At 45.4% G+C, this 134,909-nt stretch overlaps 2 protein-coding genes across 4 annotated transcripts in view; one reads left to right on the top strand and one right to left on the bottom strand.

The window, feature by feature from the left end:
• Positions 1 to 26,446: 26,446 nt before the first annotated feature.
• On the bottom strand, positions 26,447 to 90,429 carry LOC137439878 (protein SEC13 homolog). Of its 2 annotated transcripts, none has more exons than XM_068136080.2 (9): positions 90,270 to 90,429; positions 59,749 to 59,793; positions 59,511 to 59,626; positions 58,014 to 58,165; positions 51,672 to 51,805; positions 46,177 to 46,298; positions 45,952 to 46,072; positions 45,498 to 45,635; positions 26,447 to 27,560 (listed from the first exon to the last, which is right to left on the bottom strand). In XM_068136080.2, the coding sequence occupies exons 1-9, from the start codon at positions 90,270 to 90,272 to the stop codon at positions 27,468 to 27,470; spliced, it is 924 nt and encodes a 307-aa protein (XP_067992181.1). In that variant the 5' UTR covers positions 90,273 to 90,429; the 3' UTR covers positions 26,447 to 27,467. The 2 variants fall into 2 exon arrangements, with proteins under 2 accessions (XP_067992181.1, XP_067992190.1); XM_068136089.2 differs by having other exon boundaries at positions 59,511 to 59,614; positions 90,270 to 90,376.
• Positions 90,430 to 119,128: 28,699 nt separating this feature from the next.
• LOC137439854 (cullin-associated NEDD8-dissociated protein 1) overlaps positions 119,129 to 134,909 on the top strand; it is a 125,859-nt gene continuing 110,078 nt past the window's right edge. The window contains exons 1-2 of one of the 2 annotated variants that reach the window (XM_068136026.2): positions 119,129 to 119,319; positions 120,162 to 120,305. In XM_068136026.2, coding sequence (XP_067992127.1) covers positions 119,252 to 119,319; positions 120,162 to 120,305 — 212 coding nt within the window. In that variant the 5' untranslated portion in view covers positions 119,129 to 119,251. The remainder of the gene's footprint in view (positions 119,320 to 120,161; positions 120,306 to 134,909) is intronic. The other variant, XM_068136017.1, reaches the window with a different exon arrangement.

The following is a 134,909-nucleotide window of genomic DNA, read 5'->3' as shown; positions in this document are numbered from 1 at the left end:
GGTAGAGCAATATCTAGAGCTAGGTAGATCTGAATAGGTAGGTATTCGGCTGTCGTGACAGGGACTCTACATGTAATAAGTTCTTGATGTTTAGGCGTTTGTCGGGGTAAGATGTATGATTGTGGATCTACCTGGAGGTCCGAGTGTTAAATAGCGAGGGATTAAAGGTAACGCCCCTGTGAGTCTCACCTGGTAGTCAAACCCAGAGGTGGGCGGTCCGCTTCGAAAGTCCGCTTATCCGCTTATCCGCTGCAGCGGACTAACGTTTTCGAAGCGGATAAGCGAATCGGAACAACCCCCGGAAACCGAAGCGGATAAGCGTAAGCGGACTACCGAAAAATTAAAGCGCATCGCGATTCGCCAAATCAGCTGTTAGCCTGAGCCATTACTCTAGAATTGTGAATATTTATTTAAGTGAATAATAAGTGAAACCCTAACAACTCGGCTCTCGCCCAATCTCTTCCCGCTCGAGTTCCGTGATGCTTGGGTAACTCTGTTTCTCAGGCATAACACGCCGCTCCCGAGCTCTGCCTCGGTCGAGCGCGTTGCGACATAACGCATTATATCATAATGTTATGTTCACGTCATGGTTTACGGCATGTTCACGACACCATGACGAATAAACGGCAGTCCGTTGGCCCGCCATCTTGTTGACTTGTTTGTGTCTGAATAACCAAACGTTACACGCGTGTTCAGCTACGGGTCGGACATCCTCAGGCCTAAGAGGTCGGCCCTGGCTGCACCGAATTTCGAGGCCCTCGTCTTCATGAAGGGCAACCTCCAAATCCTCAAGAAGGCCCACGAGGTGGAGGAGGAAGACGAGGACTAGTCAACAGACTGCTAGTCTGTTGACTAGTAGACTCTCTTGTCAAAGAAAGGACGGGCAAATTGATTTTTCTTTAATGTAACTTGCATATATTAAAATTATATTTAAATTAACTGTAGAGTAGAGTAGAGTCGAGTGGAAAACTTTATTTCAATAAATTTTGAATAAATTTTATTTAAATAAAAATGTATATTTTTGATCTTAAAAGCTTTGTTTGTCTTTGTAGTAGTTAGAAATGGCTATTTAGGCTTAAAAAGCATTAAATTCCCTTTAGAAACGTCAAAAATCGCTTTAAAAACGTCGAAGCGCTTTAAAAGAAATCGAATCGAAGCGGATAAGCGGATAAGCGGTAAGCGGACTAAGATTTTCGGCCGCTGAAGCGGATAAGCGAATCGGACTACACGGGCTGGCGGAGCGGATAAGCGGTAAGCGGACTTAAAATTTTCCGAATCGCGCCCACCTATGGTCAAACCTTTGTCCATTATGGCACTGCAAACCACATAAACATTAGTTAGGTCCTTAGCGCAACATTAAATAATTCCCTTTCCCTGACATTGACTTCGTAATAAATGGACACAACCAGGCCAAAACCACCGCCACGGTGGGCCGCCACCGTTTACACCTCCAGGGCCTACGGGCCTCGCCTGGGACGTGTTATAACGCAAGGACCGCGGGGGTCGGTGAGCGAGAGTGGAGCATGCCGCAGAGGGCGTGGCCGGGGCGAGCCGGCGAGTTGGGAGGCTATGATTGGCTGAGGAGTGCGCCAATGTGACGTCATCGGCGAGAGATATATGCGACGGTCGGACGCCATTTTCAGGACACACACGGACACACACGTCGATGAGCGATCAAGTCCAGAGTTGAGTTCGGCAGAGTTCAGAGCAGACACACGGCAAGACACGGCAGCACACGCAGTTCGGAGCAGTTCGTTGGCAGTTGGCACCAAACAGTTGGCACGTGGCTGCCAGCACTCCCAAAAGAGAGTCAAGTGGAGTTCGCTTGCTTTGTGCAGCTTACGTTGGACCTTTGGTGCACGGGCCTTGTGGAGATCGACCTCGTGTGGAGCTGCTGGCCACGCGTCGGACGCGTGGTGCTTGGAGCGAGGCCTTGTGGAACTTGGAGCGAAAGGACCTCGTGGTGTGCGATCGGGGACGACAAGGACGAGATAAGGCCGTACCCGCGAGTACACTGCATAAAGCAAAAAGACGTGTTATTTTCGTATTCACCTCCCTCGTATCGTGTTTGATATCTGTTGTGTCTGGGATCCCAATTTAGGCTTATTCGATTAGTTAGTGTTACCGGCGCGGGCTTTTTCACTGTCTTTACTTTTCAATAATAAATCCTTGTATTATTTTCTGTATATATCTGAACGCAGTTTTCCTGGGTGTTTGATTTTAGTAGATAAGGCGGCGGGCGGAGCTTTGCTGCGTGCGCCATTCCGCGCGTTTAACTTTGTGTTGAACTTGAATCCGCCATTGAGTTTTCGCCTCGGGAGTTAAAGTCTCGCAAATCGGCCATCCGTAACTGTGGTGTTAATCACAGTTGCGTGACAAGTAGTGTCAGGAGTGTAGGATTCGAATCCGTCGGACAAATTTTTTGTCCGCGGCGAGACATCGACACGGTCGGGCGTACATTGCGTCCGCCGTTCGAACGCAAAATTTGGATAGGCGAGGCGGAGAAATTTAATAATCAATTGGGCATACGGAGCGCGATATCGCGTCTTCGTCAAATTTAAATTGTGTTTTTGGAATTGAAATAAATACGCGCGCGGGGAACGACCTTCCGAAAAGCGGATGTCGGAAGTCGACGAAATGGAAGTACGCAGCGAGGCCTCCGTCAGCGTCGGGAGTGAGACGGAAATAAGGGAAATGGAGGATAGCGTTGGAACTTCCCCCGCCGGAGAGACGGCTCCTATAACTTACCAGACCATATTCAATCTATTGAAGGCCCACTATGAACGAATGAATGGGGAATGGCGGAAATTGAGTATTAAAATTGATGGGCTGGCAAACAAAATGGGGGATGATGGGGAGACCGCAGGTGCACAGGTGGATGGGGAATGTCCACAGGTGAGCGGAGAATGTGTACAGGTAGATGGGGAATGCCTGCAGGTAAACGTGGAGTGTCCACAGGTGAGCGGGGAAGGAAATTTGGAATGTGAGAGTTGTAATGGGGAATGTTTCCCACATTCTGGCCTGGTTGTTTATCGGGACCGTGTGGATGTCACAACACCCCAACCAGGGGATGAATTTGGAATTGTGCAGCACCAGGGCGGTGGTGCGGAGCAAGAGGGGGTAGAGTTTTTGGGGGTCCGTGCAATGGAGCCGGACCAGGTATTTATTGGGGATATTGATCAAAGCCTGGCGGGGCCAGGAATGATTTGTGATGAGGATGATTTGATCCAGCGGCTGGAGACCTGTGACAGTCCCATGGAGGTAGAGCTTGTTCAGGCCCAAAGGAGCCTGGGTGATGAGGTGGTTGGAATGACCGAGGGGACGCTCACTGTACACTGCTATTTGGAAACAGAGGCTCCAAAATTGGACAACCAGTTGGGGGAGTGTGTTGGCTCCGGGCTGGATTTGGATCTTGGAGGATCGGGAGATAGAGCTTCTGGAGATTTGGTCCCTGTAAGGAATTTGGATCAACTGCAGGGAGGGGCAGAACAACCGGTGGTAGAGGTTGTTCCCTGCAGCTGCGGTTTGGCAGTGGGAATGAAAATTTGTAAAAGAAAATTTAAAATAAAATTACAATGGGAAATTGATTTGGAGCAGCCATGGTGGGGATTGGTCCCCGGGCTGCGGGATCTGGACATGGAGAGGTCATGGGTGATGGCCTCGGGCAAAAGTTGCCCCTTTCAAACTTTGGGTATGCCAGCCAGCTGGGGGGCTGTGATGGCGAGATTTGGACGTGGGGTCCAGCCTTGGGTGTCGAGGTACGACCTGGGTCCCACGGGGGGTCTGGTGGAGTGTGGCGTCCCTTGTCCATCGGGGCGCCGTCCGAGCTGGTGGCTCGGGCCGGCAGGGTCACCGGACCCTGGTGGGGGTTAAGACCTCCAGAGGGGTCCGAGGTGGTTTCTCAAGCCTGGGTTGGCATTTATTGAGGACCACTAGGGGGAGGTGTTGTGGGTCGCGCTTTGGTGGTGGCACTGCGGACGGCCAACTTGGGACTGATGTGGTGACCACCCGGGCATGCGGCCTGGCACTCTCCTCCAGGGACTCTGGGACAACCAGCATGTGGTGACCTGGCATGGTGGTTGGTCTATGGACGCGGGTCAAACCGAATGGACGGGGATGGAGATAGCCTGCCGGACAACCATTGGGGCATCTGTGGAACGTGATGGTGTGAGTGACCTTCCACAGATGCTCCGTTATGATTTATGGACTCTCGGGTTGGGAAGAGAGCCATGGGGATGTGAATCGGGAGATGTGTAACGAGCCGAGCATATGGGCCATGCTCGGCTGGCATGTGTATGGCAAAGCATCCTTCTTTGGTGAGGTTAGTAAAAGGTGACATGTTTAGCATGGGTAATCTGTGGGTTAGATGGAAATTTAAGGGTGGATTTTGAAATGCCATGGTGGACACTGTACAGTGACGCCATTATTGATCCAGGTGGGTAGACCAAAGTGTTGGAGGCTGTGATAAAATTAATAGGGTAGCAAGACACAGCTTTCAACTGGTTGCGGGGGCAACTGTGCTGATATTTGGGACGCGGGATGATGGGGATGTAGTTGTGTAGCCTGAGGGTCAACGTGGTGCTGTGCGTGTCCGAGGTGTGTGGACCATGTCTTCTGGGTGGGTCTCCTGGTGGAGCATGGCTGTTGACTGGACCTTGGTGTGGTCAAGTGTGGGTGAGCACTGGGGGGCTGCAGTTCTGTAGTCGGACTGGGGGATGATGGGGAGGTGCAGGGGACGTGGCTGTAGGGATGCCACGCACTGCGACCGTGCCCCCCAGGGCCGAGGTTGTGTGTGCGGTAGTGTGTGTTTTGGCAGCAAGTGCTCACCACATTGGCCAGCTGGGGCTGCTGCAGCTGTGTTCCTCGCAGGGGGGCCGAAGGATGGATGGTGGGTCGCACCCTTATGGACACTCATGGGCCATGTTGGCGTTTTGACTGCTCACCTTGTCCCGGTGACCCTTGCACGGTAGAGGTGCAGAGCTGTCGTGGCCACAGGTAGTTGTGTAGTGATGATCACCGTTGGATGCGGATCCACATACCTGCCAGTGTAGTGGGGACAAAAGAGAAATTTGGAAGTATTTGGTAGGCCCAATGTGAAATTTTGGGAATTGTATGGGTGGATGACACTCTTGAACCTGACCAACCTGCAACTACCTGCACTTGAGGTGAGTGTTTTGAGGAGTACTGTCCCAGGCTTCAGGACTTGCTTTGGAAATTGGGGACATGTAAATTGGAGTTGGGAGGCGGGTGAGAGTGATGACATGGCCGGTGAGGGGATGGAATGGGAGCCACAGTGTCTTGTGGGTGGCGTATGTTTTTGTATTGTGGTTAGGTGTTTTGATGTGGTCGTGAGAGTGGAACCTGGAGAGTGAGTGATGATTATTGGAGATAATGAGGGGCGATACTTGTGCTTTTGGAAATGTGCTTTTGGAAATGTGTGATGGTTTAAATGTGAACTGGGGGATTTCACATGTGGCAGGCCATGGCAAGCCTTGTAACACCTTTTACACCATCTATGGAATTGTACTGAATTGTGCTGAGTTGTGTGGAGAATTGAATGGCAGCGGGGGGAGGAAGTGTGTTTTGGGGTCTTGTGGGTGGGGAAGGTGTGTGTGTCCGCAGGTACGGAGCAAGCTCTGAGGAGCGATGCCTGCGGGCCCCCCTCTGCGGCAATTACCCCTGGCAGCCGGTGGTAACTGGAAATTGGAGCTCGTCGGTGGAGGGTCTGGTTGGGCGCCGCGGGGTGAGGAAGTCCCCCGGTGACCCGTGTTGCTGCGCAAAAGCAGGAGGCAAAGGAGCCTGGTGTGTGTGGAGACCCTCACCGGCGAGGTAACGGCGGAAAGGGGCTGTTGGGCTGTCACGGGGCCAAGAGGTAAAGGGGGGGGGGGGGGCAATGAACTTGTAAGTCGGTTGACTTGTTTTTGGGACTGCGGGCACCACAGCCTGATGCGCCCCCACCATCTTTTTGTGCGGTACCTCCCCGCTGCCTAGTTGAGGAATGCACACACACGTGAATGACATCAAGGCCATGGTCCTGCAGGGGATGTATTGAGAAGAACCTTATTGATTTTTGAAATGCCTTGATGACCTATGGAATGAGAATGAGTGGTTAAGGGGTCTGTGTTGCATGAATGTGGGCGAAATGCACCGAGCCGTGTCACTCACCTGTAACATCTGGACAGGGCCGTGGAAATTTAGGGGGATGCATTGGGGATGGCCCCGCAGGTAAGGTTGTGTCTTGTGGCATCCACCGGGGGACGCGGTCTGTAGACCGGGGTATGTACAAAGGTTAGAGTTTTGAGTTTGGAAAGATGGTTAAGTTTTGTGGTTAAGTTAGTGTTGTGTGTTGGTTGTTTCCTCCCTCCACAGGAACAACGAAGAAAATGTACATACTTGCATGATGGTTAAGGGGTTCAGCATGTTAAGGAAGTGTAGGTAGGTAGTCCGACTCACTTCCCACAGCCCTTCCTGATTTATTTCATAGGTTAATGAAGTGTGTGACAGTAAGTGTTAAGGCTGGAATGGTAGCGCCTGCGGTGAACCTTGCAGGAGCTACGGTTCCAGGGGGGGGGCTGTGTTATGAATTTGGTAGAGCAATATCTAGAGCTAGGTAGATCTGAATAGGTAGGTATTCGGCTGTCGTGACAGGGACTCTACATGTAATAAGTTCTTGATGTTTAGGCGTTTGTCGGGGTAAGATGTATGATTGTGGATCTACCTGGAGGTCCGAGTGTTAAATAGCGAGGGATTAAAGGTAACGCCCCTGTGAGTCTCACCTGGTAGTCAAACCTTTGTCCATTATGGCACTGCAAACCACATAAACATTAGTTAGGTCCTTAGCGCAACATTAAATAATTCCCTTTCCCTGACATTGACTTCGTAATAAATGGACACAACCAGGCCAAAACCACCGCCACGGTGGGCCGCCACCGTTTACACCTCCAGGGCCTACGGGCCTCGCCTGGGACGTGTTATAACGCAAGGACCGCGGGGGTCGGTGAGCGAGAGTGGAGCATGCCGCAGAGGGCGTGGCCGGGGCGAGCCGGCGAGTTGGGAGGCTATGATTGGCTGAGGAGTGCGCCAATGTGACGTCATCGGCGAGAGATATATGCGACGGTCGGACGCCATTTTCAGGACACACACGGACACACACGTCGATGAGCGATCAAGTCCAGAGTTGAGTTCGGCAGAGTTCAGAGCAGACACACGGCAAGACACGGCAGCACACGCAGTTCGGAGCAGTTCGTTGGCAGTTGGCACCAAACAGTTGGCACGTGGCTGCCAGCACTCCCAAAAGAGAGTCAAGTGGAGTTCGCTTGCTTTGTGCAGCTTACGTTGGACCTTTGGTGCACGGGCCTTGTGGAGATCGACCTCGTGTGGAGCTGCTGGCCACGCGTCGGACGCGTGGTGCTTGGAGCGAGGCCTTGTGGAACTTGGAGCGAAAGGACCTCGTGGTGTGCGATCGGGGACGACAAGGACGAGATAAGGCCGTACCCGCGAGTACACTGCATAAAGCAAAAAGACGTGTTATTTTCGTATTCACCTCCCTCGTATCGTGTTTGATATCTGTTGTGTCTGGGATCCCAATTTAGGCTTATTCGATTAGTTAGTGTTACCGGCGCGGGCTTTTTCACTGTCTTTACTTTTCAATAATAAATCCTTGTATTATTTTCTGTATATATCTGAACGCAGTTTTCCTGGGTGTTTGATTTTAGTAGATAAGGCGGCGGGCGGAGCTTTGCTGCGTGCGCCATTCCGCGCGTTTAACTTTGTGTTGAACTTGAATCCGCCATTGAGTTTTCGCCTCGGGAGTTAAAGTCTCGCAAATCGGCCATCCGTAACTGTGGTGTTAATCACAGTTGCGTAACAGTATGTATGTATATATATATATATATATATATATATATATATATATATATATATGTATGTATGTATGTATGTATGTATGTATGTATGTATGTATGTATGTATGTATGTATGTATGTATGTATGTATGTATGTATGTATGTATATATATATATATATGTATGTATGTATGTATGTATGTATGTATGTATGTATGTATGTATGTATGTATATATATATATATATATATATATATATATATATATATATATATATATATATATATATATATATATAGAGATATATATATATATATAGAGATATATACATAAATATGTATATAAATATATATATATATATATATATATATATATAGAGATATATATATATATATAGATATATATATATATATATATATATATATATAGAGATCATGAAACATAACAAATATCATGAAACATTTACATTTTGTAGTCCATTGTATAATTTAAATAAACATAAATGCAAATTTCGCACGTGGAAAAAGTAAGTACACCCCACATTTATCACTACTTCAAAAACCTAAAATGAAAATCAGGTGCACCCGCTCAGGTGCCAATGATTAGAACATCGTCAGAGAGGATCTTGGAGGAACCCGTCTTATTTAAACCTCAGACATTTAGTTTGGTTTGCTCTTTGTTGTTGAAGTGTGCAGCATCACCATGCCTAGATCAAAAGAGCTCTCTGAGGCCTTCAGAAAGAAGGTTATAGATGCCTACGAGTCTGGGAAGGGATTTAAAAAGATCTCCAAACAATTTGAAATCAATCATTCGACTGTCCGGAAGATCATATATAAGTGGAGAAGATTCCAAACAACTGCCAACTTGTTCAGGCCAGGCCGCCCCAGCAAGTTCAGCCCGAGAGCAGACCGCAAGATGCTGAAAGAAGTCTCTAAGAACCCCAGAATGTCATCACGGGACCTACAGGTAGCTCCTGCCACTGTTGATGTCAAAGTGCACGAGTCTACCATGAGAAAGAGGCTGCACAAATTTGATCTACATGGGAGGTGTGCCAGGAGGAAACCTTTGCTGTCCAGAAAGAACATCAGGGCAAGACTAAAGTTTGCCAATGAACACCTAGGCAAAGACCAGCACTTCTGAAACAATGTGCTCTGGACAGATGAGTCAAAGGTAGAGCTATTTGGCCACAGTACCAGAAGACATGTTTGGCGAAAACCAAAGACAGCATTTGACCACAAGAACCTGATACCAACTGTAAAGCATGGTGGTGGAAATATTATGGTTTGGGGCAGCTTTGCTGCATCAGGGCCTGGGCAGCTCACCATCATAGAATCCACTATGAATTCTTCATTGTACCAGAGGGTGCTTGAGGATAATGTGAGGCCATCTGTCGGAAAGTTGAAGCTCAACCGAAGGTGGATCTTGCAACATGACAAATACCCGAAATATACCAGTAAATCCACCAAGGAATGGCTGTTTTCCTGAATGTTTGAAAGAAATGGAGGGTTCTGGAATGGCCAAGTCAAAGCCTGGATCTAAATCCCATCGAGATGTTGTAGGGGGATTTGAAACGAGCTGTGCATGCAAGTAACCCCTCAAACATCGCACAGCTGAAAGAATTCTGCATGGAGGAGTGGGCAAAAATTTCTCCCAGTCGATGTCAGAGACTGGTAGACAGTTATAAGAAACGCCTACTTGAGGTTGTTTCTGCCAAAGGGGGCAATACCACTTATTAGAGCCAAGGGTGTACTTACTTTTTCCACATGCGAAATTTACATTTATGTTTATTTAAATTATACAATGGACTACAAAATGTAAATGTTTCATGATATTTGTTATATTATATCACCTTTATCTATTAATATTGTTGAAATGAAGATCAAATAGCTGTATGTTGAAATATGTTGAAAAAGTCAAAACTTTACATGGGGTGTACTTACTTTTTCACGTGACTGTACATACATATGTACACACACAATACGTGGCCAAAAGTATGGACACCCGAACATCACACCCGGATATGCTCGAAAATCTCATTCCAAAATCATGGGCATTAATATGGAGTTGTCCCCCCTTTGCTGCTACAACAGCCTTCACTCTTTTGGGAAGGCTTTCCACTAGATGTTGGAACATTGCTGCGGGGATTTGCTTCCATGCATCCACAAGAGCATTCGTGAGGTCAGGCATTGATGTTGGGCGATTAGGCCTGGCTCACAGTCGGCGTTCCAATTCATCCCAAAGGTGTTCGATGTGGTTGAGGTCAGGGCTCGGTGCAGGCCAGTCAAGTTCCTCCACACCGATCTTGCCAAACCATTTCTGAATGGACTTCGTTTTGTGCATGGGGGCAATGTCATGCTGAAACAGAAAAGGGCCTTCCCCAAACTGTTGCCACAAAATTGGAAGCACACAATCGCCTAGAATGTCATTGTATGCTGTTGCGTTAAGATTTCCCTTCACTGGAACTAAGGGGCCTTGCCCGAACCATGAACAACAGCCCCAGACCATTATTCCTCGTCCATCAAACTTTACAGTTGGCACTATGCATTCGGGAAGGTAGCGTTCGCCTGGCATCTGCCAAACCCAGATTAATCCATCGGACTGCCAGATGGAGAAGCGCCTTCCCCAAACTAAGGGGAGCGCCTTCCCCATCACTCCAGAGACCACGTTTCCACTTCTCTTAAGTCCCATGGTGGCGAGCTTTACACCACTCCAGCTGACGCTTCTCATTGCACATGGTGATCTTAGGCATGTGTGCGGCTGCTCGGCCATGGAAACCCATTTCATGAAGCTTCCGACGAACAGTTGTTGTGCTGATGTTGCTTCCAGAAGCAGTTTGGAACTTGGTCGTGAGTGTTGCAACCGAGGACATACGATTTTTACACGCTATGTGCTTCAGCACTCGGCGGTCCCATTCTGTGAGCTTGTGTGGCCTCCCACTTCGCGGCTGAGCTGTTGTTGCTCCGAGACGTCTACACTTCACAATAACAGCACTTACAGTTGACCGGGGCAGCTCCAGCAGGGCAGAAATTTGACGAACTGACTTGTTAGAAAGGTGGCCTCCTATGACAGTGCCATGTTGGAAGTAAGGCCCATTCTCCTGGGCCTCCGACGAACAGTTGTTGGAGTGGTGTAAATTCTCTCCTGGACATCTTCAGTAAGGCCCATTCTCCTGCCGATGTTTGTCTATGGAGATTACATGGCTGTGTGCATGATTGTATATACCTGTCAGCAATGGGGGTGGCTGAAACAGCCGAGTCCACCAATTAGGAGTGTCCGCATACTTTTGGCCATGCAGTGGACACACAAACACACACACACACACACACACACACACACACACACACACACACACACACACACACACACACACACACACACACACACACACACACACACGGCATTTGCTTGCTTCATGGATGCTTCATGATTTTCCCGGAGTGTACCCTGGTTTAGAAAAGGTACACCGTATCCCTGCAACACCTGAATAAGGTAGGAGGCAACTAAGAGGGTTGGCGTCAGGAAGGGCATCCAGCCATAAAAACATTGCCTCAAAAAGAGAACCATGACAATTACAACTACATATGGGCAGGGTACAGCCCGAAGTGGAGATCGGTTTCTGAGGTTTGGGACATGGAATGTAGGGACAATGACAGGGAGATCAGGAGAAGTGGTGGAAGTATTGGTCAGAAGAAGAGTGGACATATGTTGTGTGCAGGAGACGAGATGGAAGGGAAGTGGTGTGAGAATGGTGAAGAGTAGGCAGGGACAGAAATACAAGTTTGTGTGGCAAGGGTGCCCGGAGGGCGTGAATGGTGTTGGTGTCCTGTTTTCTGAGGAGTTTGTAGACAGTGTGGAGAGTGTGATTAGAGTGAGTGATAGGTTGATGATGGTGAAAATGATGATTGTAAAGCTCTTGGTAAACGTCATCTCGGGATATGCTCCGCAGGTTGGTCGAAGCGATGAAGAGAAGGACAGGTTCTGGTGTGCGATAGAGAAGCTGATGGAAAACGTGAAAGATGAGGACGTTGTTGTGGTAGGAGGAGACCTAAATGGACACGTGGGAAGGAGTATGGATGGTTTTGAGGGAGTTCATGGGGGTTACGGATATGGTGTGAGAAATGGAGAAGGTGAAAGGATTTTGGAGTTTGCTGATGGAGCTGATTTGTTGATTTGTAATACTCAGTTCCAGAAAGAGGATAATAAGCTTGTTACATACACGTCAGGTGGGTCGACGACAACCGTTGACTACCTGATGGTGCGTAGGCGAGATAGGGGGCACCTCCGGGACACAAAGGTGATCCTGGGGGAGGAGGCTGTTTCACAGCACCACTTGATTGTCTGCGACATAAGGGTGAAAGGTGCGAGGAGAGCTCGGCGGGTGAAGTACCAACCGAGAATGAAGGTGTGGAGGTTGAAAGAGGTGACAGTAAGGGAGGCATTAAAAGAGAGGCTGAGTAGGGTAGAGGATGATGTGGTTGAGCTTGAAAGTGGTTGGATGTCAATGAAAGATAGTCTGTTGGGAGCCGTTGGTGAGGTATGTGGATGGACAAAAGGACCACCGAGGCACTCGGAATCATGGTGGTGGGATGATGAAGTTGGAAAGAGGATTGACGAGAAGAGGAAGAAGTTCAAGGAGTGGCAGAAGGCGAAGGGTAAGGGAGCAGAAAAAGCAGAGCATGAAAGTTATAAGGCAGCCAAGAAGGCTGCAAAGAAAGAGGTAGCAAAGGCGCAGGAGGCATGTAGGAAAATGTTGGGAGAACGCTTGGATTCGGAAGAGGGTCAGAGAGCGGTATTCAGGATTGCAAAGCAGATAGCGAAAGAGAGGTGTGATGTGATGGGGGTGAATTGCTTGAAGGATGAAGTGGGACAAATTGTTGTGGACCCAGATGGAATTAAAGGAAGATGGAAAAGATATATGGAAATGCTGTTGAATACAGAGAATGAATGGGATGGCAACATAGAGAGTAACCCAGTTTTAGGACCGGCAGAGAAGATAACTGAGAAGGAAGTTGAGGAAGCGATAAAAGCAATGAAGAGTAGAAAAGCAGGAGGGCCGATGGGAGTTGTGGGAAATATGTTGAAGGCAGCAGGAAGTTGGGGTGTGAAGAGAATGACAGAGATCTGTAATCTGGTGGTGAAAGAAGGCCGCATTCCAGTGGATTGGGAATTGAGTACCCTCGTCCCTCCATACAAGGGGAAAGGTGACCCTCTGGTGTAGCTCGTACCGAGCGATAAAGTTATTGGAGCATGGAATGAAGGTATTGGAAAGGGTGTTGGAGAGGAGGATAAGGAAGAAGGTGAAGATCGACGAAATGCAGTTTGGATTTATGCCAGGAAGAGAAACGACAGACGCGCTCTTTATTGCGAGGCAGTTGCAGGAGAAGTACATGGAGAAGAGGAAGAAGTTGTTTCTTGGGTTTGTTGATCTGCAGAAAGCATTCGATAGGGTTCCACGCGAAGTATTGACATGGGCATTGAGGAAGTTAGGAGTGGAGGAATGGTTGATCAGAGTAGTGATGGCAATGTACAAAAGAGCACGCACAGCTGTAAGGACGAAGGACGGGAACAGTGGTGAGTTTGAGGTGAAGGTGGGAGTGCATCAGGGGTCGGTACGAAGTCCACTACTATTTGTAGCTGTGATGGAGGTGCTGGCTCAGAATGTAAAGGAGGGTTTACCGTGGGAGTTGTTGTATGCAGATGATCTGGTGTTGATTGCGGAAAGTATGGATGGACTGAAGGAAAAGATGAACAAGTGGAAGGAATGTATGGAGACAAAAGGTCTGAAGGTGAATATCGGAAAGACGAAGGTGATGGCAAGTGGTAAAGCATGTGGTGAGGTGGAAAGAACTGGGAAGTGGCCATGTGCTGTGTGCAGGAAGGGTGTCGGAGTGAACTCCATTCAATGTACAATGTGTGCTGAGTGGGTTCATCAAAAATGTAGTGGTCTGAGAGGGTCATTAACCAGTGTGGCAGCTACATTCAAATGTAAGGTGTGCACAGAGGGAGCTGCAGATGGAGGAAATGTTGAGTTGGATCTTCGAGACGGCGTGAAGCTGGAAGGTGTGAAAACATTTTGCTACCTCTGAGACATGCTGAATGGAGAAGGTGGATCAGACTCTGCAACGGTTGCTGGAGTGAGATGTGCATGGAAGAAGTTTCGGGAACTGAGTGGCGTGCTGATGAGGAGGGGAGTGTCGTTGAAGCTGAGGGGAAAGGTGTATGCTGCATGTGTGAGAGTGTTATGATTTATGGGAGCGAGACATGGGTAATGAATGTAGAGCAGCAACGAAGGCTGGAAAGGGTGGAAATGCGAATGGTTCGGTGGATGTGTGGAGTATCGTTGAGAGAATGAAATGAATGATGAATTGCGAAAGATGATGGGAATAGAGCCTGTGATTGATGCTGTGAAGAGGAACAGGTTGAGATGGTTTGGTCACGTGTTGAGGAAGGATGAAAGTGACTGGTTGAGAAGAGTGATGGAAATGAATGTAGAAGGAAGTAGAGGACGGGGAAGACTGAGAAAGACTTGGCTAAAGATGGTGGAAGAAGAAATGCGGGCAACGGGGTTAACAAGGAGAGATGCAGAAAATAGGGCAAAATGGAGAAGATGGTCATGGGGACTGCACGGCTAACCCCTGCTCTAGCAGGGAAAATGGCCTTAAAATGCATGTTGTTGTTGTTGTTGTGTGGATACAACCCCAGTTCCTTTTTACTTTGAGAAGCAATCATGGCAGCAGTCTGTCTATACACCGTCCAAATAAATGGATGAACAATTTGTGTAATAAATGAAGTTTTTTTTGTGCATAATTTTGGTTTTAGCCCGAGTTTTCACCGCTAGTGTGAAAATACAAAAGGGTCACCCGTCATTTTGATGGGCTTTTCTGTTAGTATACACCTATTGAACGTGTTGGAGTTGAGAGGGCCGGTGAGGGGGAACAAACTCGCATACAAATGGATGAAAATAAATTATGTATTGTAAACACCAGTAACATTTTGTGCAGTTGGCTGTTCTAATTTGTACATTGCACAAGAACAAGCATTTATTTACACTGCATGAGGCTGCAGGATATTTTCAAAAGATGTATTTTTGGCACCCATCCATTATCCAAGTCTGTTTGTGCTTTTGTGGAAAGGATGGCCATTTAAAAAGCCAACCCTTATGCAAAAACCAAAAGGTTGAGACAAATGACGTGTGTATATATATATAATATATATATTGTTACGGTTCTCCCGCCGCCCTTCCTACCCCTACCACGGGGGGGATTAAGCCCCTTGGTCTTTCTGGGCTTGGCGGAACCGAGACTTGAGACGCCCCTTCCGGGCGAACGCAAGGTAGGGTTTCGGGACCGAGTCTCGCTCGTACCTAAATACCTGCGCTGCCACGGAAACGAGGAAAGAAGCCTCGCACGAGCCACGTGTAATTTGAGTACGCCGAGCGGATTGCGTACACGTGGTCGCTGCAGTTTTCTAGAAAATGGAACCCGATTCAAGCGGTTCGACTCGTACCACGCTTAGCCAATGAGGAAACCACAGGAACGATCGAATAAGGAAAAGGAAGAACACATGTTTAATTATTCCCACGCGTATGTACAGTTATCGGGACGCAGAGACACAGAGCAGCACTTAGTCAGTCTTATCTTATCCCCCGGAAGCGGGCCCATCACACTCGCACAGGGAATTGCAGATGGGTTGATGTCCCAGCCAAACGCGTCGACGTGGTCGTCCAGGTACGGCCCCGTCCGGCTCTCCACGGTCCAAGCACGTCCCGCAAAGATGGGAAGCAGGTGGTGGGAAGATCCTCGTAGCGTGTCACCCGTACAAAGCAGCCGATGATGTGGAACGGAAAATGCAGGACTCTCAGCGCGGCTGGCGATTACACAGCCGTTATCACCCGCGCGACTTCATGCACTGTGTATGGATCGGCCTCCAACTCAACCGAGCGTCACTTATAATAGCGCGTATTCAGGTTAATGCGCGGCTCTCTTCACCCGCGTATCTCTCACAGTTCTCTGACACTCACAACTCCTCTTCAACGATTCCTCCAGGTTGGTCAGTGCGCGCGAGTTCTCAAGTCCTCCTTCTCATCAGCGAGAGTCCTCAGCGCTAGTCCTTCGCTCCTCAATCAGTCCTCCCGCGCTTGTCCTCCTGGTGCAAGTCCTCCTGGTGAAAGTCCTCCTGGGGGCTTTGCGCGATCGTTTATATAGCTACGCCCCCAAACCTTCTGGAACCCTCTCGAACCTTCTTAACACGTCCTGTGACACAGCGCCGCCACCACCACCTCTGAACCCTGATTGGCGGCTCGTGCTTACCGTCAGCTCTCTGCCGCCCCTCATTCGGCTCCGCCCCGACCCTCCTAGGCCTGCCTCGTGTTAATTCGCCCAAAATGAACCAAAGTCAGCGCACAGGGGCATGAGGCTAGGGAGGCTGGAAAGTCGGTAGAAGTAGGGCCTATTCTCCTGATTCTACCCAATGCAGAACTAGCATAGGAAAAGGACTAAGCTCACAAATACTAAGAAATAACTATACTACAAATGAGGCTACATGTTGCTTGTGTGACTAACTATGAGGGGGAAATTTAACCTTTATTATACAAACTGTTACAAACTCAAAACCGCAACACGACCCCTCTCCCTCGTCAGACTCATCCCCGAGTCAAACCTACAAAAACTGGAACGACTGGTTTTGAGAAAGATCTGAGACTAACTTTTACTTACGTGTGACATATAGATGTGGTTCCCCCTAACATTTACTCTAACCCGTGTGTACGTCCCACCTACTGTGTTGAGTAGCTAACTCTTACAGAATCATGGCCACAATTAACCGAATCCGGAATTGTTTTCAAACTAAACATAGAGCCTCAAACATAGAGGGCAGCATCTTATATACAAGCACAAAACCTAAGCTTATTTACAATTCTATGACCCAGGACCTGTCCTTTTTGGAAAGAAGATTGGAGGGGAGAGAAAGCACAGCAAAATACACAAACACACTCAAAAGTCATATTTGCTGCATGCCTCTTGCTTCTTGCCGCTTGCATCTTCTATGTGCATAAAACGTACAATTCTTCTTGTCCCTCGCACACCAATAATAAAATGTACAAAACACGTGTTCGTTTTATTTCATGGCCAAGCAGGGCCAACCTTAGGTGGTCCGACTGCATGACATTGATGCCACTGAAAACAAGTGGTCCGAATATGCAACGTGAATTTGCAGCAAAATGCTACACAGGAGAGGTGCAAGGCCACAAAACGTGTGGTCCATAATGTAATAAAGTGCAGCAAAGTCTTTGTGGCAGCAAAGTGTTTGTGGCAGCAAAGTTATACAAAAGGATACAGCAGCAAAGTGCCACGCAGTTCGGCTGCACAGATGGAACAAGGTGCAGCAGGGGTGCTGCATAGATGTAGCAAAGTGCAGCAGGGATGCTGCACAGGTCGATGGTGCTGCACAGTTCCACCTCCAAAATGGTCCTGGGGTGGGGGAGAGACAAAGCACCACCAGCAAAGCGGAAAGGGCACAAAGGTACACAGAATACAAGGTAATGCAGCATGAGGGGCGCGGAAGAGCGAGCAGAGCAGGCTCGTCTCTAGCCATCCGTACCCCCAACGTCACTTACACTACCCTAGCCCTTCCTTGTATTTACAAATTCGTCACTACGTCCTGTCTCCCATATCCCCCTCTAATCCAAATTCGTCTCCCAATCCCTCCCAAGAAGAAGGGATGGAACAAACACAATGTCTCATTACGTCATGATGCGTCTTACACTCAAACATTGCACTTCATCTTGGTGCGGAGCTTCGTCTCCTCGGTGAATGGCTGTGGATGGCGCGAAAACTATCCTAATGACGTTAACTCTGTTAAACTACCCGGGGTCATGCCCTGCCAATCGGCCATCTTTAAACTATGTGGTTCTAAAAACCTGAATTCCCAATGACCACTCTGTGATGCCATCCGAATTTGGGTCTCACTCCCCAATTTTTCTTACTGTGCCCTCGCACAATTTCGGTGCTGGGTCGTGTGGCTCCACTAGCAGGTCCAACGACCTGCGCACCTCCGCCACTGAAGTCGCCACCCTAGCTTACCTGCTCCTGCGACTACCTAAACTGGGGAAGGCCCCTCCTGGCTCTTTACCCCTCTGATGCCCTCCTTGGCACTGGGCTGCCCGGGTCCTTCCCTTGGATCCTCGGGCCCCACTCACAACGAACCTAACTGGCTCCCAGAGCCTACCTGCGGCCTCACCTGGCCGACAAACTACCAGTGGCGGAGTGCCCCAATAACCATACGCACCAATTAAACCACATGCCCAGCCATTCCACAGTCTTACGCACCCTCCAAAGCACTACTTGGCCACTACCCGCACCACAGGTGTCAATATCCAAGCAATTTACCTAAGCCCTCTACCTGACTTTAAACTACCCACCCCGGGTATTCGTGAATGGGTCCATCTCCCCCCATTCACTCCTTTGCACCATGCATTCCACACCTTTTATTTCACACCAAGCATTCCACACCATTTATTCGCACACCATTTATGTCGCACCCTTTTCTCCTCGCACACCTTTTGTGCTCACACACCTTTTCCCATACACTTCAACACAACTCCATTTGTCTTACTTACAACTCCTCACACACACAACATCATCTAGCTAACTGCCTTTCCCCTAACACTTGTGCTGCCCCGATATCCCATTAAACTAAGCACTCCCTTCGTCATTAACAACCATCTAATCTACCTACGTCCCCACTAGAGTACAAATGTCCCTACTTAAATATTTTGTCTTCTACTGTCATCTAATTCCCTATCAATTATCCTAGCCCTCCCTCGGCTAGCTTTGGTGCCCCATGGAGGTAACCATCGCTGGCCCATGTGCCTAACGCTTCCGCTTCCGGTACGGTCTGGAGAGGACGCTGGCGTTACTTGTTTGCCGCTTCTCCGACTGGGCCATTGTACATAGTTTGCTTTTCTGGTGGTCGTGGCGGATTTTTGACCGTTGGGTCTGCCCTCTGCTCGGTCCCGGCTCTGCTCCTGGCTTCGCCTGCCCGGCTCCTCCACTGTTTCCTCAGGCCCGCTCCCGTTGTTTGTGGCCGTTGTTTGCGGTGGTGGCTGTTTGCCGCTGTGGTCTTGATTAGTGGCCGCGGTCGTTTGCCGCTGCGTTTGCCGCTTTGCCTCCTCGACCTTGGCCTCGTACTCGTCCCTTCGCTCCTGCCTGGCATGGCTCTGAGGTACTCCGCCACAAGGCTTCTTCTGCTCAATACTCACTCCACCCCATCATGCATCCCTGCAATCAAGTACCACGGACTCCTGCGACGACCCAGATACATTCATAGAGGCTCCAGGTCACTCCATTCCCGTACTCTGGTCGGCTCAGCACACTCCCACTCATCGTCGCAGCGCACCTGGTCACAGCAACGCACACGATCGCACCTCCTGTCTGCAAACCCTGGCTAAATCACCTGAGTTCATCCCCACCGTACAAAACAACATCAAGCTCACCCTGTTCAATACCCGGTCCCTCAACAACAAAAGCCTCATTCTGAACGACTACATTCTGGATAATAAACTGGACTTTCTCTGTCTCACTGAAACCTGGCAACAACCTCTGGACTACTTCTCACTCAACCTCACCACACCCAATGGATATTCTTACATCAATAAACCACGCTCGGAGGGCCGAGGTGGTGGAATTGCCGTAATTCACCGACAAGACATCAAGACCAGCCTCATCTCCATCTCATCTGCTCCATCATTTGAACACCTGGCTTTTAAACTCTCTGGTCACACACAGTCAGTCATGGCTGTCGTCTACTGCCCTCCCAAACCACACCCATGATTCCTCTCTGACTTCTCCTACTTTCTGACCCAGCTCTGTTCCCTCTCCCCATCAATCCTCCTCCTCGGTGATTTCAATATCCACATGGACTCCACAATAACCACTGACTTCACTGATTTACTCACCTGCTTTAACCTCACTCAACATGTCAACTTTCCTACCCATAACCGTGGTCACATTCTGGACCTTGTCTGCTCTACTGGATTAATTTTGCACCATCTCTCTGGCTCCGACCTCACCCTCTCTGACCACTTAGCCATCACTATGACCATCAACATCCCCACCCCAGCACCAAGGCATTATCGCACTATCAACTTCCGTAAGCTAAACGCTCTTTCACCTACCTCATTCTCATCCACCCTCTCTGAAAAAATGTCCACTTCTCCCTTCGTTGACCTCCACACCCCTTCTGACCTCACTGACTACTACAACCACACTCTCTCCTCCTGCCTTGACCAGCTTGCGCCTATAAAAACCAAAACAGTTTCTTTCACCCATTCTGCTCCCTGGTTTACCCCTGAACTCCGCCTGATGAAAACTCGTGCTCGCCAACTTGAAAGACTCCGCAATAAAACAGGTCTCACAATTCACTCCCAAGCCGACAAGGAACACCTACAACACTACAAAGATGCCCGCTCCCATGCCCGCTCCGCCTACTACTCTCAAATTATCCACTCTGGCTCCGGAAACCCAAAAGCACTCTTCTCTACAATAAACAAACTCCTCAGCCCCCTGAACACCACCACCCAGTCATTCACAGCAGACAACTGCATCTCCTTCCTTTCATTCTTCCAATGCAAAATTGACAACATCTACAACAGCTTAACCACCACCGAACCCGCTCCCCCTCAAACCACCTGCCCCCCCTTATCCTGCCAACCCCTATCTCAATTCTCCCCAGTCTCCCCTACTGACCTCTCTGAACTCCTCATAGGAATGAAAACTGCCACCTGCACTCTTGACCCCATCCCCTCCAGCTTTGTCAAGGCCTCCCTTCCTGCTCTCTCTCCACTTATCACTGCGACAATAAACTCCTCCCTGTCTACAGGCATCGTCCCACCATCCCTCAAAATTGCTGCTGTTACCCCCATTCTGAAAAAACCTGGACTCAACCCTGACACCCTAAATAACTTCAGACCCATCTCCAACCTACCCTTTCTGTCAAAAGTTTTGGAACGAGCTGGAGCCACTCAACTCAAACATCACCTCTCTGCCAATAACCTGTATGAAACATTCCAATCCGAATTCCACTCCAACCACAGTACTGAAACTGCTCTCCTCAAAATCACCAATGACCTTCTCCTCTCCTCTGACGCCGGCAACCTCAACATTCTCATCCTCCTCGACCTCAGCGCCGCCTTTGACACCATCAATCACACCATCCTCCTCACCCGACTTGAAACCACCTTTAACATTACCGGCAATGCCCTCTCTTGGATCAAATCATACCTCTCTGACAGACGCCAGTTCATCTCCATCAATAACTGCAAATACACTAAACAGATCACAAAGACAGCCGTCTTTCACCTGAAAAACATCGCCCGTCTCCGTCCATCCCTCTCCTCCACGGCTGCAGAAACCCTCATCCACGCCTTCATCACCTCCCGTCTGGACTACTGAAACAGCCTCCTCTGTGGTTCACCCTCAATAATCACCAATAAACTCCAATACATTCAGAACTCCGCTGCCCGTCTACTCACCCATTCCCGGACCCGTGACCACATCACCCCCATCCTTTACAAGCTTCACTGGCTCCCCATCCCCCAGAGAATCCAGTACAAAATCCTCCTCTTGACCTACAAAGCCCTCCATAACCTGGCCCCATCCTACCTGGCTGACCTCCTCTCCAGACACACTCCCACCCGCAACCTCCGCTCTGCTGGTACCAACCTCCTTACCCTCCCCCCCCCCACCCCCCATCCGGACCAAATTCAGATCCTGGGGGGACAGGGCCTTCTCCATCGCTGCTCCCACCCTCTGGAACTCACTACCTCACACCATCAGAGACTCCTCCTCACTCACCACATTCAAAACATCTCTCAAGACCCACCTGTTCAACACTGCATTCAACATTTAACCCACAGCATTTAACCCCTGACTATCTCTTCTCCTTCTCCTTCCTTTTGCTTTGATTATTTACCTATTGATTTTTGTCTTTTTGCACTTGTTTTTTGTACTCTGTCAAGGCGTCTTTGGGCTTCTTGAAAAGCGCTATATAAAATAAATGTATTATTATTATTATTATTATCCCCCTAATCTAATGCTCATGGGCCTGGGGCGTGAGGAATGGTGAAATTACCATTCCTCCACGTAGGGTACACTCCTCTCACAGTCTGCTGCGCTACGAGCCTCTTCATGTGGAGGCACTTGGTCGTCACAGCTCGGCCTCGGCGGGCCGAGCGATCCATTTGGTTGGTTGGTCTCCTGTAGGTTGTGTCCGTCCGGCATTTTCGATCCAGGGGAGGAGGCATGGATGGGCCAAGGTGCAGGGGCCCATCTCTGCGTAGGGCCTCACGGTCCCACGCACGATGGCCCAACCGCCCACGGTCGCAGCACCGCACCCGCAAGGGTGCGCGGCTCCGAACTCTCCACCTCCCCTTGAACCTTGCTGTTTGTCTTTGCCGCCACGGCGCGGCACCAACCATACAGGGCGGGGTCCGGCACGGATCGTGCATGCCGGTCCTTGTGACACGGCCGTGGCATCGATCCCCGCCGGTCCCTGCCGCACACAACTCACAGAGGGCTCACGTCGGCTATCCATCGCGCTAAACGCTACCCCGGTCTGTGTCGATGCTTGAGCTGCGTTCTCACCACACCTCGCGACCCACTCCGCACCCGCACACTGAGGCGCCCCCATACACTCCATGCATTCTGTTACAGCACTCTCCTGTGTACACTCTTCTCTTACACACTCAGGTGCACACCACCCAGGCGCACTCATGCCCCTCACACACTTCATTACACACTTTTCCTCCACACACTCCTTTACCGCACACTTTTCTGTTACACACTCCGTAACAAAATCGGCCATTGCACACCCTGGCGCACACTCTTCCGTTACATACTCCGTAACGCCCACGGGTGTGCACTCTCCTGGTACACACCAAATAACACGCTATGGTGTGCACTCCTGCACACGCTCTGTAACACACTCTTCTCCGACACTCTTCCCGCACACATCCCGGTGTGCATTCTTCCTCACACTCTAACACACTTTTCTCGCACACACTCGTGCTCTGGTGCACACATTTCTCACACACGCGTACCAGTCGCCCTCGCACACCGCACAACGGACCTTCCACGACCACCCGGGTTTGGTCTTGATCCCAAGCGCGCCAAAACCCTTTTCGCACCAAACACATTCCCGCCTTTTTTACAACTCACCTTGGGGACCTTCTTTCCTGCCAGCAGCCCCTGGAAACCTTTCATTTTGTGAGCAAGCACGACATCACGATGTAAATGCAAACTTTGAGTACATTCCATTACTACCTTCCGTGATATATTTACTTTTTCTCCCGTCTCTTCGGCCCCAATTTCAATCATTTCTTTTATTTCTGTTATTTCCTCGACGACCGCCGGTGCGCATAAAATTTCGTCTTCCAATTCGACCTTCCCCGGCGCTCCCGACATTTCTTAATCCAATTTGACAATCATCGGTTCTTCTACACCCCGCATCTCATCCCTTATAGCCCTGGTCAACTTGGCTACCCTTTGCTCAAGCTCGCTCTCCTCACACCGCGTCACCTCGTCATGCGCCACCGCGACCTTTTCACTCAGCATGCATCCAATGTCCTCCCCCAATTTTTCCATCTCACACCTGGATTCCTCCCTCATTTTTTTTAAATGTCTCCCCTCGGGTGTCCATTCTCCCCGTTATTTTATTCATGTCATTCTCTAGTCCCCGCATTTAGTCCTTTTGGGCTTCAATTATTTCCCTTGTTGATTTGTCCCCCATTTCTTTCATTTGTTTTTCCAATCACTCATTCTGAGCCTTCATATCGTCCTTTTGGGCATCCATTTTTGCTTTCAATTCTGCTCCTGATTTGTCCATTTTCGCAGTCAATCGGATTAGGAGCAATTCAAGGCCATATGCGGCTGGCACAGCGGGCTCGGCTGCCGCAGCCACGTGCGAGGCACCGCCATTTTCTACCCCTGCTGCCGGCCCCTCATCAATCTCCTCCTCTTCTACCAAATGTCGGTCCTGGGTCATCAATTCCTCCTCATCATTTACCCCCCCACCGGCATTCGATCGCCTTGGCTAGCCATGGTACGAATTAAATTTTGGATCTTAAATTAAATTTTGTCTGCTCGCAATTTGGAGCCAATTCGTCCAAAAAAAATTTGATTAGGGTTCCAAATCCCACTCCCGGACACCAAATGTTATGGCCAATATGTAAATTTGGTGTCCAAAATTTTGTGTCCAAAAATTTTGTCCAGGGTTCCAAATCCCACTCCTGACACCAATTGTTATGGCCAATATGTACAATTGGTGTCCAAAGATTTTTCCCAGGGTTCCAAATCCCACTCCTGACACCAATCGTTACGGTTCTCCTGCCGCCCTTCCTACCCCTACCACGGGGGGATTAAGCCCCTTGGTCTTTCTGGGCTTGGCGGAACCGAGACTTGAGACGCCCCTTCCGGGCAAACGCAAGGTAGGGTTTCGGGACCGAGTCTCGCTCGTACCTAAATACCTGCGCTGCCACGGAAACAAGGAAACAAGCCTCGCACGAGCCACGTGTAATTTGAGTACGCCGAGCGGATTGCGAACACGTGGTCCGTGCAGTTTTCTAGAAAATGGAACCCGATTCAAGCGGTTCTACTCGTACCACGCTTAGCCAATGAGGAAACCACAGGAACGATTGAATAAGGAAAAGGAAGAACACAGGTTTAATTATTCCCACACGTATGTACAGTGATCGGGACGCAGAGACACAGAGCAGCACCTAGTCAGTCTTATCTTATCCCCCGGACGCGGGCCTGTCACACTCACACAGGGAATTGCAGATGGGTTGATGTTCCAGCCAAACTCGTCGACATGGTCGTCCAGCTACGGCCCCGTCCGGCTCTCCACGGTCCAAGCACGTCCCGCGAAGATGGGAAGCAGGTGGTGGGAAGATCCTCGTAGGGCGTCACTCGTACAAAGCAGCCGATGATGTGGAACGGCAAATGCGGGACTCTCAGCGCGGCTGGCAATTACACAGCCGTTATCACTCGCGCGACTTAATGCACTGTATATGGATCGGCCTCCAACTCAACCGAGCGTCACTTATAATAGCGCGTATTCCGGTTCATTTGCATCTCTCTTCACCCGCGTATCTCTTACAGTTCTCTGACGCTCACAACTCCTCTTCAACAATTCCTCCGGGTTGGTCAGTGCGCGCGAGTTCTGAAGTCCTCCTTCTCATCAGCGAGAGTCCTCAGCGCTAGTCCTTGCGAGTCCTTCGCTCCTCAATCAGTCCTCTCGCACTAGTCCTCCTGGTGCAAGTCCTCCTGGGGGCTTTGCGCGATTGGTTATATAGCTACGGCCCCAAACCTTTTAGAACCCTCTCGAACCTTCCTACCATGCCCTGTGACGCAGCGCCGCCGCCGCCACCTCTGAGCCCTGATTGGCGGCTCGTGCTTACCATCAGCTCTCTGCCGCCCCTCATTCGGCTCCGCCCCGACCCTCCTAGGCCTGCCTCGTGTTAATTCGCCCAAAATGAACCAAAGTCAGTGCACAGGGGCATGGGGCTAGGGAGGCTGGAAAGTCGGTAGAAGTAGGGCCTATTCTCCTGACTCTACCCAACGCAGAACTAACATAGGAAAAGGACTAAGCTCACAAATATTAAGAAATAACTATACCACAAATGAGGCTACATGTTGCTTGTGTGACTAACGATGAGGGGGAAATTTAACCTTTATTATACAAACTGTTACAAACTCAAAACCGCAACACTATATATATATATATATATATATATATATACAGTGGAACCTCTAAATCCGAATTTAATTCGTTCCAGCGGCAGTTCGGATTGGGAAAAGTTCGGAATTAGAAACTATTTTCCTCATAAGAAATAATGGAAAGTGAATTAATCCGTTCCTGGACCCCAAAAACCCATTATCAAGACACTGTTAACTGCAAATACACATGATTCAAGGTAAAATAAGATGAGTAAATGCCCTAAATATCAACTAATAATAATAATAAAAACAAGAAGTAAATGTACTAACATGAAAATAACTGCATTTACCTTCGTGGAGAGTTCTGATGGTGCATGTGGAGGCTGGAGAGGAGGAAGGAGGGAGAGGGTTTTATTGCTTGGAAGGTGAGGCACCTTCCAAGCTAACATCAGATGACTTGACTTACGGTGTTTGCTCTCTTTGTCTCTTAACACCACTTGTAGAGGGTTGGGGCTCACTAGGCTTGCTTTCTTTAGAGAACCACCTCTCCAAAGTTGCCTGGTGTTGGCGACTTTTCTTAATTTTTCTGAAGTGGTCAATCACATCGTCACTGAACAAGTTAATGCTCCTGTTAACCACTGCTTTAATAGGGTGCCACTTTTCAACAATGGCCTGTGTTTTAGACCAATGGAAGCACAGTTCTCTAATTTCAGCACTGGAAATATGAACGACGCTCGCGGCGGGAAATATGAACGACGCTAACGCTATGTTGGCGGTTCGGTTATAGAAATACATTCGGAATTAGGGACAAAATTTTCTCGAATTTACGGTTCGGAATTAGAGTAGTTCGAGATGAGGGGCGTTCGGAATTAGGGGTCACTACTGTATATATATATCAATTAATTATTGCATTTTAATGAACTTGCACCTGTTAACAGGCACAGTAACTTACTGTAACAGGCACAGCAGGAGATGTGCACAAAAGGACCAATGATGTCACAATTATTGCAAGAGAGCACAAAATCAAGTCATAAGCAAGAGAGTAAACAACAAAACCGTTGGCATAACAGACACAACACTTCAAATAAGTGTCGAGAATAACGGTGAGGGGACCTGTCAGGGAAAAAAAAAAAAGTTTAATAAGTGGATTTTACATCAAACATTTATACAGGCTGCCTAATCTTAGAGGAGATTTCAGCAGTAGTGATTATGAGTTGTCCTGCATGAGGCAACACCCATTTGGCACAACTCCACATTAGCTCAACAATGGTCATTCAAGTGGTCGTAATTTTGATTGATTAGCCTACACCCGACGTTGGCCAAACATAATCAGTATCCACAAGGCCAACTGTCCATTTATGTCCAAAAGCCAATTTTGAACCAACATTTGCAATTTGTGCATTATCAACCAACCACGACGTTGCCACCCGACCTAGGTGTGCCAGCTGGGTAGGATCGAATGACAAACTATTCTGGTACTTTGCAGGTAAAGCATCAAACAATAGAGTGCACAGTCCTTCGAAGGAAAACGTTCAGCCGCTTGGACCATGGGGTTGCACTCAATTGTGCACAATACTACGTCATTGCACCTCAAAGATAAAGTGTACTGGCCTGAAGTTACTGTGATAGAATTCCACAACCTCACCTCACACTTTATAGCATTAACGGATGAACATGGTTCATGATGCAGACAGAGGGTCACATTGGTCCCTCTATCCAAAAGACGAGGGCCCTCAATCTTGAGGGGGGAATGTTTTTGAAAATAGCATTCAAAACCTATGGGACAGTTCCAATGCAAAGTAATTCCAGAAATTAACGCAAACGTTGGAGAAAAGAACACCAAACATTTCACAGTGAAGCCGCCAATCTGACAAACGATGGCGACTTCAATTGGAACAAGTAAGATGCAATTTTAGATACTTGGGTGAAGACTGGAGTCGTCCCCCTTGTTTACATCGCTCACACAGGCCCATTGCCCGTCGGTGGATTCCTTCCACAGAGTCACCTAGAAAAGGATACACATCATTCACAAGTTAACAATTCATCCAGATTGGCTACAGACATCATTGATGTGCTTCATGCAATATCTTTTTAATGTACAGGAGGGAAGAGGCGGAGGACCCGGGGGGGGGGGGGGATGAGGGGAGGGAAGAGGCGGAGGACTTGGAAGAGGCGGAGGACAGGAGAGGGAAGAAAAAGAACACGGGAGGGAGGAGGCAGAGAACAGGAACGAAGAGGCAGAGAACAGGAACGAAGAGGCGGAGAACAGGAACGAAGAGGCGGAGGACAGGAACGAAGAGGCGGAGAACAGGAACGAAGAGGCGGAGAACAGGAACGAAGAGGCGGAGAACATGAACGAAGAGGCGGAGAACAGGAACGAAGAGGCGGAGAACAGGAACGAAGAGGCGGAGAACAGGAACGAAGAGGCGGAGAACAGGAACGAAGAGGCGGAGAACAGGAACGAAGAGGCGGAGAACAGGAACGAAGAGGCGGAGAACAGGAACGAAGAGGCGGAGAACAGGAACGAAGAGGCGGAGAACAGGAACGAAGAGGCGGAGAACAGGAACGAAGAGGCGGAGAACAGGAACGAAGAGGCGGAGAACAGGAACGAAGAGGCGGAGAACAGGAACGAAGAGGCGGAGAACAGGAACGAAGAGGCGGAGAACAGGAACGAAGAGGCGGAGAACAGGAACGAAAAGGCGGAGAACAGGAACGAAAAGGCGGAGAACAGGAACGAAAAGGCGGAAAACAGGAACGAAAAGGCGGAGAACAGGAACGAAGAGGCGGAGAACAGGAACGAAGAGGCAGAGAACAGGAACGAAGAGGCGGAGAACAGGAACGAGGAGGCGGAGAACAGGAACGAAGAGGCGGAGAACAGGAACGAGGAGGCGGAGAACAGGAACGAAGAGGCGGAGGACAGGAACGAAGAGGCGGAGAACAGGAACGAAGAGGCGGAGAACAGGAACGAAGAGGCGGAGAACAGGAACGAAGAGGCGGAGAACAGGAACGAAGAGGCGGAGAACAGGAACGAAGAGGCGGAGAACAGGAACGAAGAGGCGGAGAACAGGAACGAAGAGGCGGAAAACAGGAACGAGGAGGCGGAGAACAGGAACGAAAAGGCGGAAAACAGGAACGAAAAGGCGGAGGACAGGAACGAAGAGGCGGAGAACAGGAACGAAGAGGCGGAGAACAGGAACGAAGAGGCGGAGAACATGAACGAAGAGGCGGAGAACAGGAACGAAGAGGCGGAGAACAGGAACGAAGAGGCGGAGAACAGGAACGAAGAGGCGGAGAACAGGAACGAAGAGGCGGAGAACAGGAACGAAGAGGCGGAGAACAGGAACGAAGAGGCGGAGAACAGGAACGAAGAGGCGGAAAACAGGAACGAAGAGGCGGAGAACAGGAACGAAGAGGCGGAGAACAGGAACGAAGAGGCGGAGAACAGGAACGAAGAGGCGGAGAACAGGAACGAAGAGGCGGAGAACAGGAACGAAGAGGCGGAGAACAGGAACGAAGAGGCGGAGAACAGGAACGAAAAGGCGGAGAACAGGAACGAAAAGGCGGAGAACAGGAACGAAAAGGCGGAGAACAGGAACGAAAAGGCGGAGAACAGGAACGAAAAGGCGGAGAACAGGAACGAAGAGGCGGAGAACAGGAACGAAGAGGCAGAGAACAGGAACGAAGAGGCGGAGAACAGGAACGAAGAGGCGGAGAACAGGAACGAAGAGGCGGAGAACAGGAACGAGGAGGCGGAGAACAGGAACGAAGAGGCGGAGAACAGGAACGAAGAGGCGGAGGACAGGAACGAAGAGGCGGAGAACAGGAACGAAGAGGCGGAGAACAGGAACGAAGAGGCGGGGAACAGGAACGAAGAGGCGGAGAACAGGAACGAAGAGGCGGTGAACAGGAACGAAGAGGCGGAGAACAGGAACGAAGAGGCGGAGAACAGGAACGAAGAGGCGGAGAACAGGAACGAAGAGGCGGAGAACAGGAACGAGGAGGCGGAGAACAGGAACGAAGAGGCAGAGAACAGGAACGAAGAGGCGTAGAACAGGAACGAAGAGGCGGAGAACAGGAACGAAGAGGCAGAGAACAGGAACGAAGAGGCGGAGAACAGGAACGAAGAGGCGGAGAACAGGAACGAGGAGGCGGAGAACAGGAACGAAAAGGCGGAGAACAGGAACGAAAAGGCGGAAAACAGGAACGAAAAGGCGGAGAACAGGAACGAAGAGGCGGAGAACAGGAACGAAGAGGCGGAGAACAGGAACGAAGAGGCGGAGAACAGGAACGAAGAGGCGGAGAACAGGAACGAAGAGGCGGAGAACAGGAACAAGGAGGCGGAGAACAGGAACGAAGAGGCAGGGGACAGGAACGAAGAGGCAGAGGACAGGAACGAAGAGGCGGAGAACAGGAACGAAGAGGCAGAGAACAGGAACGAAGAGGCGGAGAACAGGAACGAAGAGGCGGAGAACAGGAACGAAGAGGCGGAGAACAGGAACGAGGAGGCGGAGAACAGGAACGAAGAGGCAGAGGACAGGAACGAAGAGGCGGAGAACAGGAACGAGGAGGCGGAGAACAGGAACGAAGAGGCAGAGGACAGGAACGAAGAGGCGGAGAACAGGAACGAAGAGGCAGAGAACAGGAACGAAGAGGCGGAGAACAGGAACGAAGAGGCGGAGAACAGGAACGAAGAGGCGGAGAACAGGAACGAGGAGGCGGAGAACAGGAACGAAGAGGCGGAGAACAGGAACGAGGAGGCGGAGAACAGGAACGAAGAGGCAGAGGACAGGAACGAAGAGGCGGAGAACAGGAACGAAGAGGCGGAGAACAGGAACGAAGAGGCGGAGAACAGGAACGAAGAGGCGGAGAACAGGAACGAAGAGGCGGAGAACAGGAACGAAGAGGCGGAGAACAGGAACGAGGAGGCGGAGAACAGGAACGAAGAGGCAGAGGACAGGAACGAAGAGGCGGAGAACAGGAACGAAGAGGCGGAGAACAGGAACGAAGAGGCGGAGAACAGGAACGAAGAGGCGGAGAACAGGAACGAAGAGGCGGAGAACAGGAACGAAAAGGCGGAAAACAGGAACGAAAAGGCGGAGAACAGGAACGAAGAGGCGGAGAACAGGAACGAAGAGGCGGAGAACAGGAACGAAGAGGCGGAGAACAGGAACGAAGAGGCGGAGAACAGGAACGAAGAGGCGGAGAACAGGAACGAAGAGGCGGAGAACAGGAACGAAGAGGCGGAGAACAGGAACGAAGAGGCGGAGAACAGGAACGAAGAGGCGGAGAACAGGAACGAAGAGGCGGAGAACAGGAACGAAGAGGCGGAGAACAGGAACGAAGAGGCGGAGAACAGGAACGAGGAGGCGGAGAACAGGAACGAAGAGGCAGAGGACAGGAACGAAGAGGCGGAGAACAGGAACGAGGAGGCGGAGAACAGGAACGAAGAGGCAGAGGACAGGAACGAAGAGGCGGAGAACAGGAACGAAGAGGCGGAGAACAGGAACGAAGAGGCGGAGAACAGGAACGAAGAGGCGGAGAACAGGAACGAAGAGGCGGAGAACAGGAACGAAGAGGCGGAGAACAGGAACGAGGAGGCGGAGAACAGGAACGAAGAGGCAGAGGACAGGAACGAAGAGGCGGAGAACAGGAACGAAGAGGCGGAGAACAGGAACGAAGAGGCGGAGAACAGGAACGAAGAGGCGGAGAACAGGAACGAAGAGGCGGAGAACAGGAACGAAGAGGCGGAGAACAGGAACGAGGAGGCGGAGAACAGGAACGAAGAGGCAGAGGACAGGAACGAAGAGGCGGAGAACAGGAACGAAGAGGCGGAGAACAGGAACGAAGAGGCGGAGAACAGGAACGAAGAGGCGGAGAACAGGAACGAAGAGGCGGAGAACAGGAACGAAGAGGCGGAGAACAGGAACGAAGAGGCGGAGAACAGGAACGAAAAGGCGGAAAACAGGAACGAAAAGGCGGAGAACAGGAACGAAGAGGCGGAGAACAGGAACGAAGAGGCAGAGAACAGGAACGAAGAGGCGGAGAACAGGAACGAGGAGGCGGAGAACAGGAACGAAGAGGCAGAGGACAGGAACGAAGAGGCGAACAGGAACGAAGAGGTGGAGAACAGGAACGAAGAGGCGGAGCACAGGAACGAAGAGGCGGAGAACAGGAACGAAGAGGCGGAGAACAGAAACGAAGAGGCGGAGAACAGAAACGAAGAGGCGGAGAACAGGAACGAAGAGGCGGAGAGAACAGGAACGAAGAGGCGGAGCACAGGAACGAAGAGGCGGAGAACAGGAACGAAGAGGCGGAGAACAGGAACGAAGAGGCGGAGAACAGGAACAAAGAGGCGGAGAACAGGAACGAAGAGGCGGAGAACAGGAACGAAGAGGCGGAGAACAGGAACGAAGAGGCGGAGAACAGGAACGAAGAGGCAGAGAACAGGAACGAAGAGGCAGAGGACAGGAACGAAGAGGCGGAGAACAGGAACGAAGAGGTTGAGAACAGGAACGAAGAGGCGGAGAACAAAGGAGCACTATAATCTTGTTGGCATGTTAATCGAGTCGGACCGACATTTCCATTTGTTAAAATTACTCCAATGCTGCTGGGATGCCAGAATTCAGTCTATACTGCACTACATAAATTTGTCCATTTTCTCCTAATAGCATACTACTTCTTGAAAAAGAACAGTACAGCATACTAAAATCTCCAAACCTCCTTAATTTATATGGGGTAGCAATGCACAATGAAACAACTGTTTAATTAAAACTAGAGGTTCCAGGGAACCTGAACTCAACTGGTCTATATCAATATGGTTAGAATATGCATAATAGAACCACAAACTATATAGTTTATATGTGCTAAAAATATATGAAAAAAATTGATTTTTCAATATGGCTGCCCTGCCGCGCCCATTTTTGGGCGTGCAACGCCCAAATGCAATCCCAAACTAGTTTATGTCTTAAAGATGCTGCATAACAGGTTTCATCAAAATTTGTGACTTTTAGAGCGTAGACGTCGAATTGTTTATACAGACAGACAGACAGACGACAGACGGATGACGGACGACGGACACTGGGTGTCGACAAAAACTCAGCTGGACATAGTCCAGTTGAGTTAACAAATAGAAGTAGTACAGCTTCTCGAGATGCTTGATAATGAGACTATAGGACTTCCGGAGACTCAAATATATGTGACAATTTGATTTAGTGAGCTTCTTTCTTTTTTATGCCTCCACCGACAAAGTCGCTGGGAGGCATTATGTTTTTGGGTTGTTCGTCTGGCTGTCCTTCCGTCCTTCCGTCCGGGCGAAACCTCGTTTTTCTCAGCAACCATAAGTCCTATTGAGACAAAACTTTCAGGGTAGGAGTGGCACCCATGCAGAATGTTATGATAATTGTGATGTCATAGCTCACGTAGTATGGCAGCCATTTTGGATTAAAAGCAAATAATTAATAAAATATTTCTCGGAAACCGCTGAATGGAAAAATTTGAAACTTGGTACATTGTCAAGTACTCCCAATGGGGAGCAAAAGCATGATAATGATGACATCATAGGTGAAGTGGTGTACCAGCCAAAAATGTTTCAATCGAATTCCTTATCCTGAAAGTCTGAAATTGCATGCACATGATCTATGACCCATTTGTATTGAAATATTAAATTCATGACATCATAGGTCATCATCATAGGAATATGTCATCATGTCATCATAGGAATAAAATGATCATTCATTCATATAGGTCACATGGTTTGGCAGCAATATATATGTTTTGGATTGAAGGGAAAATATTAAATAATTATATCTCTGAAACCGCTAACCCTATCGATGCAAAATTTTACAAATAACATCAAACAGCACTATTGCATACAGTTTGAAAATGATGTCATAGGTCACGTGGTTTGGCAGCCATATTGGATAGAAAAACGAACCTTATCCAATAAGCACAAAACTTTACAAACATGATCCTCTACCCATACATCTGCAGAGTGATGGCATCTACCTGTTGTGGGACTATGCGGAGACATATTTGGCGACACAGTCGCATTGTTCTAGTTTTGAAGATGAGCTCTGGCCTTTACTTTCTACCACACAGAAATCAAAGCATTTCCATTTATTTCTAGGCCTGTCTTGTTTATATGTTCGGTATATTGAACACCTGCACCAAAGCTAGGGCTCTGGCAAGCAGTATAGGAGACAATTTGCATGACAATAAGGACAATTATGCTACTTTTCAGTCCATTGGTCTCCTTCAGTTTCCACAAACTCACGACAATGGAGAATATAACAAACATTCTGTTATGTTTGCTGAGGTGCTTTGAATCACGTGGTGGGGAGGTGTTTTGAATCACGTTGTGATGAGGTGTTTTGAATCACGTGGTGGTGAGGTGTTTTGAATTATGTGGCAGTGTCTTCCAGTCTGCACACCTACCCCTCCCGTATGTATGTGCTGAGTGGTTCTTTTTTGAATGTTATATATTTTTTCAACCTAAATCTTAAACTTCAATTGTTTATAAAATGAAATATCACGTATATTACAAATACATTTGTGCAAGAGAATTGTTCGTTTTAGGATTGGTGTAAATCATGACAACACAGCAGCTCAGGTACAGTCCTTATCCTCAGCTAAAACAAGCCCATTCCTCTGCAACAACGCATGGTGAGGCGAACACAGGGAGCCGAGCCAAGCTAGTATCATATGTATATATATATATATATATATATATATATATATATATATATATATATATATATATATATATATATATATATATATATATATATACATATATATATATATACAGACTTGGCATTTAATATGGAGTATTTTTTTTTTTCTTGACTTGGGTTTACTTTCTGAACTCAGTATATCAATCTGGTGAGTTTCTTTTACCCTTCGGTGATGTCTTTGTTGAAAGAACCATGTCACTGATTGTCTTTCGCAGCAAGAAGTCAATAACAGGATTATATCACAGGTGGCGTGACAAAATGTAAGGACAGGTACATTTGACGATTGGCTTCACAATCGGGTATATAAGGGTTGTTGCGTTCTGTATTAGTGGAAAACAACTGCTGCACGTCTACAAAAGTTATTGCCGCTTCCTCTGGAGATGGTCCGTCAACTTGACAATTCTGTTTGTCATGGAGTGGTGGCTTTACGAAATTCTGGCATGAAACAGCATGCTATTGCTCGGCAGTATGGCATCACTCAAGGTCAGGTGTCAAAGATCCTGAAACAAAATGCTCAGAGGGGTGTCCCTACTCCAAAACCGAGGTCAGGACGTCCACGCAGAACCACAAGGAGAGATGATCGCCAGCTGCACCGGTTAGTCTGCAATGGCCGTACCAAGTCAGCTAATCGGCGTAGGGCTGAGTGGCAGCAACTGACAAATGTGCGTGTATCCAGAAGGCTAGTCAACCAAGACTGGTTCAAGCAGGCTATCATGCCATGCGTCCCCTGAGAAAACCACGCCTGACCAGACAACACAGCCAGCGCCGATTGCAGTGGGCCAGAGAGCACCGTCAATGGCAGTCAGGACACTGGAATCACGTGACCTTCAGTGACGAGTCTAGATTTCTGGTCTATCGTCAAGATGGCCACGTCGGAGTGCGCAGACAAGTGCATGAAGCACACAACGAAGATTGTATAGTGCCAAGAGTCCAAGCTGGAGGTGGTGGGGTGACCGTTTGGGCTGCTTTTCATGCAGGGGTCAAAACTGACCTGGTTGTTCTGAATGGAAACTTGAACCAGTTCAAGTACAGGGTCATTCTGGAAGAAACATTGCTTCCATTTGCTCGTGCAGCCTTTCGAGGAAACTTTGTCTTCCAAGATGACAATGCACGGCCTCATCGTGCTCGCATGATCCAACACTTTCTTTCTGACAGTGGTGAAGAGCATATGGAGTGGCCTGCCATGTCCCCGGATATGAATCTGATCGAGAACTTGTGGGCAGAATTAACGCGTCAAATCGACAACTTGGTCCAGCAGCCCACCACTGTGCGTGAATTGCAGCAGGCTATTGTCACTGCATGGCAAGCGATTCCTGTCCAAACCTTGGCAAATCTCGTGAACAGCATGCCTCGACATGTACGTGCTCTCCTGAATGCTCGTGGTGGTGACACGAAGTACTGAACTGTAATTTTACTGTCCGTAATCCCAGTCATAATTTAGCTTTTGTTGAAATTTTTTTTGGCTAATGTGCAAAATAAAGAGACACTTCTGGAAAACGTGCAGAAGTTTAACACAGTACTGTCCGTGAATTGAGTTCGATATCAGTTTACATCACTTTCAAGGATCCATTTTTTTGCTTTGAAATGTCAAATGTGGTTTATGTTTCTTTTAAAGGTCACATTAACAAAATCTAGAATAATTTCAATATAATTCCAATGAACTTTTGGTTCTAAGTCATCTTGAAAAGTAAGTTCACCCCCACAAAAAAATATTCCATATGAAATGCCAAGTCTGTGTGTGTATATATATATATATATATATATATATATATATATATATATATACATACATATATATATATATATATATATATATATATATATATATATATATATATATATATATATATATATATATATATATATATATATACAGTATATATACAGTCACGTGAAAAAGTAAGTACACCCCATGTAAAGTTTTGACTTTTTCAGCATATTTCATCATACAGCTATTTGATCTTCATTTCAACAATATTGATAGATAAAGGTGATATAATATAACAAATATCATAAAACATTTACATTTTGTAGTCCATTGTATAATTTAAATAAACATAAATGCAAATTTCGCATTCTGGATTGGCTCTAATAGGTGGTATTAGTCAGGTTCACTATGTTTTTTCGTTCAAAATTTTGGTAGATTAGCAAAACTATACATTTCTGGAATACTCAGAGCATGAGGAATCCAAAAATTAATGTTTGCATTTGCATAGACACCCTCAGGACAGTGATGACGATCTGTAAAAGCATATTCCTGAATGGTGTAGACCTAGTAGATCCTGTGTATAGGACTTATAGTTCAATCTGATACTAACAAGGCTGCTTTCTTGCTTTATAAACCCATACCTATAACTTCAAAGGACTTGCAATATCATGTATTATGTAATACAGTTATATCACAAATATAAAGACAATGGTTTTCAATTACCTTTGTTTGTTGCTTTTCTATAGTCCTGAGCACTATTTTGAGGCCTTTATTGGATTCCTTAACCCAGAAAACATAGGATTAGCATATTTAATTAAGTTTCTAGGTTGACTAGAAGCCGAGATAGCGCAAAATATGTATTTTATGGCGGCCATTTTGAAAATCCAAAATGGCGGCCATGCAGGTGTCTGTGCAAATGCCAACATTGATTTTCGGATTCTCCATGCTCTGATGATTCCAAAAATGTTAGCAGGTTTGCTAATCTCCCAAATTTTTGAACGAAATTATATTTGTTAACATAGTGAACCTGACTATATTGCCCCCTTTGGCAGAAACAACCTCAAGTAAGCGTTTCTTATAACTGTCTACCAGTCTCTGACATCGACTGGGAGAAATTTTTGCCCACTCCTCCATGCAGAATTCTTTCAGCTGTGTGATGTTTGAGGGGTTTCTTGCATGCACAGCTCGTTTCAAATCTCCCCACAACATCTCGATGGGATTTAGATCCGGGCTTTGACTTGGCCATTCCAGAACCCTCCATTTCCTTCTTTTCAGCCATTCCTTGGTGGATTTACTGGTATGTTTAAGGTCATTGTCATGTTGCAAGGTCCACTTTCGGTTGAGCTTCAACTTTCGGACAGATGGACTCACATTATCCTCAAGCACCCTCTGGTACAATGAAGAATTCATAGTGGATTCTATGATGGTGAGCTGCCCAGGCCCTGATGCAGCAAAGCTGCCCCAAACCATAATATTTCCACGACCATGCTTTACAGTTGGTATCAGGTTCTTGTGGTCAAATGCTGTCTTTGGTTTTCGCCAAACATGTCTTCTGGGACTGTGGCCAAATAGCTCTACCTTTGACTCATCTGTCCAGAGCACATTGTTCCAGAAGTGCTGGTCTTTGCCTTGGTGTTCATTGGCAAACTTTAGTCTTGCCCTGATGTTCTTTCTGGAAAGCAAAGGTTTCCTCCTGGCACACCTCCCATGTAGATCAAATTTGTGCAGCCTCTTTCTAATGGTAGACTCATGCACTTTGACATCAACAGTGGCAAGAGCTACCTGTAGGTTCCGTGATGACATTCTGGGGTTCTTAGAGACTTCTTTCAGCATCTTGCGGTCTGCTCTCGGGCTGAACTTGCTGCGGCGGCCTGGCCTGAACAAGTTGGCAGTTGTTTGGAATCTTCTCCACTTGTAGATGATCTTCCGGACAGTCAAATGATTGATTTCAAATTGTTTGGAGATCTTTTTAAATCCCTTCCCAGACTCGTAGGCATCTATAACCTTCTTTCTGAAGGCCTCAGAGAACTCTTTGGATCTCGGCATGGTGACCCCGCACACTTCAACAACAAAGAGCAAACCAAACTAAATGTCTGAGGTTTAAATAAGACAGGTTCCTCCAAAATCCTCTCTAACGATGTTCTAATCATTTGCACCTGAGCTGGTGAACCTGATTCTAATTTTAGGTATTTGAAGTAGTGATAAATGTAGGGGTGTACTTACTTTTTCCACATGCGAAATTTGCATTTATGTTTATTTAAATTATACAATGGACGACAAAATGTAAATGTTTCATGATATTTATTATATTATATCACCTTTATCTATCAATATTGTTGAAATGAAGATCAAATAGCTGTGTGTTGATAAAGTCAAAACTTTACATGGGGTGTACTTACTTTTTCACGTGACTGTGTGTGTGTGTGTGTGTGTGTGTGTGTGTGTGTGTGTGTGTGTGTGTGTGTGTGTGTGTGTGTGTGTGTGTTTTTATATATTTTGCGCTATCTCGGCTCCTCCATGCAGAATATATATATATATACAGACTTGGCATTTAATATGGAATATTTTTTGTGGGGGTGAACTTACTGTTGAAGATGTCTTAGAACCAAGAGTTCATTGGAATTATGTTGAAATCATTCTAGATTTTGTTAATCTGACCTTTAAAAAACAAAAACCACATTTGACATTTCGAAACAAATAAATTGATCCTTGAAAGTGATGTAAACTGATATCGAACTCAATTCATGGACAGTACTGTGTTAAACTTCTGTGCGTTTTCCAGAAGTATCTCTTTATTTTGCACATTAGCCAAAAAATGTTTTAACAAAAACAAAAGTTAAATTACGACTGGGATTACGGACAGTAAAATTACAATTCAGTCCTTCGTGTAACCCCCACGAGCATTCAGGAGAGCACGTACACGTTGAGGCATGTTGTTCACGAGATTTGCCAAGGTTTGGACAGGAATCGCTTGCCATGCAGTGACAATACCCTGGTGCAATTCACGCACAGAGGTCGGCTGCTGGTCCAAGTGGTCGATTTGACGCGTTAATTCTGCCCACAAGTTCTCTATCGGATTCATATCCGGGGACATGGCAGGCCACTCCATATGCTCCACACCACGGTCAGCAAGAAAGTGTTGGATCATGCGAGCACGATGAGGCTGTGCATTGTCATCTTGGAAGACAAAGTTTCCTCGAAAGGCTGCACGAGCAAATGGAAGCAATGTTTCTTCCAGAATGGCCCTGTACTTGAACTGGTTCAGGTTTCCTATTCAGAACAACCAGGTCAGTTTTGCCCCCTGCATGAAAAGCAGCCCAAACGGTCACCCCACAACCTCCAGCTTGGACTCTTGGCACTATACAATCTTTGTTGTAGGCTTCATGCACTTGTCTGCGCACTCGGACGCGGCCATCTTGACGATAGACCAGAAATCTAGACTCGTCACTGAAGATCACGTGATTCCAGTGTCCTGCCTGCCATTGACGGTGCTCTCTGGCCCACTGCAATCGGCGCTGGCTGTATTGTCTGGTCAGGCGTGGCTTTCTCAGGGGACGCCTGGCACGATAGCCTGCTTGAACCAGTTGTTGGTTGACTTGCCTTCTGGATACAGGCACATTTGTCAGTTGCTGCTACCACTCAGCCCTAAGCCGATTAGCTGACTTGGTACAGCCATTGCGGACTAACCGGTGCAGCTGGCGATCATCCTTCCTTGTGGTTCTGCGGGGACGTCCTGGCCTTGGTATTGGAGTAGGGACACCCCTCTGAGCATTTCGTTTCAGGATCTTTGACACCTGACCTTGAGTGATGCCATACTGCCGAGCAATAGCACGCTGTTTCATGCCGTAATTTCGTAAAGCCACCACTCCATGACAAACAGCATTGTCGAGTTGACGGACCATCTCCAGAGGAAGCGGCAATAACTTTTGGAGACGTGCAGCAGTTGTTTTCCACGAATACAGAACGCAACAACCCTTGTATACCCGACTGTGAAGCCAATCATCAAATGCACCTGTCCGTACATTTTGCCACGCCACCTGTGATATAATCCTGTTGTTGACTTCTTGCTGCGACAGACAATCAGTGACATGGTTCTTTTAACAAATAAATCACCAAAGTGTAAAAGAAACTCACCAGATTGATATACTGAGTTAAGAAAGTAAACCCAAGTCAAGAAAAAAAATATATTCCATATTAAATGCCAAGTCTGTATATATACAGTCATACCCCGTTTTACGCCATTTCGACCTCCGTCAAATCCGACTTTACGCCACTCTTCAAGTAAATTTCAGTTCAGCGAACGTCATTATGTGCGACTTTACATCACTCCTACGGACGTGAAAAAAATTAAACAATTTAAACAATTTCTTGTTTTAACGATCGTTGATTGTTGTTTTAACGTTGATATTTTAACGATCGAAACAATTTAAAATACAATAAAAAGCACATTAAAAATATTTTAAAATGTACGTTCCGTTTCCGTACGCATAGCTGCTGGTTCTCATTCAAAACAAAGGCGATGCTGCCATATGCATTTTGTCCTGTGCTGCGGTCGCGTGCTTGCTTTGCCTTTCACTGGTATTTTTGTAATTATTCCTTGACTGTGTAAAGGTTCCTTTACTGTGTAAAACAACCAACGCAACGTGGCAACGGCGAAACATGACGATGCCGGCTCAGACGTACTGTATACGTTTGCATATACAGACTTGGCATTTAATATGGAATTTTTTTTTTTTCTTGACTTGGGTTTACTTTCTGAACTCAGTATATCAATCTGGTGAGTTTCTTTTACCCTGCGGTGATGTCTTTGTTGAAAGAACCATGTCACTGATTGTCTTTCGCAGCAACAAGTCAATAACAGGATTATATCACAGGTGGTGTGACAAAATTTAAGGACAGGTACATTTGACGATTGGCTTCACAATCGGGTATATAAGGGTTGTTGCGTTCCGTATTAGTGGAAAACAACTGCTGCACATCTACAAAAGTTATTGCCGCTTCCTCTGGAGATTGTCCATCAACTTGACAATGCTGTTTGTCATGGAGTGGTGGCTTTACGAAATTCTGGCATGAAACATCGTGCTATTGCTCGGCAGTATGGCATCACTCAAGGTCAGGTGTCAAAGATCCTGAAACGAAATGCTCAGAGGGGTGTCCCTACTCCAATACCGAGGCCAGGATGTCCAGGCAGAACCACAAGGAGAGATGATCGCCAGCTGCAGCGGTTAGTCTGCAATGGCCGTACCAAGTCAGCTAATTGGCTTAGGGCTGAATGGCAGCAACTGACAAAAGTGCCTGTATCCAGAAGGCTAGTCAACCAACGACTGGTTCAAGCAGGCTATCGTGCCAGGCTTCCCCTGAGAAAGCCACGCCTGACCAGACAACACAGCCAGTGCCGATTGCAGTGGGCCAGAGAGCACTGTCAATGACAGCCAGGACACTGGAATCACGTGACCTTCAGTGACGAGTCTAGATTTCTGGTCTATCGTCAAGATGGCCGCGTCCGAGTGTGCAGACAAGTGCATGAAGCCCACAACGAAGATTGTATAGTGCCAAGAGTCCAAGCTGGAGGTGGTGGGGTGACCGTTTGGGCTGCTTTTCATACAGGGAGCAAAACTGACCTGGTTGTTTTGAATGGAAACCTGAACCAGTTCAAGGACTGGAAGAAAGTACCATTCTGGAAGAAACATTGCTTCCATTTGCTCATGCAGCCTTTCGAGGAAACTTTGTCTTCCAAGATGACAATGCACGGCCCCATCGTGCTCGCATGATCCAACACTTTCTTGCTGGCCGTGGTTTAGAGTATATGGAGTGAACTGCCATGTCCCCGGATATGAATCCGATAGAGAACTTGTGGGCAGAATTAACGCGTCAAATCGACAACTTGGACCAGCAGCCTACCTCTGTGCGTGAATTGTAGCAGGCTATTGTCACTGCATGGCAAGCGATTCCTGTCCAAACCTTGGCAAATCTCGTGAACAGCATGCCTCGACGTGTACGTGCTCTCCTGAATGCTCGTGGGGGTTACACGAAGTACTGAACTGTAATTTTACTGTCCGTAATCCCAGTCGTAATTTAGCTTTTGTTGAAAAAAAATTTGGCTAATGTGCAAAACAAAGAGACATTTCTGGAAAACGCACAGAAGTTTAACACAGTACTGTCCATGAATTGAGTTCGATATCAGTTTACATCACTTTCAAGGATCAATTTATTTGTTTCGAAATGTCAAATGTGGTTTTTGTTTCTTTTAAAGGTCACATTAACAAAATCTAGAATAATTTCAACATAATTCCAATGAACCTTTGGTTCTAAGACATCTTGAAAAGTAAGTTCACCCCCACAAAAAAAATATTCCATATTAAATGCCAAGTCTGTATATATAGGCAGGACCCAGTACCTCCAATGACGGGGGCTCATAGTGCGAGAGGACTGGGGGGTGATCGTGGGAGATAGTGTCCGATGTAGAGGGATGGTAGCTCTACCATCCCTCACGTTGGGGCAAAGGAGCAGTAGATTTATGGGGTTTGGCAGTGTGAACTAGCCGAGGGCGGGCTAGGATATTGCTAGGGATTTAGAAGGATGACAATAGGAGACCGAGATTTAAGTAGAGACATTGATACAGGTAGAGGGGACGTAGTCAGATTAGAAGGATGTTGATGATGAGGGAAGTGCTTAGTATAAGGGAAGACAGGGAAAGCACAAGTATTAGAGGGAAGTAGTTAGTTAGATGATGCTGTGTGTGTGTAATTGTGGGGGCCTATTGGGCTTGGTGAAATGAGGCATTGGTCGAGAATGGTTGTGTGTGTGAGAATCTGGTTATCGTTGAACTTGGTGAAATGAGGCAATGGTCTGTGATGACCGGAGAAAGTGTATGAGTGGTGTATTGAGGACATGTGTAATGGTGTTGAGTGATTGACTTGCATGGGGTGCAAGTGGATAAATGGAGAGAATACTTGGTGTGTGGGAATAATGGTGTGTGGAGTGAGTAGTGCAGATTGGGTGGTGTGGAGTGCATGGTGCGAAGGAGTGGATGGGGGAGGATGGACCCCTTCACGAATACCCAGGGAGGGTAGTTTAAAGTTAGGTAGAGGGAGTAGGTAAATTGTTTGGAAATTGACATCTGTGGTGCAGGGAGTAGCAAGTTGTTGCTTTGAGGGGTGCATGAGTGAGTGGAATGGCTGGGCGTGTGGGCTTAATTAGTGAGTATGGTTAAATAGGCACTCCACCACTGGTAGTCTGTCGGCCAGGTGAGGCCGCAGGTAGGCTCTGTGAGCCAGGTAGCGTTCAGTATAGAGTTCAGTGGGGCGTGAGGATCCTAAGAGAGGACCCGGGTATCCCAATGCCAGAGAGGGCATCAGAGGGGTGAGAGAGCTAGGACGGCCTTCCCCAAGTTAGGGTAGTTGAACGAGCTAGGCAAGCTCGGGTGGCGACTTCAGTGGCGGAGGTGCGCAGGTAAGTAGGACCTGCTGGTAGAGCCACACGACCCAGCCCCGAAATTGTGCGATGGCACAGATAGAAAAAATGGGGGAGTGAGACCCCAAATTTGGTAGGGCACCACAGGGTGGGTCAATGGGAATTGGTTTTTAGAACCACATAGTGTAAAGAGGCCAATTGATTGGCAGGGCAAGACCCCGGGTAGTTTAAAGAGTTAATGTCAATTAGAAGGATAGGTAGGATGAAATCTCTTCGCACCATCCACATCCACTCACCAAGGTGACAGGACTCCACACCAGGTTTTGCAGATGATTTGGAATGAAAGACGCATCATGATGTGGGTGAGACATTGTGTTTATTCCATCTCTTCCTTCTTGGGAGGGATTGGAAACGAATTTGGCATAAAGGGGGATAAAAGAGACAAGACGGTAGAGACGGAATTTGTAAAGTGTAAATATGGGGAGGGGCAAGGGTAGTGTAGGTTGACATGGGGGGTGACGAACGGCTCGGGACGAGCTTTCTCCGCTCGCTCTCCCACGCCCCTCATGTTGCATTACCTTGTTTTGACGTGTACCCTTGCGCCCTTTCCCCCACTAACCTCTGCTTTGTCTTTCCTCCCCACCCATGGACCCATATCCTTTGTTGAGGGGAGTGTGCAGGAACCCTGAGCTGTGCGGCTGCACTTTTGTAGTAGATATACCAAGTAGATACCCTTGATGCATATCCTTGGAAAGAACCGATCGACGTGTGCATGTGCACATGTGCATGGATTTGCAAATGCCTGCCTGTACGTCGTTGTTTCTGCGTATATCGCATCGTCCAAAAATAAACAAGCAAGTAACTTCGACCGCTCGAGGAAAGACGGGGCACGCCTACGACTGAGGCGAGCGTCGATCCCCAGGGCGGCCGGGTTCACGAAACCCTGAGCTCGTTCGTTAGTCACAGACGACACGACACGACCACCGGTGAAACTGCTCGGACACGTTGGGTAAAGCACGCCGTGGTGAAGCGGGCCGCGGAGCCACTCGGCACCCAAGCCAGCTCACGGTCGACACGTCCGTGCCGGTCACCCCGTTCGAGGAGAAGACCCGACCGATAGAAAACAACAGAGGGACTCCCGACGGGGAGCGCAAAGATTCAGGGCGAAGCCGCAGCCTCCTCCAGTTATTTACTCTAGTTTTACGAATTACGGTTTGTCTTCATTTTAAGGCATTTTTAAGACATTACGCCCGGTTTACGTCAAAAACCGAGTTACGTCACGGCTTATGGAACCAATTAATGACGTAGGCTGGGGTATGACTGTATATATACAATCCATACTGGGCGTATGGTCTCCCACAACACACTTTAATGTGTATCAGCCACAATTAATCAATTTGAAATAAATACAAAAAAATTTTTTTTTACAATTACCACAATTGTCTGGAATTTGCCATTCAAAAATATGCACAATGTATAACCTCATTACATTTTTTTTTACATCAATTGTACTTTAAGCATACCATCAACCCACTCCCTAGAGTGGCAAATACCCATGTGTTGATCATTTATTTGCTGTCTTACAGAAACACTACAATCTTGATTCCACAACGGAATACTAGTCTCTGTGTACGCTAGCGCCAGTCTGCATAGTTTCCTTTTTTTTTTTAGTTGATAAAACAACAACAACAGGCATTTTAAGGCCATTTTCCCTGCAAGAGCGGGGTTAGCCTTGCGGTCCCCATGACAATCTTCTCCATTCTCCATTCTCCATATCAATTTTAGTTGATAAGAGTTATGATTAGTAATGAGAAATGTTGCACGGCCAATATCGAGTGTCATCCCTTCACCACGGCTATACAGTTAAACATCCGACGAATGGCTAATACGCAAAATCATACTTTCTCATGGTGGTAATCATACTCATTAATTTTGAGTTGATAAATAAAATGAACTGCTTGCTGCTATGGCCAGTCACACTTTTTATGTTCCCAGTTCCTGTATACAAAAGTCAGTCAAAGTTCAGAAAAGCTATAAATGTAAAACAGCAGAGCGATTGATCACAGTCATATGAACATGAGCTTCATACCCTGTTATCGCCACCGGACACAGCCAGAATGCTTCCTGTTATTGACCAGCTGACGTGCCAGACAACATCATTAAACTTGTGCAGCAGCCTGGGTGTCCAGCTGCTACCTGTACTCCTCCAGATGAACACCCTCCCATCCTGGTCAATAACGGGGGGGAAAAAAAATGGATCAAATGTGCCACAAATTTCAGAATTGCAAATGCAAGATACGAGACACAACATGCATGTTCAAGAGGATCCCAAGATGCCATTTGAAACAAAGTAGCTCTTTGTATGCTCGTGCCCTTGCAAAATTGCAAAATCCTTCTGTGGACATTCCACAAAAGACATGTGCAATGGCAGGTGTCAATGCCTACTCGAGAAAAGTCAAGATCGTCAAAGGCAGATGTAATGCCCCAGTGACAAACAAGACAGACAGATCATGAGATGTCACAACTGAAGAGTACATTTGTACCTGTGAACAACTTGCAATAGTACAAATGGGAAGACCAATGAAAGGTGCCCACGCCACATCTCGGACCCAGTCACTATGACTTTCAAGCTTGACTTCTTCCTTCCATTGCCCATCTTCCTCTCTAGCATGAGAATAAAACTCCCATCACAAGGGCAAATTAATCCAACCTTCTCTCCAATAATGATGAGAATAATAATAAAAATAAAAAAAGAGATAGAAACCCACCTCCACACCTTGACAAGGTTGTCACATCCACCAGACACAAATTGCTTGATGGATTGTGGACTCTGGCCAAACAGGCTACCAATTGACACAGCAGGTCCCCAACTCACAGCATTGCAGCCAATCTGACGTGGGTTGCAGTTTTGCAAAACAACAAATGTCAAAACCTATTAAATGTAAAATATATATATATATATATTTTAAAGTACACATAAATCATCCTGCTAGTTTAGCTAATTGTTTAGTGTTTAGCCAAGGATCTATGAAAGTTTCCACAGATAAAAATACCACACAAAGTTATTGTATGGAATGGGAAATGGAGAGGAGATTTAAGGCACAAGTAACAGATGAAGGGTAAATGGAGAAAGACAAAAATATAAGAACCTCATGAGTGCTACTGCTCCAAGACGAATGCTATTCATTACATATGCACAAGGAGAAGAGGGCAGGGGTTCAGGTTGGTTTATACAAGGGTGCTTCAAATATGCCTTCAAGAGCATAGACCATTGATACAACCTCAATGAGCAAGACTAGCTCTTCATTGTACTTAAAATTTTGCTTATAATTGCAACTGAACATGTGTTTATAATACACACCCATCCTCTGGAGTTTTAATTAATTTATGATTATTATTTATTTATTTTCGTTATTAACCACTTAATTATTTTCTTTCTCATCTGGGCAATATCTCAGGCACCTTTTGAGCTAGAAAGCTGATATTTGGACATGACAGTGACAAAGTGATGTGGCTATAAAGGATATTTTTGATTCATTGATTAATCAATTAATCGATTAATTATTTATTGATTAGTCAATTAATGAATCAATTATTCAAAAATTTTCGATTAATGACAATTGATTTTCAAAAAGTTAGATTCAGATGAAACTGGTGGTTGAGGTATGCTATTAGCCAATTGATTAAGAAATTATTTTACGATTAGTATTTATTGATTTTAATTATGCAATTAATCAATCAATTAATTGTACACCTCTCCCTCCCAATACCATCTCTATGTGATGAATGGCGGTATTGCCAGGCGCCGAAGGCGCCCCAGCAATGCCACGCTGGAGGATCTTATTCATTTATTTGGCATGGGGGCGGTGTACTTTGAATCTATCTGTACTTGTTATTATGATTATTTATTTATTTTCTTGTTTTTTTTTCTGCTTAACCTATCGATTACCGTATGAGTATTTAATCTCAGCAAAATGAATCAAAATAAACTGTTGCTCAATTGTAAATTGATTACGTGAAATAGAATGCTTTCTTTCCAGGCAGTAAATTGGCATTGAAGAATTAACCTGTTGCTGCTTACAAATATATGTCCACAAACAACCTGCAAAAGATCATTAAAAGAAGAACTGACACTATACAATTTCAAGATTCAGGTCAAACTTTTATTGGTGGCACGTGTTACCAATGAATTTACAACAAACCAGAAGTAACTCGGACATGGCTAGGGATTTGCCCATACTTGAACATCTGTAACATGTTTAAACAATTCCCAATTCAAACTATTCAATGTACAACTTGCATAAAACTACAAAGAGGAAACAACCATAATTATAAGATAACTGGTTGGAACAGACTCATTGATAGGTGTACTAACGCATGTGCATTTGAATTATGAAAATGACTAAAATGCTCTATGTCAGTTCAAGTGTCAGTTCAAGTGTCAGATAGGTTAAGCAAAGTTGAAAATGAAAATTAAATTCTGCAAGAGGATATCCCTTAAGTAAATCAAGAGCAATATATGCAAACTTGTGGTTTTGAGACAGCTTCTTATTCTTGTTGTAACAAACTTTTTCTGACAGAACCCATGTTCACAGCACAAAACTGCCCACACGGATTTCAAGCACAATGGAAGTAAGAGCTGCAAGGCCAGGATAAGATTATTTGTGTCAAACAAGCAACAGTTTGCAAAGGTCAGGAACAGACTTGGTTGTGCGTTTGAAGTGGTCATCAGCAAGGCTCTTGAATGTCTCAAATTCAGAACGACAGTCTACCTTGTTGGGGGGGAGTATACCATTGATGTGATTCCCAGCATTTCAATAGTGGAAGCCCAGGTGTGTTTGTGTTTGTGTGTGTGTGTGTGTGTGTGTGTGTGTGTGTGTGTGTGTGTGTGTGTGTGTGTGTGTGTGTGTGTGTGTGTGTGTGTGTGTGTGTGTGTGTGTGTGTGTGTGTGTGTGTGTGTGTGTGTGTGTGTGTGTGTGTGTGTCGTTGGCTGTTATTTCCATTTGCTGGTTTCAGGAGGTGGAACGGAGTCCTCCCAGGACCCAAAGTATCCACCTCCGCTTCGGTAAGGAATCACAGTTCATGGACCACGCTGTTTAACTTTTTCAGAGTTTTGTTCCAAGGGCTCTTTTCAAGATCGTCACCAAACCCCCGGATTGCCTCCAGTTGTAGTTCATTTATGGTGATGTTCCCGGGCATGGTTTTCAAAATCTCAGTGAGGTTCTTCTTTATCTTTCCTGTTGCTCCAATTATTACTGATACAATTTCAATGCTCTTCAGCTTCCAAGATCTCTTCACATCATTTTTGAGGTCCTGGTATTTGGTCATTTTCTTGATTTCTGCGTTGTTTTGGCCAAAATCACTGGGTATTGATATCTCAATCATCAATGCTGTCTTTTCCTTTTTGTTTCCGAGTACAATGTCCAGATGCAATGCTTTGTTTTTTATGTTCATGCTTGATGGAATCATCAGGTCATACGTGAGCATGACGTCCTCATTTTCAATAATTGCCCTTGGTTCGTGTTTCCATGAGTTTTCTGATACTGGGATGTTTAAATTTTTGCAGATATGCCAATGAATCACTTTGCATACTTTGTTGTGCCGTTGTGTGTAAAGTTGTTCTGATAATAGTTTTTTGCATCCTGAGAGCAGGTGACTCATACTTTCTGTTTCTGTCTTGCAGAATCTACACTTGTCCATCTGGCTCAGTCCCGCCATTTTTTAAACCCAATTGTGTAGTGTCCTTGGGCATTTATTATGATTTGTTTGCTGTACCAGTTGAGCTGACCTCTTCTTAGCTATTCCAATGAGCCTTCTTTGTCTATCCCCACTCTGTCCAATTATTTTTTGCATTTTCATGCTCTTTTGTCATTCTCCCAGTTGTTGGTGTATATTTCTTTTCATACATTTCTTTTGTCTTTTTTGCAATTGTTGGGGCTGTATTTGTTGTTGCTTCATTTTCCTGTGTGGCATCTTCTAGTCACACCTGTTTTTGGAGATTCTTTGCAAGGTGAGTTTGGGATACGTGTGTGTGTGTGTGTGTGTGTGTGTGTGTGTGTGTGTGTGTGTGTGTGTGTGTGTGTGTGTGTGTGTGTGTGTGTGTAATAAGGCTCTTGCGGTTGGGATGATCCATTTTAATTATTTAAAGGCACAGCCAACCAAAATGACATTACAACCAAACTCGTGCCTATTTTGATACAAACAAGAAGGACCACACTGTGGTCACAACCCGTGCCAAAATCTGATAGCAGGCCGATTGGAAGACACACTTTTAATGTGCTATTAAAAGTTTAACTTGACATGTCTTGTCGATGACAGCCTCCACTACAGCTATATCAGAACGAGCTGATTAGTCACACGGTCACGGGTTGTTTAACCCCAATATGGAGCCGTTCAAAAAATTACGTAACACTTTTTTAGGGAGGCGCCTACCGTGTGTGCTGTTGGGCTTGACTACACTTTACTAACCATTTTTATTCCACATTGATCAGATTTTCCAGGGTCCTTCATCGTAAGACTCGACCGAAACAAAGCAAATGGAACTCTGATGCAACAAACCCGAGCAGTATATTAGCAGTTGCATATAAACCTCATGTCTTAGGCCCACCAGAAAACCAAGATGGCTGCCATATTCTTTTGTCTGGGTGCCATGGAGGGTGGAGTCGAGCGATAAATGTGGGTGGTGTCCAACAGCTGTCCAACCAATGGGCACACATTTCAAAAGTCGACCCCCAATAAGAACCACAACAACAACCATGTGGAGCTCTTGTAGACCTGTGACATGTCACTGGTAAAAATGTGTGTATACATACATATACATGTATGGCAAATCATCAGCGGCAGTGTACACAGAAACATGCACAAACAAGGCTCCCAAACATGTACAATATCCAATAACAATTATAACAGTTAACATACAAATACCAAGACCAAATCACGTCTCACCTGTAATTGCAGGGAATAACCAATCAGCTTTCACCTAATCAATAAAGCTAGTCTCAGACAGGGTCAGAGTCCAACCACCGACCTCCCAGACTCAATTTTGCCATAGAGTTTTTTTTTTTAATGGCAATGCCATCTGGAACAGCATTTGTCTGTCCGTATGTATGCATGTATGTATGTATGTATGTATGTATGTATGTATGTATGAATGTATGTATGAATGTATGTATGTCCCTTATGCCGGCATTTTGCAGGTTAATTCCCTTTAAAATTAGTTTTCTCTACAACCATTAATCCGATTGACAAAATTTTCACCATATGTAGATTTTTTTACTGATAGTTATGACATCATAGGACAGTGGTATGGGTGTCATCTCGGAAAAACCGAAATTTTTTTTACCTGTACATCTCCAAAACTGCTCCATGGAAAAAAAATTGAAAAGTGGCTCATTGTAAAGTACTCCCCATGGGGAATAACATGTGTTAATGATGTCATAGGTGCCTTTATTATGATGTCAAAAATCGAAAAGTAGAATGCTTGATCTGATCAGTAAGAAATTTCTTGAGCGTGACTAAGGATAAATCGGTCGAGAAAAAAAAAAAAAACATTGATGACATCATCAGTCACGTGCTTCAGCAGCCATATTTTTACGGCGTAGCCCATAGGCCAATGCCGTCTAAAACAGCATTTTTTCTGTCCGTCTGGTGCAAGTATGTATGTCCCTCAAAGACATCCACCAATCAGAGCTGAGGATATAGTCACATGACATGGGGACAGCAGATCCTCCACTCAGCAAATCCAAGCCTGGCTACACTGTTAGACTATCTGTCTTGTTTTTTTTTTGGTTTTTTTTCCTTAATTGTTCTCAACAAGAGCGAGGATTATGGAAGAGCAAGGTTAAATTGACAGTTGTGTAGCAGAACAATTGGGCCCAACCATCAAGGGAATCAGCAAAAAGGAAGAGAGAGAGAAAAGGGTGGAGGAAACACTGAAAACAGCAAGTCAGATGGTTGTGTAAGGAAGGATTCATGGGATAATAAAGATCATGGGTCAGAATGGGGGATGGCATGAGGTTGTGGTGCACTGCCAGGTTTAAGCCCTGGAAAGGCGGTTCTATCGACGGGAAAGTCGAGGAACAGTTGAGGTGCGAAGGCAGCCAAGATTTTGCTAGGTTTTAACCAGAAGAGGATTACTGGAATAACATGTGAATCCTGGGATTGCTGGTGAGGGTTAGAAGATTGAGAGAGCACAGAGAGCAACATTGGAAAGGAATCTGTAAAGGAACAGAGATGACCTATTTGACAGATCAACAATTCATACCGTGTGTGCGTTGTTGATCTTTTGTGCCTCCCATCGGCCATCAGCAGATCGCTGTAGCACTGAGATGCCTCCATCAGAGCTCCCACACACGAGCAGCAGGCCAAACTCACTTGGTCCCCAGGACACCGAATTAACTGGGCAGAAAAACCACACAAGACTTAACACAGGTAAAACAAAATACTAGAACAGCACTCGGTAGAGCGCATATCTCTGCCAGTCTGTACGGTTTACATTTTATTGTATCCCAATGATGCGGATCTGCATCTGGACCTCAACCAAAATCTAACCACCTTGTTCTCGTCACCTGCACAACTCATCGACCAAGCTTTGTCATAACTCGTCCACAACTTTTTGAGATATCCTGCGATGTATCGTTTTTGGCCCTCAATGGTATTTTGGCGTTTTTGGCCTTTTGGTCTCAATGGTGAAGAATCACTTTAAAAGTTTTTTCGTATCCAGATTTGGATTTTCACCAAAATCGAATCAATTCGGCCAACCTATCCACCATGTTTCGTCAAAATCCGTCCATAACTTTTTCAGATATAACTTTTTAACTTTTGTATTGGAGCTTTTTTGAGACATTTGAGCCGTAACTTTTTTGAGGCAAACAGACAGATAGGGTGAAAACAACCTTTGTTTTACCCTCAGTGGTGTAAGTAAAAATGTTTAGTTATCCACCGTAAAGGATCACAAGGTTTTATCCTTCACTGGAGCAAAAGAGCCTAACAAGTTTGACTCTTTTAGATCAATTATACCAAATACATACTTGGCATTTAATATGGAATATTTTTTTTGTGGGGGTGAACTTACTTTTCAAGATGACTTAGAACCAAAAGTTCATTGGAATTATGTTGAAATTATTCTACATTTTGTTAATGTGACCTTTAAAAGAAACAAAAACCACATTTGACATTTCGAAGCAAATAAAGTGATCCTTGAAAGTGATGTAAACTGATATCGAACTCAATTCACGGACAGTACTGTGTTAAACTTCTGTGCGTTTTCCAGAAGTATCTCTTTATTTTGCACATTAACCAAAAAATGTTTTTAACAAAAACAAAACTTAAATTACGACTGGGATTACGGACAGTAAAATTACAGTTCAGTACTTCGTGTAACCCCCACGAGCATTCAGGAGAGCGCGTACACGTTGACGCATGCTGTTCACGAGATTTGCCAAGGTTTGGACAGGAATCGCTTGCCATGCAGTTACAATAGCCTGATGCAATTCACGCACAGAGGCAGGCTGCTGGTCCAAGTTGTCGATTTGACACGTTAATTCTGCCCACAACTTCTCTATCGGATTCATATCCGGGGACATGGCAGGCCACTCCATATGCTCTACACCACGGTCAGCAAGAAAGTGTTGGATCATGCGAGCACGATGAGGCCATGCATTGTCATCTTGGAAGACAAAGTTTCCTCGAAAGGCTGCACGAACAAATGGAAGCAATGTTTCTTCCAGAATGGCCCTGTGCTTGAACTGGTTCAGGTTTCCATTCAGAACAACCAAGTCAGTTTTTCCCCCTGCATGAAAAGCAGCCCAAACGGTCACCCCACCACCTCCAGCTTGGACTCTTGGCACTACACAATCTTCGTTGTAGGCTTCAGGCACTTGTCTACGCACTCGGACGCGGCCATATTGACGATAGACCAGAAATCTAGACTTGTCACTGAAGATCACATGATTCCAGTGGCCTGGCTGCCATTGATGGTGCTCTCTGGCCCACTGCAATCGGCGCTGGCGGTGTTGTCTGGTCAGACGTGGCTTTCTCAGGGGACGCCTGGCACGATAGCCTGCTTGAACCAGTCGTTGGTTGACCAGCCTTCTGGATACAGGCACATTTGTCAGTTGCTGCCACTCAGCCCTAAGCCGATTAGCTGACTTGGTACAGCCATTGCGGACTAACCGGTGCAGCTGGCGATCATCCCTCCTTCAGGTTCTGCGGAGACGTCCTGACCTCGGTATTGGAGTAAGGACACCCCTCTGAGCATGTCGTTTCAGGTTCTTTGACACCTGACCTTGAGTGATGCCATACTGCCGAGCAATAGCACGCTGTTTCATGCCGGAATTTCGTAAAGCCACCACTAAATGACAAACAGCATTGTCGAGTTGACGGACCATCTCCAGGGGAAGCGGCAATAACTTTTGTGGACGTGCAGCAGTTGTTTTCCACCAATACAGAATGCAACAACCCTTATACACCCGATTGTGAAGCCAATCGTCAAATGTACCTGTCCGTACATTTTGTCACGCCACCTGTGATATAATCCTGTTATTGACTTCTTGCTGCGACAGACAATCAGTGACATGGTTCTTTTAACAAAGAAATCACCGAAGCGTAAAAGAAACTCACCAGATTGATATACCGAGTTCAGAAAGTAAACCCAAGTCAAGAAAAAGAATATATTCCATATTAAATGCCAAGTCTGTATATCGTATTTTACTCAGAATTAATGGGATATTTCTATTTGGGATCAAATATTATAAACAGCTTACAGGTAGAGCACTCGCCGTTGAGCTGTCTAGTCCGAGTTTGATTCCTGGACCAACTATAAAATGGCACGCTCGCGTTTTACAGGCAGGAGGTTGAATCAAAGACTGCATCTCCTGTTGGAGGTGAAGTCAAGCTGAGGACACATCTTCCACGTTAAAATCCCACAGTGCCTTTTGCAAAGAGTAGGTGATTGTTGCTGGCATGCTGACAAAATTCTAATTGCTGCCTTGACCAGGCATGAAGTTCATGCCAGTCACATTCTTGTGGTTGCCTGTAAGAAAGCCAAAGCATTGTGTGCCAAAGGACAGGCAACCTATCGGGTAACGATATTAGCCTAACAAAGTCTTTCTTTCTTCAATTAGCCTAACTAGCTCAGAAAACAAACAAACAAACAAACACATACACACACACACACCTGCATCACTTCCACAACTGTGCCAAGCAAGTTAAGCATAAAAAAATAGATCTCGTCGAATTTAAGGAACAAATAACGAAAAAAATAATGCCCCTGCTGAAATCTTGCCAGAGCGTGTTTCAGCCGAGAGCTCAAACGAGCTGCCACCAGCCTGTTCAACACAATACGTGCAGTAATGACAGCTGTCTGTCTGTCATTCACAAAAGCTTTTCACCAACTGATTTTGTCAAACAGTTCCATCAGCTGTGCACTTGTGCTGCTGCATTACCATGCGCTCAAACATTGATGGGCCACCATTTCACACAGTTGTTCAAGCTGTTGGTTCTTCTCCAAAACTTAATTCAACTGCCACGAGACTTCAACTCTAAAGTTGAAAAGCTGTGCAAACATTATTCATTATTGTGTGTAATCTGCCCTGTGCTTATATGAAATTCACCAAACCTGATGGTTACGTTCACCACATGGCAAGAAGTTGCGGGAGCAGTATCATTTTTGCCCCCACCCCCTGGACCAAGGTCAAAAGGTCAAAACGCAAAAATGCAATTACAGGCACATTTTAAACATTTTTAAATGAAACTTTGGAATTAATATGCAATCAGCATTGGGGGATGCATGCAACATGTAACAAATTTTGGGATTTGACCCCTTGTTCATGTCCTGGGAGTGGAGACTTAAAGTCACAGAGGTCAAAACAAAAAATTTAACTCAAGATTTGGATCATTCCTGGTGGAATATTTTGCAATCTTTCAACTTTTCTTTATGTGAATAGTGTGGGGATTTGCAATGGCACACCATCGACTTTGTTCTAATACAATTCTTACAATTTGGGGGAAAAACCCGTTCACAATGTCTGAGCAATTGTCTCAGGATTCTATAACTCCAGGTTCAAAAAAATAATAATAATAATAATAATAATAAAAAATTCACAAACCATATTGATCTGTCCAATGTCTAATAGAGTCATGCATACAATATCTATACAAGCTCTACCACAAGACATCTTTCAAAATAAAATTCCAAATCTTAATCAACAACAGAAACTTTCTGCAGTGACAAAATGAAAAAGAAACGTACATAAGAAGTTTGTTACCAATTTTTAGATCACCTAGAACGAAGTTCAGGTGAGCTTATGTGATGGTGCGTCGTCCGTCCGTCAGTCTGTCAGTCAGCACTTGAAACTTCTTCTCCGAAACCGCTGAACGGATTGTGACCAAATTTGGCACAAATTATAGTTGTTGTGTTGTGACTAAAGTTTGTTCACGGCATTAAAAAAAATATGGGTCTCAGGGGGTCTACCAGGGGTCAAAGTGGGTCCAGGTTTGACCCCCCAAAATAGATATTTGCTTTCTTCTCTGAAACTACACACACGATTTCGATAAAACTTCACCACAACCTTCACCACCCGTGATGTACCAAAGTCTGTTCACTGCATTTTAAAAATCTGCCCCTTTGGCGGTCTACGGGGGGTTGCCCCCCCAAAATCGGTGTTTGCTTTCTTCTCAGAAACTACACACGCAATTCCGATGAAACTTAACCACACCCTTCATCACACCTGTGATGTACCAATGTTTGTTCACGGCATTAAAAAAAAGTCTGCCCCTTTGGGGAATTACAGGGGGTTGCCCCCCAAAATAGGTATTTGTTTTTTTTCTCAGAACCTACACACACAATTTTGATGAAACTTCACCACAACCTTCATCATCTGTGATGTACCAATGTTTGTTCAGGGCATTGGAAAAATTGGGGTCTGAGGAGATAGGAGTTGCAATATAAAGTCTGTTCCAAAGCTAACGGTCAATGCTTGTTGAAAAAAAAGAAATGCTTTTTACTTGACTTCTGAAAGATGTCTTTTTACTTATTCTTGACCCTCGGGCAAAACACTAAAATCAGGTGCCCATTCAAATTATATTTCCAATGAAAACTATTACACAGTAGAGGAATAAAACAAATGGTTTGCTATCTACAGCTTAACCACCATTTTAGATATCACAAGGTGACAGCAGTTTTCAAAACTGTCATGCTAAATATTGATGTAGCAGTTTAAAGACACTTCTCTACAGTGCTGAATGAACATGTTTAATGGACTGAATTTGATTGGGATGAAAAAGGAAACAGGAACCAGGAACCAAACCAGGAACAACGTTTAAAATGGTACAAGAACTGCCGTTCCATGAATAAGATTTCTACCACCAAGAGTCAAACTGCTCTTACTTGCAAACTTAACATTTTCCTGCATTGCCTAAAATATTCCAGCAGTCAACTTAAAACTTGAAAGTTATCTTGGGGTAATTTATTTTTAAAAACCAGAGCAATGCGGCTGTCACCAATATGCCTCCGCGTAGTCCCTGCGTGTGACAATGGGTAGATGCCCTCGTTCACTGTCCTAAAAATAAACAAATTTGATTTAAATCCCTTTGGAATCCTGTTCTCAAGTATCACATTTTTACCAGACATGACAGATTTTACATCGATCGGTGAAGCAGTTTCGGAGAACGGCTTTTTTTAAATATCAGCTTTCAAGCTAACATGGCTGCCAAACCACGTGACATACGACATGAAAAATGTACTCTCTGCATATGTATGGGTAGAGGATCACGTTTGTGAAGTTTCATGTCGATCGGAAAAGGTTTGTTTTTCTATCAAAAATGGCTGCCAAATCACATGACCTACGACATCATTCTCAAACTATATGCAACAATGGTGTTAGATGACATTTTTAAAATTTTGCATAGATAGGTAAGATATATTTAATATTTTCTTTGAATCCAATATGGCTGCCGCACCATGTGACAAATGACGTTTTTGTGATAAGCTTTTAATCGCCATGCCTGGTCAATGACAAGTAAAGTTTTAAGTCAATCAATTTGGTGGTTTGAGAGATGTTTTTTCAAGGTTTTAGGTTACATCTAATATGGCTGCCAAACCATGTGACTTATGATGTCATACATTTAATATTTCAATACAAATGGGTCATAGATCCTATGCATGCAATTTCAGATTTTTGGACAAGGCATTTGATGAAAACATGAATGGCTGGTATACCACTTCACTGATGTCATCATTCTGATTTTGTTCCCCTTTGGGAGTACTTGACAATGTGGCAAGTTTCAAATTTTTCCATTCAGCAGTTTCTGAGAAATAGTTTTAATTATATGTGTTTAATCCAAGATGGCTGCCATACCACGTGACCTATGACATCACAAATATCACAAAAACATTCTATATGGGTGTTGCTCCCACTCTGAAAGTTTTGTCTCAATCGGACATGTGGTTGCTGAGAAAAACGAGGTTTAACCCGACAGACAGATGTACGGATGGACGGACGGACAACCCGAAAACATAATGCCTCCGGCCACCTTCGGGGGTGGAGGCATTTAAAAAAAAAATTCATGTTGTCATGAAACTACAAACATCCAGCAAAGGTCTCACCAGAAGAATCGTGTCCTTTGTATTCGTGCATCTTCTCCCATTCGTTTCTCCCTTCTTGCCAGATGATCACCTTACGATCGTAGGCGCAAGAAGCCAAAACACTACCATACATGGCATGAGCCCAAGCAACTTGCCAAACAGGTCCATCATGGCTGGCCAAGTGACAAGGGGAAGGTTATTTAGCAAAATGCACCATTTTATGAAGACAATTTTCATGCATTTTTCAAATTAATTCGGCCTTAAGGATTAAGAAAAACTTTTAAATTGTGACTTGGCAAGACAACGTTGAGAATTTAAATATGGTGGCCCATTGGCAACGACATTAGCCTGGCATCCCAGAGTCTGGAATCAAGTCAGGGTTAAGGAAGCAGTTTTCAGGATTTAGATTCTAAGCTCTAGCAATTGGAGCATCTTTGCAGAATTACAAAGTACCTTTTGGCAAAAACTCAGCTGGCTCACCACTAGCTTTCAGCGAGTGGGTAATCCATCTTTGTTCTTGTAGGAGCTTCAAGCTCAAATGCCTTCACGCAAATTTGGATGGGCACCAAAATGCCACCTTCCATGACAAGGTTTTAAAGAAAAAAAAAAACCCAAAAAAAACTGACATCATTTTATCATCCATGCTAAGCAAATTTTTTTGGCATTTAAAAAGATATTTTGGCTACAATTTATTCGGTTTTGAGCGCTGAAGCTATCTATAAAAATCACAGCAGGTAATAAAGCTTATCTCCTCTGTGGACTGAGACTTCTGTGTACAACACAGACACCAATACACGAATAAAGGGTGACTAGTGACTGTCAAAACTAATTTCCTGTGGCAGTTCAGAGATGGGTTATCAAGTTGTCTCCTCTAAAACCCGATGGATGCTCGTTTAAAACCCGATGGATGTTCAAGATAGCACATTACTATTGAACAAGAGCACAAGGCCTTTGGGCTTGTCTCATCGATTCATATCACAACAAAATCTTTAAATTTCTCCCAAAATTAATATTTATATCCTGATGTCATTTTAACAAGTCAGAAGTAAGACGTTAAAACCAACTAACCAAGCAACCAGCAGAGCAGCAGCAAGACAAGCAAGAGAGCACTCATCCGCACCACAGGCTTTTTCAACCAGGCCAGGCTAGATTTGGAGAAATCAACTCAGAACCACAAACGAGTCAATTCATAACCCACTAAAACTCTCCTCCAAACCTGCCAGATAATGCTGGTTCAAAGCATCTGCAATAGTGAAACATGGAACTTGGTTCTAAATTGAACTCATTCAGCCACCGCCACAAACCGATTAAAAACCTTGTTTGAGGAAATAAGTACTATACAACAAAAAAATAGAATATCAAAACACTTTTGTTTCAACTTGACTGAAAAGGCAAAGCCACTCACATTACTTAAACCAAATTCAAAATAAAATGATAAAATAGGTTCTTCACATCACTCAAGTTTAAAAAAAAAAAAGAAGAAAAAAAAAGGCGACAAAAACTTTTGACAAAACATACCCGTGCAGATGTGCCACGAGGGTCTGTGCTCCATCTCGGATGTTGAAGATCTTGACGGTCCGATCTGATGAACATGTTGCCAGTCGGTTGCCATAGTAATCCATCTGAGCATCATGCTGTCATCAAGGGAGAGGAAGAAACCTTCGAGGTGACATAGCTATCAATTGTGAAAAAGAAAACGAAAATAAATACATTTTTTGAATCTTGATTTTAAAAACAAAGAAAAGAAAACACTCACGATCATGTCTTCATGAGAAGTCTCAACAGAATTGATCACAGATACCTGCAATACATTTCCATTTTGTAAGAAAAAAAAATGAGTATAGTATATACAGGGTGATTTTTATTTTATTCGAGAACCCTAAATAATTCCCATACACTAAAAACTACTGTATATCAGTTAGGAACTTAATGTTTTGCGTAAATTTAGCGTAAAGGTACATAAAGACGTGAAATTATCTACACAATTTATTACCTTAAATGAAGTGCTGAAAGTGTCTACCACCAAGTTGCAGGCACAAATTCATTCTTCGCAGCACACTCTCCAACAGAGTGTAGAATTTATGGGGAATTGCTTATTGTGTCACTTGGAGAATATTGCTTATTGTGTCACTGATTATTGTTTTTAATTCACCAAGTGTGTGTGGATTTGCAGCGTACACTACATCCTTCAAATGTCCCCACAAAAACAAATCTGGTGACGTAAGATCTGGGGATCGAGGTGGCCAGAATGACTTGGACACTACACGGTCACCAAAGAGTAGCCTAAGTTCGTTCATTCTGTATCGCGAAGTGTGACTTGTGGCACCATCTTGATGAAACCATCCTTGGTTTATTTCATCTTCTGAAAGGTGCCCAAGAAACTCATGGATTATGTTATTGTGACGTTCTGAGTTTACTGTTTCTGAGAAGAAAATTGGGCCAATAATTCTTTGCCGACTTACAGAACACCAAACACCAACTTTTGTCACGTTAAATGGCAATGTCGGTTCATTTAACATTCAGAATTTAGTGCAAGCAATCGTTGTCACACAGACCCAGCAGGCATTTTGACATTTGTGGCAGTTCAAATCCTCATTGTAGTGTTATCAAATATGAAGGTGATACAGTAATTAGCAGATTCCCATTGAATGATACGTGTGAATATGTGAACAATCCAAGAAGTTTGTAGATCAGTGCAACTGTTATAATTTGGTTCTTAATGTGAATCAGACAAAGAAAATTCATTTTCGATTTTCGCCACTCAGCAGGAGGCCAGCCATATGAATGAATGAATGAATGAATGATCGTTTTAAGGCCATTTTTCCCCGCTAGAGTGGGGGTTGGCCTTGCAGGCCCCATGACCTCATGTGGCCCTGTTTGAGGCAATGTTTTTATGGCCGGATGCCCTTCCTGACGCCAACCCTTAGTCGCCTCTTACGATGCGCAGGGATATGGTGTACCTATTCTAAATCGGGGTACACACCGTGATCATTCATCCCAGCAAGCTGGTACTCAATTTGCTGACCTTGGAAGGATGACAGGCTGAGTCAACCACCCTGGTGTTAATTCAGCAATCGACCGGGATTCGAACTCAGGATCCTAGGATCCCAAGCTAGCGCCCTAACCGCTAAGCCAACACCAACAGCCATGAATCTGATTTTTTTTCCATGACCATAGTTCATTTGATATGTTTCTGAAGATACATATTTGGGCATGATGATTGATGACAAATTTAAACTAGAACGGCACTTGGTAGAGACCATGAATCCACAAGGATGAACAGTTTATTTTTTTTATCCACTGATAGGCCGGATCTCGATTCGGACCTGAACCAAAATCTAATCAACTTGTTCTCGTCACCAAACTAACTCATACATCTAGTTTTGTCATAATTAGTCCACAACTTTTTTGAAATACTGTGCTAAATATAGTTTTGGCTCTGTCACTCAATGGTGAAGGGTCACTTAAGAATTCTCATATCCAGATCTGTGTTCGGATCTTCACCAAAATCGAATCAACTCATTCTCATCACACACACAATTTGTCCACCAAGTTTCGTGCATATCCGTCCACAACTTTGAGATATCATGCTATATATCATTTTTGCCCTATTAATCAATGGTGAAGAATCACTTTAAAATTCCCTGATCTGGATCCGAATCTTCACCAAAATCGAATCATTTTGTTCTTGCCACATACCCAACCTGTACACCAAATTTGGTCGAATCCATCCATAACTTTTTGGGATATCTTGGTCACAAACAGAAAAAAAACAAAGACAGACAGACAGGGGTGAAAACACAACCTCCATTCACCTTTGGTGGTGAATGTAATGAAACATGAATCCGAAAGTGTTGGCCGGTATGAAATTGAAAGAAGTTCATGTTGATAATGGCATATTGATTATTTTTATTAGTCTCTGATTCAAAGTATGCTCTTTCAATTTGATTTGTACTTGTGGTAACTTGTCAAAATAAAAATATTATAAAGAAACTAGATAGACCCAGGGAGATTGCACAACCAATTAGGACAAACCTTCCCCCAATTTGTAAGTTACTTTGTATGAGAAACATGTTATACTGAACGTTCACAAGATGATGCAAGACCCTCACACCCACTATTCTTACCCATTCTTACCCCGTTCTTACCCCCACGAAAAGCGAGGTTAAGCAATTGGTTCATGTCCGTCCGTCCGTCTGTCTGTCTGTCTGTCTGTCCCTCCAACCAGTTTATAATTGTCAGTTTATGATCGAGGAACAACGTATTTAAATTGAATGTTATATATTGAAGACGAATGGAAACATCAAGAGGAAGATAAGTCTGCCGTTGTACCATACTTTGGCTCCGAATTCATCACGATTGCACATGTGCAAGAGAGGCGTGACATAATATTTTACTCTGTCTGCCTGCATAGTCAAACAAATTTGAAAATCATTCCAAACAGGAAACTTACCGTGAAATGGGGTGAATAGGGACAGCAAGGTGAATAAGGACACAAACTGAAAAAAAGTTCGGAAACTTTTTTCGCTGAAAATTGATAACCATACTGATTTGTTGATATTTGGGTTGAAAGTGTTCTCTTGTTTTTAAAAAAAAAAGCAACTTATAGTCCCTATTAACCCCATATATGGGTTAAATAGGAATAAATAGGATTTTTATGGCTGTTCCTATTCACCCCGTTTTATGGGTGAATAGGGACAGTCACTAATACAAAAAAAAAAAAAATCAAGAAACAATCCTGAGTTTCCAACTTATTGCTAAATTGATAGCTCAGATGGATGCACATAATATGCACCCATAATATAAACCACAGTGCCAATGAAAAAAAATATGGGATAAAAAGTTTCTCCAAACTCCCTATTTCTTGATTATTATTTTTTTGTATTAGTGACTGTCCCTATTCACCTGCAAAACGGGGTGAATAGGGACAGCCATAAAAATCCTATTTATTCCGATTTAACCCATATATGGGGTTAATAGGGACTATAAGTTGCTTTTTAAAAAAACAAGAGAACACTTTCAACCCAAATATCAACAAATCAGTATGGTTATCAATTTTCAGCGAAAAAAGTTTCCAAACTTTTTTTCAGTTTGTGTCCCTATTCACCTTGCTGTCCCTATTCACCCCATTTCATGGTACTGTTTTTAAGGAAGTCATGAAGGATACAAATAAGCACGAAGAATTGGTGTTAAACTGCAAGGTGTTAAATAGGATGATGTAATAGACACTGATGAAAATGGCTGTAAATTCCAGAATTAATTTATGTATGTATTATGTACACCTCTTACAACCTTTATTCATCTACTTGATTTTATTATAGTTTTCTTATATAAATACAATTATATACTTGCAGTGTAGAACACAAATCGCCTTCTAAATACTTCCAAGAACATGCAGTTTTGCAGTACTTCAATCCTTACTATACTTCATGACCACGTGTGTTTTCAGGTGTTCATGTGTGTTCGTGTGTGTTCGTGCGTATTTGTCAGGCTACTTCTCCTACAGTTATGGCCGATTACATCCAGACTTGCTACATAGGACCAGCATGACCCCAATTAGTGAATCCTGGTGTTGGCATTTAACGGTCAAGGTGGCTGCCTTAAGATCATAGTGCTTGATTTTGAGCCTCTGAGTAGAGTTACCAGGTGGGTTTATTCAGCCAGTAATCCTTCTGAGGTCAGCAAAATGAGTAACAGCTTACTGGTAATAGGGGACATTGCACCAGCGGCACAGCCACACTCCCACAAAATTATGCAGCCACACATCCCCATGCTGCACATGAACCACCACCACCCAAATTAGGACATAGGGGTAATTTTATCTTTGCTGGTGGTCTTTGGGGATGGGGAGAAGGGGGACACAATTATCTATGCAAATGTGTATCGTGTAGCGCCGCTCCAGGTGAGAGAGGGTATTACAAGTACCAGCCTTCACACTACAGTATTCCTATCCCCACGTTTTCCAATGCAGTGAAGTGTTTGGAATTACACATTTGAATAAGGATAAAATAACGTCCCTGGCCGCTCCTGTAGACAGTCCTGGACTAGTTCAATAGCACTAAACTTATGGATTTTTAAACGATGATTAAAATTAATATTTTATTAAAATTAAAGTACAGTACCGGTACTGTATATACTTGACCACTGCATAGGGTATTGTGCTGTCTGAACTCAAGTTGTTTTCGTTTTTATGTTCAGGCATCTGCTTGTGTGTTCCACATACCCTATGCTGTTGGTTTAGACAATCATTTATGCCAAATGCAATGCATATGCTCAATGATGATGCAAAAAGGGTTTGATAGTGTATAACTCCTGTAGATATGCAGCCCTGATCCCTTGCAGTGCTCATTACCTCATATGCGGAGAGCGAGGCAAGGTTAAGCAACTGGTTCACTGTCTGTTCATCAATGATCTCTCCGACTCTCTGGAAAACCCTCTCTATCTCTTTGCTGATGACTCCACTCTCTGCCACTCCATTCCTCATCCCCCAGATCAGCAGTCTGCAGCCTCCTCACTCACTTCAATCCCACTCCTCCTTCCAGGTCTTTAAAACAGCTGTTCACCACCATCTCTTATCTTCCCCCATCCAAAACCTTGATCTTTTCTACCCCCGTTAATTCACCTCAGATGGCAGTGTCCATGTGTTTTATACCTCAGCCCCCCCGCCATTCCCGTGCCTCCTCCCCCCCAAGCCCTCTCCCTCCCACTGATCTCCCGATGTCCCTGTTCTCTACTGTTGTGCTTGTGTGCTTCCCTCTCTCTCCCCATCTTGTCTCCCGCTCCCTTTATCTTATGTTTAATGTGTCAGTTTGTCTTTTTGTGATTAATGTTAGCTCTTACACGAGCCTCAATCTTGTATACAAAAAAAAAAAAGGACTTGATTTCAATTTAATTCTATATTTAGAATGATGATGTGATGCTCAGAGTAGTGATGGCAATGTACAAAAGAGCGCGCACAGCTGTAAGGATGAAGGACGGGAACAGTGGTGAGTTTGTGGTGAAGGTGGGAGTGCATCAGGGGTCGGTACTAAGTCCACTACTATTCGTAGCTGTGATGGAGGTGCTGGCTCAGAACGTAAAGGAGAGTGTACCGTGGGAGTTGTTGTATGCAGATGATCTGGTGTTGATTGCGGAAAGTATAGATGGACTGAAGGAAAATATGAACAAGTGGAAGGAATGTATGGAGACAAAAGGTCTGAAGGTGAATATAGGAAAGACGAAGGTGATGGCAAGTGGTAAAGCATGTGGTGAGGTGGAAAGAACTGGGAAGTGGCCATGTGCTGTGTGCAGGAAGGGTGTCGGAGTGAACTCCATTCAATGTACAATGTGCGCTGAGTGGGTTCATCAAAAATGTAGCGGTCTGAGAGGGTCATTAACCAGTGTGGCAGCTACATTCAAATGTATGGTGTGCACAGAGGGAGCTGCAGATGGAGGAAATGTTGAATTGGATCTTGGAGACGGCGTGAAGCTGGAAGGTGTGAAAACATTTTGCTACCTCGGAGACATGCTGAATGGAGAAGGTGGATCAGACTCGGCAACGGTTGCTAGAGTGAGATGTGCATGGAAGAAGTTTCAGGAACTGAGTGGCATGCTGATGAGGAGGGGAGTGTCGTTGAAGCTGAAGGGAAAGATGTATGCTGCATGTGTGAGAAGTGTTATGATTTATGGGAGCGAGACATGGGTCATGAATGTAGAGCAGCAACGAAGGCTGGAAAGGGTGGAAATGCGAATGGTTCGGTGGATGTGCGGAGTATCGTTGAGAGAGAGGAAGACAAATGATGAATTCTGAAAGATGATGGGGATAGAGCCTGTGATTGATGCTGTGACGCGGAACAGGTTGAGATGGTTTGGTCATGTGTTGAGGAAGGATCAAAGTGACTGGTTGAGAAGAGTGATGGAAATGAATGTAGAAAGAAGTAGAGGATGGGGAAGACCGAGAAAGACTTGGCTAAAGATGGTGGAAGAAGAAATGCGGGCAAGGGGGTTAACGAGGAGAGATGCAGAAAATAGGGCAAAATGGAGAAGATTGTCATGGGGACCGCAAGGCTAATCCCCCGCTCTAGCAGGGAAAATGGCCTTAAAATGCATGTTGTGTGTGTTGTTTTGTATTTAGAATACTGCAGTCTGTAGAACATGAATTGGAACACAAACCTACAGTTTAGCAGTACTTTTGCTCTGAATTTGGTAAATTGTATGGAGTGTAATCCTGAGCACGCATGTGCACACACAATGTCGCAATAATTGTTTGACTGGCTGTGTCAGTTAAACAAAATTGAAAATCATTGCAAACAAGAAACTTACTGCTTTTAGTGATGACACAAAGGACAAAAAAAACCAACCTATAGTACCCTCCGTGTAGGAGACTAACGCATGAAGAACGAATAGAACATGTTCAATAAGGTGATGTCTCAACGGTGGTAAACATCCGAATAAATGTTTTGTTTTTTGGTCTTTTACGACAGATTTTAAAGCAATTATTTAATTTCATTTGAATTATACATTTGAACACTGTAGAACACAAATCACCTTGTTTACACTTCCAAACCCCTCCCCCCCCCCCCCCCCCCCCCAAAAAAATTCCGTTTAGCAGTACAAGTACTTGGGCAAAATCTAACGCCATCTCAACCAATCAAATTTCCTGCACACCCTGAGGGGGGAGTAGCAGCGAGATTCAAACAAAAAATGCAGCGCCTAACAATGCAACCAGAGAGCTAACTTCATGCAAAAGATCTATTGGTCAAGTGGATCTTTTTCTCAAAATTCGGTGCAAATTCAATTTCCCTGAGAAGAGTCGGCAGAATGTTCAGCTCTTGGCTGTTGCATTTGAATCATTAGTTCCATATGCTGCAGTTGCCATCACACCTGTTATTCAATTCATCAATTTATGAACAAATCTATTCATCGAGATTGTGCTCTGAAATGCGAAGCAAGAGTCAAAAAGACACTACATGTCCTTTTTCTCAAGACAAGGATTTATTTCTCAGGTGTTCTATGAACTGTCTAGTTCTTAAAAGTTTTTCTTATTGAATTGCCAGTGGAAGTCAACCTTCTAATGTTTTATAACATGGACAATAAATTATCTTGAATGTTGAATCTAATGCTTTACTACATCGTTTCTAGCAAGTGTCATGCATTTTCTCAAGAGTGGATGAGTTTACCATCGACATTAAAAAGTGTTTTCAGCCACAAAACATGTTGCAAAGTGAAAAAAGTGAAAAAACTGACCCTCCCCTCATCAATTAGTAACACTCAACAATCAACAGCTTAAATTTTTTTAAATCAAAAACAAATAGTGCTCCAGCAGAAGATATTGTTGCATAATCGATGTTGAGGACAAGTTGATAATTTACACTCTGGAGAAACTCCATCAAGATATTCAAATTTTCATTTTAAATAGGGTCTAAGGCTCATGGAGGAGCTATGCGCACACGCACACAGTTTGTCCATTCTCCATCATCCAAATTTTGCATGTGAAGCAAGAAAGCAGCACATACCATTTGTAAAGTCTTTGGTACCACTCAGCCAGGGTCGGAATAGAACCGCAGACCTCTCAGACACAGAGTGGAGGCTCAAACCATAATTCCACTGTGTGTGGTTTGTTAATGGGCTAGCAGATTCACTGCCAGGATTTAAAATCCTCCATTTCTCTTTGTGGACTCCTAGGTATATTTGCATCGGTTGTGTTTCACCCCATTAACGATTCAGCTTTCATTTTACCTTGACAGTAATGTGTGCGAAACCATTAGCTAATGGTCGCAGGCAAAGCAATGCACACACTTTTGTGCAATATATCTATTTCACAGTCATTGTACACCGCTGCTTTCCAATGCCATCTCCAGGCGCTGCAATAACGTTATTGCCGGGCACCGAAGGGAGTACTCAGTTTTTACTCTGGTTGTTTGTTTGTTTGTTTGTTTGTACACTGCTCCTTTCCTATGCCATCTCCAGGCGCTGCATAACGTTATTGCCGGGCACAGCAGGGGGCTCGGCAATGACGAACGCTGAAAGGGAGTACTCAGTTTTCACTCTGGTTGTTTGTTTTCTTGTTTGTTTTCTTGGTTGTCTGGGCAATATCTCAGCCATCCTTTGAGCTAGGAAGCTGAAATTTCGGCACAAGAGTGAGCAAGTACTTTGTCCAAAACTGTATTTTTTGTTTTTTTGATTAATCAATTGATTGACGAGTTATTTAATTATTAGCGATTAATTAAGTACTTATACATTTCCTTTCTCTTCTGGCCATTATCTCAGGCACCTTTTGAGTTAGGAAGCTGATATTTGGACATGCCAATGACTAATTGATTTGGCTGCAAAGGCTATTTTTGATTTATTGATTAATCAATTAATAAATTAATCGATTAATTATTTAATTATTCGATGATTGACTAAAAAAAAATTATTTTTTAAGTTACAGATTCTGATGAAATGGTGGTGGTTTATGTGTTATATTAGCGAATTGATTAATTATTTCATTTTTTTATTATTATTATTTATTTATTTTCATTATTAATTATTTATTTATTTTCTCTCATCTGGGCAATATCACAGGCACCTTTTGAGCTAGGAAGCTAATATTGACATGACAGTGACCAAGTGATGTGGCTACAAAGGATATTTTGATTTATTGATTAATCACTTCATCGATTCATTTATTTATTGATTAATCAATTAATTCTTTTATTTTTTTTATTAATGCCTTATTTAATTAAATTTCTAAAAGAGATCTTCGGATGATGCACTAATGGTTTAGTTATGCTATTAGCCAATTGATTAAGAAAATATTTTATGATAATCTTTTCTTGATTTTAATTATGCAATTAATTAATCAATTATTGTGCACCTCTCCCTCCAAATACAGTCTCTATGAGCTGCACGGCGGTATTGCCGGGCGCCAGAGGCGCCCCGGCAAAGCCGCGCTGGAGGATATTTAATTATTTGGCATGGGGGTGGTGTACTTTGAATGGATCTGTACTTGTTCCAATTTATTTTCAGTTGCTGATCATTCTATTTTAAGCTCAAGGGATAATCCTCAGATTTGTACACAAAAAATTTCACTGAATGAAAAGATATCACATCAGTTAGCAATTGTATTAGAGCACCTTGAGCCAACTCTTTTCAACCAATCTAATATATTGGGGAAGAAAATGGTTCAAATAATTACCAGGAAAAATATGACCTCATTAAAGTCCCTGTCACTAAACTGTTTGTGGGTGGTAATATTCAAAAACTAAAACTGAAAATAGTTCAATAGTGAACCATTGGCATAGGTGGCGATGCAACCAAAGTAATGTAAATAAAAAGTTGTTTACATTTGAGTACTTTTAGAGAGTTACATTTCCATTTCTCCACTTATTAAAAATGTAAGCACTGTCATTTAAAATGTAAGTACAGTGATTTCTCATCTCATTGTGCATGTGGTACATGTACATGTTCCTCCACAAGACGAAAGGCTGGTGCACATCACACAGTCCAAGATGGTTGAGTTGCATCACTTGTTGGCCGACTTTGGGGAACAACAAAAAACATAGTCGAGTTGCATTCCAATCTGACCAATTGGTACACAGCACACATGGATATAGAGGCCTTGGAGTGCAAATCCAGCATGAAATGGCATGGCTTTTGGAGGTACAACAAAAATGTGTTGCAGGCAGAAGAAATTCTCATTAGAATTCAAAGGTTAGAATAGGCCTGCCAAGCTACAATTATTATGAAAGCTGTGGACCGATCAGGCCGGATATTTAACTCGGGAGGAAATGCTGAGTTAAACAAAGCTTGTACGATACGATGCAAGTCTTAGCAGATCACCAAAGCATGAAACAGTTTGTGTTAGACTGCCCAAAATGCAAACAATAGTGACCAATATATCTCTGCCTGCCTGTATCCACATTTCCTGTCTTGGCTTGGGTAGTAGAAAGCAAACATTCTGCCTGCCAGGATTCGATCAGAAACAAGATACGACTTTCTAGTAAGACATGACACGAGCTGGTTTCATGTTTCCAGCTGTCTTATAACTAAGGAGAGGGTAATGTGTACTGGCCTTTTAGCACAGAAGGAACAAAAATAAAATGAAATGAAATACTGATAACCACTAAAGGCATCAAATGAGGATGATGCCACGGAATTTGAAAATTAAATAAAACACGGCACCTGCCCCAAGTAAAAGTGCCATTCAACTCGTTTAAAGAAACACTGACAAGGATTCTAAGAATCATTTCCAAAGTAGATGCAAAATAAGATTTGAACATCATGCGTAATTTGCAAATCTATTCAATAAATAAATGAAAAAATCACTCATAGAGCAACACTTGGCAAAAGAGAACAAAGTACAATGGCACTCAGTAGAGCATCCTTTTGACCTCAAAAATAATTGGTGGTTGAATTGAGTGACTTGATATGCAAATAGTCTTCAAAGTTTAAGTTAATCTGATGAAAATTGACAATTTTAGAAATTTGGCCAATGTTGACCTCAAAAATAGTTGGTGGTTGAATTCAGTTCGCTGATATGAAAATCTCATTCAGATTTCAAGTCAATCGAATGAAAATTGAGGATTTTAGAAATTTGAAATGGTTGTTGACCTTTGGCCTATGTTGAGGTTTTGGCCTATGCTGATTTCAAAAATAGTTGGTGGTTGAATTCAGTTAGCCGATATGTAAATCCTTTTCAAATTTCAAGTCAATCAGATGGAAATTGAGGATTTCAGAGATTCGAAAAAAAAAGTGCTTGACCTTTGGTATATGTTGACCTTTTGACCTCAAAAATATATAGGATTTTGTCGGACCGCAACCTACCATTTGGTGAAGATCGGTTTAAAATTGTGACCTGAGGGCAAGTATAAGTGAGCGGACAGACAAACACACACACAAACAAACAAACTGGAGTGATCAACATACTTGTGCAAAAAAATTTTTGGCCAAAACACACACACACACACACACACACACACACACACACACACACACACACACACACACACACACACACACACACACACAGCTTTGATCATCCTTGATTTTTTTTTTTTTTTTTTTTTTTTGGATACAAGATCGAGGCTCGTGAAAGAGCTAACATTAATCACACAAAAAGACAAACCGACACACAAAACACAAAAAACAAGGGGAGCGGCAGCCAAGATGGGGAGAGAGGGGGAAGGACACAAAAGAGAGGGGGAAGAGGGGGAAGGACACAAACACAACATTTGAGAGCAGGGACATCGGGAGGACTTGGGGGGAGGTGGGAGAGGATTAAAACATATGAACACTGCAAGGACTCTGGGGTGAATTACCGGGGGTAGAAAAGATCAAGGTTTTCGATGGGGGACGATAAGAGATGGTGGTGAACAGCTGTTTTAAAGACCTGGAGGGAGGAGTGGGATTGAAGGGAGTGGGGGAGTTTGTTCCAGAGGCGGGAGAAAAGGGGAATGAAAGAGTGAAGGTGAGCAGAGAGCCTAGACTTTGGCAGTTTAACCAGAAGAGGGTTGCAGGCAGATCTTGTGCGACCTGAAGGAATATTGGGGGGACAGAGCACAGAGAGAGCTGGGGGAGCAAGGCCGGAGAGGAGTCGGTAGAAGACAGAAAGACCACCAACCTGCCTGCGGTGAGTGAGTGAGTGAAAGGCCCTCGGCGTTGACTACATCGCAGGAGATTCCAATGATTCTGAAAGCTTTGGCCTCAACAGCGTGAAGCCGAGCAAGGTGTGAGGCAGGAGCACCAGCCCAGAGGGGGGAACAGTATTCCATTGAGCTGCGGATGAAAGCCTTGTATGTGGTGAGGAGCTCAGGTGTGCCAAGGAAGGACTTTGCACGACGGAGGATGCCCAGTCGGCGACTGGCTTTGGAGGCCAGCTTGGAAATGTGGTTTTCCCAAGAAAGATCATGGCAGATAGTGAGACCCAAAAGCTTGAGCGACAGAACTTCTTGGAGAGGATTGTTGAGAAAGTAAATGGGAGGGTTGTCCAGTCGGTCCTTTCGGAGAGACATTGTAAGAGTGTGAGATTTGTCAGGATTGAAAGACATGTTCCACTTGTTTGACCAGTCTGTGATTTTGTCCAGGTCTGCAGAGAGTGAGGAGGCTGCAGACTGCCGATCTGAGGGATGAGGAATGGAGCGACAGAGAGTAGAGTCGTCAGCAAAGAGATAGAGAGGATTTTCAAGAGAGTCAGAGAGATCATTGATGAAGACCAGAAAAAGCACAGGGCCCAGAACACTACCTTGGGGAACTCCAGCCTGAACAGGAAGAGGAGATGAGAGAAACCCATTCAGGGCCACACGTTGACTCCGACCAGAGAGGAAGTCCGCCAGCCATGCGTGGAGATTTCCATGGATACCAAAGGAGGAGAGTTTGGAGAGCAGAGCAGGGTGCCAGACCGTATCGAAGGCACGTGAAATGTCAAGGGAGACAGCTCTAATTTCCTGTTTGGCGTTGAGGACCTCCATCCATTGTTGAGAAAGCAGAAGCAGCATGTCCAGAGTAGAGTGACCAGGTCTGAAACCAAATTGATGATCAGAGATCAAGCCATTGGAGAAGAGGAAAGATTTAATATCTGAAGCAATGATGGATTCCATGACTTTGCTGATAATTGGGAGAAGGCTGATTGGTCTGTAGTTGCTGGGATCTGTTTTTGCACCTTTTTTGTGCAAAGCGGTGATGTTGGCTGATTTCCAAGCAGATGGCAGATGACCTTGAGCAAAAGAGAGGGTGAAGAGAACAGAAAGAGGGAGTGAAAGAGCAGAAGAACATGATTTTAGGACCCGTGGGCTGATGCCGTCAGGACCAGTTGCAGAATCAGAGTCGAGGGTTGACAGAAACTTTTCCACCTTGTCAGGAGGAAAGGACACAGAGTCCAGGAGCAGCTGGGTACGACTGGGTACGGTGGGTACAGAGAGGGATGGGTTTGGGACACAAGATTTAGAGGCAAACACAGAGTTGAGGCATTCAGCTTTTTCACGTGCGGAGTCAGCCGTTAAGCCGTTTGAGGTGAGGGAGGGGATGGAGGGGGAACAAACACCAGAAACAGATTTGACCAGACGCCACCAGGATTTGGAAGAGGGAGACAGATAAGAGAGTTCGGTCTTGAGAATGCTGAGATATTGTTTCCTGGCTCTCCTGAGGGTGGACACACACTTGTTTCGGGCTTTGTGAAAGGAAATGAGATTTCCTTCCGTTGGATTTGCTTTCCAGGAGACGAAAGCAAGTTGTTTCAGGGCAACAGCCTCACCACAAGATTCCGTGTACCATGGACGGGAGGAAGGGTATGACAACTGAAGACGAGATGGTATAAATCTGTGCATGAGAGAGAGCAATTTACTTTGAAAGAATTCCCAGGATGAGTTGATGTCAGAGGCGGTAGAGATGGGAGACCAGTCCAGATGATTGATGGCTGCTTGAAGACCGTGCCAGTTGGCCTGAGTGAAATGCCAGACTCGTCGACGCTGAGGAGGCTCTCTGAGAATGGTCAGAGAGATGTCCACTTTGACAAGCACATGATCAGATGAGCCGATTGGAGCAAAAGAAGAGCAGCAGACATTTTCAGGGAAGTTGTCTCTACAACTCGATTTGAGTCCAAGTGTGGCCAATTCAATTGATTGGACATGATTTAGAAAGAAACACACCTTTCTCTAAAATGTCCCACAGTTGACAGTGCAGATCAGAGCAGAAACTCCACCATGAAGTCCAAGGAACTGTACGTATAACTCATAATTGTGAGGAGGCATAGATCTGGGGAAGGGCGTAAAACAATTTCTGGTGTTGAAAATTCCCAAGAGCACAGTGATCTCCATCATTAGGAAATGGAAAGAATATGGAACTACCCAGACTCTTCCAAGAATTGGCCGTCCGACCAAGAAGGACCTTGGTCAGGGAGGTGACCAAGAACCCAATGACCACTAACAGAACTAGAGTTCCTTAGCTGAGATGAGACAACCAGCCAGAAAGACAACAGTCTCTGCAGCACTTCACAAATCTAGGCTTTTAGGAGAATTGACAGACAGAAGCCAATCCTCTGAAAAAGACATGACAGCATGCATGGAGTTTGCAAAAAGGCATGTGAAGGACAGAGCATGAGGCAAAAGATTCTGTGGTCTGATGATGAAAATTTAACTCTTTGGCCGGATCGCAAAGCCCAACGTCCGACGGAAACCAAACACAGCTAATCACCCATCTAAAAACATCCCTACCGTGAAGCATGGTAGCATCATGCTTTGGGGTTGCTAGTCAGCAACATGGACTGCGAGACATGCAAGGATAGAGGGAACAATAATTATTGGAGTCAAATACAGGCAAATCCTTGATGAAAACCTGCTTCAAAGTGCAAAAGACCGTAGACTGCAGCAAAGATTTACGTTCCAACAGGACAATGACCCCAAGCACAGAGCCAAAGCAACACTGGAATGGCTTCAGAACAAGAATGTGAAAGTCCTCGAGTGGCCCAGCCAAAGCCCGGAATTGAACCCCATTGCAAATCTCAGGAAAGACGTGAAAATTGCTGTTCATCAATGTTCCCCATCAAATTTGACAGAACTTGAGCACATCTACAAGGAAGACTGGGAGAAGCTCACCAACTCCAGATGTGCAAAGTTGATAGACATAACCAGGAAGGCTCGACGCTGTAATCACTGCCAAAGGTGGTTCTACTAAGTATTGACTCAGGGAGCAGAGGACTTATATAAATTAGATATTTCAGCTTTTCATTTTTAATTATTTGGTAAAAAATTTCTGAAAAAGTCAGGACGTGTGAACACTTTCTGAAGGCCCTGTACAATAGTGTGTTCATCATCTCCTGATGACCTTGTGATTTACACAGAGACATGTCTTTGTAATCCATGTAATAAAGTGTACAGGTTCTTTCATTAGTCTTACATCACTGATGAAACCAAACCCTAAAAGCTGATATTGTAAAATAACCATACAATAGCCTATAAATAAACAACTAGTTGATGATTTATTGTTGCTATTCGCAAACACCATTTGTGGAACATCTGTTAAGCTGAGTGTTTATCAAGTGCTCAAGCAGAACTGTACAAGGTGAAAAGAGGGTCAAATAAATAGCAGAAGCACAACTACAGAACGTCATAAAAATCCAACTGTTGCAAAAAACACCCCCAAAAAAACAACAACAAAAAAACTTAATAAAAACTTTCACCTCCCAGCTTATGTGCTAGGCATCCCACTATCTCCCCATCAATTCAAAGAGTGACAAATACCAACATTGAAACCAGACCAACACAAAACCATCATGCAAGGATGATAAAAGGCTTAAACACTGAATAAAGGTCAACACAATTGATGTACAGGGGTAATAAGTTACCATCGTGAGCACTTTGTGCAGTTTTTTTTTTTTGTTTTAGAACTTTCATTTACTGGAACAGTGAAAAAGCAATGACGTAAAGATTTGGGCCAAATCCAATGCGGTTGAGTTTAAGGAGAAAGGAGGGGGAGGGGGGGGACAGGGCAAACCACCCCCTCAATGAAAAATAAACCAGTATACATCTTTGGTTGGTCTGTTACACATTTTTTTGTGGGCACATAGCTCATGAAGCTTGAATCCCAGGTCAAAATACTGTGTTGATCTGTCCGTTGTCTTCCAATATCCTTATAATTCATGTAAATGTGCACTGCTGTCTAAATGTCCTTTATGATATATGTGCAAGCACGACCATGAGCATCAAATAGCTGTATGCATTAAAAACAAATTAATAAACTGACCTCCATTTCTGATAAATGTCTTGCTGTTTTTAGAAAATTCAGTTCACTTTATTAACGCACAGGTTGTAAACCTGGTGCGTTATAGCGTTTGCCTGGGAATTTCTGTCTCTCCAAAAGTGAAGCTCCGTTTCTGTCGCTCAGATGTGTAGCCAGTTTCTGTCGCTCAGATGTGTAAACATGACGTCATCAAATCTATATTTAGGCTAACCATGGGCTACCCCTTTGGCTGGTACGCGGCCGCTCGCTAGTACATAATATAGGATATATTTGTTATATGTTATGTTATAGGATATATAGGATATATGTTATATGATATAGGATATATATAGGATAGGTTATAGGATATATATGTTATAGGATAGGAATATAGGACCCAAATGACCCAGAGGACCCAAATGACCCAGAGGACCCAAATGACCCAGAGGACCCAAATGACCCAAATGACCCAAATGACCCAGAGGACCCAAATGACCCAGAGGACCCAGAGGACCCAAATGACCCAAATGACCCAGAGGACCCAAATGACCCAGAGGACCCAAATGACCCAGAGGACCCAAATGACCCAGAGGACCCAAATGACCCAGAGGACCCAAATGACCCAGAGGACCCAAATGACCCAGAGGACCCAGAGGACCCAAATGACCCAGAGGACCCAAATGACCCAGAGGACCCAAATGACCCAGAGGACCCAAATGACCCAAATGACCCAGAGGACCCAGAGGACCCAGAGGACCCAAATGACCCAGAGGACCCAGAGGACCCAGAGGACCCAAATGACCCAGAGGACCCAGAGGACCCAAATGACCCAGAGGCCCCAAATGACCCAGAGGACCCAAATGACCCAGAGGACCCAAATGACCCAGAGGACCCAAATGACCCAGAGGACCCAAATGACCCAGAGGACCCAAATGACCCAGAGGACCCAAATGACCCAGAGGACCCAAATGACCCAGAGGACCCAAATGACCCAGAGGACCCAAATGACCCAGAGGACCCAAATGACCCAGAGGACCCAAATGACCCAGAGGACCCAAATGACCCAGAGGACCCAAAGGACCCAAATGACCCAGAGGACCCAAATGACCCAGAGGACCCAAATGACCCAGAGGACCCAAATGACCCAGAGGACCCAAATGACCCAGAGGACCCAAATGACCCAGAGGACCCAAATGACCCAGAGGACCCAAATGACCCAGAGGACCCAAATGACCCAGAGGACCCAAATGACCCAGAGGACCCAAATGACCCAGAGGACCCAAATGACCCAGAGGACCCAAATGACCCAGAGGACCCAAATGACCCAGAGGACCCAAATTCTATGTATGTTTCTATGATGATGTATGTTTTGGTGAAAGTACATAATGTGAATACTAGTAGCAATTTTACAAAAACCATGGCATAATTTCAAATCTTGACCCGAGATGATAATTATGCTACATCATAATTTCCATGTGCCAACCTGGGCGGAATCCAAGTGGATTCACTTGTTAACTCTGCCACTGCAGGTGGACGAAGGTAATGTTTTCACCCCTGTTTGCGAGCAGGATACCTCAACACATTATGGACAGATTTGGATGAAACTTGGTGGACAGGTTGAGAGTGTGACAAGGACAAAATTATTAGATTATGGTGAAGATCCAGATCCGGACACTATCATTTTTTAAAAATTGATTATTCACCATTGAGAGTTCGGCCCAAAACGACAAAAAACACGATATCTCTGGATAACTTTCTGGATGGGTTATGACAAAACTTGGTAGGTGACAAGAACAAGCCAATTCGATTTTGGAGGTCTAGATGCAGATCCGGCCTATCAGTGGGCTATGAAATGTAAACTGTTCAGCCTGGCGGAAGTATACGCTCTACCTAGTGCCGTTCTAGTTCAAATTGTTTTCCAGCAGGGCATTTTCATTACGGGAAAGGTTGCACTAAAATTCTCAAAAGGGTCAAAAATTGAAAGGAATGCTCCATAATTAAAATGAGTTTTCCATCAAACTACAGACTTTCACACATCAGAAAACAACTGAATGGAGGCTGTTACATATTTTCATTCACAAAAATGGCCACTTTAATGTTGGAATGCCATAACAAGAGGAAAGGCTCTTAAATGCATTTTTTTCAACATTTGCAAAGTAAAATATGCCAAAGATTTTTTTTAATGGTTCTAATAGAAAGAGTGCGATATATTCTGATTGAAAATCACCAAATGAATTTCAGGAAATTCTTTTACAGTGAAAATTTTCTTCTAAAATGCAGATTTTAACTCTAGTACACACAAGGTGACCGACTTAAGTTCCTGATCAATTGAAAAATAGAACAGTTTCTTCAAGCCTTTGTACTTTGATGGATGCTACAGATACTGCATAATTTCATGGAACCATTTCCAAAAGGCAAACGTTTCTTCTCTAAAAATTACAAACACATGAAGATGTCTTTCCTAAACTGAAAATTCGTTCAGGAAAGGACAATTTTTTAACAACATGAAATATTTTTCATTTAACTTTCTAAAATAGAAATACTGCCTAAGAAGTAAAGAGAAAATACATGGAAAATGATGTCACTAACTAACTGATCTAAAAACACTTTGGAAACCTACATTATACTAATTGGCACGGTGTCAGTGCCTGCATACATGTGTCGTTCTCATTTTAACATCAATAAACTTTGACTGTTACTTTAACACTTCGTTTCACTACCTAATGTTAAGAAAGCCGTTTCACATTAATGTGGATGCACAAAAAAGTCTGGAAAAAACAAACAGTCAATGATAAGTTTTCATTGCAGTCAAACAAGTATGGATTTCTCATTCAGTCTTAGTAGAAGTTACATTTTGTTCAGGAAAGGACATTATATTAATCTTGTTAATTCAGTTTTTCTAAAATGGAAATACTGTCCAAGAACTTAGAGTACATACACATATAATGATGTCACCAACCAACTGATCTAAAAAACACTTTTGAAACCTCTATCATACCAATAGGCACGGCGTCAGTGCCTGCATAGGTAGTTCTCATTTTATACATCAATAAACTTTGACTGTTCCATTTACACTTTCTGTCACTGCATGTTTAGAAAGCCATGTCACATTCATGTGCATGCATAGTAAGTGCCGAGAAAAACAGTAAATGGTAATTTGTAATTACAGTCAAACAATTCAGGATTTCTGACTCAGTCTTGGGAGGGTTAAAACTTGTTCAGGAGAGGACATTTTTTAACACATAATTTTGAAAAGTTAATGCAAAGAAAAAGTGGGAGATAGAAAAGGTATTGAAACTATCACCACAGATTTCATACATGTACATGAGCATGGCTCAGATAGTGGGTACACCCATTGTTACATTAAGGGCAAAATATGTTGTTCAAGGGAATATAAAATGCAACCTATTATGTTAATGTAAGTGTATTTAAGTATCTAAATCTAGAATTTCAGACCTGCAGCATGTTCGGTTAAAAAATTATTAGCGAAGACATACAACACACTCGATACAGGCTTATCTTGATATGCACATAACTCGGTGTCCACTTTAATCGGTTATTTGCAGTGTGTGTGTGTTGTTTTTTTTAAATGTCATATGAAGCTCAATCTTGATCACTATGGGCATCATGCTCAACAAATATTTTAGCAAATTTGCTTCAGTCACAAAATTTTGGGCAAATGAAATTTGGACACTGTTATGTGCATATCACCAGCATGGGCCAACACCACACAATATGCATACTTAGAAAAAGAAAAAAAAAGTGTTCAGCAAAATGAGTGTAAAATTGTTAGAAAGACATAGGAGAATACACACACATTTGGAAGTATTTTAATGGACCCTAAAAAGTCAATATATTTCCAGAAGCATGAAAAGATGTGTCGAGGACGTGCACATAACTCGGACACCAAACTTGATGTTGTAATGTTACACTTTAACCCAATTGAAATTCTTTGGCTAATATGACCAATTTCAACATCACCATGAGCTAGATATTAATAACAGTACCTTATCCTCACATATGGTGTTGAAACAACTCTACCAAACAACTTTACCAAGTTGCAGTCTGTTGCATTTAACCATCTTAACATGTCTATTTTATATCCTTTGTACTCTTTATCTGTTTGTCTCCCGCGATGAAGCTAACTCCAGGGGCCTTTCACTCACTCACCGCAGGCAGGTTGGTGGTCTTTCCATCTTCTACTCCCCTCCCCCCCCAGCTCTCTCTGGGCTCTGTCCCGCAAATATTCCTACAGGTCGCACAAGATCTGCCTGCAACCCTCTTATGGTTAAACTGCCAAACTCAAGACTCTCTGCTCACGTTCACTCCTTCATTCCTCTTTTCTCGTGCCTCTGGAACAAACTCCCTCACTCTCTTCAATCCCACTCCACCCTCCAGGTCTTTAAAACAGCTGTTCACCACCATCTCTTATCTTCCCCCATCCAAAACCTTGATCTTTTCTACCCCCGCTAATTTCACCCCAAATCCACTTTTTTGAAATACCAACTTCTGCCCTGGAAGTCCTTGGTGTCCTTGTGTTTTATACTTCTCCCACCCGCCCCCCCCCCCCCCTTCCCACGCCTCCTCCCCCCAAGCCCTCTCCCTCCCACACATCTCCCTGCTCTCAAATGTTGTGTTTGTGTGCTTCCCCTTCTCTCCCCATCTTGTCTTCCGCTCCCTCTTTTTATATATTTTGTTTGTCTGGTTGATTTGTTTGTGAAATAAATGTTAGCTCTTTCACAAGCCTCGATTCAGTATCTGAAAAAAAAAAAAAAAAATTGTGATGAACAGTGATCGTAAATCAATAAATGTGGACAAATTCTGATCATTTACTCGAGATTCACCGATAGAAATGAAAGCCATTCGGCACATAACGTGGACATCGCAGGATGCGTGTCCAAGTTATGTGTGGTATTACAACTTCGGTGTCAGCGTGACGTGCCGAATATGATAGCTTAAATTTACCTAAACACACATTTTTATTCATGGAGACAAATTATTTTTGCCTCACCAAATGAAAAGCAGTACTTCATGAGAGAAACTCAGGAGAGAACAATATCGGGACGATGTTGATCTTCACAATGGTGCGTAACATGCGTCAGCACGAGCCAACCAAGATAGGCATGAGGAAAATTAAACAGAAAAGCCATGAACTTCTGCACAATATATCGTAAAATTTCATGCAATTTCTTTAGAGTTTTAACAAAACTTTCCTTTCGGTAATAAAGTAGATTCATACTTCTTACCTTGCAGGTATTTATTCAACTGAAAACATTCAAATACTGGTTAAAGTGAAGAATGATCGGACGACGGCGAGCTCCGCGAGTCAAAATTGTAAACTCGGATTCGCACATCACGCTAGTGAGGAGACACAGACACGCAGACGAATGCTGAGCTTGCCGGAGAATGATCGTTTGCAAGCGCGCGTGTGTGGTCTTATTGTTTTCACCGAGCAGGAAACTTGGTAAACAAGCATGATTTTCCGAAGACTGCGATCTATCGTTCGGATGAGGAGAGAGTGATACGCACGTGACGGGGCTGACACAAAAATTGCGAAGAATTTTATTTGTCCAGATTTTTTATTTTCCGATCACAACATTGACCTCCTCTTTTTCTCTTCTTGTTTTCCCACTTATTTTCAATAAATAAGGCCATATTTGGGATGGAAATTTAAGGAAACAATATCAGCCTTGGCTCCCCCATTTTCTCTGTTGCAACGGACACCAAGCGTTATGTGCGAATCTTGTTTTTCTGGCGGACCTACAACGCATTGGAAACTTGACTGTTGAACACAAAACATGATCAACACATAGTAGTGACATCCAGTTTTATTTTAAGAGTAACTACATTGAAAATAATCAACAGGAACGACACATGCAATGAGAAAAACATTTTAAAGAGCACAAATGTAACATTTCTTTTTATTATAAAGGCCATTTTTTGACGTAGAGGGGGGGGATATAATTTTAGATATATATATAGTACGGGCATGCCCTAGTATTATAAAAATCATAATTAAAATCATTTGTATTGCTGGTTTCTACAGGTCCACCAAGGTGTCTGCCTTCACATCTGACAATTAGTTTTGTATCTAGGCACCTCATTTTTATTTTCTGGGGGAATTCATGCAAGCATAGTAAAGTGTACCCACTATCTGAGCCATGCATACATGCACATTATAGAAAAAGATTTCATTTCAAGTCTGCCATCACTTCATTTTGGTACCGTATACATGTGGCAAACATGTTTCTTTAGAGCTACTAAGGTATTATAAGCCTGACACACACACAACAATCTAATTAGTTCTTATAGGCCTACATATCTATGCATTTTGTGTGTTCATGTATGAATTTCGTCTTGCTGAAGATATTAACATGATAATCATATTAAAAATTGTCCTTTCCTGAACATTTTGTTTCAAACAAATAGATTTCTAATATTTGTTGGTAATGCAAGAATTAAGATTTAAATTCATTCTGTGTCTATTGTTGGGAAAACAATATTATTTCAGGAGGAAGATCTACAATATGCCCATTTTATAATTGGACTTACCACTCTGTGAAATTGGCATTTATATTATTTGCCCACTTCTCCTTCCCTTGTTAATTTACATCTATGTTTCATTTCAAATGGTCAATTGGTTTTCAAAGAAAACTTTTGTGAATAAGCAGATGTGATTTTTATTGGTTAAACACATCTGAAATATAATTTTTCATATCGTTAAAATTTTGCGTTCAGTAAAGGACATCCCAGATTTAACAGCAATATGTGAAAAATGCAGGATAAATGACAGTTTGAATTTTTTTTGGGGTATTTATGTTAACAAGCTCATCATCATACCTGCAACCAGTGGGCTTATGGGAGCTTATCACTTTGCTTGTGGGAAATAATTGCTTGTTCAGGAAAGGACACTTTTTAACGGAAAATTTAGACCTTTTAGGAATTTTACGGAAATTAGAAATTAGATAAAATTTTACGGAACTGACGGAATTTAGAAATTTTGAAAAATTGTGATCCCCTGGCTGTAATATTTCTATTTCTACACATTCACTGCCTACAAGCATATGCTGAAACATTCATCATTAGAACTTAATCATAGAAGGTAATACATGGCATGACACCACTTTCATTTATTTTAGATAAGCAGTGTTCAGGAAAGGACATTAAAAAAATTATTTAACGGAAAAGCACTAATTTTCTACAAGTGTAGTGTCACATAAAAACTACTTGACTGATCTAGCTGAAATTTGGCATGCACATTCTCCAGACATAGTTCAACGTTGCTGCTATGTGGAAGTGTCTTATTTTTTTCCCATGCTAATGGAATTTACCAAAACTTGAATGAGAATCCAAATGTGAAAATTACACACATAACTGTTCATAAAATAAAAATGGCTGGATATTTTGGAATGAAATTTTGCATGCAGATTGCCACAATGTAAGGATGCATATGTGCAAAAAAAATTGAAATAGTGAAAGTCTTCATAAATATTTTGGGTCAGGTTTTACTGATTTCCAAAGTGCAACCTTTCCCGTGAAAATTCCCAGCACTAACCACAAATGGATCACCACATCAGAGGATATTTGTAAATTGTCAACAACAGTGCTTGTTCTTTTTGGTTTTATACAAGGTCAAGGCTCATGGAAAAGCTAGAACACAGAACTAATCAGGACGCACCAGAACAAAAGGAATAGCAGAAAGAAAGGGGAAGTGCCAACAGTGGGCCGATGGAGAAAATAGACTGATGGACAAACATGGGATGCGGGTAAGAATGAGGTTTAGGGGAGGACACAAGAGATGGACAAGAAGTATACAGAAGCAAACTCAGGAAAGAAAAACTGGGAGTTTGGAAGGAGGTGGGCGTAGGGGTAGAGGAAATTTAACACGGGGTAGAAAAGATCATTGTTTAGGATGTATCTGAAATTGTGGTGAACAACAGACTTGAGGACCTGGATGGAAGAATCAGAATGAAATGGAAGAGAATGTAGAAGATGGTTCCATAGGTGAGGGAGAAAGAATAAGGGAGGCGAGCAGTGATTCTGGATTTTGGGAGTTTCACTAGCAGGTGGTTGCTGGTGGACTGGTTACACTATGCAGGAACATTTGTGAGGGAGGGGGCTGGGGAAGGAAGAGCAAATAACGAAAAAAAGCATAGGGTGTAACGCCACAAAGAGCCGGTGAAAGACAGACACCAATGAACTGTCTTTGATGGCGAAGTGATAGGCCCATAGACTCAGCTTCACCGCAGGAGATTCTGATGATCTTGAAGGCCTTGGTTTTCAAGGTGTCAAGCTGAGCAAGGTGTGAGGCAGGGGCAAATATTGACAGAGGAGGGGCACCAGCCTAGAGAGGAGAACAGTACTCCATAAAATTGCAGATGAAGGCCCATGAAAGAGTTCTAAGATAAGAAAAGAAAAGTGTTCTAATCCTAATAGGAACCTAAGACTCACCAAATCTGTGAATAGGAGGTATAAGAATAAGAGTTCAGTTCAAAAGAATAAGTACGGTAAAGTGAACAAGAGTTCAGCTGTGCCAAGGCAGGACTTTGCATGATGGACGCTCATTCGGAGGCTGGCTTTGGAAGCCAACCTGAAATGTGGTTTGCTCAAGAAAGATCATGGGAGCTCACCCCAGGAGATTGAGTGTCTCAAATTCTTCAAGAGAATGGTTAATAAAGATAGATGTGAGGGTTTGCCAGAGAGAGAGAGAGAAAGAGAGAAAAAAGAAAAAGAAAAAGAAAAAGAAAGAGAGGGGGAGAGAGAGAGAGAGAGAGAGAGAGAGAGAGAGAGAGAGAGAGAAAGAGAGAGAGAGAGAGAGAGAGAGATAGAGAGAGAGAGAGAGAGAGAGAAGAGAGAGGCAGAGAGAAGAAGAGAGAAGCAGAGAGAGTTTTCTCAGGATTGAAAGACAATATTCCAAGCATTTGAGCAACTTGTTATTCTATCAAGGTCTGAAGAGAGGGAAGAGGCTGCTGCCTGCCTATCTGAAGGCTGTCTGCCTATATGAAGGATAAGATATGTCACTGCAGGGAGTAGAGTCATCAGCAGAGAGCTAGAGTATCTATCTTTCAGAGTCAGAAAGATCGATGAAGATTGGGAATATGACTGGGACCAGAATACTGCCTTGGGGCACTCCAGTCTTGAGGGAGAGGAGATGTAAGGATTCCATTCAGTCACATGTTGGCTACGAGAGTAGAGGAAATCCGTAATCTTGGACAGTTTGGAGACAAGGTGGGGCGCCAAACTGTATCGAAAGTTCAAGGCGTGTCGAGAGATACGGCCCCGATCTCATGTCTGATAATGAAGGCTTCTAGCCATTGTAGAAGCAGCATGTCCAAGGTAGAGTGACCTGGTCTAAATCCAAACTGATGATCTGAGATGAGGCCGTTTGAGAAAAGGAATGATTTTATGTGAACTGCGATGATATATTACATGACCTTGCTGATTGGAAGTAACCCAATTGGTCTGTCGTTTAGGGAATCCGTTTTTGCACCTTTTATGTAATGCAGTAATGTTGGCCGACTTCCAAGCAGATTGAAGATGACCTGGGGCAAATGATAGGGTGAAAAGAGCAGAAAAAGGAAGTACAAGAGCAGCAGATGATGTTTTTATGGCACGTGAACTGATGCCATGCAGTCCAGTTGCAGAATGAGAGCCAAGCGTCACCAACTGCAAAATACACAGAGTCCAAGGACAGTTGAGTGTGACTGGGAAAGGTAGGTACAGAGAGTGAGGAATTTGGGCATAATATTTGGAAGCAAACATAGAATTGAGGCATTTGGCCTTCTCACGAGAGGAGTCAGCTGTCGTGACATTTTAAGTGAAGGAAGGGATGAAGGGGGAGCATACTCCAGAAGACAGACCTAACATGGTGCCACCAGGTTTGGAGGAGGGAAACAAGGTTGAAAGTTCAAACTGGAGCTGGGCCAGATGTTTTCTGGTTCTCCTGAGTGTGGACACACTTGTTGCTGTGGGCTTTGTTGATTGAGGCGTTCCTTCGTTTGGGAAGAGAAGCTCTGAAACAACTGGCCTTCTCTTCAGGAAGAGAAGTCAAGTTGTTTCAAAGCAACTGGCTCACCACAAGATTCAGTGTCTGAACCAAAAGTTAGTAAAATACTATATCTAACGATTTAGACAGTGTCTAAGACAATTGCATGCAGAAGGACATGAAGACATCACTGTAAAGGATTGCCTCTCTGTCTCGTTACCCCAATACATTATACTCCACAGTGGAAATATATTTATTTGATGTACATTTTAATGCCATGCATGTTTTAGGTTTAAATTTACAACAAAACCAATATCATTAACATAACTGACAAGGGGAACAAATTTCCAAATGCCTGCCGGGTCTCTATGACTGCCATTGATTGCACTACAGTCAGGATTATCAATCTCCATGTCAGGTACAAAATCCTTCTCAGCATTACATGTGCAACATTGAAGGAGGCACGACGAATGGCTTCTCTTTCAACTCCAGGAAATTTGCTAACATGACGAAACGAGAATATGGACCAGTAGATAAACACACACAAGACATATAACTTAATTTATTTACTTTACATTGACCAAAGGCTCGTGGACGATCACATCCATCCATCACATGCAGGACAGACATTGGTACATATCAATGGACTTGAACACAAATGACAAGGACAGTGAGACTTTATTTATTTATTTTTTACATGGGCTTATGCTCATAATAGAGCACACACACACACACACACACACACACACACACACACACACACACACACACACACACACACACACACACACACACACACACACACACACACACACACACACACACACACACACACACACACACACACACACACACACACACACACACACACACACACACACACACACACACACACACACACACCTTCCCGGGATACTCTGGGTAACAGCGACTTGAACTGGGGATTCCAGCATCACGAGTACAAGTTACAGAAGATTCCAGCATCATGAGTACAAGTTACAGAGTACAAGTACAGATTCCAGCATCATGAGTACAAGTTCCAGAAGACAAGTACAGATTCCAGCATCATGAGTACAAGTTACAGAAGATTCCAGCATCATGAGTACAAGTTACAGAGTACAAGTACAGATTCCAGCATCATGAGTACAAGTTTCAGAGTACAAGTACAGATTCCAGCATCATGAGTACAAGTTCCAGAGTACAAATACAGATTCCAGCATCATGAGTACAAGTTGCAGAGTACAAATACAGATTCCAGCATCATGAGTACAAGTTACAGAGTACAAATACAGATTCCAGCATCATGAGTACAAGTTCCAGAAGACAATTACAGATTCCAGCATCATGAGTACAAGTTCCAGAGTACAAGTACAGATTCCAGCATCATGAGTACAAGTTTCAGAAGACAATTACAGATTCCAGCATCATGAGTACAAGTTGCAGAGTACAAGTACAGATTCCAGCATCATGAGTACAAGTTGCAGAGTACAAATACAGATTCCAGCATCATGAGTACAAGTTGCAGAAGACAATTACAGATTCCAGCATCATGAGTACAAGTTCCAGAAGACAATTACAGATTCCAGCATCATGAGTACAAGTTGCAGAGTACAAATACAGATTCCAGCATCATGAGTACAAGTTGCAGAGTACAAATACAGATTCCAGCATCATGAGTACAAGTTGCAGAAGACAATTACAGATTCCAGCATCATGAGTACAAGTTCCAGAAGACAATTACAGATTGCAGCATCATGAGTACAAGTTACAGAGTACAAGTACAGATTCCAGCATCATGAGTACAAGTTCCAGAAGACAATTACAGATTCCAGCATCATGAGTACAAGTTTCAGAGTACAAGTACATAGTCCAGCATTATGAGTACAAGTTGCAGAAGACAATTACAGATTCCAGCATCATGAGTACAAGTTGCAGAGTACAAGTACAGATTCCAGCATCATGAGTACAAGTTCCAGAAGACAATTACAGATTCCAGCATCATGAGTACAAATTCCAGAAGACAATTACAGATTCCAGCATCATGAGTACAAGTTTCAGATTCCAGCATCATGAGTACAAGTTCCAGAAGACAATTACAGATTCCAGCATAATGAGTACAAGTTGCAGAGTACAAGTACAGATTCCAGCATAATGAGTACAAGTTGCAGATTCCAGCATCATGAGTACAAGTTCCAGAAGACAAGTACAGATTCCAGCATCATGAGTACAAGTTCCAGAAGCCAATTACAGATTCCAGCATCATGAGTACAAGTTGCAGAGTACAAATACAGATTCCAGCATCATGAGTACAAGTTCCAGAGTACAAGTACAGATTCCAGCATCATGAGTACAAGTTTCAGAAGACAATTACAGATTCCAGCATCATGAGTACACGTTCCAGAAGACAATTACAGATTCCAGCATCATGAGTACAAGTTTCAGAAGACAATTACAGATTCCAGCATCATGAGTACAAGTTGCAGATTCCAGCATAATGAGTACAAGTTCCAGAAGACAAGTACAGATTCCAGCATCATGAGTACAAGTTCCAGAAGCCAATTACAGATTCCAGCATCATGAGTACAAGTTGCAGAGTACAAATACAGATTCCAGCATTATGAGTACAAGTTCCAGAGTACAAATACAGATTCCAGCATCATGAGTACAAGTTCCAGAGTACAAGTACAGATTCCAGCATCATGAGTACAAGTTTCAGATTCCAGCATCATGAGTACAAGTTTCAGATTCCAGCATCATGAGTACAAGTTCCAGAAGCCAATTACAGATTCCAGCATCATGAGTACAAGTTGCAGAGTACAAATACAGATTCCAGCATTATGAGTACAAGTTCCAGAAGACAATTACAGATTCCAGCATCATGAGTACAAGTTGCAGAGTACAAGTACAGATTCCAGCATCATGAGTACAAGTTGCAGATTCCAGCATCATGAGTACAAGTTCCAGAAGACAAGTACAGATTCCAGCATCATGAGTACAAGTTCCAGAAGCCAATTACAGATTCCAGCATCATGAGTACAAGTTGCAGAGTACAAATACAGATTCCAGCATCATGAGTACAAGTTCCAGAAGACAATTACAGATTCCAGCATCATGAGTACAAGTTTCAGATTCCAGCATCATGAGTACAAGTTCCAGAAGACAATTACAGATTCCAGCATCATGAGTACAAGTTGCAGAGTACAAGTACAGATTCCAGCATCATGAGTACAAGTTGCAGAGTACAAGTACAGATTCCAGCATCATGAGTACAAGTTGCAGAGTACAAGTACAGATTCCAGCATCATGAGTACAAGTTGCAGAGTGCAAGTACAGATTCCAGCATCATGAGTACAAGTTTCAGATTCCAGCATCATGAGTACAAGTTCCAGAAGACAATTACAGATTCCAGCATCATGAGTACAAGTTGCAGAGTGCAAGTACAGATTCCAGCATCATGAGTACAAGTTTCAGATTCCAGCATCATGAGTACAAGTTCCAGAAGACAAGTACAGATTCCAGCATCATGAGTACAAGTTCCAGAAGACAATTACAGATTCCAGCATCATGAGTACAAGTTGCAGAGTACAAATACAGATTCCAGCATCATGAGTACAAGTTCCAGAAGACAATTACAGATTCCAGCATCATGAGTACAAGTTCCAGAAGACAATTACAGATTCCAGCATCATGAGTACAAGTTCCAGAGTACAAGTACAGATTCCAGCATCATGAGTACAAGTTCCAGAGTACAATTACAGATTCCAGCATCATGAGTACAAGTTCCAGAGTACAAGTACAGATTCCAGCATCATGAGCATATAGAGACAAGTGGTCATAATGAAACGCAAAACATTTTTTTTTTTTTTTTCATTCCAGCAATTTTTTCAAAGTTACCAAAGTCAACATATAATTAATTTTTATATAAACACCAATGACCTTTACGCCATTAAAGGCTTAGTGTAAACGATGCACCTACAGATGCTTCAGGATCTTCAAAGATAGAGTTGAACAAAGCCCAGATAATGTGGGTGGACATCACAAAGGAAAGGGTTAGCACATGACGCCTCGGTTGGTGGACGTCCCAGAGGCAATATATTGTTTTCCATGAAGAAAACATCCTCCGCAGTTTCCCATGCAGGAAAAGCCAAAGTCTACAACACCTTTTCCGCTAGATTGGAGTTGTTTGCCTGGGGTGAAGCAGAGGCTCATCACGTCAGCATTTCAGGTACATCGTTTACACTACAAGCCTTTTAGGTCGGAGTGGTCTTCAATAGTTACACCTTTAACAGACATTATCATCAGCACGCAGGAGTACGTCACAAGAAAGAAATTTTACTTTTTAAATAGTTATAGTTTTCCTGAAATAGGCAACATGTACTTCACAAGTAATCGCCATGCGCATTTACCATCCTAAATCTACTCGAAACAGCAAAAAAAAAAAAAAAAAAAAAAAAAAAAAAAAACTTTAATCTTTCGCATAAAGATAAAGTGTAAACAGTTTGGTAAAACACGTGCACAGTTACTGCTCCACAGAACTTTCCCCAATTTTTTTATTTTATTCTTATTTTTAACTCGACGAGTCACCTCCGCTCGAGGCCCCTGGAAAACACGTTCCTTACCATGCTGAAGACGTTACAGTTCACGCACGGTGGTGTAAACGGCCGCACGGAGCATCACACGTTAGCACGTTTTGTTGACTCCGTTAAAAAAGTTCCTTCAGCTCATCCATTCGCGCGACGGCACGTGACGGCCGTAAAGGGGCACGCTATGCGCTCGAGTGTGGGTGCTTTCAAATCGCTATTTCATTTTCAAAACTACAACGTTTTGCTTGTAATATATTCAGCAATCGAACGTTTTATATAATGATATACCGGTAATAAAACGTCTGTTCAAAATATAGTTTTACATTATTTTGATGTAATACAAAAGTACAGATTCCAGCACCATGAGTACAAGTTCCAGAGCACGTCACGTCACGTCACGTCACGTCACGTCACGTCACGTCACGTCACGTCACGTCACGTCACGTCACCCCTTCTATTTATGTTAATCACAGTCAATCTTACTGTTTGCTTTTTTTTACAATTCTTCCTGTTCCCTCAGAACATTGATTTTTCCTGTTTTCCCTTTTTCCCCATCGCTCTCCTTTTATATTCCCATTTAAAAGTCCACACATTATGCATGCGCCCACGCCTTTCCTTTTTGTCTAACACTATTTGCAAGGCCTAATCCGTAATCGTCACTCTTATTGTCATGCTAATGTTTAAGAATCCTTTATCCTAATTATGACAAATTATATACATTATATATACAATGGTTCCTCAATAAAATGTAAACTCTCAACTTTTATATGTCGAAAACAACACAATACAGTATTGTCGTGCTGCAATGCCTTGTGGATAACAGCTGAATGATGTCATGCGATGAATCCATCACACACTAACACCATCTGTTAGGTATCTTATTACAATAGAGCAAACGTATATGGTTATGTAATTATGTTTGTTTGTTTGTTTATATGCAACCAAACCGTGTTCTTCTTCTTCAAATTAAATTAACACCCAAAACACAGTCCGTGAACTCTTAATTACGTTTAGCCTGCTGAGACCCGTCAAACCCTTTAAATTCCCCCAAGGCCCTTAAGACCACCAAGACCCCTGAAGACTCAAAAGACCCTGAAGACCCCGAAGACACCAAACACCCCGAACACACGAAACACCTCAAAAACCAAAAACACCCTTGAAGGCCCTGAGGATCCAAAAGACCCTGAAGACCCAAAAACACCCCGAAGACCCAAAACTCCCAGAAGACCCAAAAGACCAGGAAGACCCAAAAGCCCCCGAAGACCCAAAAGACCATCTGTACTGTCTTTGTCTTTCCCTCGTGGTCCCCATGTGCTGTCTTTGTCTTTCCCTCACGGTCCCCATGTGCTGTCTTTGTCTTTCCCTCACGGTCCCCATGTGCTGTCTTTGTCTTTCCCTCACGGTCCCCATGTGCTGTCTTTGTCTTTCCCTCACGGTCCCCATGTGCTGTCTTTGTCTTTCCCTCACGGTCCCCATGTGCTGTCTTTGTCTTTCCCTCGCGGTCCCCATGTGCTGTCTTTGTCTTTCCCTCGCGGTCCCCATGTGCTGTCTTTGTCTTTCCCTCGCGGTCCCCATGTGCTGTCTTGGTCTTTCCCTCGCGGTCCCCATGTGCTGTCTTTGTCTTCCCCTCGCGGTCCCCATGTGCGGTCCCCATGTGCTGTCTTTGTCTTTCCCTCGCAGTCCCCATGTGCTGTCTTTGTCTTTCCCTCGCGGTCCCCATGTGCTGTCTTTGTCTTTCCCTCGTGGTCCCCCTGTACTGTCTTTGTCTTTCCCACGTGGTCCCCATGTGCTGTCTTTGTCTTTCCCTCGCGGTCCCCATGTGCTGTCTTTGTCTTTCCCTCGCGGTCCCCATGTGCTGTGTTTGTCTTTCCCTCGCGGTCCCCATGTGCTGTCTTTGTCTTTCCCTCGCGGTCCCCATGTGCTGTCTTTGTCTTTCCCTCGCGGTCCCCCTGTACTGTCTTTGTCTTTCCCTCGCGGTCCCCCTGTGCTGTCTTTGTCTTTCCCTCGCAGTCCCCATGTGCTGTCTTTGTCTTTCCCTCGCGGTCCCCATGTGCTGTCTTTGTCTTTCCCTCGCGGTCCCCATGTGCTGTCTTTGTCTTTCCCTCGCGGTCCCCATGTGCTGTCTTTGTCTTTCCCTCGCGGTCCCCATGTGCTGTCTTTGTCTTTCCCTCGCGGTCCCCATGTGCTGTCTTTGTCTTTCCCTCGCGGTCCCCATGTGCTGTCTTTGTCTTTCCCTCGCGGTCCCCATGTGCTGTCTTTGTCTTTCCCTCGCAGTCCCCATGTGCTGTCTTTGTCTTTCCCTCGTGGTCCCCCTGTGCTGTCTTTGTCTTTCCCTCGTGGTCCCCATGTGCTGTCTTTGTCTTTCCCTCGCGGTCCCCATGTGCTGTTTTTGTCTTTCCCTCGTGGTCCCCATGTGCTGTCTTTGTCTTTCCCTCGTGGTCCCCCTGTGCTGTCTTTGTCTTTCCCTCGCGGTCCCCATGTGCTGTCTTTGTCTTTCCCTCGCGGTCCCCATGTGCTGTTTTTGTCTTTCCCTCGCGGTCCCCATGTGCTGTCTTTGTCTTTCCCTCGTGGTCCCCCTGTGCTGTTTTTGTCTTTCCCTCGCGGTCCCCATGTGCTGTTTTTGTCTTTCCCTCGCGGTCCCCATGTGCGGTCCCCATGTGCTGTCTTTGTCTTTCCCTCGCGGTCCCCATGTGCTGTCTTTGTCTTTCCCTCGTGGTCCCCCTGTGCTGTCTTTGTCTTTCCCTCGTGGTCCCCTTGTGCTGTCTTTGTCTTTCCCTCGCGGTCCCCATGTGCTGTCTTTGTCTTTCCCTCGCGGTCCCCATGTGCTGTTTTTTGTCTTTCCCTCGCGGTCCCCATGTGCTGTCTTTGTCTTTTCCTCGTGGTCCCCCTGTGCTGTCTTTGCCTGGCACGATAGTCTGCTTGAACCAGTCGTTGGTTGAATAGCCTTCTGGATACAGGCACATTTGCCAGTTGCTGCCACTCAGCCCCAAGCCGATTAGCTGACTTGGTACGGCCATTGCGGACTAACCGGTGCAACTGGCGATCATCCCTCCTTGTGGTTCTGTGGGGACGTCCTGGCCTCGGTATTGGAGTAGGGACTCCCCTCTGAGCATTTCGTTTCAGGATCTTTGACACCTGACCATGAGTGATGCCATACTGCCGAGCAATAGCATGCTGTTTCATGCCGTAATTTCGTAAAGCCACCACTCCATGACAAACAGCATTGTCGAGTTGACGGACCATCTCGAGAGGAAGCGGCAATAACTTTTGGAGACGTGCAGCAGTTGTTTTCCACTAATACAGAACGCAACAACCCTTGTATACCCGACTGTGAAGCCAATCATCAAATGCACCTGTCCGTACATTTTGCCACGCCACCTGTGATATAATCCTGTTGTTGACTTCTTGCTGCGACAATCAGTGACATGGTTCTTTTAACAAATAAATCACCAAAGTGTAAAAGAAACTCACCAGATTGATATACTGAGTTAAGAAAGTAAACCCAAGTGAAGAAAAAAAAATATTCCATATTAAATGCCAAGTCTGTATATATATATATATATATATATATATATATATATATATATATATATATATATATATATATATACAGTATATATATATGTATATATATATATATATATATATATATATATATATATATATATATATATATATATATATATATATATATATATTGTTACTGATCGCGGTTTAGATGTTACTTTGCCGAGCGAAGGCTCCGCGACCGAACAGTTATTCCCCGATTAGAACCCGATTCCACCCAAACGTTGGCCGGATCGCACCGCAGCTATTCAATAGGGAAAAGACAAAGGCGACAGGGATGTGGAGAAGAAGAAGAAGAAGACAAAAAGGTTGGAAATACTACTAAATTTATTCCTACTATTTACATGCTCAAAGTAACCAAGGAGAAGGAAAGATAATTAAATAATATACAGAAGAATCAGAGACACAGCGCAATTATTAACTTATACAAGCTTAATTAATACCCAGGGACAAGACACACAGAACAAACTCACGTACACAAGAAGGGTGGAGGAAAGGAATGAATGCTGGAAGGAGGAATGGGAAGGTTCAGCTGGGGCAGATGGTTCGGGCTTGATCCCGCACGGGACGTCGGCTGGACCTCGACGGCCACCGATGCCACCGCTATCTGGTCCCCGCGGGGTAACGGGTTGAAGCTGCCTGGTGGAGTCAACGCTGCTTGTGGAGCCAAAGCTGCTTCTCTGGCTCACCTCAGGGCACGTCTGCCGTCTCTGGCGCAACTGCTGGTAATTGACCTTGAACCTTCTCTCTCTTGGCCCTGGTGTCTCCTCACCACCGACAACTCAACGCAACCAACGTAACCACTGACCACTCGACGACACCACTTCTCACCACTGACTTCTTACCGCGACCAACGCAACCACTGACCCTCCAATGACGACCAACTGACGACCCACTCTCCCTCACTCCACTTGCGCGCGCGCCTTTTATAGCGCCTCCAGCGATCAAGCCGCCGGCCTTCAGGACACGCCCATCGGTGTGCTCACCTCGGCCCTGGTTGGTCACGCGACCCTCTCGCTCCGCCCTTGATGACGACGGGCGGGCACGCCCCTCTTCCCCTCTATGACGAGGTGGAGACACGCCTTTCTTCTCCGACCCTGCCTCGTGGTCAATGGCGGTTATTGGAGGGGAGGTAATTGGCAATCGAGGGTTGGCAATCACGAGAGGGGATGTAAAAGGAAATGGAGATTTTGGGGATGGGAATGAAAGGGGATCTATTCTCTTTCACTGGTGCAATGGAGTACTTCAATTAATGGGAGACACAGCCTTACCCTAAAACACAGAATAAGAGATAACTATCAAACAGGGGTATTCTATTATTTGGCTGACGTGTAAGCTTGTGGACTAATTATGGGATGCCCTTTCACCTTTACACAGCTCCGGAGGTAGGGGGGCGCAGAATAAACAATAATAATAATAATAATACAGCACACAATCAAAAAAAATAGTCCCCATATCCGCAACAATATATATATATATATATATATTTTGTTACGGACACGACTTATTGAGATGTTATGCTGGGCCGAGCGGAATGGCCGCCGTGTTCGCACAAGTTACCCGATTACACTCGAACGTTGACTAAGTCGCGCTATGCTAAATAAATGAAGGAAAGGACACAACGGCTGGGTTAAATGACACGACACCAGGGGTACAGTTCTCAAGACCTCCGGAGGAGGTTATAATATGGGTTTGCAGAACGTTTAGATTACACTGACAAGAGGTACAGCATAGAAAGGTGGGCACTTAAACACGGTCTTATCTTAGCCCCGACAGACCACAGATAAACGGGACAAGACTGACTCACACAGGGATTGATGGCAAGGAGGGGCAGGTAGTCGATGGCTCAAGGTGCACCTTGGCTCAGGGGCAGAATCGACCCGGTCCGGTCCAGAGATGCGGGGAGGTATCGTCGCGCTGGAGGTGGCGTCCTTTTCTCTGTAAGCTGAGGCGCATCTCTCGTCACATCCGGTAAGTGGCTGCGTATATCCAGCGGGGAGTCACATGCCCTCGGCTCGTTAGCTCCGCCCCAGATGGAATCGGCCCGCCGCTTCTTATTGGGTGCGGGGGGGTTACCGGGCTCCGCCCTTGACGAGGAGCTGACAGTCAGCCCCTTCGTGGTAACCCCGTCGGAGCACATGGGCAATGGCGGCTAACCAAGCCGGAGTGAGGACGCCCACTCCCCGCACCGCCGCCGCCCCGCCCCCGCTGTGGTTGTAGTTGTTGTTGTTGTTGTAGTTCCATGAGATGATGGGAGGATGCGGAGATGAGGTTGTGGGGAGGTATTGGGAGGTCCTAAACTTACTACTGGTGCCATACAATCACATTCTGGTGCAACGAAGAGTCAGAATTAATGGAAACGAGTCCTTAACTGACATAGACTAAGAATAACTAGCAAGATGTCCTATAGTTGTCTACGTGAGATGCGGTGAACCTGGGCACGACATTTAATGGGGGAAAAAGGGGAAGGTCGGGGCTACAGAGTGTTGTTTACAGACAATGGGACTAGGGAATGGGGGATTGGGGATAGTTGGGGAGTATTGGGGAAATAGGGGAATATTCACAAGCGGATATGGATGGAGGCCAAATCCCATATCCACAACATTGCACCCTTCTCTACCTCGGGGCGTCCCGACCCGATAAATCTTTACCTACGTTAGTGTGGCACTCAGATGTAGTTCCCTCTACTATTAACTCTACCCTGAGTGCGACAGTTTTACTGATGTTCACAAATGAGTAAATATGTCCCCCTGCGACGTTGCACCCTTCTCCTCGCAGAAACACACCCACAGGATAACCGAATCGCGGAAAGAATTCTCAAACTAAACATACAGCCGGTAGGGAGCATTATTTACACAAGACTACACTGATATTTACACTACGATCCAGGACCTGTTTTTGGAGGAACACATGCAGATGTTATGCATAGAGAGAGCACGCATGCCAGCATCGATACACCAACCCACGAGTGCTCTGTGGCCTTACGGCCTTTAATAATGTGCAGAGCACCCCATCCAAGCACCAAAAGCACCACCCCATAACACAGTCAGCACCATCCGGTGCACCAATAAAATGTTCAACGTCACCGGTGGTGTCGCAGCCGGCCGATGTTCTGCCGCTGGTCTTGCCTTCATGTGGTGCACTTGGCCTTCTTGCTTCTTTAAAAATAAAGAAAGGCGCCAACCGCGTCCATTTCTGTATTGTGGCCGTCAGGGGCCAACTAAAAGTGGTTCACCTGTATGGCATAGGTGCCACGTTGACCCATAGGTCCATCCACGGGTGGTGCTTGCCCGCAAGAGAACTGCGGTCCATGGTGGGCGGCCACAAAAATTGCGGTCCATATGGTGTATCGATCCCGGCAGCAAGCAGCGAAAGTGCAGGCCCACAACTGCGGAGCCAGCACCTCTCTCTCCTCTCTCTCTGCCCCAAAGCCAGATCCTCGGAGGTGGGAGACAAAAGAAGAAGACAAGTGAGTAAGGTGGTAAGGGCGCAAAAGTGCACGCAACATTAGGTAATGCACACTAGGGGCACATGGGAACCAGGTGAGACAGGTACGTTCCTACCGTACGCCCCCCCCCCCCCCCCCACCAGGTAACCTACATTGCCCCTCCCTTACCCCTTACTGTATCCACAAAACACAACACTACCCATAAACATCTACTTTACAAATCAACAAACGTCCCTACTGTCTTCCCCATTCCTCCCATAAACCAAATTCGTCTTCTCTCCCTCCTAACCAATCAAATTTGCCATTTTCAACTCTCATCAAAATTTGCCATCTCCAACTCAACATCATAATTTGCCATCACCAATTCATCATCAGTCCCTCCTAAGGAGGGAGAGATGGAATCACCCCAATGTCTCATCCACGTCGTGATGCGTCTCACAAATCCAACAGCAATTCTCACTTCCTGCAACACAGAACAAAGGAACACAGGTGTGGAGTCATCATCACCACAGGTAAGTGGCTGCGTATGGTGCGACAGGTTCATCAATCCTAACTATTTCCTAAATGACTTTAACAACTTTACACTACCCGGGGTCTTTCTCCTGCCAAACCATTGGCCCTCTTACACTATGGGTTCTAAAAACCAATTCCCATTGACCAAACTGTGGTGCTTTTCAATTTGGGGTCTCACTCCCCCGATTCATCTCCCGGTGCTTCGCACAATTTCTGGGCTGCGACGTGTAGCTCTCCCAGCAGGTCTACCCACCTGCACACCTCCACCACTGCAGTTGCCTCCGAGCTTACCTGCTCCTTACCCTAACCTAACTACCTGGGGAAGGCCCTCTGGCGCTCTCCCCACTCGGTGCCCTCTCTGGCACTGGGCTACCCGGGTCCGTCCTCCGGATCCTCGGGCCCCACTGACACTAACGGCTCCCAGAGCCCACCTGCGGCCTCACCTGGCCGACATCCTCACAGTGGTGGAGTGCCCAACCAACTACACACACTAACAGGCTACACGCCCAGCCATTTCCACCACACTAATGCACCCATCCACAATACCATTCTGCAACCGCACCACAAATGCCAATATCCAACCACAATTTACCTATACCCTCTACCTAACACTTACACTACCCGCCCCGGGTACTCGTGATGGGGGTCCACTCTTCCCCCATTCACACCTTCGCACCATGCACACCACTCCGTACCACTTACTCCAACTCTCTCCACACACCTGTACTTGCACACCTGTGCTCTCACTCTTGGTGCCGCCTGCACCCTTCTCTCCCCAAGCGCATTCGCGCTGATCCACAACACTCACTACTCACACACTGCTCCACACACCTGTCCAGTTGCACACCTGTGCAATCACACCTGTTCAATCACACCTGTTCAATCCTCACACACACGGCATCATCTCAGCTAACTACTCCCCTCTGAAACTTGCGCTTCCCAGTCGTCCCTTTAAACTATTGCGCTCCCACGTCATTATAATCCACACTAATCTACCTGCGTCCCCACTACAGGTATCAGTCACTAACTAACCTTAACGTCACCTATAGGCCATGGGGCATACCATTAAAATCCACTTTTTCGTGCAACAGGAATGGGGATTACTTGATTTATTCATGAAAATCAGCAAAATATTCGTTCCATTCGATATAATAATGTCCCCAATAAATATACCTGCACATTAAAATACAAATAAAGAAAGAATTTCGATAAAAAAATCAGGTTTAAAATTCGCGGACAAGGTTGTTCACGTGATAAATTCAGCGAATGAGCGCTCCAGATACGTCAGGTGCCGTAATTGGCCAATCACGCAGCTCATACTAAGCTCCGTTCGGTAGCTGACAAACCAAGATGGCGACGCCCATTGCTTCGGCAGTGACAGGAAAACCTGTTCAATTTTCGTCCAAATTTTGCGTGATGCATGTTGTCCATAAAACTAAAAGCAATTTCATTCAATTCAATGATAAAAACTGGGCCCGCTTTGTTGAATTTGCGAGTAAATGGTTGCTCTATGACTGTAAAGAACGCGATTTACTGGCCGACTGTGCGGTAAAGCTGGGGCTTGATTTTGCCGATACACAATCCTGCATTGAAGCCAAACCAGAAAATCCCAACATTGGCTACCATTATGATTGTTCACGTCGCTTTTGTGACATCAGTAAAGTGAACAGGCTGAAGGAGAAAAAGACCGAAACATCTACATCTCATGGTAAGTTAATATGATTATGTAGTAATTTTTTTAGTAAGCTTTAAGTTTAGCCAAAAGTTTCAATTGTTCTGCAAACATAGACATGATCATGATGATAGAATCTGATCGTGATGATAGAATTCACATTACATTGCCATATATCATGATCAAATAAATCATCATGCTTGATTCAAGCAAGTTAGTAACAAGTTCCGGAAGATTTGGAGTTGGCCTTAGAAGAGTAGTATCTTCAAATTCAATTGACAAATGTACAGCAGACTCAGCAAGTCATGCATGATGAAATGTACATTTTATGATTTTGTTTATCTATTTCAAGACTACAATTTATAATACAAATCGTACTATTGCAAGCATGCTCTTTTACTTTAGTAATAGTATCATGATATGTGGGGATATTGTGGTTTATGTCATCAGGCTCATGTCACACCTCATTACAGTTTTTAGGATCCACAAAGAATTAAGAAATAATTTTGTACATGTAGACTACACATTTTTACTAAATTGTACGGTAGGTACTTCTTACTGTCCTGTAAATGATGGTAATAAAAAGTATGTTTACCTTGTCGGAGAAGTTGTTTAAAAAACCATGATTTGATATTTGTTACTAAAAAAGACAGATGTTTGCAAAATTTTAAACTCTATAATTATAAACAATAAACACATGTTGAGTTTATTTTTATTTTGTATTTTTGTTTTGTTGTTGTTTTTTTGCGCGGTGGTCATGGTCATTAATATTTTTACTAGCAAAGCGTGTACAAATGTATAACAAGGGATGCACCAATAGATTCTTGGGGGGGGGGGGGGGGGGACATGGAAGTTTTTTGAAGAAAAAAAACGTCACCTACTATTGAGGCAAAAAAGAAAATTTACTCACTGATCTCTGAGTAGAAAAACAACAACTGAATATCAATGAAATACATTAGATATGAAAAAACACTTTGCCGTCTTGGTGGCGGAAAAAAAACCCCACTTTGTTTTTAACAGTTCCCGAGAAATCCTTGAAGACGTCGGAGCTATCGACAATTTAAAAAAATAACATGTGGACTTTGTTCTAAACAGTTTCTCAAAAAATCCTGGAAGACGGCGGAGCTATCGACAATTTTTTGTGCACAGTGTGCATGTATACTTTTAAGGTGCAAATGTTTACTTGCACAGTTACTTTGAGTGTGACCGCTATTTTGTCAATGCATGGATGATGCTGCCGGCTTTATTTGGGGCAAATACCAACGTGAGATGGCACAAGTTTTTATTGTTGCATCAAATTGCACGTTCCATCCCATGATATCCTAAAGGCCAAACAAAAATATAATTGTTGTATTATATATTTTTTAAAATATATTGTCAGAAAAAATTGGGTATACAAGTAACTGGAAGAAAAAAAATGAAAACAATTGTGTATATTTATGTTTAGACAATAATTCAATGGTTGGTAGGTAGGAAGAAAATAAATACATGTTTCATATTTGTTGAAAAAAAGTTAAATTCTAATCACTCAAAATTTGTTTCTTCCTTCTGTTTAATGCAGATGCCGGGACAGACATGAACGAACTTGACGATGGTCCAGTTGTAGTTAGTGAAAGCAGTGGAGAGCCCAGCAGAAAGAGAATGTTGCGTTCCTCAGATGCAAACAGCAGCCAAAGAGATTGGAGCAGGCGACATATGTTTCCTGAAGAGTGCATTTTCTGCCATAGCAACCAATACAAGCGCAGTCACATCTCAGGAAAGAGGTCAATGGTAAGGCTAGTAAAATGTGAACTCATCAGTGGAGGTCAACTTCTAAAGGCTGCAAAAGCAAAAGAGGATGTACAAATGCTGCATCAAATAGAAGGGGAGGACTTGGTTGCCAGGGAGCTTCAGTACCATCATGGCTGCTACAAGAACTACACAAGATTTTTGAGTAAACCTGGCAAGCTTTGCTAGTTTAGCTTGCCAAGAACTACACAAGAACTACAAATAAATCAACTATACATCATCAAAAATGATTTATTTGCGGCACAACATGTGTTTCAGCTGCGGCGGACCATATTTTCAGATTGGATTCATTTTCAACTTATCGCTATGACTATCTAGATACAAAAATATCATGTTTATTGGTGTATTTTAGTGAAAATGAGGTCTAGAAACAATATCACAATCAATTTTTTTCATTTTACTCCTCAAACTATCCAGAAATAAAATAAAATGCAGTAACGTATAGTTGATGAATATATATTTACTTGCATTTTCATCAAGTGCGCGTTAAAAATTAATGAGCACCCCTGGTGTCTGGGGACATGGTGTTTCTTGTTCAGGAGCACATCCCCAACCCATCTATAGCAATTTTAAGTAATCCCCTGCGTTGTTGCATGAAATTGTCAAATTGAGCACATTTTATCCCTATGCCCCATGGCCTACTAATGTCATCTTCGCTAGATCCCTACAATATAACCTAACCCACCCAGGCTAGTTTTCACTGCCATCAACCAACCCCATAAACTATTGCGCATTTGCCCCACGTTTGTGAGGGATGACAGAGTTGCCATCCCACCACATCGGGCATCTCCCACTACCAATTTTGCACATCAAATTTCAACAAATCAAAAATTTTGCCAATCGCTACTCATCATCTGCCAATCATTACTGCCAATCCTTTGCCAATCATCAAATTTTGTTTTTTTTCTAATTTTGGGGCCAAAACACTAACCTCATCACACAGTCTACTCACTAATGCCTCTCGGTGCGCCAATTCCTGTCCAAACCCGGCTTCGTAAAGCCGAGCAATGAATGCGGGTTGTGTGGTGCCAGCGGCTGGATACGTCCCGCATTCGGTGCAGGGAAGGAGGTTTACCCGGGCCGAGGTCCCACGCACCATCTCGGCACGGAGCCATCCCATGGCCCGATCTCGACCTGCTGGAATGCCTCAACAAAAAGTGGTCGCCATGACGATCCTTCCTATCGGGCTGCCCGCTCCGCTTAGTGGAGCACAGACGCGGCCGTTCAAAGCGAGGCCCAGCGTGGATCGCGCACGGCGGTCCTTTCGAACCCGCCGTGGCTCGGATCCCCGCTGGTTCTCGCGGCACGCGAAGCACGGCACGCACCGAGGGCCCGATTCGGCTATAAGTCGTTCTAACCTCTAACCCGGTTACCGTCGATGCTTCACCTGCATGCTTACAAGCATACGCTACCCCTTTCTTGCTCATACATGCAGCCGTTTCCATGCTCCTCGTCGTACCTTCTCTAACACACCCAGGTACACTCATTCCACTCCCAGCCTTGGTCACACACCTGACCACCGAACACTTTGGCACACATTCGTCGCTCGCACACCTCACCAACACACCTCTTCGCGCCCCTTCCTCGGTCACCTCCTCTGTGACAATCACAGGTGTGCCCTCACTCGCACACCCAACCACGTGCCTCACGACCAATTCCAGCGTGCATTCCCACTCACGCTCTACCATTCCAGGTGTGCATCCTTCCATTCCAGGTGTACATCCTCGCTCACCTGTCACAACCAACTCACGCTCCTTGTCACTCTTACTACTCTCACCTCCACTCTTGACAACGCACTCACCCTTACTCCCGACAGCGCACTCTTTCCTCATGCACCTGTCCGTTACACACCTTTCTCGCGCACACTCTTGCGCACACTCTCCCGTCACACCCTCTGTAACGCTTACCACACCGCGCTTCCATGTGCTCCCTCGCACACGCGCTACGACCGACTCACTCTCGCCAGCACCCTCACTCCTTGGCACGCACTTTTTCCTCACACACCCCAGAGTCGGACTTTCTCGCACACCTCCTTTTTCGCACACCAGACCTGTCGCACACTTCACCAACGGCCTCTCATGAACACCTGGGTCCATCTCGACCCCCAAGCTTCTTAAATCCCCTGGCGCATCATACGCACGACCATATTGGTCACCACTTACACCGGGTCCTCTTCCTCTTCGCTTCTCCTCCATCACCTGCGAATCCCTCATCCGGTTAATGAGCACATCATCACGATCCAAACACAGACTTTGGACCAATTCTTTTATTTCCTCTTTTATCTCTTTCTTATCCCCTCTCCGTCGCTTCTTAATTTCGCTCACCCCTTCTTCCACTTCTTCTAATTTCTGCTTCACCTCCTTCATCTTCTCGTGCGCCCCTTTAAGTTCTTCCTCTAACTCCACTTAATTTTTTTCTATGTGCTCCCGCACCTCCCGCTCTTTAACCTCCATCACCTCTACCACTTTGTTCATTTTCCTCGTCAGGTCCTCATGTACCGTCTGACACTCTTTTTTAATTACCCCTACGTCCTTTTTCATCTCCTTCTGTGTCGATTTTAAACCCTCTATTACCGCTGTGTTCTTCTTTACCTGGTCCCCCAACTCCTTTTGTCCCACTGTCAGTTGTTCTACTCCCAGCGTCAACTCCTCTATACCCCCTTGCAATTTTACAGTCCCCTTTCTCACCTCCTTCTCCATGCGCTCCTTACAGTGCCTCACCTCCTCGCGCACTCCTCCGACCTCCTCACTCACACCTCTTCTGATCTCTTCTCCCATCACTTGCATCTCCTGCCCAGATGCCACCATCATCTGCTCCATTTCCTCCCTGTGAGCATCCAGTTTAGTTTCTACCCCCATTCTGACCCCCTCTATCTGCTGCCCCATTTGTTTAACTTCCCTTTCCGCTTGGTCCCTCATGTCCCTCAATTTGCCTTCCATCCTGTTTTCTAACCCCTCTAACCCATTTTTCACTCCCTCTATCTGATTCTCCTGGGCAGCCATTCTATTTTCCACCCCCATTAACCCATGTTTCACCCCTTCTATCCCATTGTCTAACCCCTCTAATTTCTTGTCTAATCCCTCACCGGTACCCCTCGCTTCGTCCCTCATTACCCCCATTTGGCCCTCCAATCGCTCACCCTGAGCTACCATCCGGTTCCCCATTACCCCCATTTGGTTTCCCATTACCCCCATTTGGCCCTCCAATCGCTCACTCTGAGCATCCATCCGGTTCCCCATTACCCCCATTTGGTTTCCCATTACCCCCATCATTCTGCTTTCCATTTCTTCGCTATTCTTGTCCATAAGGGCCTTCATTTGTATAAAAAAAAGGTTCAAATCTACCAGCGGCGCTACTACGGTCGCGGGCGTGGACGCCGTGGCCATGTGCGAGGCGCCATTTTGCGCGCCCGTAACCTCGTGCGCGACGACGCTATTTTGCGACCCTGCCACCCTCACTGCTTCGCTCTCCTCATGTCCCTCATTTTGGTCCTGGATCGACCCTGCCTCACTCTCCTCTACCGGAACCCAGCCGTCTTGGTCTGCCATAGCGCGACTTTCAAAATTCGGGTTTTTATTTTTTTTTGTAAAACACAATTAAATTTCGCCGTTATAATTTCGAGCGCGTGAAACGCGCTCCGGGACCGATCCCACTTCCCGACACCAATTGTTACTCTAATAGTACAATTGGTGTTCCAAAATTTGGGCCTAACAAATTTAGTCCCAGGTCCGAATCCAACTCCTGACAACCAATTGTTATGGACACGACTTATTGAGATGTTATGCTGGGCCGAGCGGAATGGCCGCCGTGTTCGCACAAGTTACCCGATTACACTCGAACGTTGACTAAGTCGCGCTATGCTAAATCAATGAAGGAAAGGACACAACGGCTGGGTTAAATGACACGACACCAGGGGTACAGTTCTCAAGACCTCCGGAGGAGGTTATAATATGGGTTTGCAGAACGTTTAGATTACACTGACAAGAGGTACAGCATAGAAAGGTGGGCACTTAAACACGGTCTTATCTTAGCCCCGACAGACCACAGATAAACGGGACAAGACTGACTCACACAGGGATTGATGGCAAGGAGGGGCAGGTAGTCGATGGCTCAAGGTGCACCTTGGCTCAGGGGCAGAATCGACCCGGTCCGGTCCAGAGATGCGGGGAGGTATCGTCGCGCTGGAGGTGGCGTCCTTTTCTCTGTAAGCTGAGGCGAATCTCTCGTCACGTCCGGTAAGTGGCTGCGTATATCCAGCGGGGAGTCACACGCCCTCGGCTCGTTAGCTCCGCCCCAGATGGAATCGGCCCGCCGCTTCTTATTGGGTGCGGGGGGGTTACCGGGCTCCGCCCTTGACGAGGAGCTGACAGTCAGCCCCTTCGTGGTAACCCCGTCGGAGCACATGGGCAATGGCGGCTAACCAAGCCGGAGTGAGGACGCCCACTCCCCGCACCGCCGCCGCGCCGCCCCCGCTGTGGTTGTAGTTGTTGTTGTTGTTGTAGTTCCATGAGATGATGGGAGGATGCGGAGATGAGGTTGTGGGGAGGTATTGGGAGGTCCTAAACTTACTACTGGTGCCATACAATCACATTCTGGTGCAACGAAGAGTCAGAATTAATGGAAACGAGTCCTTAACTGACATAGACTAAGAATAACTAGCAAGATGTCCTATAGTTGTCTACGTGAGATGCGGTGAACCTGGGCACGACATTTAATGGGGGAAAAAGGGGAAGGTCGGGGCTACAGAGTGTTGTTTACAGACAATGGGACTAGGGAATGGGGGATTGGGGATAGTTGGGGAGTATTGGGGAAATAGGGGAATATTTACAAGCGGATATGGATGGAGGCCAAATCCCATATCCGCAACAATATATATATATATATATATATATATATATATATATACATATATATATATATATATATATATATATATATATATATATATATATATATACATACATATATATAAATATATATATATATATATATACATATATACTGTATATATATATATATATATTCCGATGCCTCGTCCATTGATGTTCCCGCCGTCTGCTGCACCAAATCCCCGTAAATGTCTCGTGCCTTCTCACAGATGATGCTCTCGGTCACGGTATCTCCTGCGAGCTGCTTCTCCGTCAACCACACAAACAACAACTTCTCCATCTCTTCATGGACAGAGGTCCGGCCCTTTGAAATAATATTTTATATGTATGTATGTATGTATGTTTGTATATATGTATATATATATATATATATATATATATATATATATGCATGGCTACAATACAATATATATATATATATATATATTTTATATATATATATATATATATATATATATATATTTTTTTTTTATATATATATATATATATATATATATATATATATATATATATATATATATATACATATATATATATATATATATATATATATATATATATATATATATATATATATATATATATGAGAGGAAAAATAAAGTTTCAGGAAACAGTAAGTATGCTGTATTATGTTGTTCTGTATATATTGGAGTATCCGAGTTTGAAGCACAGACCTCCTGCATGCTTCGTTTTCACCAAAATGAAAACGAGAGTGCACTTCGCTGGATTCGTGCATAATGCAACACCGGAGGACACGGACACAAAAACAAGTTCTGTTGTCATCCGTAAACGGGTGGTTATCTGCCAGCGAGTGACTGCTTTGCTTTTTTTTTTTCTTTGCTTTTTTTTGTATACTGAATCGAGGCTCGTGAAAGAGCTAACATTTATTTCACAAACAAATCAACCAGACAAACAACATATACAAAAAGAGGGAGCGGAAGACAAGATGTGGGGAGAGAAGGGGAAGCACACAACCACAACATTTGAGAGCAGGGAGAAGTGTGGGAGGGAGAGGGATTGGGGGCAGGAGGCGTGGGAAGGGTGGGGGGGGGGGGGGTGGGAGAAGTATAAAACACAAGGGGACCGAAATTAGCAGGGGTAGAAAAGATCAAGGTTTTGGATGGGGGAGGATAAGAGATGGTGGTGAACAGCTGTTTTAAAGACCTGGAGGGTGGAGTGGGATTGAAGAGAGTGAGGGAGTTTGTTCCAGAGGTGGGAGAAAAGAGGAATGAAGGAGTGAAGGTGAGCAGAAAGTCTTGATTTTGGCAGTTTAACCATAAGAGGGTTGCAGTCAGATCTTGTGCGACCTGTAGGAATATTTTGGGGACAGAGCCCAGAGAGGGCTGGGGGGGGCAAGGCCAGAGAGGAGTCGGTAGAAGACGGAAAGACCACCAACCTGCCTGCGGTGAGTGAGTGAAAGGCCCTTGGAGTTAGCTTCATCACGGGAGATTCCAATGATTCTGAACGCTTTGGTTTCAACAGCGTGAAGACGGGCTAGGTGTGAGGCAGGAGCACCAGACCAGAGGGGAGAGCAGTATTCCATAGAGCTGCGGATGAAAGCCTTGTATGTGGTGAGGAGCTCAGGTGTGCCAAGGAAGGACTTCGCACGACGGAGGATGCCCAGTCGGCGACTGGCTTTGGAGGCCAGATTTGAAATGTGGTTTTCCCAGGAAAGATCATGGCAAATAGTGAGACCCAAAAGCTTGAGTGACAGAACTTCTTGGAGAGGATTATTCAGAAAGTGGATGGGAGGGTTTTCCAGTCTGTCTTTTCGGAGAGACATCGTAAGAGTGTGAGATTTATCAGGATTGAAAGACATGTTCCATTTGTTTGCCCAGTCTGTGATTTTGTCCAGGTCTGCAGAGAGTGAGGAGGCTGCAGACTGCCGATCTGAGGGATGAGGAATGGAGCGACAGAGAGTAGAGTCGTCAGCAAAGAGATAGAGAGGATTTTCAAGAGAGTCAGAGAGATCATTGATGAAGACCAGAAAAAGCACAGGGCCCAGATCACTACCTTGGGGAACTCCAGCCTGAACAGGTAGAGGAGATGAGAGAAACCCATTCAGGGCCACACGTTGACTACGACCAGAGAGGAAGTCCGCCAGCCATGCATGGAGATTTCCATGGATACCAAAGGAGGAGAGTTTGGTGAGCAGAGCAGGGTGCCAGACCGTATCGAAGGCACGTGAAATGTCAAGGGAGACGGCTCTAATTTCCTGTTTGGCGTTGAGGACCTCCATCCATTGTTGAGAAAGCAGAAGCAGCATGTCCAGAGTAGAGTGACCAGGTCTGAAACCAAATTGATGATCAGAGATCAAGCCATTGGAGAAGAGGAAAGATTTCATATCTGAAGCAATGATGGATTCCATGACTTTGCTGATAATTGGGAGAAGGCTGATTGGTCTGTAGTTGCTGGGATCTGTTATTTGCACCTTTTTTGTGCAAAGCGGTGATGTTGGCTGATTTCCAAGCAGATGGCAGATGACCTTGAGCAAAAGAGAGGGTGAAGAGAACAGAAAGAGGGAGTGAAAGAGCGGAAGCACATGATTTTAGGACCCGTGGGCTGATGCCGTCAGGACCAGTTGCAGAATCAGAGTCGAGGGTTGACAGAAACTTTTCCACCTTGTCAGGAGGAAAGGACACAGAGTCCAGGAGCAGCTGGGTACGACTGGGTACGGTGGGTACAGAGAGGGATGGGTTTGGGACACAAGATTTAGAGGCAAACACAGAGTTGAGGCATTCAGCTTTTTCACGTGCGGAGTCAGCCGTTAAGCCGTTTGAGGTGAGGGAGGGGACGGAGGGGGAACAAACACCAGAAACAGATTTGACCAGATGCCACCAGGATTTGGAAGAGGGAGACAGATAAGAGAGTTCGGTCTTGAGAACGGTGAGATATTGTTTCCTGGCTCTCCTGAGGGTGGACACACACTTGTTTCGGGCTTTGTGAAAGGAAATGAGATTTCCTTCCGTTGGATTTGCTTTCCAGGAGACGAAAGCAAGTTGTTTCAGGGCAACAGCCTCACCACAAGATTCCGTGTACCATGGACGGGAGGAAGGGTATGACAACTGAAGACGAGATGGGATAAATCTGTGCATGAGAGAGAGCAATTTACTTTGAAAGAATTCGCAGGATGAGTTGATGTCAGAGGCGGTAGAGATGGGAGACCAGTCCAGATGATTGATGGCTGCTTGAAGACCGTGCCAGTTGGCCTGAGTGAAATGCCAGACTCGTCGACGCTGAGGAGTCTCTCTGAGAATGGTCAGAGAGATGTCCACTTTGACAAGCACATGATCAGATGAGCCGATTGGAGCAGAAGAAGAGCAGCAGACATTTTCAGGGAAGTTTGTCATAACCAAATCCAGAAGAGAAGATGCTCCGTTGACTGAGATCCGGGTCGGGAAATTGACAGATTGTGTCAGTCCCCAGCTATCACACCAAACGGAACCCACGTTACACATAATAATAATAATAATAATAATAATAATACATTTATTTTATTTAGCGCTTTTCAAGAAGCCCAAAGGCGCTTTGACAGAGCACAAAAAACAAGTGCAAAAAGACAAAAATAAATAGGTAAATAATCAAAGCAAAAGGAAGGAGAAGGAGAAGAGATAGTCAGGGGTTAAATGCTGTGGGTTAAATGTTAAATGCAGTGTTGAACAGGTAGGTCTTGAGTGATGTTTTGAATGTGGTGAGTGAGGAGGAGTCTCTGATGGTGTGAGGTAGTGAGTTCCAGAGAAGGGAGCAGCGATGGAGAAGGCCCTGTCCCCCCAGGATCTGAATTTGGTCTGGATGGGGGGGGGGGGCACAGGAGGTTGGCGCCAGCAGAGCGGAGGTTGCGGATGGGAGTGTGTCTGGAGAGGAAGTCAGTCAGGTAGGATGGGGCCAGGTTATGGAGGGCTCTGTAGGTCAAGAGGAGGATTTTGTACTGGATTCTCTGGGGGATGGGGAGCCAGTGACGCTTATAAAGGACGGGGGTGATGTGGTCACGGGTCCGGGAATGGGTGAGTAGACGGGCAGCGGAGTTCTGAATGTATTGGAGTTTATTGATGATTATTGAGGGTGAACCATAGAGGAGGCTGTTGCAGTAGTCCAGACGGGAGGTGATGAAGGCGTGGATGAGGGTTTCTGCAGCCGTGGAGGAGAGGGATGGACGGAGACGGGCGATGTTTTTCAGGTGAAAGAAGGCTGTCTTTGTGATTTGTTTAGTGTATTTGTCGAAGGAGAGGGTTTGATCAAAGATGATGCCAAGATTCCGGATGTGAGGGGAGGTGGATACTGGGAAACCGTCGATGTTGAGGGCGAAGTTATGGGTGGATTTGGTGAGCGTTTTTGGGCCAATGATGATTATTTCAGATTTATCATAGTTAAGTTTGAGGAAGTTGATTTGAAGCCAGGATTTTATTTCAGTGATGCAGTTTGTCAGGATAGAGTGGGTGGCGGTGGAGATTGACTTGGTGGAGATGAAAAGCTGGATGTCATCGGCGAAGCAGTGGAATTGGAGACCATGATGGCGGATTAAGTGACCAAGGGGGGACAGGTGCAGGATGAAGAGGAGGGGGCCGAGAACTGAACCTTGGGGGACACCTTGGGGGAGGGGAGCAGTGAGGGATTTGCAGTTATTGATGGAGATGAACTGGCATCTGTCAGAGAGGTAAGATTTGATCCAAGAGAGGGCAGTGCCGGTAATGTTAAAGGTGGTTTCAAGTCGGGTGAGGAGGATGGTGTGATTGATGGTGTCAAAGGCGGCGCTGAGGTCGAGGAGGATGAGAATGTTGAGGTTGCCGGCGTCAGAGGAGAGGAGAAGGTCGTTGGTGATTTTGAGGAGAGCAGTTTCAGTACTGTGGTTGGAGCGGAATCCGGATTGGAATATTTCATACAGGTTATTAGCAGAGAGGTGATGTTTGAGTTGAGTTGTTACAGCGCGTTCCAAAACTTTTGACAGAAAGGGTAGGTTGGAGATGGGTCTGAAGTTATTTAGGGTGTCAGGGTTGAGTCCAGGTTTTTTCAGAATGGGGGTAACAGCAGCAATTTTGAGGGATGGTGGGACGATGCCTGTAGACAGGGAGGAGTTTATTGTTGCAGTGATAAGTGGAGAGAGAGCAGGAAGGGAGGCCTTGACAAAGCTGGAGGGGATGGGGTCCAGAGTGCAGGTGGCAGTTTTCATTCCTATGAGGAGTTCAGAGAGGTCAGTAGGGGAGACTGGGGAGAATTGAGACAGGGGTTGGCAGGATAAGGGGGGGCAGGTGGTTTGAGGGGGAGCAGGTGCGGTGGTGGTTAAGCTGTTGTAGATGTTGTCAATTTTGCTTTGGAAGAATGAAAGGAAGGAGATGCAGTTGTCTACTGTGAATGACTGGGTGGTGGTGTCCAGGGGGCTGAGGAGTTTGTTTATTGTAGAGAAGAGTGCTTTTGGGTTTCCGGAGCCAGAGTGGATAATTTGAGAGTAGTAGGCGGAGCGGGCATGGGAGAGGGCATCTTTGTAGTGTTGTAGGTGGTCCTTGTAGGCTTGGCAGTGAATTGTGAGACCTGTTTTATTGCGGAGTCTTTCAAGTTGGCGAGCACGAGTTTTTATCAGGCGGAGTTCAGGGGTAAACTAGGGAGCAGAATGGGTGAAAGAAACTGTTTTGTTTTTTATAGGCGCAAGCTGGTCAAGGCAGGAGGAGAGAGTGTGGTTGTAATAGTCAGTGAGGTCAGAAGGGGTGTGGAGGTCAACGAAGGGAGAAGTGGACATTTTTTCAGAGAGGGTGGATGAGAATGAGGTAGGTGAAAGAGCGTTTAGCTTACGGAAGTTGATAGTGCGATAATGCCTTGGTGCTGGGGTGGGGATGTTGATGCTCATAGTGATGGCTAAGGGGTCAGAGAGGGTGAGGTCGGAGCCAGAGAGATGGTGCAAAATTAATCCAGTGGAGCAGACAAGGTCGAGAATGTGACCACGGTTATGGGTAGGAAAGTTGACATGTTGAGTGAGGTTAAAGCAGGTGAGTAAATCAGTGAAGTCAGTGGTTATTGTGGAGTCAGTGGAGTCCATGTGGATATTGAAATCACCGAGGAGGAGGATTGACGGGGAGAGGGAACAGAGCTGGGTCAGAAAGTAGGAGAAGTCAGACAGCAATGATGGGTGTGGTTTGGGAGGGCGGTAGACGACAGCCATGACTGACTGTGTGTGACCAGAGAGTTTAAAAGCCAGGTGATCAAATGATGGAGCAGATGAGATGGAGATGAGGCTGGTCTTGATGTCCTGTCGGTGTATTACGGCAATACCACCACCTCGGCCCTCCGAGCGTGGTTTATTGATGTAAGAATATCCATTGGGTGTAGTGAGGTTGAGTGAGAAATAGTCCAGTGGTTGTTGCCAGGTTTTAGTGAGACAGAAAAAGTCCAGTTTATTATCCAGAATGTAGTCGTTCAGGATGAGGCTTTTGTTGTTGAGGGACCGGGTATTGAATAAAGTGAGCTTCATGTTGGTTTGTATGGTGGGGATGAACTCAGGTGATTTAGCCAGGGTTTGCAGACAGGAGGTGCGATCGTGTGCGTTGCTGTGACCAGGTGTGCTGGGACGATGAGTAGGAGTGCGCTGAGCCGACCAGAGTACGGGAATGAAGTGACCTGTTTGTAAGTAAACAAACTTACGACCAGAGCCTCTATGAATATATCTGGGTCGTCGCAGGAGTCCGTGGTATTTGATTGCAGAGATGCATGATGGGGTGGAGTAAGTGCTGAGCAGAAGAAGCCTTGCGGCGGAGTACCTTAGAGCCATGCCAGGTAGGAGCCGAGGAGGACGAGCAGGCCTTGCCGCAGCGGCAAACGACCGCAGCCGCTAACCAAGACAGCAAAGGCCGCAGCCGCAAACGACCGCAGCCGCAAGCCAAGACAACAAAGGCCGCAGCGGCAAACAGCCGCAACCGCAAACCAAGACAACAAAGGCCGCAGCGGCAAACAGCCGCTTCCGCTTGAGGCAACAGTGGAAGAGCCGGGCAGGCGAAGCCAGGAGCAGAGCCGGGACCGAGCAGAGAGCAGACCCAACGGCCAAAAAGCCGCCACGATCACCAGAAAAGCAGTCTATGTACAATGATCCAGTCGGAGAAGCGGCGAACAAGTAACGCCAGCATCCTCTCCAGACCGGACCGGAAGCCGTTCACATAATCAAGTTTCAGACGATGCGGGTTTCTTTTCACTTTTGCTGGGACGTGATTCGTGCATAACGGGGCGGACACGGGAAAAAAAATATGACAAGATTACCGCGAAAAAAATTAACTTTCTGATTTATCGAGGGCATTTTTCTGAAGGTATTTCTTAACCTACACACTAAGTTCATTTCACGAGTCATTCGTGATTTGAAATGAACTGACATCACAATTATTGTGAATTTGGTGGACACCAAGCGTTATGCACGAATCACTTATTTTGCCACGCATTGCACATTTTAAGGAATTTTAGAAAATGTAAAAAAACAACACCAGGAGACATACTAGACATCAAACATTCCATTTAATTACAATTTTAATCATCAATGCATATTTTTATTTAAAGACAGTGAAATAAAAATTGACATAGTGAAAATGTAACATTGTGGCCTGCATGAACCATATCTCCGCCTGAGCTTCCCAAAACTCAGGGAGTTTCACCGCTACCGCATTGCTGCACGTCATGGCGTGTTCTGTAGGTCAGCGTCGGCTGAACTAGTCGGAGGTCACCAATGTAGTGCGGTGCTATGCGCACGACTTGTCTTGCCAATAAAGGAAGCAACAACGTATGGAATCAAAAGCGTCTTTATTCCAAGGATCAAACTATAGCACTGCCGTGCTCGGGGCTGTGAGCCCCGTGTATATCCCGAGGCCACGCCTACCCTTCGGGCGTGGCCGACACCCTACTGGTGCGCGGAATGATGTCATCGTGCCAGCGAGCCATCGTGTCTGCCACACGCGCCCCCCCAGAATTCCCGCGCACCTGAAGGGTCAGTTTGCGGGGCAAACGGATGACCCGGCCGAAGCGCCCTCTGGCGGCTGGCGGCGTCTGGGATGCCGGGATGCCACCGGCTGCCCCTGGGACGGGTGCAGGACCGGGGGCGGCGTGCCGGCGGGGTTGGGCGGTGCCGGGGGTCCGCCCACCGGGGGGCGGCCCTGACGCGGGGGCTGAGCCACTGGCGGTGGGTGGTCCACGTCGAGGTTGGCCGGTTTGAGGCGGTCCACGGACACGTGATCAGGAGTACCGCCGATGTCCAGGTTGAAGTGCTTCGCCCCAGTCTCCAGCACGTGGAAGGGCCCGTCGTACGGGGGCCGCAGCGGTGTCCGGTGGGCGTTGTGTCGGACGAACACGTACTCCGCCGTGCGAAGCTCAGGGGCGACGTGCGTTGGCGGGCACCCGTGGTGCGCCGTCGGCACCGGGGCGAACCTCTGGGCGGTCTCCTGCAGCGCAGAGCGCTGCTGCGCCGCGGACCATGGTGCCGTGGAGTCGGGGAGGAACTTGCCCGGCACCCGCAGCGGTTGTCCGAAGACCAACTCCGCCGCGGATGCGCGCAGGTCGTCCTTGGGCGCCGTCCGGAGGCCCAGCAGGACCCAGGGGAGCCTGTCGACCCAGCCGCCGTCGCGGAGGGTGGCCCGGAGCGTGGCCTTTAAGGAGCGGTGGAAACGCTTGCACAGGCCGTTGGCCTGGGGATGATAGGCCATGGTACGGTGCAGCTGGACACAGAGCCCCCGTGCGACTGCCCCCCAGAGCTCTGAGGTGAACTGGGGGCGGCGGGCGGACGAGATGTCCGAGGGGGCGCCAAACCGGGCAACCCAGGCGGCGATGAATGCCTGTGTGATGTCCGCCGCCGTCGTCGCCGCCAAAGGCACGGCCTCCGGCCACAGGGTGGTGCGGTCCACCATGGTGAGGATGTGGGTGAAACCCCGCGAGGGGGGCAGAGGTCCCACCAAGTCCACGTGAACGTGGTCGAACCGACGTTCGGGCACCGTAAACGGGGCCAACGGGGCCTGGGTGTGGCGGTCCACCTTCGCGCGCTGGCACGCGAGGCACGTCCTGGTCCAATCGCGGACGACCTTCCGGAGGCCATGCCAGACGAACTTGTCGGCGACCAGCCTCTGGGAGGCCTTCGTGCCCGGGTGGGACAGGCCGTGGATGGCGTCAAAAACCCGGCGCTGCCAGCCCGCGGGCACGATGGGGCGAGGCCGCCCGAGGGAGACGTCGCACAAGAGGGCCATGCCCACGCCGTCGAACGGCACCTCGGTGACGCGGACGCCCGTGACGGCGGTCCGCAAGGCCTGGACGTCGGGGTCGGTGGTCTGGTCCGCCACCATCCGGGCATAGTCGATGCCGAGGTGGACCGCGTGGGCGACGGACCGGGAAAGGCAATCCGCCACCGGGTTGTCCTTCCCTGCGACGTGCGGGATGTCCGTTGTGTACTCGGACACGGCCGAGAGGTGACGCTGCTGCCGGGCCGACTACGGCTCGGCGACCTTGGCCATCGCGAAGACCAGGGGCTTGTGGTCGACGAAGGCCATGAACGAACGGCCCTCGAGCAGATGGCGAAAGTGCCTGACCGCCAGGTGAAGCCCGAGCAACTCGCGGTCGAAGGTACTGTACCGGCGTTCGTGTGGGCGAAGCTGCCGGCTGAAAAACGCCAGCGGTTGCCAAGCTCCACGCACCCATTGCTCGTGCACCGCGCCCACCGCGTCGTTTGACGCGTCGGTGGTGAGGGCGATTGGTGCATCGGGCGCCGGGTGCGCGAGCATGGTGGCGTTAACCAGGGCGAGCTTCGCGCCCGCGAACGCCGCGTCCATCTGCTCGGTCCATACGACGTCACCTTTGCCCGGCTTCCCCCGGAGGGCCTCGTGCAGGGGGCACAGGAGCTGGGCGATGCGGGGCAGGAAACGGTGGTAAAAGTTCACCATGCCCAGGAACTCCTGGAACCCCTTGATCGTGCGGGGGCGCGGAAACCCCTTGACCGCCTCCACCTTTGCTGGTAAGGGGATGGCCCCGTGCCTGGTGATGCGGTGCCCCAAAAGGTCGATCTCGGCGACGCCGAACCGGCACTTGGCGTGGTTCACGATCAGGCCATGCTGGCCCAGGCGTTCGAAGAGCGTGCGGAGATGGCGGAGGTGCTCTTCACGGGACGCGCTTGCGACGAGGATGTCGTCCAGGTAGACATAGATGAAATCCAGGTCGCGCAAGACGCTGTCCATCAGACGTTGGAACGCCTGAGCTGCATTCTTCAAACCGAAGGGCATCCGAAGGAACTCAAAGAGGCCGAATGGCATAATGACGGCCGTCTTCGGGATGTCCTCCGGGCTGACGGGGACCTGGTGGTAGCCGCGTATGAGGTCCACCTTAGAGAAGCAGGACATGTTCGCCAACCGGGCGGAAAAGTCTTGTATGTGGGGGACCGGGTAACGGTCGGGTGTGGTGGCATCGTTGAGGCGGCGGTAGTCCCCGCACGGCCGCCATCCCCCGCCAGGCTTCGGCACGATGTGTAGCAGCGACGTCCAAGCACTCTTGGAGCGCCGCACGATGCCCAGCCGCTCCAGCGTAGCGAACTCCGCTCTCGCCACCGCGAGCTTCGTCGGTTCGAGGCGGCGGGCCCGGGCATAGGCCGGCGGCCCGACGGTGGGTATGTGATGTTCCACACCGTGCTTTACGGCCACCGCCGAGAAGGTGGGCCGCGTGAGGGCCGGGAAACTGGCGAGGAGGCGGGTGAACTCGTCCGCTGCCGGAAGCGTACAAACCAACCTCACCGGGACCGAACCGCTCAGCAAGCCGCTTGGCGAGCCGTTCGGTGAGCCGCTCAACGAGCTGCTCAGCGCGCAAGCAAGCGAGCTGAACGTTTCGGCCTGGACGAGGCGTCTGTTCTTCACGTCTACCAACAACCCGTTTGCACAGAGGAAGTCCGCACCGAGCAATGCCATGGGCACGCTGGCGGTTACGAATGGCCACTTGAAGCGTTGCCCTCCAAACCGCAGGGAGAGGCAGCGCTTCCCGAACGTGCATATGGGTGTTCCGTTGGCTGCAAGCAACGCGGGGCCCCGGCCCGTGGTTCGCTTGTCGGACGTAGGGGCAGGGATAACGCTCACCTGTGCACCCGTGTCGCATAGGAAGCGGCGCCCGGACAAGGTGTCCGTTATAAAAAGGAGGCTGCCGGAATGGCCGACGCTCAGGGCCGCTACCGAGCACCGGCTTGGCAGTTTCCCGACTTGCCGAACGAGCACGGCGGGCGACAACTCCTCGCCTTGTGGCCAAACCTGGCGTGGAAATGGCACCAGGTTTGCGGCGAAGGCGGAGGCCGCGGTTTTCGTGGTGGTGGTGGGTGGGGCGTGGCAGCGGCCACACGGTGTGCATCAGCCTCGGGAACCCCGAGGTGTTGTGCATCAGCGTCAGCGTCAGCCCCGGGATCCGCGACGGCCGCACCGAAGCTCGCCCGCTTGTCACACGCCGCGAAAAACTTGTCGGCCTCGACGGCCAGTGCGCGGGGTTCCTTTATCTTGGAACCGGCCAACGCGAGGCGTACCTGGGCCGGTAGCTGGCATAAAAAGAGGGCCCGGAATAAAAAAAAATCCGGTGCTTTGTCCCCCAGTAGCTACAGCATGTGGTCCATTCGGACCGATGGTCGTGTGTCGCCGAGGTCGGGAAGGTCCAGGAGACTGTCGGCCCGTTCGTCCTCTGTGAGGCCGAACGTGGCGATGAGTCGACGCTTGAGCGCCTCGTACCTGTGGTCGGCCGGTGGGTTCCGCGGGACGGACACGACTCTGGCGGCTGTGCCGGGCCCGAGGGCGGTGATGACGTGGAAATAGTGCGTCTCGTCCGCCGTTATGCCACGAAGCTGAAACTGGGCTTCGGCCTGCATGAACCATATCTCCGCCTGAGCTTCCCAAAACTCAGGGAGTTTCACCGCTACCGCATTGTTGCTTGTCATGGCGCGTTCTGTAGGTCAGCGTCGGCTGAACTAGTCGGAGGTCACCAATGAAGTGCGGTGCTATGCACACGACTTGTCTTGCCAATAAAGGAAGCAACAACGTATGTTATCAAAAGCGTCTTTATTCCATGGATCAAACTATAGCACTGCCGTGCTCGGGGCTGTGAGCCCCGTGTATATCCCGAGGCCACGCCTACCCCTCGGGCGTGGCCGACACCCTCCTGGTGCGCGGAATGATGTCATCTCGCCAGCGAGCCATTGTGTCCGCCACAACATTTTATTTCGAAAATATGCCATTTTTGTCTTGTTTACTCAACCATCGCAAATCTAAGTGCATGATATAATGTGAAAATCAGGTTTTTTACAGATTCAGCAACTATTCAGCTACAATATATCTAAAATTTGAGTAGTTCCCAAATCATGGTCACAAAACTGAACGACATAGATGAGCGGCAGAGTATGAACAATGATGGCATGAGCAAAGAAGGTCATATCCGGTGCCGTCGATATATTATGTATGCAAATTTGTGGGCGTAAATAAAATGACATTATGTTGCGTCAGACGTACAAACAGTTACGTAATCACGTAAACGATCGCATGTGCTGGGGATTTGGGCTGTGGATATAAAGACAGACAGCCTGACTGCTATGCACTTCTCAGCATAATTACCTCATCACGGTAAAAAAAAAAAAAAATTGGTATAAAGGTAATAAAGCCGAACATATTTGGCCCTGAGAGCAACAGCTGGTATCCTGTGAATTTTAGGCTTTTCTTATGATGAAGCTAATAGTTATTTATGGCTTTTAGAAATCTATATTTTTTAAACGTCAAGCCAACATGCTAATACGGAAAAATGATTACCTCATGTATGGAGCGGTGTATAATATTACCATGCGACGGAAAATTGGATTCGTTTTTTTCCTATTCCCTATATTTCGATAAATTAATATAGCAATTTCTGAGAAACAGCCAAGAGTATTAAAAGGGTGGATATCAATTCCCCTCAATCGACCATCCCAAACATAAAAACGAACTAACCAGCGAACCAAACTTTTAATTGGCATTTTCGACTTCTGGGTGAAAGTGCTTCCCAATTGGTCGATCGATGAGCCAATGGCATACAGCGACTCGGCAGCCATTTACTACCCGCCATTTCGGCGAGGCTGTGGTATTCCTCATTTACTTTATCTGCTTACACGATCTGTCAGAAGCAGTAAACACGGTCCACCTGCACCATGACGAGCGTCTCATACCACATCTCCAACCTGTTGGAGAAGATGACGTCCAGCGACAAGGATTTCAGGTTTGGCTTGCGGAGTTTGCACTGTTAGTGCAGTGTTACTGTTACCGTGTGGTGCACGACCACGATTGTTTTTGCATTGCAGTTTATGGTGGGATCCACCAGCAGTGGGATTTAAATATGTTTCATTCCTCGCTGATGATGAGTATGACCAATAATTTGATGCTGTGAATGGAAAAAGCGGAAGGATACCTTTAATGGAATGTTGTACTCTATGCAACATTTTTGGAGGCTTTGTAAACATACATATGTGATATGAATGATTATATCATTTATACTAGTAATTTGAGCTTTTTTGCGCTGAGCTGAGCTGCTCACTGACACACTGGTTGTCATTGTGCTGGGATCTCAGATTAAATCCCACACGCTGTGTTGATCTGCACAATGTCTCCTCTTGATCAGATGTCCTTCACTCCTTGTGAATTTATTTTTTAACACGAGGGGGCTTGTTGCTCTATTGGACCAAATTTTCGTTGGTCTTCAGTCTTCACTACCTTGCAGCATACCTGCCTGCAGGACGCAGTGGTCTTTTGGGTCCTCAGAGTATTTTGGGGGCTTGGGGACTTTTGTGTCTTAAGGATCTTAGCCTTGGGGGCCATAAAGGGTCTTCACTGGTCGAAGGGGTCTCAGCAGTCTGTATAGTTAAAGGGTACATTTCAATAGTATGTAACTAATTAATGGACGTGCGTAATAGACACAAAGTATGACACACAAACACACAACCACAACTCATCCATTTATAGTCGATACATTCGTACCCTCTCTCATTGCAAATAACGTGCCAGTTCTGGCACGAGTCTTCGATTTATAGGAGGGAAAGGAAAAATTCTCTCTCTGCCTCTCAGGTTCATGGCCACCAATGACCTGATGTCGGAATTGCAAAAGGATTCTATCAAGCTGGATGACGACAGCGAACGAAAGGTTGTGAAGATGCTTCTTAAACTGCTTGAGGACAAAAATGGAGAAGTGCAAAACCTTGCTGTCAAATGGTAAGCTCTTAACCTTACTTTTACTGTCGTGCATAATTTGGTTCACTAAACGGATGAGTAACATGGGTGTTTGTGTTCACATGTCACTAATGGCCAAAATGCACAAGGCAGCTTTGGCAAGGGAATATATATTTTCCCGCACATAGGGCGTTATGAGGAATCGATGCATTTTGCATGAACTCTCGAGTTTCTCGGGGTTCGTATAAACAGGACAAACTAAAAGGCACTCGGTGGAGAGCGTACATCTGCCAGACTGAACTGTTCACGTTTTGTATTCCACTGATTGGTCATATCTGGATCCATACCTGAACCAAAATCTAATCGGCTTGTTACTGTCGCCTAACCAACTCGTTCACCTCAGTTTGGCATAACTCTTCCACAACTATTTGAAATGCCGTGCTATATATAGTTTTTGGCCCTATTGTTCAATAGTCAGGGATCACTTAAGAAATGTAAAAATTATCGTATCCGGATCCTCACCAAAATCTAATCGGTTCGTCCTTGTCTCACACCCAACCTGTCCACCAAGTTCCATCCGCTTCCGTCCATACCTTTTTTGAGATATCATGCTATATATTGGTTTGAGCCTTATTACTCAATGGAGAAGAATCACTTTAAAAAATTCTGGATCTGGATTTGAATCTTCACCAAAATTGGAACAATTCTTCCATGTCACACACCTAACCTGTCCACCAATATTTGTCTGAATCGGTCCACAATTTTTGAGGTATTGTGCAAGAAATTGTTTTTGTCCAATTTCACTATGGTGAAGAATCACTTAAAATATTCTCGGATCTGGATTCAGATGTTCACCAAAATAGTATAATTTTGGCCTTGTCAGATACCCAACCTTTCCACCAAATTTCGTCTTAATGCTTCCACAGCATTTTGAGATATGTTCACAGACAAACAGACTGACATGGGTAAAAACATAACCTCCATCCACTTTCTGGGGTGGTGGTAAAACGAGAGCAATGTGACTGCATCGCCAATATGCAAATGCCCTTGTTGACTGTCCTAAAAATATACAAGTTTGATTTAAATCCCTTCAGCTGTTCTCAACTATCACATTTTTACCAGACATGACTGGTTTCACAACAATCGGTGATGCGGTTTTGGAGAAGGGTTAAAAAAAAAAAAAAACTGCTTTCAAGCTAATTTAGCTGCCAAACCGTGTGACATATGACATCAAAAATATGCACTCTGCATATGTATGGGTAGGGAATTATGTTTGTGAAGTTTAGTGTTGATCGGATAAGGTTCATTTTTCTGTCCAAGATGGCTGCCAAACCATGTGACATATGACAGCATCATTTTCAAACTAAATGCAGCAATGGTGTTGGATGACATTTGTAAAGTTTCGCATCGATAGGGTAAACGGTGTCTGAGATATAATTATTTAATATTTCCTTCAATCCAATATGGCTGCCAAACAATGTGACCTATGATGTCATACATTTAATATTTCAAAACAAATGGTTCATCAATCATGTGCATGCAATTTCAGATTTTTAGGACTAGCAACGGTACCCGCCCTATGGGTGGGGCTCCAATTGGGAAGCCCAAATGAAAAGGAAAAATATCAGAAATTGAAGGTTTTTTTTATTTTAAACGATTCATATAAACATTCGTTGAATCATATCAAACGCAAATCATCAAAATCTAAACAGTATCTTTAGAATTTCAATAAAAGCCACATCACTGTTCATATCGGTAAATATTATTCCATCGTGTTTCAAATCGTGATCGATACACTATGATCGTGAATCGTGATCGATAATCGTGTTCACAATCGCTATGTCGTATGTACTCCCGATACGTGTACCAAATTCCCGATACGTGTAACTGTACCAAATCAACAGTTAAAAGGATTTTGAGCCTATAGCTGTTATGGCCTTGCAAATTCACCGCCCAAATAGCTATGTGGAATTCTCTCATGTGGAGATTAAACGTTACGGCTGTTATGGCCTTGGCAAGATCGATGGAGACAGCGTTTATTATACTTTTAATGAGAAACACTGTCTCAATCAAGCCCCAGTCCCCATCACGGATGGGGCTCAGCGGTTTACCCGAGCCTGACGGTGAAGGGCAAGGTACACGCTGGCCCGTCCAGTGTAGCTAGCGCGTGCGGCCCCGGACATCGAAGGGCATTAAACGTTCATTAAACATTAAACGTTCATTAAACATTAAACGTTCATTAAAGGATTACGGAACGAAAAACATTACGAAATTACGTTCACACCGTCACGTCAAACACTACCGTGAACACAAACATCGTCACAATGAGAACATCGTCACAATGGACGTTATGCGAACGCGAATGTTATGCGGGAGTCCAAATCTGAGAATGCTGGAGACCAAAGCTGAAATTGCGAAAACTAAATAGCCTGTTTTACTCCCAGGGGTCCCAGGATTACCCACACAAAATATCGTTTCGATCGTTTGAGCCGTTTTTGCGGTACCTTCAAACAGACGGACAGACATTTGGTGAATTTTTTTTAGGATAAGGCATTTGATTAAAACATTTTTGGCTGGTATGCCATTTCACTGATGATGTCACCATTATCATGTTTTGTTTCCCATTGGGAGTACTTGACAGGTTTCAAGGTTCAAATTTTTCCATTCAGCAGTTTCCGAGAAATCATTTCAATTATTTGTGTTTAATTCAACATGGTCCACATGCCATGTGACCCATGACATCACAATTATCATAAAAAACATTCTACATGGGTGTCACTCCGACCCTGAAAGTTTTGTTTCAATCGGACATGTGGTTGCTGAGAAAAATGAGGTTTAGCCCATACGGACAGACAACCCGAAAACACAATGCCTCTGGCCACCTTTGTGGATGGGAGCACAACGACAACAAAAAAACAACAACAACAGCAACACCAACAACCAGATAATCAGAATTGTTGTGACTTATTTGAATATTCCATATAAAGATGTTTCTGCCTTGTTTGACATTACAAATGCAAGCAAACAGCATTTAATAATGTGCTTCATGTGAAAGATTTTTACTTTGATCAGCTGCACTTCTGCTTCTGTTGTTCCAGACTCTGTTACAGAGCGTCGGTGCTGCCAAAGCAGTTTATTAGCGAGGGGTGTGCTAGGTGGATTGCCATTTCCTTCTGATTAGTAGTTGGGACAAGATTATGGAATTTGGCCATGGTACCAGCGATAGCTTACCTACTCTTTGTGAAGGACGCTGTGAGGTCTTTGACGTCCACCAACAAATGCCGACAGACAGGTGTCAGTTTAACATCCAGAGGGACCGTACACACATTGATGAATCGCCTTGTCTGTGAAACAGTTTATAGCTGGGCCGAGTTTCAAACCCAGGTTAGACAACTTGGAGATGAGTGTACATATGTTAAATCGCTTTCATGGTTCGTCGCAAGAGGAATTGTTTTTGGGTAGTATGTCCGTCTGTCTGTCCATGATTGGTTTAAAGATGAACTGATTAGATTTTAAGGCCAGAGGTCATTTCAGGTAAAAATCGTTTTACTGCGATAACCTGTGAACCAATGATGGGATTCTGACCAAAGTTGGTACAAGTATGTATTATGCAAAGATGAACTGATTTGAATTTGGGGTCAAGTGGTCAAATGTCAAGGTCTGTATTAAGTTTATAACTTGAGAATAGCTGAAGGGATTTAATTCAAGCTTGGTACAGGTATGTACAATGATGTAAAGATCATCTGATTAGATTCTGGGGTCAAGATGTCAAAGGTCAAATGTCAGATGTCTTGTCAGATAAAAATTATGTCACCGAGCTAACTTGTGAACCAGTCATGGGATTTTCACCAACTTGGTATAATTATATATTTTGATGCAAAGATAAACTGATTCGATTTTGGGGTCAAGAGGTCAAAGATCAGAGGTCGTGCTGAGTTGCAATTATTTCGTTACAACGATAACTTAAGAACGGCTGAAGGGATGCAAGTCAAACTTGTAACAGGTATGTATAATGCAAAGATTAACTGATTGGATTATGGCATCAAAAGGTCAGAGGTCATGTCAGGTAAAAATGTGATAACTTGAGAACAGCAGAAGGGATTTAAATCAAATTTGGTACAAGTATGTATAATGATGTAAACATGAACAGATTAAAATATGGGGTCACTAGGTCAAAGGTCAGAGGTCATGTCAGGTAAAAATGTGATAACTTGAGAACAGCAGAAGGGATTTAAATCAAATTTGGTACAAGTGTGCATAATGATGTAAACACAAAATGAATGAATGAATGATCGTTTTAAGGCCATTTTCCCCGCTAGAGCGGGGGTTAGCCTTGCGAGCCCCATGACAATCATGGTTCCCTGTTTGAGGCAATGTTTTTATGGCCGGATGCCCTTCCTGACGCCAGGAAGGAATGATGTAAACACGAACTGTTTAAATTATGGGGTAACTAGGTCAAAGGTCAGAGGTCCTGTAAAGTAAAAATTGTGAGACTGTTCTAACTTGTGAACCGGTGATGAGATTTTGACCAAACTTGGTATAAGTATATATTATGATGCAAAGATGAACTGATTATATTTTGGCATCAAAGGTGAGGTCAGAGGTAATGTCAGATAAAAATGTCGTACTTGAGAAAAGCTGGATGGATTTAAATCAAACTTGGTAAAACTGATAGTAATCTTCGGTACCTTCCAGGTGTACCCATGTCTTGTATGTCTATATATATACCTATATATACACCCCATGTGTATATATATATATATATATATATATATATATATATATATATATATTGTTGCGGATCTCCGACGTCGGCCTTCCCCTTATCAAGGGGGAGAATATTCCCCTTGTCCTTTATCTGGCCGACGCGATCCTGGGGGTTATAATGTCCTTCCCGGGCAGCGTTAGGTAGGGTTTTTAGGACTAGGGATTCGCTATTACTTAAGTACTAATGCTGACCGGAAACGAGGAAATAACTCGAGCCCGAATCACGGATATTGATGGAATATGCCGAGCGGATAGCAATCCGCGATCTGAGCTGTTAACCAATGACTAGACCCGATTATAGAGGTTCCGAATCGTGCCACGCTTACCCAATTGAGAAAAGACTAGGACGATCGGATTAGGAAGAAACCAGGAAGAACAAGGTAATTTATTAACAATTTGTTCAAGAAGAGGAAAAGAAAGAATGTACAAGAAAGAGGAAGAAAAAGGACACAGGGCAGCCTTATTGTCCCCCGTTGCACAGCGGGGCGAAAGGGGGACTATGGTTTTCCCGTCCGTCTGTGCGGGCGTGCATCTGTGCGTGCATGCGTAATCGAAGGACCGCATTCAAATTTGGTGTGTGGGTGCAACCCACGTCAAAATCGAAGATGGCCACCGCCATGTATGTCTGATGCCATGGATGTCTGAACCTTGTGAGCTGAATATCTTGAAAAATAAGCGAAGTACCAATTTCTAATCTGGTGTGAGGGTGTATCTAGGCATAAGGAAGAATGCTATTGAAAATTGGGTCGCCACGTCAAAATCCAAGATGGCCGCCGCAATGTATGTCTGAACCTTGGAATGAATATCTTGAAAAATAAGCGAAGTACCAACTTCTAATTTGGTGGGTGGGTGTATCTCGGCATAAGGAAGAACGCTATTGAAAATTGGGTCGCCACCATATATATGCCTGAACCTTGTGAGCGAAATATCTCAAAAAATAAGCGAAGTACCAACTTCTAATCTGGTGTGTGGGTGTATCTAGGCACAAGGAAGAACGTTGTTTAAAATTGGGTCGCCATGTCAAAATCCAAGATGGCCGCCACCATATATATGTCAACCTTGTGAGCGAAATATCTTGAAAAATAGGCGAAGCACCAACTTCTAATCTGGTGTGTGGGTGTATCTAGGCATGAGGAAGAACACGACTGAAAATTGGGTCGCCATGTCAAAATCCAAGATGGCCACCTCCATGTATGTCTGAACCTTGTGAGCGAAATATCATATCATAGCATGTTTTCTGCGTCTTCCACTTTGTCAACTCACATCACTTCCCCGACGGGGGACCGAGGCGTAACGCTTGTTGTCCCCCGTTGCACAGCGGAGCGAAAGGGGGACTATGGCTTTCCCCTCCGTCCGTGCATGCGTGCGTGCGTGTGCGTGTTTGCGTGCGGGCGTGTTTGCGTGCGTGCGTAAGCGAAGGACCGCATTCGAATTTGGTGTGTGGGTGCAACCCACCTCAAAATCCAAGATGGCCGCCGCCATGTATGTCTGATGCCATGTATGTCTGAACCTTGTGAGATGAATATCTTGAAAAATAAGCGAAGTACCAACTTCTAATCTGGTGTGTGGGTGTATCTAGGCATAAGGAAGAAGGCTATTGAAAATTGGGTCGCCACGTCAAAATCCAAGATGGCCGCCGCCATGTATGTCTGAACCTTGTGAGATGAATATCTTGAAAAATACGTGAAGTACCAACTTCTAATTTGGTGTGTGGGTGTATCTCGGCATAAGGAAGAACGCTATTGAAAATTGGGTTGCCATGTCAAACTCCAAGATGGCCGCCACCATATATATGTCTGAACCTTGTGAGCGAAATATCTCGAAAAATACGCGAAGTACCAACTTCTCATCTGGTGTGTGGGTGTATCTAGGCACAAGGAAGAACGCTGTTTAAAATTGGGTCGCCATGTCAAAATCCAAGATGGCCGCCGCCATGTATGTCTGAACCTTGTGAGATTAATATCTTGAAAAATAAGCGAAGTACCAACTTCTAATTTGGTGTGTGGGTGTATCTCCGCATAAGGAAGAAGGCTATTGAAAATTGGGTCGCCACGTCAAAATCCAAGATGGCCACCACCATATATATGTCTGAACCTTGTGAGCGAAATATCTCGAAAAATAAGCGAAGTACCAACTTCTAATCTGGAGTGTGGCTGTATCTCGACACAAGGAAGAAGGCTATTGAAAATTGGGTCGCCACGTCAAAATCCAAGGTGGCCACCGCCATGTACGTCTGAACCTTGTGAGATGAATATCTTGAAAAACAAGCGAAGTACCAACTTCTAATTTGGTGTGTGGGTGTATCTCGGCATAAGGAAGAACGCTATTGAAAATTGGGTCGCCACGTCAAAATCCAAGATGGCCGCCACCATATATATGTCTGAACCTTGTGAGCGAAATATCTTGAAAAACAAGCGAAGTACCAACTTCTAATTTGGTGTGTGGGTGTATCTAGGCATAAGGAAGAACGCTATTGAAAATTGGGTCGGCACGTCAACATCCAAGATGGCCGCCTCCGTGTATGTCTGAACCTTGTGAGCGAAATATCATATCATAGCATGTTTTCTGCGTCTTCCACTTTGTCGACTCACATCCCTTCCCCGACGGGGGACCTAGGCGTAACGCTTGTTCAGTCTTTACTTAGTCCCTGGACTCGGGCCCATTCGCTCTCAGACTCGGTCTCAGACTCAGACTCACGCGGGGATGTAGAAGGTAGGGTGGAAGGTCCGGCGATGGCGTCCACAGCTCGTCCCGGTCCTTGACTCGTTCCGTGCAGCAGATCGAAACCCGGTAGGCAGCTCTCCGCGTAGCGTAGGCGCGAGCGGACAATTATTGTGACGGGGAAAGGTCGGTAAGCTGGAGGTTATTGCACGGCTTAGCCGCGTACGTAATAAGTGTACCGGCGCCTTTACACGTGCTCCCAGTATTGCTGGGTACTACGCCACTTCCCCACTGATGTTACCACAGCCAAGCCAAGCCTCAGTTCCTTGCCACCGCCGTATGCACGCGGATCCTTGGATAGTCCGTCAATACCACGTAGGTTCTTCAGTACTCAACTCAACTTTCGAACGCCTCTCCCTTCGCATAACTCGGGTGGAACTCAACTCGTAACTCGGGTAGGTCAAGCGCCTCTCTCTCCCCGCTCATAACCTGATACCGCAACTCCCTGCTCATAACCCGGGTACAATGTTCACAATCAGTCCTCCCCTCGTAACTCGGAACGCACGTTCTTTTGGGATCTCAACTCTGTTCAGTCCTCCCCTCATAACTGAGGTGGGGGCCTCGCGCAAGGGGTTATATTGCCACGTCAAGCGGACCCTCTCGAATCTCCAGCCACGCCCTGTCAGGCGATCTCACCTCAACCCTGGTTGGCTGCTGAGGGCTTACCGGCTCCGCCTTGATGGCTGCTTGACGTGGCCGCACCTCCACCCTTGCGCTCCGCCCCCTTTTCGGGCCTCGCCTCGTGGCTTTTGGGCTGGTTTGAGCGGAAGCCCAGCGAGGCCGCGAAGGCTGCTGGCAGCCTAAAGGGCGAGGGCGATTACAGACTGGCTCGCGCTTAATATACCGGGAGCCCAGGGGGGTCAGCCTAGCTGGAAAGTTAACCAATTTTCATGTATATAGCAATGGTCCATGTGCATGTCCATATAAGGAAATGGACGTCTGCCGGGCACATTATGGTGGGTGTGGTCAAAAGGGCCATTAGAAAGAGACCCCAAAATTGAGCTAGATCAGCTCTGTGAGTTAACCTGGTGAAACCTACTGGAAAATGTTTGGCATAGTCCCAGATATCATGAATGGCCACTGCCAGACATTTTCAGTGGTGGGTTGTGCCCGCCAGACCCCCCCGAATGCCTCCACCCCCAAAATTGAGCTAAATCAGCTCGTAAGTTAACCCGGTGAAACCTACATGAAATAGTTCGGCATAGTCCCAGAAATCATGAATGACCACTGCCAGACAAGTTTCAGTGGTGGGGTGTGCCCGCCAGACAGCCCCAATGCCACCAACCCAAAATTGAGCTAGATCAGCTCGAGAGTTAACCTGATGATAATAAAATTGAGAATAAAATACTGTGGAATAACAGCAACATAACTTTTGAAAATCAGATGTTTTATTTCAAGTCATGGGAAAAGCAGGGATTTGTAAGGTATAACACGTCATTTGTCGTGGGTATTGTAAAGACGCTGACGTTATCTGTTTAATGTAATCCGTTGCCGAAACTATTATTTCCCTTTAAGTTCGTAATATTAAAGAAAGCTTTTCCGATATCATGGTTGGATAAATTGCATACTACTGAAACAGGTATGGATTAGTCAGGGGAACAATTTCTAGAAATGTCAACTGAAAATGCTATCAATGTTTTAAACATGAAAACAAAACACTTCTACTCATTGATTGTAGAGAAAAAAAAGAAGAAAAAAAGATAGAACCTGATGTATTTAATCTTTGGCAACAACGATGAGCTGTGGTACCATGAGGTCGATGCTGACATCGGTACCATGTGGTTTTACGGTACCATGAGTGCCGCTGTAAATGGCATCCGATGCCATTGCAGTTACCTTTCGGTCGACTAACTTGTGTGCACCACTGAAAGTTAGTGTCATGCCACCAAGGAGACATCTGAAGAACAGGTCCAGCTGTGCTGGTATCTCTGGCGGTGCATTCCTTCAAATTTTGGACTGTTGCAGGATTTGGGGTCTTGGTCTTCGGGAGCTGCATCATCAGAGATCTAAGATGGAGAGCGGCCCATCTTAACTTGTTATCCTGTTCATACCGTTTAGAATCCTCATAAAGGCGAGCCTTGGCATCCTCTTCTGGAAGAGCAGAAGTATAGATGAAGTTGCCTTTCCGAGGGTCTGCCAGTTTTATTGTGATTTTTTTTCTTCTTTGAAATGGTCTTTTACCTTCCTGGTAAGATTTTGAGCTGTGTAGGCCTGGAGGTCTGCCCCATCTCAGACACTGGTGTACTCCTCTTTGTACATGCAAGTAAATCACTAACACAGATCGTTGCTTTCCTAGCACCTCATTCTGGATATATGAAAGCAGAGATGCAAATGCTCTCTTGTGGTAGGACTGAGATGAGCTCCCTTCATTATAATAATAATAATAATAATAATAATAATAATACATTTATTTTATATAGCGCTTTTCAAGAAGCCCAAAGGCACTTTGACAGAGTACAAAAAACAAGTGCAAAAAGACAAAAATCAAGAGGTAAATTAATCAAAGCAAAAGGAAGGAGAAGGAGAAGGAGAAGAGATAGTCAGGGGTTAAATGCTGTGGGTTAAATGTTGAATGCAGTGTTGAACAGGTGGGTCTTGAGTGATGTTTTGAATGTGGTGAGTGAGGAGGAGTCTCTGATGGTCTGAGGTAGTGAGTTCCAGAGGGTGGGAGCAGCGATGGAGAAGGCCCTGTCCCCCCAGGATCTGAATGTGGTCCGCATGGGGGGGGGGGGGGGGGTCAGGAGGTTGGTACCAGCAGAGCGGAGGCGGGGGTGGGAGTGTGTCTGGAGAGGAGGTCAGCCAGGTAGGATGGGGCCAGGTTATGGAGGGCTTTGTAGGTCAAGAGGAGGATTTTGTACTGGATTCTCTGGGGGATGGGGAGCCAGTGAAGCTTGTAAAGGACGGGGGTGATGTGGTCACGGGTCCGGGAATGGGTGAGTAGACGGGCAGCGGAGTTCTGAATGTATTGGTGATTATTGAGGGTGAACCATAGAGGAGGCTGTTGCAGTAGTCCAGACGGGAGGTGATGAAAGCATGGATGAGGGTTTCTGCAGCCGTGGAGGAGAGGGATGGGTGGAGACGGGCGATGTTTTTCAGGTGAAAGCAGGCTGTCTTTGTGATCTGTTTAGTGTATTTGTCGAAGGAGAGCCTATCTTCATTGGGCCTGTCTTGATCATCAGTCTTCCTCAGGAACTGGACACGGCATGATTTGTGGTATTCTGCTTCCTTTGCGATCAGGTCCACGCCACTCCGAATGAGACTCTTGATACGTTCGTTTTTCGAAGACTTTACCCGATGGCAAAGTGACTCACAACCGGCAACTGTTGCTATCTTCAGTCTGGGCTCCTCTTTTTCCATTTTACTTCTTACGGATTTTGCCACAGAAAATACAAGTCTCTTTCAACAGGCCCTGCTGATCCGACTTGAGAAGGACACTGCAGCGTCTTGTTTGAATAGAAGCCTTTTTGGCAGTAGGTTCATCATCAGGTGGCAGGGGTTCTGTCAGGCGCTTCACTGCTGTGTAATGCTTAAGACAAGAAGGGTGATAGCTGACAGTAGATTCGTGATCACTGCTTACCAAAATCTGTTGTGTGAGAATAATGCATTGTATTAAAAAATCCCCAGAGCCACACTTTTGCTAACACCCATTATAAAAAGAAATGACTGCAGTAATATGAAATATTAATTGAGAGGAATTAAAATTGACATTTTTCGTAGTATGGGCATTAGCTTACCTTGAGGGTGTATCTCAAGGCGAAGTACCAACTTAGGCAGCACCTTGCTGATTGTGATTGGTTCAGTCACATGCACAAGAATGATCATAATGGTCTAGTCAGACACGAAAAATATATGCCTTCATTTTCCTCAATCAATCCCTCAAAAAACGCACTTTTCATTGTGAGGTAGTTGCAGGAGAAGTACATGGAGAAGAGGAAGAAGTTGTTTCTTGGGTTTGTTGATCTGGAGAAAGCATTCGATAGGGTTCCATGCAAAGTATTGACATGGGCATTGAGGAAGTTAGGAGTGGAGGAATGGTTGATCAGAGTAGTGATGGCAATGTACAAAAGAGCGCGCACAGCTGTAAGGACGAAGGACGGGAACAGTGGTGATTTTGAGGTGAAGGTGGGAGTGCATCAGGGGTCGGTACTAAGTCCACTACTATTTGTAGCTGTGATGGAGGTGCTGGCTCGGAAGGTAAAGGAGGGTTTACCGTGGGAGTTGTTGTATGCAGATGATCTGGTGTTGATTGCGGAAAGTATGGATGGACTGAAGGAAAAGATGAACAAGTGGAAGGAATGTCGGGAGACAAAAGGTCTGAAGGTAAATATCGGAAAGACGAAGGTGATGGCAAGTGGTAAAGCATGTGGTGAGGTGGAAAGAACTGGGAAGTGGCCCTGTGCTGTGTGTAGGAAGGGTGTCGGAGTGAACTCCATTCAATGTACAATGTGCGCTGAGTGGGTTCATCAAAAATGTAGTGGTCTGAGGGGGTCATTAACCAGTGTGGCAGCTACATTCAAATGTAAGGTGTGCACAGAGGGAGCTGCAGATGGAGGAAATGTTGAGTTGGATTTTGGAGACGGCGTGAAGCTGGAAGGTGTGAAAACATTTTGCTACCTCGGAGACATGCTGAATGGAGAAGGTGGATCAGACTCGACAACGGTTGCTAGAGTGAGATGTGCATGGAAGAAGTTTCGGGAACTGAGTGGCGTGCTGATGATGAGGCGAGTGTAGTTGAAGCTGAAGGGAAAGGTGTATGCTGCATGTGTGAGAAGTGTTATGATTTATGGGAGCGAGACATGGGTAATGAACGAAGAGCAGCAACGAAGGTTGGAAAGGGTGGAAATGCGAATGGTTCGACGGATGTGCGGAGTATCGTTGAGAGAGAGGAAGACAAATGATGAATTGCGAAAGATGATGGGAATCGAGCCTGTGATTGATGCTGTGAAGAGGAACGGGTTGAGATGGTTTGGTCATGTGTTGAGGAAGGATGAAAGTGACTGGTTGAGAAGAGTGATGGAAATGAATGTCGAAGGAAGTAGAGGATGGGGAAGACCGAGAAAGACTTGGCTAAAGATGGTGGAAGAAGAAATGTGGGCAAGGGGGTTAACAAGGAGAGATACAGAAAATAGGGCAAAATGGAGAAGATTGTCATGGGGACCGCAAGGCTCACCCCCGCTCTAGTAGGGAAAATGGCCTTTAAAATGCATGTTGTTGTTGTTGTTGTTCCCTCAATCAAGAAAAGAGCATAAATTCACATTGTTTAGCTTTAAAGTTAATGACCGTACAGCTAAGCATATAGGCTCCACTTGTAGTATATAGGGTGAGTAACCTTGGCTGCATAAGGTTCATTGACATGTCTATATCAGTGGATAAGGTCGGCCTAATTAATGGACAAGTGGCCCTCCATATGATGGATGGACAGCATCAGCAGGAGGGTGAGGGTTAGGTGAATTCTATGCATTTTGTGATTAGGCCTCAGCGCTATTCTGGTAACATACACGTTCCTGATGGATTCAAAGGGATGTAGATGTACATGTACCGCTTTGCATCATCATAAACACACTGATTTTGAGTATAGTTACAAAGGAGAGACTTCTCTTAAATCTTTAAGTTTTAAAGCTTGATTAATGAGATAATAGGTGGCAGCATGATATCTATGGGGAGCAATTTAAGTAACAAAACTTACCTCTCGTACTGCTTCTAATATCTTCTTGGATGTGTTGATGACTGATCATTAATAAAATGAGTTGGGTTGCAGTGAAGAGAACTTGACGACTTGATTCCTATTTTAAACACTATTTCCCACACACATACCAGTAAAAGTGTCACAAAAAGTCATACATATAAAGTAACACGCCTGGCACCTTGTTGTCCAGGTTCAGGCTTGGTCAAATACATGCTATATTGATAATTGTGAGTAAATTACAAAGCCACAGAATCAAGAGATAAATTGGGCTTTTTCTCAGCCCAATCTAGCCGTCTAGCTTAATTTTGGGGTGGTGGCATTCGGGGGTGTCTGGCGGACATAACCCACCACTGAAACTGTCTGGCAGTGGTCATTCATGATATCTGGGACTATGCCGAACATTTTCCAGTAAGTTTCACCGGGTTAACTCACGAGCTGATCTAGCTCAATTTTGGAGTACCGGTTATGTAAGTCTGGCGGGCGCACCCCACCATTGAAAATGTCTGGCAGTGGCCATTCATGATATCTGGGACTATGCCAAACTATTTCATGTAGGTTTCACCGGGTTAACTTACTCACTGATCGAGCTCCATTTTGGGGGTGGAGGCATTCGGGGGTGTCTGGTGGGCACAACCCACCACTGAAAATGTCTGGCAGTGGCCATTCATGATATCTGGGACTATGCCGAACATTTTCCAGGAGGTTTCACCGGGTTAACTTACGAGCTGATCTAGCTCAATTTTGGGGGTGGAGTCATTCGGGGGTGTCTGGCAGGCATAACCCACCACTGAAACTGTCTGGCATTGGTCATTCATGATATCTGGGACTATGCCGAACATTTTCCAGTAAGTTTCACCGGGTTAACTCACGAGCTGATCTAGCTCAATTTTGGGGTACCGGTTATGTAAGTCTGTTCGGCACAACCCACCACTGAAACTGTCTGGCAGTGGTCATTCATGATATCTGGGACTATGCCGAACATTTTCCAGTAGGTTTCACCAGGTTAACTCGCAGAGCTGATCTCGCTCAATTTTGGGGTCCCTTTCTAATGGCCCTTTTGACCACACCCACCATAATGTGCCTGGCAGACGTCCATTTCCTTATATGGACATGCACATGGACCATTGCTATATACATGAAAATTGGTTAACTTTCCAGCTAGGCTGACCCCCCTGGGCTCCCGGTCTATAATGGCGTCTGGAAGGGAGGCTGCAAAATGGACGGATGGGCCTACTCTTATTTGTTTTACGCAACGCAGATGCAACTATTGGGAATGGCCTTACCCTAAACACATACTAAGAAATAACTACCGTCCTAAGGTGACCTACGTGTTGCTTGTGGCCTACCTATGGGGTGCAACCTTTAACCTTTAATGATGTTACCTGTGCTGGGTTCTCAAAACCGCAACACAATATATATATATATATATTAAAATATAAAGCTCTTTCTAACCACTGACTGACATTAATCTT

The sequence above is a fragment of the Myxine glutinosa genome, chromosome 1, assembly GCF_964187855.1.
Source record: "Myxine glutinosa chromosome 1, kmMyxGlut1.1, whole genome shotgun sequence".
NCBI classification, from domain to species: Eukaryota; Metazoa; Chordata; class Myxini; order Myxiniformes; family Myxinidae; genus Myxine; species Myxine glutinosa.
This window is presented reverse-complemented; position numbering and strand designations above follow the sequence as displayed.

What these genes read in the sequence shown, in the direction of transcription:
- LOC137439878 (XM_068136080.2), bottom strand. An exon ending in CTTCTCATGAAGACATGATC is followed by an intron (nt 59,627 to 59,748) that starts GTGAGTGTTTTC and finishes CCTTGATGACAG; the next exon opens with CATGATGCTCAGATGGATTA. An exon ending in CAAAGGACACGATTCTTCTG is followed by an intron (nt 51,806 to 58,013) that starts GTGAGACCTTTG and finishes TTTTCTGCCCAG; the next exon opens with TTAATTCGGTGTCCTGGGGA.